This window comes from Alligator mississippiensis, chromosome 2, assembly GCF_030867095.1.
Source record: "Alligator mississippiensis isolate rAllMis1 chromosome 2, rAllMis1, whole genome shotgun sequence".
In the NCBI taxonomy this organism is placed as follows: domain Eukaryota; kingdom Metazoa; phylum Chordata; order Crocodylia; family Alligatoridae; genus Alligator; species Alligator mississippiensis.
Genome location: NC_081825.1, coordinates 105,232,017 through 105,339,572, shown reverse-complemented (window position 1 = coordinate 105,339,572; position 107,556 = coordinate 105,232,017). Strand labels below are relative to the sequence as shown.

The following is a 107,556-nucleotide window of genomic DNA, read 5'->3' as shown; positions in this document are numbered from 1 at the left end:
GATCAGAATAAGGCTCTGCACCACAAGTACTATAACACGTCACTGCCTGATGTGTACTCCCTTCACAGTATTATCAATAGCCTTGTGTTAGGTAGTTAGAGAAGGATCCAATAAAGAACTTGGGCACCTTCCAGTTAGATGTTTGCCCCCAGCTGGAGTCCACAGACCAAAAGTATGTACTTAGGTTCCCTGTACTGCATGTGGGAGAGTTTGGGTAAGTCTATGATGGCTCTCTATGTACCCAGAAATGTGTCAGTGAAGTTGCTCAAGAAGGACGCTCCAGTGGTTGCACTTGAGACCTAGGTTTTTGGTAGGCTTGAAAGCAGCAAGACCAAATCCTCAGTAGCAGTGGAGGATACCTGTGGAGCAGGGACAGGTGAATGGGATATGCTCAATATGCATCCAATATGCCTAGCCATGTGCATCCCTGGCTGTGGCAGAGAGACACTGTAGACGTATCCTTAGTAATCTCAAAAGGGCAACTCCAGAAAACCCATATGCTGAGCAGGGAACCGCCTAAAGGTAGCCAATAGGAAATGCTGAGGCCAGTGGTGTGCCTGAATCCTTCCTTTCCCTGGGACTTAGGCACCTGATCAGGGGCCAGGCAGGCACCCCTATCCACTTCAGTTTCAGAGGATTCTCCTCAGGGTGGGTGACCACATCCCTTCTAGGAAAGAATTAATTACAGCTCACTCTGAAAATGTTGGGAGGGGAGAAGATAATACTGGAGTGAGGCACACTGGAGTGGGGTGGGTTGAGTGGGTTAAAACCCACATCTCCCATTTTTCAGGGAGAGTGCCCTAACCACCAGGCTAGAGGTTAAGACATAGCGGGCACATCTACACGTGCCCCATACTGCATAGTTGGTATAGTGCAGTTGTAGCAGTGCTCAGGTTGTTTCTGACCCTAGTCGCTGTAACAACGAGCTCCTGCAAAGTAGCCCATTGTTATGGCAATGTAGCAGTGGCATCACAGTTAGCACCCACCAACCCTATGTCACCGTAGCAATGAGCTATGTCACTGCATTCCAGTGGGTGAATCTACATGTGCGCTTTAGTGAGGAGTTGCCTAATTAGCTCTGCAGTAAAGCATCACAGGCTACACATGCACCTGGTGTTAGGGTGCAGTAAATTAATTAACCCCACTGTAGGATAGTAATGTTGAGGATAAGTACTATCCTGCAGCGCAGTACTTGCATGCACTGCAATGCATATGTAGACAGTCACAGGGACTGGCTGGGGCACGAGGATACTAAAGTGTGGGGACTGCCTGCTGCTTAGCCCTGCATTTTAGCACCCTTATACCCCAGCCAGCCCCTCCACCACCTGACAATGCTACTTGGAGCCCAGGGCTGACCCGTGGGCCTCCTGCCAGCCTAGGGCTGCTCTGCCCATGTAGGTGCTGTGCCTGGGAGCAGCTGACTTCAGTGTGGACTGCACCAGAGTTTTTTTGTCACTTCAATGGCACATGTAGATGCACCCAGGGGGAGCCAAATTTACACCCTTCCAGTAGAAGCTGGGCCACTCTTGTAGAAAGAATGCAAGATACATAATAAAAGAGGAAGCATAACTGTCTGGGGTGTAGTGGTTAGGGTACATACTGTGAAGGGGAAGTGGTGGGTTCTTGCCTGCTCCCTAGTCTGTTTGTCCATTTTACCTGAAACAATCATTGGCTACAAAAAATTGTCCTGGGAGCAGAGACCAGAATCCAAATCACTGGATTGTAAAGTTGTGATCAGGTTCCTTCCCAATTTCAGGATAAGAGAAAGTGCAGCTTCCTCTTCAGCCCAAGTGACTTGATGCCCACAGATTCCAACTCCCAGGAGAGTTTCCAAGGCTACAGACTAATTGGGGAACCCACATCACCCTTGTTGAAGCCATTCCACCATGCATAGAAAAGGGTGATGTAAGTTCCCCAATTAGTCTGTAGCCTGGTGGCTTGGAAACTCTCCTAGGAGATGGAATCTGTGGGTGTCAATCCACTTAGGCTGAAGAGGAAGTTGCACTTTCTCATATCCTCAAATATTGTATGAAAGAGGTAGTGGGAAGCAACACAACCGCCTCGTATTTTAGCTGCCCTGAACAAGCAAGCAGTACCTGGTGTGACTGCAGTTTCTGAAGAGTTACCTTACTCTGAGAACACTTCCTGAATAGGGTCTGCAGGTGAGACGGGCAGAAAACACCTGGTTTGTGGGTCCTGATGGGACTTGTGGCACTTGCTTAGCCTTGGCAAGTGAGGCACATCTGCACATGTCTGGGAACACAACTTAAGGCTCCTGGGGAAACGTAGCATTGGAGTGCAGATGAAACAGAGGCTGAGTTCTCAGAATTACATTTTTTAAGCTTAAAAAAAAAAATCTAAAAAAAAAGGTGACTAAATTCGGCTGAAGTCTGGGCTTTTTTTTTTTTTCTTCTCTGGTCTGCAAGCCTTTGGATTAAGGTTTGTGTGTTTATACCACAATCAGCCATTCAAAAAATTCAACAAAAGGCTGACAGCAGCTGGAGTTGCGAGCTGCCCTGGGAAGGCAAGCAGGGGAAAGATTTTTGTGCCCTTTCGTTCTCTGTAGAACAGCCTTCTTTGTCTGCAGTAGTGGCATTGCCGTAGTGGACAGGGAATTGGCTGGTTGAAGTGCCTGTAGGGACCAAATAGAGCTACTGGGAAGAGTGCTATCTAGCCAGGAGTAAGTATCTGTCAGGATGCTATCAGAGGAAGCTGGGGGTGGGAGGAAGGAAAAACATGAAGCATCTCTAGGGAGAGTGCACAGTCCCTTTGGATGGGAAGGATAACAAGTACCTGGAACTGCTAGTGCTAAAAATAGCACTGGAAGCTGCAATCACTAAGGTACAGTATATTGTGAAGTGTCAGGCAGTTAGAGGTGGGGACAATAAATAGGAAAGTAGGTGAGTTTCTCTACTCCTGCTGAAAGATATCATTGTTGAAGACAGTCCCATAATAAAATAGTAATAACCAGAAACTATAGGCAGAGAACTGATGTAAAAAGACTATAGCTAGTGCTCAATGCCATGCCTTTTTTATCTTTGGATTACAGGGCCTGATTTTCATTTGCACTAAGGTACTTTGAAGGATTGTAAGTGTAATAGCATCAGGGGTGTAGGTTGTAGCTGTGTTGGTCTAAAGACATAGGCAGGCATGGTTCTTTGGGTAAATCTGATTTCCTTTTTTAGAAAGGAAAAAAAGGAATAAAAGGAAAGGAAAAAAAGGAATAAAAGATATCAGTGTAATAACATTGAATTTAAGACCATTTAGTAGCACCAGATGTGTGTTACTGGCCTTTGTGGAAATAAGAACCATGTCCTAGGTATCTGGAAAAAGCCAAGTGTAGCAAAACCCCTAGTTTTTCTTTTTTTAAATTTTAAAATGCATTCCCTCCCCTTCCCCAACCATTTCTGACTTTTTCTCTCCCTCTCTATTCCCTATAGGTAAGTATAAGTGAGCTAAGACATAGGATAAGCTTCAGCATTTTATTTTGGTAGCAAGTTGCATTTGTTTTGTTTTTTCTCCTTTATAGTGTATAATTATTATGTTTATATTGATTGTTACTGTTCTATATCACTGTTTTACTGGTACTATATGATTTAGCCCTACATATGTAAGTTAGCATAAGTCATGTCAAGTTTCCATTTTGTTTGTCCAGTCTCCATCTTGTCCCCAGGCCCGGTTGTGTAACCCGTGACTCACACCTACCCCTCCTATGTAACTTGGTTCCTGAATGAATGGGGATGAATGAGGGTGCTTGAGAGATAGTGGCAGTAGGTCTAAAAATAGCTCCCTCTGAATCACTGAACCATCAAACACCAATACCGGGACCAGTGACCCAGCCCTTGGAACCACCCTCAGCATTCAAGAAACAAAAGATGAGGCAACCCACCATTGTGTCAGGCTGCACATGCTCAGTAAGAACACCTAGAACCCTCTGGGACAGGACTGACATTGCCTGGAGAGGCCCTCCCCATAGGAGATCAGAGGTAGTCTGCCCCATAAAAAGGGACAGTGAACACTGACTCCTTGGGACACCCTCTTTATCTGGACCAGCACCATGCCACACCACCTATCCACCCAGAGACCCTGCTGGCGACCCCCCTCTGGACAACACCTGCTGGACAAGGACCCCTTTCCAGCCTGGATAGATAGCTATCACCCCCACCCTCTCTTCAACCAAGGACTTGGACTCTGCTTCTCTTCCCTACCTGGACTCCACCCCTTCCACTGAGTCTCTTTCTCCTGGTGTGTGTGTGTGTGTGTGTGTGTGTGTGTGTGCGCGTGTACGTACCAATAACTCAATGGGGCTGTGTAGTGTGTTGTCTGTTTAATAAACCTGTTATTTTGAAACCCAGAGTTGGGTTTTTGTCCGTTTCCTGACTGTTTCCTCCTTGCCACCACTTATCTGTCCCCACAGTCTCTCAGCTGTCTGCCTCAGTTTCCAGCCTCAAGCTCTCAGGTTTCTGCCTCTCTCTCTTTCCTGGCTGTCTCCTCCTTGCCACCAGGCTTTTCCTCTTGCACCAATGACCTTGAGTAACCCTGGGGCCACTTGACCTTAAAGTAACCCCAAGCCTCAGTTCCTCAGCCAGCTTCTCTGTGGTCCACCGGTTCGAATCCTGCTTCTGGCAACTTTCACTCCCTACAGTTTAACTCTCTCTCACCTGAACCTTCCCCCAAGTATCCCAGGTACCCCAAGCACATACATGCATACCATACCATCCAAGTTAGGAACTTACCTGTGTGTGTAGGTGGGTTGTATGTGTGTGAACTGGTGAGTGTGTGTGTGTGTATATATATATATATGTCATTGTGTGTATGATATATGAATTAGTGATCTGTGCATGTGTACTGAGTGTGCGGGTATGGACAATTGATTTTTGTCTAACTTTTGTGGGGTATAGCATATGTGCTTGAATTGGTGATAGGTATGCATGTGTCTAGGCTGGTTTGGATGTGTATGTGCCTGAGTTGTGTGTGTGTGTGTGTGTGTGTGTGTGTGTGTGTGTGTGTGTGTGTGTGTGTGTGCGCGCGCGCGCGCACCTAATTGATTTGTGTGTTTGTATATGTGCAATTGTGTCACACCCTCCTGTCTAACAGCATAATATTGAGATCCTGAGAGTTGGCCTGACCCCACAGGGCAACACGAGTAGGCTATAGCCTTAATGAGTGCACATCAAAAAAGAGGCTCCATTCCTACTAGTGGAGCAGCACTGATTTAAACCAGCTCTGCCATGTATCCTGTCTAGGGAGCAGCTTCTGATGCTGTTATTTGCATGATTAAGTCTTTATTCCAGGAGCAAACCCACTGATCTCAACAAAACTGTTTCTGCATTGCTTAGCAAGGAACTACTAAGATTTCATCTTTGCAGCTCTGAGTTACCCTTTTGTATGTGTCCCCCCAAGAGATTTAGAAACTGAAATCCACATTTAATTGCTTGGTAGATTAACTTTAACATTTTGTGAATTAACTTTTAGCAGGGGCTGCTACATCCCTTTAAACCATTCATTAAATTAACAAGTTTCTGGATGCAATTCAAAACTTCCAACCATCAATGACAGCAACAGCTGAGCAGTGTATTTTGGCAGCAAATGAGGGGCTTTCCAATAAATCTCTTCCCTTCGACAGAAAAATGTAGCATTTTAGAATAAAGAGGAATCAAAGCCAAACACTTGCTCACTTCAATAATTACTACATATCTCGGAATCTTACTCACTTCCCCCCAGTTTTGTGATATCAGCAATTTATACTCATTGCAAAAGTCAATTTATCGTTGACTGCTTTGGAGTTTTTTTCATAAGCATGGAGGACTAGAAAAATAGACTTCTCATGCTATATATTTAGTGCTGACACTTGCTCATCAAAATTACCATACTGAAGGAGAAAGATGCAATATCACTTTCTCTTTATAACATTAGAGATTCACTTACATTATAAACCTCCTCCCCCCAGAATCCAAATAAGTAAAGGGTTAATCAACTTCAAATCTAGCTGGGTTTTTTTTTGTTTTTTGTTTTTAAATAGGCTAGATAATTACCTCTGAAGCTACCTGCTATTGTTTCTAGCTTTATCACTCTGTGCACATATATATAATTTTTTTTAATTAAATTTTTTTTCCCCCTTCACTCACACAATAGAGAAAATTATGGTCAAGCAGGTTGAAAGCATTAACAAGTGTTTTCTCCCCCTCCACCCATTTCATCTATCAATTGGCTATGCTACTCCTAGATCTTAACCTGTGGTATCTATCTTGTAGGTAAAATATGCAGGCCATTTTACATAGATTCACTGTACCTCTTTGTGAAAAATCTTTTTATGAGATTAAAATGCCAGAGCAACACCTTTTGGAAACTGATGTACTCTAGCTTCATATATTGTAAGAGTGATGTTGTAACTGTGTTGGTCCAGGCATATTGGACCAACTATGTAGTTAGGATAAAGTTTGACAAGCTTTCAAATGCAAAATATCCTTCCTTGGGTGTCTCGTCACAGGAAGCCAGGCACAGCATAGTGAAAAATAGCAGAAGGGACATGAGGGCATGCAGGAGGGACAGAGAATTCCCCTGCTTTTCACTATGATGTTCCTGGTTTCCTGTGAGGCCTGAGGAAGAATGTCTTGCATCCAAAAGACATTCTAACTTATCTAACGTCATCTCAACTACGTAATCGGTCCAATAAAAGGTATCACCCTAAGAAATCCTTATCTCTGTTCATAGAAGAGATGCATGATGAATGAGAGTGCAAGCTTCATGCACTGAAGTGCCTCAGTCATTACCCTGGGGACCTGCTTTAGGAATAAAGATGGTCAGTCCCAGGGCCTAGGCATGCTTTTGGCAGCCTGACAGTTGTGGTCTCTGCTTTATGTTTTCACTATACCCTGGACTGACCACCAAAAGCATTTCATGCAAGCCAGCTGGAAGCAACTTTAATTGCCTGCTTTCCTGGACTTGCTTTGTGCCAACATCAAAAACGTCTATATTCCTTATTACTTTTTTTGAAACATGTTTAATTCTGCTTAAACAGTAGGTTGAAATGGTCCAGATCAAGTGAGAAATGTTTATCTGCATGTCTATAGCTTAGATCCTACCTATCATAAAGCAAAACTGAATATAAACCAACTCAGCACTGAATCAGCTGTTTCTTTTAGCTGCTTTTGCTTTTGGATTTTACAGACTGTATTAGAAAGGCCACAACATGACAAACTAGATTTCCTTATTGTTAACTTATAAATTAGGTTTAGACTTATAGGAAAGTAAGGCTGCAAGGGACCTCCTGATGTCATGCAGCCCCCTGCTCAAGGCAGGATCATCCCTGACTAAAGCAGCCCAGTCCAGTGTCTTTCCAAGCTACTCTTGAAAACTGTGCAGTGCATTTATTGGAAAGCCCCTCATTTGAACATTTTCAGGGCTGGAGATACTATACTGTCTCTAGGTAGCTTGTTCCAATGCTTGACTACCTTCATAGTCAGAAAGCTCTTCCTAACCTCCATCCTAAATTCCCTCTGCTCCATCCTGAGGCCATTACTCCTAGTCCTGTTCCCTACACCCACAGGGACAAAGCTATCTTCATCTCTCTGTAATCACTCTTCAGGTATTTGAAGACTGTAGTCTTCTCTTCTCCAGGCTAAATAACTGTAGTTCTTTCAATTTTTCATCATAAGTCATGTTTTCCAGGCACCTAATCATTTTTGTTGCCTGAACTGGACTCTTTCCAAACTGGGCCCCATGCTGAAAGAAAGATATGGACAAACTGGACACAGTACTCCAAGTGAGGTTGCACCAGTGCCTAACAGAATGGAAGAATCGCTTCCCTTGATTTGCAAGTGACAGTCCTGCTAATACACCCCAGCATGCTGTTGACTTTTATTTTGTAACAAGAGCACACTGTTGGCTCGTATCCAGCTTACGGCCTACTGTAACCTCCAGGTCCTTCTATTCAGGCCTGCAACCTAGCCAATTATTTCCCAGTCTATATTTGTGCATGCATACACTTAGTCCTTTGAGAAGGATCTGTGCTACAGTCAGGTAGATTTGACATTTATTGAAAGCCACCTGCACTCCTGTCTCAGTATACCATGCATCTCACCATAGCAGTGGGAGCAGATGCCCAAGTGCCACTGGTTCTATGGCCAAGCTCAGTGTGCTGTTCCATGAACTGACCAGGCCAGCAACTGAGTAACCATCAAAATCAGTGAGAAAATTCCCAGAGAGTTTTGGCAATCAGGACTTGAAGTAGAGATGATATCTTTTATTAGACCACCACGATTTTCTCAAAAAAAAAATAAATAAAAAAAATTGCAAGCTTTTGGGCACAAACACACTTCATCAGGCACTGGAGAAAAGATTGTACTGTCACAACCCAAGGGTGTGATTTTGTTTGTGTGTGCTTCGGCACTGCTAAATTATTTCCCGCCACGAGGAGCTTTCTTTGCAAGGTGCATTTCTCAGTTGCAAAGAGAAAACCCCGGTGCAAAGGAGTTCCCGCCACCCGCATGCAAATTTGTGTCCCACTATTCGCCAGTTCTAAATTATTCCCACGTGGCGGCTAGTGATTGGCTTGCTAGCCATATAAGAGGCTTGAGTGGTTTCCGCCCAACTTGGAAGACTCCACAACTATCAGGAGGAGGAGAACTTCACGTCTCATGAAGATCTCTAAGCGCTGCGGAGCCTATTGGACCCAGCGTGTACCTTGAAAAGGCTATAGGGATCTGATCAACCTCTGGCTTCTCCCCGTTGCTGAACGATCCCTCAACGAACCCCTTCCCTGCGCGCAAGTTCCACGGAGCCTAGCAAGCTTCGTGCGAGTGTATCCAGCACTCTTTCTCCGAGTTGTTTTCTTCGGTTGACACGACGGGCTCGCGTGTTTAGAGCCTTCAACTGGATTGGGCTAGAGGTTCGCGTGGAAGGAACTCTTGTCCGCCTCTCTTCTTTTCTGTCTGTAACTGCAACTCAAGCAAGTTTTCCTGCCTTGCACCGCGACCATCTTCGGTGTAAGTAAAATAATCTTTAATCAACCGCTAAGCGTCTGTGCCTAATTCTAGTCTGCCGGCCTGCATTCCCCGACCTGCATGCCAGGGCTGCTGGCCACAGCCCGCCACACGCCCCCGAGGGCCTCGGACCGCTCCCGGCCCGCACATGTACAAGTTCTCCTGGGTAGAAATGAAAGTTTGTATTTCATAGGATTTCACAGAGGAGTCAATAGATGGAAAACTCCTCTGGGCAGTCGGTTCATAGCTGGTGTGAAGCCTCTCACCTCCTGTGCGGATCTGTGACGATGCAAATTACCTTGAAACAAAGGCAGGAGCAGGATCTCAGGTTTCAGGTGGTCACAGTTTATACCAGCTATGAACCGACTGCCCAGAGGAGTTATCCATCTATTCGCTCCTGGTGGTCTAATAAAAGATATCATCTCTACGAGTCTTGCTTGCCTTTTCCTCTAGACCAATACAGCTACAACCTGGATACTCCACTGGCTCCATGAGTCTCCAGGTGAACTGGTCCAGTACCCCAACAGGGAGCATCAGAGGACAGGGGACCCCTGTGCTTTCAGAAGGCAGTGGGACAACCATGATAGAGGTTTTGCAATAACAGTCCCAGTAACTGGAGTGCCTGTAGCCAGGCAGGTGCAAAACATTAGGCCCACCAAGCACCTCCCACCCCACCTCAAGTGTTGGGCCCAGTTACTTTCTGGAATGCCCCACCATGGTTATCATGGAGTCCATGAAGTTCCTGCTCCATCCCTGAAGAGCCAGTCTGAGCATGGATGCTGAAGTCATCTGAGATCAGTACTGTAACTAAGGCAGGGTAGCAGCCCTGGGTGCTGACTTGAGGAGGAAGGGGATTAAAAAAATAACAGCTGCTGCCACAGCCACATCAACAACTGGAAGTTGCCCAGGTGCCCAGATGCCTTATTACATCTCTGCCTAAGACCATATGTCTGGGTGGTCTCAACACCAGTTCTGAGACCACCCTGGCTAGCTCAATCAGGGAATCTGGGTGTGCAGTCAGGGAATCTGTCAGGGGTAGGGTGTACAGAATATCCCCTCTATCCTCAGCCTTGAACATGAGGTAGACACACTCTGGATTGGACAAGTTTGGCAACAGATACCTTTTAGAGCCTAGGTTTTCTTGCAGACCATCACCACTTTGCCCCTCTGAATTCTGACCCACATTGATGCTGCACCAAGTACACAGCTGGGACCTTCTGAGTGAACGCTGATCCAGATGTCTCGTCCAACCAGGTCAGTGATACAAAGTGAGGTTGGCGGCAGCATCCTAAATATGAGTGACAGTGACTGCCATTTTATTAAGCACTGACCTAACATTAAGCAGCAACAGTGAAAGATCAGGGTCCTCACTGACCACAACCCCTACAGAGCTACAGGTGGAAAAAGCTAAGAACAGGCACCAGCTGCTGCCTCCCTGCCCCCTCCCTCCATGTCTGTGACCCAGCCCACTCCCTTCCACCTATGGTAAGTATTTCCATAGGACAGGGGTACATCTTAAAGTCCTACAGGACTTACCTCCACTTGTGCCCGTTTATTGAATGCTCAGTACTGGATGACAGTGGTTTCAATCCACTACACAGTACTTAGCTGCAGAACTACCTTTCTGTTCTCACACTGGAAGTGGGAGGGGAGGGGAAAGGGAAGAAAGTCAGATTATTAATGATTTGGCTTTCTTGCTACATGAAGGATTGACTTGTTAGTAAGAGAAAAAATAGTGCATGCCTGAGGCAGCTGAGCAGAACTCAATAGCTCCCAAAACTCTTAGTGTGACCACTGACAACCCAATTTTATAGATTTTCATTTAGTCTCTTTCACCTCACAGCAGTGCCCTTTTCTAGACAAATTACAAGCCATTGGCAAGCCAACAGAAATACTTATTGGCATCCTGCATTTGAACCTTGGAGCTTCTGGCTTCTGCCTCTCAATCCATTTTTCCCCCTGTACAAGTTAGTTAGGGAATCTGAAGCATGCAATGCTATTATAACACACGTTTAAACCAAATATTACCAACAAGATCATAGTCTGTCTCACAGATCTATGTCATGTTATTGCAATGAAAATTGAAGCTAAAGAATTATTTATCAGCAGAGTGTTGAGTTATATTTTAGGGGAGCTATAGAATTTTAACGAAGAGCTAAAACAGTCCAGAAAGGGTTTTGGCACCTTGTTGCTGCAGCAGGGGTCACAGCCCTGAGTGAGGTGCCTAGGCTTTCTGTGCCTAGCTACCTGATCAGGTCCTACAATTAAGATGGATGGAGGAATGCCTACACTGCAGCACTGGACAGAGCTTACGTGTTCTGCACTGGCAAGAGTGGGAGCTGCCCAGAAGCTGAGGTAGACAGGGAGCTTTCCTGCTGATTTCTAGAGATGTTATGCATCTCTGGGCATAGGAAACAACTAAGCATAGCTTTGCAGCCTGAATTTTCTTAACTTTGGGGCTCAAGTCCATGTCCTTTAACAAAACAGATGTCGTGGGCGCGACTACACAAGACACTACTGCATAGTGGTTACTACTCATTTATTTAGTAGTTCTATAATCAAATACAAAATAAATGCACAGTAACCAGGAGTTACTGCACAGGAGCACCAGCAAATGCCTTTTTAGTGATGCTACTGTGGAGTAACATATTAGCACTGTTGATCCTGTGATGCACTACTATGTAGTATTATTTGGTTACTGCGCAGTTATTGTCTCATGCAGATGTGTCCAGTCATTATCAAATTTCCATCCAGACAAGGAAATAAGACCATGGCTCCAAGTAGGGAGAAAAAAAAGCAATAACTAATCCTAGCCAACTGTGAGAGCAGGTAAAAAGATATGCCTTAAAGGGCTGGAGGTTAAACAAGAGTCTTTGTAAAGTGCTCCATTTACAAACACACTGTAAGAGCCACTATTGTGAATAAAACTCCCACCGCATTAAGGAACTGATCAGCACAAAGCAGAAAATTTAAAATTATTATATATCCATCGATAAAATATAAATAAAGTTTTTACAAAAGACTGAATCCACCTCTTGAAATGGCATTCAAGATGTCTAACAGCAGATATTTTAGCCTGCTTGGAGAATGATGGAATACGTTTCCTACCTTACAGAAGCAATTCATTAAAAGAAAATGTTAAGGTTACCTAAATGCAAGTGTTTCTCTTGCTGTGGAATGGTTTCATAGAGAGAAAAGATTAAAAAGTGAGTAAAAATGGAGATGCTCCCAAAATATCTTTAAAAAAATTCAACATGGTTTAATATTTGAATGTTCAAAGCTAGCACCAGTAAACTGAAACTGCAACACAAATTCTACTGTAAGCCAGAGTAAAAACAAACAAAAGCAGGGGGAGAGGTGCTCCTTCTTCCTGGAAAAGAGGAGGTATACTAATAGACCAAGATTTGAGTCAGTCCACGAATCTGCAGATCTTCTTTAACTGTATGTTCCTTGACTGTAGCATTGATCTTTCCTAAGCTTTGGGCATTCAGTAGTTCCTTGGTTAAAAAGAAGAATGTGCATAAGATTATTTAAGTCCTTAGAAAACATAGCAAAGAACAAAAAAAGTTCTCCAGTTTTAGTGTGCTAGCATTAAAATACTCAGTAATTTTTCAAGCAAGTCTGATATATGGGGGAGGTTTGGATGTTTCTTCTTCTGTATCCAAATCTTGGTCTGGAAACTGAATTGGTGAATTCAAAATTTTGTCCTCATGACCTGTGTGAGAACAAAAAGAGGTTGTTAAACATACTGTGGCTTCTTGGGGCAAATGCTGGGTTCCTTTCTATTAACAACTGATTTAAACACTGGGAATCTGGCCTGTAACACACTTACAGTAGTAGGTATCTAACTATGACCAAAGTGCATCATTCCAAGTGTATAAAAGGAAGGGGGAGCTACTTACTTTGTAGAGTGCAAACCAGTTCCACAGTCTGTGGCTGGTCCTCTGTTGGTCGCAACCATTCCTACAAATGAGATGCATTAACTTTCCATTGAATTCCTTTTATATGTGCTCCAGCAGTTTTTCTTGAAAATTAATTTTGAATTGCATATAAGCTTAGAATGAAGAGAGGGCAACTTCTGTTACCAAAATAAAACTCCCAAAGGGAAGTTTAATTTGATACGTGGAAAAATTTCTCAGCAGTCTACACCAAATAATGATATTAGCATCTTCAGTATACATGTCAAGCATGACTTGACTATACCACTGCTTGACATAATAGTATTTATACAATGTCCTCAAGCTACAGCAGGAGAAATTTAGGCTGGGGATTAGGAAAAACTTTCTAAGGGAGTAGTCAGGCAGTGGAACAGGCTATCTAGAGAAGCTGTAGATTCTCCATGCTTGGAAACTTTCAAAAGCAGTTTAGACAGACACTTGGTCTGGATTGTTTAGTCAGGGACGATACTGCCATGAGCAGGGGCCTGGACTAGATGACCTTTGTTAAGCCCCTTCCAGCTCTGTTTTCCTATGATCCTACAGAAGAGGAATCAGAGCATTTAGAGGTCTTGTAATATGCTCATATTCTAAAGTAAATCTGCTCTGGCAGTCACTGTGCTAGTAAAATCAATTTCAAAATTTTCATGTTGTAAAAGGGAGACAATTTTAATGAGAAAACAAGTTTTCCCTCACTGTGCTGCATCTTGAATCAATCTACTTTAATGAGGTCCTAAAGTAAAAAATAGGCAGCAGTTTGGAATGGGGGATAGATAGAAGGGGAGGAAGGAGAACTACCTCTTTTGCAAAAGGTAAAGAATTGTGACCCTGGACAGTTAGAATTAGCCCTGGTAGGATGGGGTGGGGCAATGAAAAAACCCAAAAAACAGGTCATCAGAGCTCAGGTACAGCTGTCTGAAACATGACAACATGCCTTGTACCACTTTGGGAAGAGGATTTACAAAGCAGTCCAAGAAATCTGTCAGCACTCACGTACCATTCCAGTCCTACTGTCATAGCATGAACAATGTGGAAGACTTCGGCAGCCCATGTAAGCAATAGTTAGCACAACCACCACACTGCCGATAGATGCAATTAACATCACTATGTTGGCACCTTTGACAACTTTATCGAGAACAAACTTCTGCAACAGAAACAAAGGAGGCAGCAGATGAATAAACAATGAAGGCAATTTCTCAAAACTTGGCTTTGAGAGCAAGACAGAACTTTTCCATCATAAGTATATTTATTTTACATTGTAAAATAGCAGTAATAGTTTTACATCACCAAATGCTACAACAGTGCTAGCTAAAGAAACTTCTCATTTTACTACTGTTATAGTCCCCAATTTTACCTGCCACATTTGCTCTTATTTTCTTTTTGCTATCCTTTCAAAAAGCAAACACATTTTCCTGTTATTTTTGTTCTTTATTGTGCAGTTTGAGATTAAGACTGTTTAAGCACCTTGTCTCAAGACACTAACAACATCCACCAACACTAGCTTTGGAAATAATTTTACTTTGGCTCTTACAAGTAGATGCTGAATGACCATTCATTTTGATACCATCTTTGTATAGTATAACATATTGTATCCAAGCAGCTTGACATTAAAAAGTTGGCTTTAGCCAGACATGCATATGACTGCATTTTTTCATAACACATTAATCCCAGCAGCAAGCTGTTACTGGAACCAGGTGAATTTTATTCTGACCTTCAGAAAGAAGTAATAGTTAGCCAATGTTGTATGAAATGGACACATATTTACACCACATTTTCCTGAAATGGGTATCTAAAATTCAGCATCTACATTACAGCTGTCTTGATAAGTCAGGGATTCTGAAAATGTACAACTCCAAGAACTATATCTTTTTCACTTACATGTGCCTCTTCCACCATGATGTCAAAATATTTAATAAAGAGTAAATATTAAATTTACAAATCGGCAAACTGAGAAGCAAAGCAGTAAAGGGATTTGTCTTACACACATGGCAAAATTTAGTGGAATTCAGACTTAGTCTTCTGTTTGACCCCTAGATGCCACCATATTTAGCAAAGTGCTGCATTTTGTTCACATGAGAGTTCAGTTTTGAATTATTTGTAAAAACTTAAAACTAAAAGTCCTACTTTTCTCTTCATAAAGGGCGTACTGATCTTGGGACACAATATTGTTTCACAGCACAAACAGAACCAAGTTGAATCTAGAGCCCCTACTATTATTATTTTTCCAGGGCAGCATCTATTTCATTAACCCACCCACCATTTAGCTTGCTTTTTTCTTTGTGGCTGCCTAGTAGACCAACTTCAAGAGGGCAAGCAAATGCCTGGATGAAATGGATAAACAGTAGTGGGCTAGCTTCTGCCCCTTTCAGCCCTAGAATCAAGGCCCGTTCCTTTCCTGAGCAAAAGCCATCTCACTCAATCAGTCCTCTGGCTTGTTCTTCTCCTGGCTGTAGTGGCAGAAGTTATAATTTGGAGAGAAGCTCCCTAATAGGAGATTGAGGAAACTGGAAATTGGGAGATGGTCCCCAAGACGGGGAGTAACTAGTTAGTCAGAAACGCACAACAGATCTGCAGAGGTTGCCTACTCCTTCACAATTAAAGTTTATTGTTTAATTCCTCTAATTCATGCATGATGTTGTTTGCTGAACCTGATGATCACTAGCTATCGAACGAGCCATACTCAAGAGAAGGCTAAAGAGTGCTCTGGGTAATGCTGAACTGGTATCTTGGTGGTTAGAACACTTTTGTTGGAAGCAGGACCCAGAGGGTCAAACCCCTTCTGGGTAAAGGGTGCCTAGAACCTAGGCCTCCTGCTCCCCTACCCCCAGACAAGTGCCACAAATACTAGGGAATCAGGATGAAAAGTGTGAGATGCCTCCTCCTTGCCCCTCTCTCCTTGCCAAATAGTCATATTTTTTCCGTGACCCAGGAGGGTCTAGTACTTACCCAGGCATCTCTGCAGCTAGAAAAAAACCTAACGAGCATGCTCAGAAAGCAAACACAGGCCAAATAAAGTTACATGGAGCCAAACTGTAATTGCTAACAACAGCAGTTATGCAGCTAGGTCAGTGTCACTTAGGTGTGCAAAGGATTTAGCCCCAAGCATACATCCTAATCTCTTGACTGCTTTTACAAGACACTTTTGGTCTACAAGGCAATACCTCAGGCCCTCACCACTGGATGTTTACATCATGGGACAGAACCCACACTCCTATAATATTTTAATTGGCAGCATCCTGGCTATTTTAAACTGATGTCACCCAAGACGCCTATTCAGTATTGTAGGAACTGCTAGGCCAAATCAAGCCAGCAGTACGTCTAGTCCTCTCATCAACTTTGACAGTGATCAGTGCCACAATTTTTAAAGCAGCAGATTGATTATTAAGGCTGAATTCAAAAAGCAATCCGATTTTAGAATTCTTAGAAGCGGAGGCCTGGATTGCATTCATACAAAGGAGGGAGGGAGACTAGGAAAAGGCACAGTAATGTACCAGGCTGAACCAAAAATTTGGACCCAAGAATCTTGTAATGAAGAATCTATATGGTAAAGCACAACATCTTGGTAGGTGCCTCAAGAGTAGCATCACAAGGATGACTTAATTATTCAAAGGTATGACTGTAGTTCATAGATACGCCCAAGTCAACCTTTAGCTAGCTTGAGGACTAGCATAGTTGCAACAGTAATAACCAAATGTGGGATAGCTGCCCGAGTACTTACCGAGGATCCTAGTTATGTTTCGAAGCCTGCACTGAACCCCATGCTGCTGTAACTACACTGTATTCAGTATCCAAGATGGCCAGTTTAAGGTTAGCTCAGACATCCGAAGTTTTATCCACTTTCTAGAATATCTGAAGGTCTAAGACAACACAGTGTCCCAGAAGCTGATGGTGGAGGGAGTTTGCCTTTTGATGGTTTGGTTGCAACATACAAAACTGACACTTACCGTATGAACAACATGAATTGGTACATGATTCAAGTCTTCCTCTTCTTCACCATAGTTTAATGTTAGGGAAGCATAAATTATTACAACGAGGGTGGTGAAACAAGAAAATATAGAGGCAATTAGCATTGCATTCACCTGAGAAAGGGGAAAAAAAACAAAACTGGTGAGTGTGGAGAGAGGAATTAAAGGACCTCTTTGCCCTATAATGTGGGTCAATATGTTCTGACTTTGTTGCAAAAGGCACGTGATGATACCCTTGTAAAATAAGCATGGAGGATGCACAATAGAGCAATATGGGAACCTAGTGCCTTTGCATTGTGAAATCACTGCAGCAAGGGCTTCCAACAATCCACATTTACCAGCTGTAATTTTTTAATGAGGGACTCACAATTCGGGAACCACCTGAGTCACCTCCTTTTCTAGAAACCTCTTCTGGGCTCTCTAGATCTAGCCTTCCAATTTTGAGTGTTTGGGCAATACTAAACAGGAGAGAAAGGCAAAAAAGGCTGACAATGGAAATGTATCTGGAATCAATGCAGCAGAGTCTCAAGCTTTATAAATATAGGGTGGTAATGAAGAGCAATAGGAAAAAGCAGCAGCAGAAGGCCATAGTCTAGTTCAGCTAAAGTCTATTAAACAACCATTTACATAACATACACTGTCTAATCCCAATTCCCCAAACCTTGGGTTCGTCAGTTAGAACAATTAGATGAAGTAAAAGCCAAAGTTCTTCTGGCGATTCACTTTATTAATAAACAGAATCTTTTGGAGTATACTTGGCCAGAAAGAACTGGCTAAGCAGCCATCTGGTTATACATGCTATCACAGTTACTGTTTTACCATAACCACTACAACTTTGTTCAGCAAACTAGAGAACAATGGGAACATCTTTACGTTAAAAAGCAAACACTTGAATTTAAAATCCAATCAATTGTGGAATAACTGATCCACAAGAAATGATTAGTTAACAGTGCCAGATTCTCAGTTTGTTGAAGAATTTAGCACTATTGCACCAAAGACTCAGGGAGCAAGGCTCTTGCTGCAGGATTGAGAACTAGCATACAAAAAAGTCAGAACACTGCCAACTTAGTGCAGTTTACAAAAAAGTATTTAGGCACCCCTTTAAAGAAGTGTAAAAGCTTACAAGAATTGGATTCTTTCTCTGGGAAGAAAATAAAGCTAGAATTCCAGTAACACTCATGACCTGCAGATCAGAAGGAAAAAGAAATTGCAATTAAAAAAGCAGCATGTGAAAGAGACTATGCTACTATGTTGCAAATGACAATTTTCTTAAAGCAGAAATATTCCATAAGGGAGTCACTGAAGCGTGATTATAAGCAGAGGCAAGGTTATTTAAGTTCATGCATGGTTCCTGCACAGGACTTGGGCATGCTTCTCCATTGAATGAATGAGGATAGGACTCTGGAGAAGGCTTGCATTTTAGGTTACAATAATTGATGGGCTTCAAACATGGTTTTCTGTGCAGCTGCTGGAGTTCCAAGCAGGGCATTATGCCATTTCTTTAGAAACTGAAGAGTATTCTGCTATTGAACATAAGTGCCAAGATAGCAGCTATTCCAAGCTTGCTTTATAATTTGAGGAGAAATGTCACATTTCAGTGGTGTTACACTTGCTTAACACTTGCTTTCCATTAGCCAAAATGGAACTGGCAATTAATATTGCAAGGAATTGAGGGTCATCTGCTTTTCATTGTTGAGAACTCTTTAGTTGGTGCACATTTATACACTATGCAGTAGTTTAATTTACTTCAACCTTTGTACATCAGTAAACAGCACTGTAAAAAGACTGCACAATTCTACATCACCATTATTTTGAGGCTCTCCTTTTAATATGGTAAGTCCTCAACCAACCCAGCTGAAGTATCTCATACGTGTTCCTGTCAGAGAGCTCACAGGTGACAGCAGATGGAGGGAAGGGCACACTAGGAATTGGGGAAAATGTGTGAAGGGGTTGTTTGAATGCATTTTGCCAAGACCATGCACGCGGGCAGATCCAGGAGGAGGGGTGCAGTGGTGCAGTTGCATCCCACTTTGATTCCTGTTCCACCCAAAGTTTAAAACTAATTGTAAGGAGGCAGCATTTCTATCCAGGCAGCAGTGACAGAGCCAATTGACTTTATAATCATTATAATCGACCTGTTTCTTTTTATATTCTTCCTTCTGCAGGTACTAGTAACCCTCCTTTATAATGGTCTTGATGTTCTACTAATCAAGCTAGCCTCTCCTCTGCAATTCTGCTGTCTCTGAGCTGGCTCCTGGTAATGTAACTCCTTTTTCATGGCCCTGCAGACTGTTTTTAATTCTAGCAAAAAATATCAACTCAGAAATGAAACTACACTTTCTGTGAAGCATTGGATACACTGTTAAGATGTTCAGGAAGGATAGATTTTGTGTTATGAATCTGAAAGAGAGAGATGCCCGTTTAATTTGAATGACTGCAGAACTCCTGAAACATCTTTGGATTTTTTTGGCCTTTTTGTGTGTTTTTATACATAATATACGATATAACAAATTAATGCGCATTCCAATACATTTGCGTGCGTTTTTGGTCCAATTCAAAACCGAATAATACAGCCCTAGGACCCTAGCTTAGTAGTAAAACTTCTAGTTTCTTTTTAATTGGAGATATCTGTGTTGTATTATATGTGATGATGCACCACAACATCTGCACCCCCCTTTCAAAATCCTGCATCTGCCCATGGCTATGCATCTTAGTCTTCACTCGAAGTGTGGTTTGTTAAGCTGAATTCAGCAAGACCACCCATTCCAAGATGTTCTGCTTCTGGCTATTTTCATTATTTAATCTAGATTTTGCCAACCTAAAGCAAGTATTTACATTAGACCATAATGCCTACTGTGTCCCTCAGTGCACCTGCAATGCCAGCTCCTAAAGCTATGGCGTGAATGGAGTGGGCTTTAACAGACTTACATTCTGGTCATCAGGTGATTTAATGTCAATTATATACAAGGTGACAAAATTATTATCCAATAAAGCTGTGATTTCTGAATCTATAGTCGTTTATATCCAGCCAGTGCAAGAACTAGCCCCTAGGCCTTCCCCTTTCTAGTTATATATATGACCCTGAGTCACAATAACTTGCACTGAAGAACAGGATCAATAACTGTGCCTTAAACCATGCACACAGACTGCGACTACAGGCACAGGCACTCACCCCTGCATGAATCTCCTGCCTTGGATGACATGTGGGAGCCAGGCTGTTCTTGTAATCCCACTGGAAGGCTGCAGCCCATATAGATACCATTAGGTGCAGCCTCCAACTTGAAGGAGCAAAGAGCCAACCTGCCTCTCACCCTGTTTCTAGGTTGTACTGCTTTACCTGGTGTCCAGGAGATCAGGCAAGCAGTGATGCATGGTGTTGCAGGAGTGTTTGGGACAAGGAAAAAGGCGGGGTTTTTGCCAGTCAGGTCTACCGTAAATGTGACAAATCCTAGACTTCTGGGCTGAAGCCAGTCTCTAATTCGGGCAGGCAAAGTGCGGTACCCGAACCAGACTGGGCCTGCAGTGGACTCTATTTCCCAGCAGCCCCTGCCCACATTGCTGTGGCCAGTTTCCATCAAGACCCCAGTAGTAGCAGTGCCGTGACAATGGAGGGCCAGGGTTTTCATGGAGACCAACCCCAGCAGCACTGGCAAGGTGCACAGCTGGGTGGGGAACTGCTCTGGGGTCAAGGCTGGGATCTTGCAGCAGTGACAGCATGGTCCAGAGTCAGGGCAAAGCTGCAACCTGCTGCCCACACACCCTGGATCTGAGAGGGGGAAAAAGGGGTGCCTGGGTCATGTGGGCAGTGGATCACAGCTCTGCCCCAGCTCCGGACCATGCTGTCACTGCTGCAAGATCCCAGCTACTTGCCCAACAGTACTCCCTGCCAGTGCTGCTGGGGCCAGTCTCCATAGAAACCTTGGCCCCGTGCTAGGGTTTCCATGGAAACTGGCCATGACGATACAAGCAGAGCTGCTGGGAAATGGAGTCGGCAAGATCCATTGGCCAGATCCACCATTTTGCCCACTCCTGCTCTATCTATTAGAGATCAGGATGAGCCCTCATTAAGAGAGAAACACAGGCTATTTCACTGCCTTCCTCGGAAGCATCCAGTAGTGGCTGCTGTTGGCAACAGGCACTAGATTGGATGGACATAAGCACTGATGCAGTGGATCACACCCTATGTTAGTAATTCCAAGACTGGTTTTGAAGCTTTACAATACCCAACAATATATGTACCAAGGTTTCAGTGAGCTGCTAACAGTTGCTCAGCAGGTAGGTCCTTGTTCATTTTATGAAGAGAAGGAAACTGAGCAGAGCAAGGACAATTCCAATGTAAAAGGCACTTCGAGTCAACTGCTGGACAGTTTGGGCACAGTTTATGAACAGGGTGGGCAGGTGATATGAGAACATTTAAGGAACTCAAACAAACTTTCTACTTTTTATTATTATGTAGGCATTGGTGGAACAAAACTATTCCCACACAAAGCTTGCCTTATTATTTGTATTAGTACTGCAATCACGTGCCAGTCTTTATAAGGTAAAAGTTTTATACAATTTAAGTTTTATGAAACTCTTACCTTGTCAAGTTTTACAAAGCTTCAGTAATAAATGTGGTGGAAGTTCAACTCCTCAAATTAAGGTTATATTTACACTCACAGGCTGGTAAAAAGTGAAATAAAGACCTCAAATGCCCCAAGACAGAAGGCCTCAGATGCCATAGCACCTGTAATGTACAGAATGTACATTTTGGGGGTTCAAGATAAGGGTAACAGTTAAAATTTTGGATTACCCATCTTTCATTCCCTGCTAACCTGTTGAAAATTGTGTGCCTATCCCAGAAGTCTAGCTGATTTGAGTTTTAGCCACGCTGAAGACAACAGGAGCTTTGCCATTCAGCAAGGCCAGGATTTCACCATTTCAGTATAATCTTTACACATTGCTGCTTGTGTGAAACTTTAAAATAGTCAGAAGAGATTTTATGTTGGAGACTCTGTTTTTCTGAACCAGTAGCCCATTTAACAGGCCAAAGAACAATCACTCTACAGCAATGACCCTGAATCATTTTATGCCACAAAATGACACATTAACCTTTCATTCTAGGTATTTTGGAAGCCTTATGTGTTCAAGCTGCTCTGACCACCTACAAAGCCTTGATGTGTTTAAATGTTCATTCCTAATCTGGAATTAAAGCAGTGCTGCCCCTATTAATAATGAGGGAAACAAGAAGTGGTGGTGTACTAATTTTAAATTGAAACTTAAACTATGCAACAATGTGGGCATTACATTTTACCCACCCTCCCTCTCAATCTTAGTATTTCTAGCTTGACAGATTTTTCTTTTGGTTGTAACCTGAAATTGAGAGCGAGGATAATGGGACATGTAATTTCTATACTTCAACCAGTGCCTGGTGAAAAAGGCTAAATCTTGTTCTGCTCCCCCCGTTTGATATCCTTTCCCTCTCCCTGTCCTATCTCAGTATCCATCTGCTGTCCTGCTTGCAAAGCACATAGATTCCAAGACGTATGGTGGAGGAAAAGCCAAGAGGTTTTTCCTGCCAAGGGAACCAACATCTGAACTATAGTTCTCCACATGATAGAAGCAAACAGAAAAGATTTTCCAACTTTACCACTCCAGCCCATATGGGTGCTCTGGTTGTACTCAGCGACGATTCTGTTCTGAAAGTGCCGTCTATGAATCCATTGACAACACACACTGTACTGCAGGCTATTTGGAAGAGACCCAGAATGACCATGCTCTTTTGGTTAAAGATGAAATATCTGTAGCCATCCATTAGGTAATCCACATGTGAACCTACACACACATACAGAGTTCAGGAAGAAGCCCAAGGATCCTTCAGAAATAGTCAGCCTAACAGATTCTCCTAAACAAAAGAAAGAAGGTGCAAGAGGATTAGCACTTCACCAGGCATCATTGGACAAATTGTTGACATACCTTACCATTAATAGTATAGAAGATATGCTGTAGTACTGCAGCTTTGCTGAGTATATGAGATTATCTTTTGTGGATAGCAGAAATGAAGATGGGGGAAGAAAGTGGGGGGAAAAAAAGCACTTATTTTTGAGAACTGCTTTATACATTAATACAATCTGATCTTAAATGTAAATGTTGTGGTACTTCCTGATATTGAGTTACCTAGGGAGGCAGTTCTCACTTTAAAAATCTGTTGCCAATCTTTTCCTGTTTAGAATGATCAGTAGACAGGAGTACACATACCATATAGTTTGTTCAGAGGCCAGACTGCATTCCCTTTCAGTGATTACTAGAAGGAGCAATAGTTACATTGCACTACTTAAAACTAACTGCTAGCAAAACCATATTTATCCAAATACAAGATACGTTTCCCTTCCCCAGCTGGCAAGGGGAAAAAAAGCCCCTTGCCTTACATTCACATACAAGGAAATCTACCTAAATACATTGTCTGTTAAACTGCTGCCGAAAACATCATGCGCTCAGCAGTGGAAACCAACTATGAAATTGATTGAATACAGTTAACACTAAGCATAACTATAATACATATGGCCCATATGGTGCAAACATCCTGACAGAGGCGAGCGTGTATCTTGTTCTTCTTGCACCCCTTTTCACCATTAACACACTAACTTCTTACAAACCACCCCCAACCCAGAAGGAAGCAACAATTTTCACTCCATCCCTTTGTCCTTTTCGAGGAAACTCTGTCATTCTTCTTTCCTCCATCTCTTCTCTGCCTTCTCCCATCTCATCTACATCTTGATCCGCATAGCATTTCAATTCATATATTGCCAACTCCAAACATTCTCTTCTGGTGAAAACCGGTCCCTTGACCAACAGTAGTTTTCTCACCTTCCATATTGTTACTGTCACACAAAATACCATGGTTATCAGTCTCTGTCTGTCTAGTCCTTTGGACATTAACCCATACAATACCATTTAATATATTAAGTCACAGTCCACATTGATCAGCCTCAAAAAATGACTCACCCCTTCCCATACCTCTTGCACAAAAGGGCAGTCCCAAAATATATGTAATCCAGATTCTTCAGCCTTACATACCTCTTGGGCATGCTGCCAATCTTACCAAACCCGATTTATGCTGAATGCCCCTCACAGGAAGAATATCCCACATCATCATCCATATGATATCCTTATGTTCTCCTTTCAGTCTATTATCTGTCACTTCTTTCCACACATTTGCCATCTGTCTTTCCATGAGATCCCCAACTATTTTTTATGTTTCTTTCTTATAATATTAAATTACCTTCTTATGGTCTTTCAAGCATTCTAATCCCACTCCCTCAAGTTTATTTACCCTTATGAAACTCTCCATCTTTGCATAGTGGGTGGGTGGCTGTCATACTCACAGCTTTTTCCAATCTCCTCATACATGTCCCATCTTCTTAATGTTCTTCCTGCCAGGTAACGGCAGAAACATGCAGTCTTCTGCACCCCTCCATTGTCTCTTTACAGAACATACTTATAAAATAACTATACACAAAGCTTTCCAAATCTGGCAATCCCCAGCCTGTTAATTCCCTGGCTTTGTATAGCTTCATTTATAGCTCCATTCTGGCAACTTTTCTCTTTTACTTCCCCTACCCCACCAAAATGCATATCTGCCTTTGTACCCTCCTTATCCATTGCCATGATGGTGGCTACACCACTTCCATGTAAAGGATGATTGGCAAGGGTACCACAGCCACTTTACCCTTGAAAGATAATGTTCTACCACTCCACAATCCCAAGACCTGTCTCACTCTTCTATCTTCTCCCACACCTTTGTTCCTTTCCCTTTAGTGTTCATTAGGATTCCCAAAAATCTTGATTATACCCTCTACCACCCAAAGCCTGAAACTTTGTAAATTCTCCCAATTCCCCACACCCATCAATGTACTTTTTATCTTATTTAAATCTGGCCCCTGACACTTCACCATAGTTCTCAGTATGCTTCAACACCCTCTTGATTAATACATTGTCCTAAGCCACTATGTTCGCATCATCCATGTATAATGTCCATCTAACTTCTCTTCCTGGTATCTTCGCTTATCAGCTTACCATCATGGATTCTCTGCACCAATGTCTTCACCCACTGCACACACAAAAAATAAAGGGGGGCAGCAGGTATCTCTGTCTTACCTCTGTCTCTGTGGGGAAGGCTTTGTTCAAGTAACCATTCACCAGTACTCAACTTCCTGCTTTACTATATAGCACTTTGACCCATCCGATCACCTTCTCTGGAAACCTCATCCTTTGCAATACTTCAAACATTAAATCATGTTCAACCCTATCACAAGCTTTTTCCAAGTCTAGATTTATTATTATTATATTTATTTTCTTCTCTTGCACATCCAATATGACATCTCTCATTAACAATAGGGTCTAGGATAAACTCTTCTCAGAACAAACGTGCTGTGTCTTCACATCTGCTATGCAGTCATGCATTCTTTTGGCCAATACTTTTGCCATCAATTTGCAGTGTACATTTAAAATGGTTATTGGTCTCCAGTTGCCTAAAACGTCTTCCTTTCCCTTCCCGAATATCAAAGTCACCACACCTTCTGCAAAATCCTCCCCTATCTCCCTACCCTCCATTGTTTCCCTGTATGCCTCTATTATATCTTCTAGCCAGTGTGCATATATTACAAATCTTTAACACTTTCTTTTCAAATTTTACCATCATCTATTGCAGTCCTCCTTCCACAATTACTTGCATTTGCCGCATTTCCACTTCCTCACCCTTGAGCATAACCGACTCCAGCTACTTTGTTTACACCTGACCCTGCCCACGATGATGGTTCACATCTCCACCCCTTTACAAAATGCTTGTAATCCCTCTCCCATGGAATTCCACACTCTTGTGGACATAGGTCTCCTTTAATCCCACTTAATATTGGCATAATATTATCCCACCTTTTCCTTGATAACACACTTCTGACATTTACAGATGCAATACACAAAGTCATGCTTGTCCATTTACATTTCATGTGTCTACCACTTTACGAGTCCTCTACACTGCTGCTTGATGCTGTTGGCTCTAATCCTCCCGCTCTTTGCATCCGCATAGTCTTTACCAGTTGTTTTATTGCTTTAACATTTAAGAAAGACTCCCCTTTCCCCTACCTTTCTGCTCCCTGCTCGCCTTCATTAGTCCAAGATCACATTAACTCTGATGAGCTTTTTATCAATCTGTCTCCTTCCCCCACCCCACTCTTTGTCCACCTTCTTCTTTCTAAGCTTCATATAGCATGCAATTCCTTTCTTTTCCCAATGTGGCTGTCTACTTTTTCCTGTTCTATCTTCACTCCTTCCTGTATTGTTCTCTCCTTTGTCTCAAAGTCACTTGTTCCACTTATCTTTCCTTCTTTTCCCTCCTCTGTCACCAGCTGCATGACTTTGTGAAATTTCACTCTTCCTCACTGGCTCTTCCTTCTTGTGGGGTCTCCTCCACTGTCATGCGTTCTGACCCAATGTCTTCTTCCCCATTTTCCCTTGCCTGTCTCTGCTGCTCCTCTGTAGATCTGCCCACACTTGCTATGGACTTTAGGCTGTCCAAAATACATTATAAGCCCCCAGTGTGGCCCTACTTGGATTACTGACACTGGTGGTAAGTGCATTATCCTGCTAGGACTCCTATTATCTGCCCTCGTTACCACTTGAGCTTTCCATGATCCTGTCTATATACCATATTTATTGCGTACTTCTCAACATACATAACTTTTTGTACATAATTCTCCAACCATTTTTCTCTCTCCATCTCAGGTATATTCAAATAATCATCGTCTTTTCTCCTGCAATAAAACCTATCCCTTTAAGTTCTTCTCTCTTACCTATTACTGCATACATCTTCCAAAAATCCTCATAAGCTTCTCACTCCAGTATAAAATTTTCCAAGACTTCCAGTCAAGAAAGGTGGCCAAGCTATTCAGATGTTCCACTTTAACATTCAAAACTTTAAACTATATTTTTTCTATAAATTTGTATCTGTTCTTCATCCGATTTCTTCCCTTGTTACTATTGCCCTTGTTCTCAGACATATATTACCAGCCACTCCATCTCTTGCTTCCTCCCATTTTTCTCTTTGCAGGTCTAGCTTATTCCTCTCACTAGTCTTCCTCTTCCCATCAATTCTTTATTTCATTCCCCATTTCTCTCTCCTGACCTTCTCTTCCCTTCTCCTGTTCTTCCTGCTGATTGAATTTTTCCCCTCATTGTTTCCTTCAGTAAAGCCTCCAAAAATACTGATCCCACCACACCTTTCTTCCCTACTTTCCTTATCTTTGCTTCCACTCTCCAATTCGCTTTTCACCTCTTGGTCTGCTTTCCCTTTTATAACCGCTACACTTCTCTCCAAAACTGCCACCAACACTGTTCTGGGCTCCAAGAACTCCTCTTCCATCCCAGTGCTCCATCACTATCCCCCTAGCACTCCTGGCACTGATCAAGGCAGTAAAACTAGTCTGCTGCCCTGCCATTACACTAGATTTTAGCCAAGGAACAGCCAAGAACTATGCTGCTCATGGGAATCTACTAAAAGGACACTTTTGTGCAGTCCCTTAATAAGACATGTGGTAGGGCTTATTAAGTGCGGTCTCCCTCACAGCCAACTCTTTTTCATGTCATGGTGAGCCACAACATTGCATACATTTCAAATTCCTCTGCTCTTCCACAGCTGAGCCATGCCTTTGTTTCCCATTTGCAATTATTCCTGTTTCTTTACCAGCCTTAAATGCCTGTCAACCATTGGGCAACAGGGACGCAAACAGTTAATCCAGAATCCCTCTGTTGCCCCTTCTCTTAGCCTGATGTAAGTGATTAGTTTGGCCCCACCCTCCAAGAAATGAAGCTGGACCAAGTTGTCCTGGATCGAGTTGTCCCATGCATATAAATTTTTGGAACATCCCAGGACTCATGACGGGAAAATCCAGTTGCAGTCACGAGTGGGGGAGGGGGTGGGGGTGATGCTTATGGATCCTTTTATGTGGGGGAATGGGGGAAAGTATCCGGAATACATACATGGACTGAGCATTGCTGAGCTGTGATGTCATTATGGCTTGAAATACCCCCATGAGGTAATGGGGTATTTCATCATTTCAACTCTGGTAGGGCCCAGAGGTAGTGGTGGTTAGCTGCATTAGTTTGAAGTTAGGCAGAAGGCAGGTCAGGGTGGCATCTTACGGACCAGTGATTTTCAACAAGGTGTTACATCACCCTGAGGTGCCCCGAGATCCTTTCAAGAGTGCCACACAATGATAGCACTGTTAGGTTTACAAACATGGTTCAAAAAGAATCCAGAATCTTCAAATAGAAATCCATAGTTGTAATCTTTCTGAATGGTCTTTCAACAATAAATTGCTCTACTATTTTTCTGTAGTTAAAAAGAGACTGAAAATGAAGATCTGGCATTTTCTCAGAGATGCCTTGATATTAGGTCTTTCCTAATATCCTCAGCCTTGGTGAGAACCACTGAGCTTTCATAGGCTATAGCCTATTTCAGAAAGGCATGAGTCAGAAGTAGGCTTGAAAGTTCATGCCTTCTAAACTAGTTAGTCTATAAAGATGGTTATAGACCCAGCTAACTACCTCTATCTTCAATCACCTTGCCCTGCTCTCAGCCTCATATTTAAAGAGGGTTTAGCATTTCTTAGAATTGCACAACCAAGCTTACCAGTGTACTGTAGGATGCTCTGCACCATCTCTTAGACACCACCACTATACTCAGAAAACTAAACAAAAAATGCACAGCAAGGCCAGAGTTCGAGGTTTGCATTTTCATAGAGTGCCTCAGGAATCTCCTTCTCACTCCTTCACAATTATGCAGACTACTCTCCATCATCCAACAATTTCTACTATTCCTTAGGCCAAGTCCACACCACAAAGTTTTGCCAGCTAAGGTACGCCTGTTAAAAGAAAAGGTCACTCCTCTAACCAACACAGCTGTGCTGCCAAACCCATCCTTATGGTACGTAAACACAATTTATACTGCAAACATTCCTTGTGCTGATATTGCCCCTGTTGTTTGGGAGACACTGCTTTAACTACCTGGGTTGACCAAAGCTGCATATCCACAAAGGGGTTTTACCAATAGAGCCATCATGCTCAAACCATTTTAATGTAGACCAACCTTCATGGAAATTAATATTAGGAAAAGCAAAGTATTTTTACCTGTATTAGCCTGCAATTCTGTAGCTTGGTACAGCTCTTCTTGTTTCTGACTATCAGGCAGCTTTCCACTGAAAACTGCAAAATGCTCCTGGGGAGTATAGAAAACAGGGCTGGAAAGGACCTTGAGATGTCACCAGCTCAATTCTCCTGTTCAAGCCAGGATATAACCTATGTAGCTCTTCAAAAACAGCCTCTCAAAGTAATGTATTCCAGTGTGCAACTGTCCTTACTTTTAAAAGGTCTTTCATACTATCTAACCTAAACCTCTTACATGTCCTAGCCCAGTCAACATGGAGGACTATTTATTAAACTTCCTATATGCAGCAAACTTATACATATGTGAACACTTGTCAAATTGCCTCCCAATCTTTCTAAACTAAAAATATCTACTTCTTTCAGTATTTCCTTTATTTTCCAGACCCTTTTTTTGTTTGTTTGTTTTCTTCTTGTCCAGACTCTCCACAGTTGCTTCACATATTTCTTAAAGTTCTGTGCCCCAAAACTGAACATTCTAGTTGAAGCTTTATCAATGCAGTGTCAATTAGAAGGATTATTTCTCATCTCTGAATCTGTAATACTCTTGTTAATATATCCCAGTGTGATTTTTATTTTGTTTGCAGCAGGATGACACTGTTGATTCATGTTCTGTTTGCAATCTACAGTAACTCGTAGATCCGTTTATGTGGAGCTGCTGACTAACCAGTCATTCTCCATCTTGTATTTATGCAGTGAGTATTCCTACCCAAACGTAGTACTTTGTACACACCCTTATTGAATTTCATCCTATTTATTTCAGGCTGTTTCTACAATTTGGCATTTTGAATTTGAATCCTGTCCTCTAAAACAAAAATACTTCCTCCCGACATTTGCAAATTTAGTAAGTGTAGGTTATTCTCTCCTCCACGCTGCTACTGAGACTGTTGAATAATAATCCTAGTTTAGAAACTCTGAGTTAAAGACATGTACTTCCAAACCAGGAAGTAAACCTGGATTTAATACAATCCTTAATTTGTACGCACACACAAACTGCTGTAATGAAACCTACTGTAAGGACACTCACCAACAGCAATCCCCTCTCTGCAGCAGTCACTTTAAAGCTGTCAATAAGATGTCCACAGTTTGACCTAGAGAATCCAACACAAAGAGGCAACTCACTGCTTGGCTGCCAAGAATCAGAGCACTGTGCCAGCCTTCAGAGGTGAAAATGAAACCAGGTGCTGTGTACTTTGTATTTTTCAGTCACCTCAGCAATACAAAGAGTTAAATTTTAGATACTAATGAGTTGTTAAGATAAGTGAGGACTTATTTTTCATAAACCAAGTATTTTCCCTTAAGAAAAAGGAATTAGTGATTGATGCACTTTATCTCCCAGGCCCAGACACACAGAACTAAGCACATTACCTCTACACCCCCAATGCCTCCCAGCCTAAGCATAAAATCTTGGATAGTACAAACTATCATTGTTCCAAACTTGTTTACTCTTTTGTGTAAAGGGGTGTTAGTCATGGCATGGGATTCCCCTTTCAACAGGATGTTAAAATAGCAGTCATATTAAACAACTAACAAGAGCAGTTATTCCATAATTACATTGCTGTAGTTCCTGGCATCTGCATGCACTGTTTTTAAAACAGCAATGACTACTTAGTTTAAAAGAATAATCTATTTTCAACATGCCAGCAGGTCTTCAAAAGAAATTCTTTTAATCAAGCACTAATGATGCCAGGTTGCTTTACCTTACTCATTTGAGGCTTTCCCTCCCTCCTGCAGAAGGCTGGATTTAGAAAACATCAGAGTTAACAAAAACCAATGGAATTAAAGTGTTCACAGTCTTTTAACACTCCTCACTGTGCAAACGTCCCTTCTTGGCAGGGTCTGAATTATGGCTGAGCTTGGTGGGGGTTGAATCCCCCCATAATAGACAAGAGTCCCCCCCCAGATTTGAAAAAAAAAAATCAAATGGGGGGGGCACTTAGGTGGACTTGTTAATCAATGAATTGCTTTAACTTAGTGTTAAACCCCCCAAGAGTCAAAGTGCAATTCAAACCCTGCTCCTTCTTACACTGTTTCAACTAGGTGAAGCGCAGCACCTAGGACTAGCTCAACTAAGCATCTCTTGTATTTTCTAACTCTTCATAGGATTATAGAAAATGAGGGTTGGAAGGGACCTCAGGAGGTTATCTAGGATGGCCATCATAGAGGACATTCTGGTTTTCTGCTACTCTGTCCTCTATTGATATGAAACCCAATGCCTTCATGTCCTCTATTTTTCTCCTGAAGAGAAAAATAGAGGACACAAAGGCATTGGATTTTGTATCAATAGAGGACAGAGAACAACCAGACTGTCCTCTATGATGGCCACCCTAAGGTAATCTAGTATCCAACCCCCTGCTCACAGCAGCCCCAACTAGATCAACCCAGCCAAGGCTTTGGCTACCCAGGTCTTAAAATCCTGTGAGGATGGAGATCCCACAACTGCTTTGGATAACCTGCTCCAGTGCTTCACTCCCCTCCTGGTGAGAGAGTTTTTCCTCATTGCTCACCTAAGCTTCCCTTGCTGTGACCTGAGGCTGTTGCTCCTTGCTACCTGCCACCAGCTGAGAACAGCCTGGCTCTGTTCTCTTTCAAACCCCCTTCAGGTAGTTGAAGGCTGCTATTAAATCCCCTCTCAGTCTCTTCTTCTCCAGACTAAACAAGCGCAGTTCCTTCGCCTCTCCTCCCAAGTCTTGGCCCCCAGCCGCTTAAACATTGTTACTGCTAGGGTGGCCATCACAGAGAACAGTCCAGGTGTCCTCTATTTATACGAAACAGGACACATTTATGTCTTCTATTTTTCTCTTCAAGAGAAAAATAAGAGGACAAAGGCATCTGGCTTTGTATTAACAGAGGACAGAGTAGCAGAAAACTGGAATGCATGGGCAACTGGTGCCTCCTGAGTCGGGGTGGACACTTGTCCCCCAGTGGCCAGTCAGTGACCGGGAAGGGTGTCCCCCCACAGCCGATCATGCTGCATCAGTGCGATCAGCTGCGGGGGACCCCCAAGTCAGCACCATCGGTGGTAGGGGACTCCTGGCACCCCCACTCCTCGGTTGGCAGTCACAGGGGGGCATCAGTGCTCTCGCCTGCCCACCCTGCCCATCACCTAAGTGGGAAACACTGCCTGTCAGGGGGTGCACCAGCGCTCTCAGGGGGTACACGTGCAGCCCCATGGACCCCCTACGTGTCACCACTGTGCGGAACGTCCTCTACAATGACCGCCCTCCCTGCCCTCCGCTGGACTCTCGCCAGCTTGTCCACACATCCCTTCTGGACCCAGGCCTCCACATGCGGCCTCAGGGATGCGGAACAGAGGGGAACCACCGCTTCCCTCCTACCTGCTGGCAAGGCTGCTCCCAGGGCTCTCGCAGGGGCGTTTCCTGCTGGCAGGCAGGGCAGTTGCGGGCAGCGAGCCTGGCTGGAGGAGCCCAGCAGAGCCCAGCTGCCTTGGGAGCCCGCAGCAGTGGGGCAGAGGGCCCGAGCTCCAGCTGACGAGCCCCGGGGGAGAAGCCGGGCAGGCGGGGGTCGCCTTGCAGCGCGCGGGGACGGGACGGGACGGGACTCACCTGCGCAGGTGGGCACTGCCTGCTGCTCCTGGCCCTGCCCCCGCCCTTTTAACCCCTGCAGCGCCAGGGGCGGGTCTCGCCCTCTGCTCTGGGCCACGCGGGGGGTTGCAGCCACCCCTGGAGCAGGAGTCCCCACCCGGGCCTTGAGAGACTCGGAGGGGGTGGATGGGGGCAGCCCTTGGGGAGAAAGGCAGGGGTGTCCAGTATGGGCGAGGCTGTCCCCCTTGCCAGTATGGGCGAGGCGGTTCCCGCCCAGGTTAAGTAGAAAACAGCCCCACAGTGGGCACCCCTCACTCCCCATATCCCAGTGTGTGGGCAGCACCTGGGAGGCTGCCAGGGTTTGCCACGGTTTTCGCTCTTTGTCAGGAGAATCCCTTTTTAACGCTTGTTGATCTATTCCCCCCCCCAAGTTTTGTTCGCAGCCCTTGCGTCTATTCATGAGACCCACAAGTTGAGAGACCGAGGCGCCACTTGGGTCTTCGCAAGGGAAAAGCTGCTCTGCTGGTTTTCTGTGGGCAACAAAAACAAAGAGGGGAAATGGAGCAGGCCTTTTCCAAAGGTGCCTCCAGCCTGTCTGGCAGGGCTTTATCCTGGGGGCCTCCAGTCTATCCAGGGGGCCCCCTCTATCCAGCAAAGTCATGAGTCTATCCAGGAGGGCCTCAAGTCTATGCAGGGGGCCTTGAGTCCATGCAGGGAGTCCTCAAGTCTAAACAGATTGAGAGCCACTGCTCTAGGGCAAGGCGCTGTCCTGCACAGGGGCCTGAGCACGCAGCCAGCACCCACCACCAGGCAGCCACAACAGGACACAACTGGGAACAGGACCAGGTGTTAAACAACAGCACCTTTTTATCATTCACGTGTGCCTAGCCCCTGTCCACCCCCACCTCCCCCCATTGAATGAGCATCTCCTGTCACTCCAGGCATCAGCCAGCAAAGTAGGGTTTTGCAGGACCAACACTATTGAAAACTCACCTGAATTTATGCCATCAGCTCCTCCAGGAGAGGCAGGCAGGGGTGGGCTGCTTTGGTTAAATCAGTGGTTCTCAACCTTTTTAGACGTTCAAGGCAGGCCTCTGTAGCTGCCAGCCCTTCATTTTCACTCATGCTTTGACTACAGAAAAATACTAGAGCAAGTCTTCTGTTGCAAAAAACTCAAACATGATGGATCCCTTTTTGAAATCTCTGGGTTTACCTTGTAAATCATGTTCACGCATCCAACAGTGCTAGCACTGTGTGGTACCCTGGCTGAGAATCACTGAGTTAGAGTAACTTTGCCTTAGCTGGTATCTGGGCACCACCAGCACTTCGGACAGGGCAGGGAGATAGATGAGCCTGACTAGATCCCACAGTGGGCCATGGAGTGGTTTGGCTGCTGGTTTCACACGTAGCCTGCTCCCCTCCCTGCTTTTCCTCTCCCTCAGGGGGAACAAGAGAAAAGGCAAAGGCAGACTGTGAAGCATCAGAGGCAGTAAGGGAAGACAAGGGGACTCACTCTGCTCTCCCAACAGTGCAGGATCTCCAGGAGCAGGAGTCATTCCTGCCTCCCTAGGAAGAGGCTGGAAATTACATGGTGCTTGCCTGTTCATGCCAGTTGTAGTTATTGTGCAGACCTAGTTCTGCCTTCCTCTGAGGGAGGCTGGGGTACGGGAGCACACATTCTGCACTGGAATTTCACTGCCAGGGTAGCAGGGATGCCAGAAACCCCAAGCATTGGCCTGGGGCAGAGTGGTGGTAGGGCATTTGCTGTTTGCAGGCAAGCTTGTGTAGATTCTGCTGCTGTCCAAATCTTATTCTCTACAGCCTGTCAACATGCTCAGCCATCTGTCTCCATCCCTTTAAATAAAACCAAAGACGGGAGCAAAGGGCTTCCCCTACCCCCCTCCAGCTGTGTGTTCAGCTTGATAATGCTTTTGTCCAGTAAAGATCACTAGATTTGGGGTGATGTGTGACCTATGTCCACTTTCACTCCAAATTTCCTGTGTTACAGCTGGGCCAACACAACACAGGGATGAGAACACATTTACTGTAGTGTGTAACCCCATCCATTTCTCTGGAGATTTCTTGAACGTTCATTTCAGTAGGCTCTACTCTTCCCATTTTCACTCCCATCAAAGAGATACTTCTTCCTGTATCATATCACCTACTCTTCAAAGCTTCTACTATTTCTAAACCAGTCCTGCTCTATTCAACTCCATGTCTCACTGCCAACCTGCATGTGAGCTGCCCAAACTGAACACATCTTTCCTCCCAAACCCTACCCACAACATCCTGCTGGCTACTGTTAACCCCTGCCATTACCTATCAACTCCACCTTCCCTACACATCTAATCCAAGTCCCAAGATGTTCCTCCAAGTCTTCCTTTTACAATGGCTAAAACTTCTATCCAGCCCTGCTCAAGATCTTCCAGGTTGTAAACTTCTACCTTTCTTGCAAGCCCTTCAAGAACATTCAGATGCTGCTGTATGACCATCTTCCTGACCAGGTCATCCCTCAGTTCCTCCAGGGTTTCAAATGCAAGATTAGCTTTGAGGCCATTCACATCTTGGTTCCTCCCTCATTAACCACTGTCTATTATCCTTTAGCTACTGTAAATTACAGCCAAACATGCTACCCATCTCTTGTTTGTCTCTTACTCCCACAACCTTCCACATGCTTTTTACCCCTGGCCCCCGCCATCTCTTTCCTCTTATGCTCAGAATACCCAGCCAAAACAAATTCCTCTAATGAAAATTTCAGTTCCCTCTGCCACAACAACTGCAACACAGGAACAGCTGTAAATCTCCATTGTGCCTGTCTATATGCAAAAATTGCATCGACCTCAGACGTGCACTGTCAATCAGCACAAAGTGGCTAAGAGCACTTAAGCTTCATTCCTAAATGTTGAGGCACAGATGCTCCTCTGGCTATTAAATTCCTAGTCTGATCAGGATGCACCATCACCTTGGTCCAAGCAGGTCCTGAATTAAAACAATACAATCCTCTCCCTACAACACTAAATCTACTTCTTTTTTTTTAAAGAAGTGAGGCTACTTCATTCCCAGAGGTTTGGGATTATGACAGCTGTCCAAAAATTGAACCCACCCATCCTCCTCATCTGATTGTTTTAGAAAAGAACTGCCCTTATACTACCTTCATTCTGGTGACTTCATGATTTGGATATAGGACATCACAGAAATTTAACAGACTGTGCTGAGGACAGTGGGAGGGTACAAGTAGTCATCCTTTGCACAGTGAACAGCCACGGCCTTTCAAAAAGCACTCAGTGCACTTAAGACAGTGATGCTAGACTTCAGGAATAAGGAGGGAGAATTGGGCAGGACTATCTATGGCCCTTTTCCATACTTGCCAGAGAACAAGTATCTGCATGAATGAGTGGAATGGGGTGGGATTAGGACTGGCATGTTGCACATTTCGAAAGGAGTGTCACAGCTGCTAGCAATATTGTGGCTGCCTAAGACAGGGAGCCACAGTGGTTTTCCACTGAAAAGATGCCTTTGTTTGTATCACGCCACTGACAATCTAGTTTAAGAGCAAGACTAGCATTCTAGCACAATTTCTATGCCCCTTCAAGCCACAAGGCACACTAATTCCAGGTCACAAGGAAAGGAGAGAGATTGTTCTGTTGGATTGAATATTTCATTTAATTTCTGCATTGCCTTTATAGCGCAATTAAAGCAATCTTTAAAATTCACTTCTTATTACAAATGTTTGTCAAGTCTATTTTTCCCCAGAAACATTTTTCCTGCCTTGCACATACACTCAAACGCACTATAAAAATTCATTCATAACAAAGGAAGGGCAGTCATCATTCATGTAAACATCTTTCTTTAGAGTTATCCATTATTTTAAAGGTCATAAATAAACCTAGAGTTTTTCAATAAGGCTCATAGTTCTAGTACAAATGTCATAAAACACCTATCAAGTACTTTATACAAGTTAAATATCTGTGGGGTTAACTTTTAAATAAATGTTTACCCCAACTGCAGATTCTTTAGCACTTAGTTCTTCAGAACATAGAGACCCATTAATTTTGGGCTAAAAAAATTGTGAAAATAGCAGACAACCTAGCAGAAACTGTCAAGAGTAATCAACCTACAGAACAGAGAATTTTAGTCTAAATTTTAATTCACCCAGTAGTTATATTTCAACATAATTAATTTCAGTAGGAAGTTTTAGAGGAGATTTATAGAAGGCAGAGGCTGGTGTGTTCATACAATAGATATCACATAGGGACAGCTAAAACTGGCTTTGATATTAAAATAATTTGTGACAGCTATGTGCAATGCTGCATGTTTCTTCTCTCAACAGCCAGTAAGATTATTTGCTATGATAAGCAAAATTTACTGCATCTCCACATTTTTAAAAGTTTCATCTACTTGTAGTCTGTTATTCTTACTTCTTACAAAAAGACATCCTTGGAAATTTGGCTTAAATCACATGGGAACTAGTCTTTTTTTAAATATTCACTCTACCATGAAAATATTTCGTACAAACATCAAGTTACATACAAACATGTTAAAACTTGTGAAAAGGGTTTCCCCACACTTATGGTTTTATGGCTTGAACATTTCATTGCTTTAAATTTGTGTACATAGTTCTTTTTTAAAAAAAATACAAGGAAGAAATGTCTGTATTTTAAACTCAAATATACTTAAAATTAAATTAGAAGAGAGAAGTAGGTCAGTGTCAGCCTACTGAAGAAAGAAGAGAGCCAGGAGGAGGATCTATTCGATAGATAGAGCTTAGCATTCAAAACCTTTGATCTGTGACAGGTGAACATGCAATCAATCAATCTTGCAAAAATTAACTTGTTCAAAATCCAATTTAGGAGCATTACTTCCATCCAACACATGGTTCTGATGCCATTCGTTCACAAAGAAAACGGACCAAGAAATACTCCCACTGGTGTAACTGCGACCATGCAGGTCCTCTATCACAACAGATAAAGCTAGTCCTGACATTTCACACTCTCTATACAGATATTCTGAGCACATTCATGATAATGCAGTAGAAAAAACAGTTTTTAGTACAGGCAGAAGGTAGGTCACTGTGGCACCATTTATTAGTACAGTATTTCAAACTGGGAAACAGCAATTTTTCTTTATGTCATTGTGCTTTTAAAGAACAATTCTAATCGGTGCCTTTGGAAGAAGCCTCCACAAGTGGGAACGTACATTTCACCCAAGAACAAGTTGCAATAGCACAAATACGTGCTGCTGCTAATCATCCCCATTCACACCTCTGTATGTTTGCTCTGGTGTGGGGCAAATTGCCACAGGTGGGGTAGGGGAGGCCGAGGCCAGCACCTGGGCTGGCCCCAGCAACCTTACCTGGGATCCTGGGGGCCTGCCAGGACTGCAGCAGCAGTGATCCAGGTGCTTGGAGCCTGACCAGCAGCTGGAGCATGTCTCTTGCTGGCCAGGCTCCATCTTCTGGCAGTGCATGCTGCAACCATGTGTGCCACCCTGCCTTTATTTATTTAAATATTTAAGATACCAGGATTTCCTGGTATCTAATTTTGCTGCCACGCTGCAAATATGAAGTGCAAGGAACAGATCCACATGTGCTGCATGTATTTTGTGGCACCTCAAAAAGTCTTTGAGGCACCACAAATTGTAAGTTCCCACTTATGTGACTGTGGGCCATGTCCCCATACAAGCAGAGACCTTTTGGACACATCTGTCCAAAAGAATAAGAAAATTTATTTTAGGGAATCCTGTACCTCTATGGCAACCACAAATAAGACGTCTCCAAATAAACATCTAGTCAGGCAAAAATGGCAAAGAATTGTAAGCTCTTTAGGACAGTCAATGTTTCTTTTTGCATTTATAATATGGCTCTGAGCCACAATCTTGGCGTGGTATCTTTGGGTTCCACTGAAATACAAATGACATCCATATAAGTATCAGGGCAATGCAAACACACTACACGAATCAGTCTTATTCCAAAGTCTTAAAGCAGGGAAGCCACATTTTCCATTATTCAGCAATTGCTAACAATAAACTATAGGAATGCTAACTTTGTCCCCAAAATACATGCTGGAAGTTGACAATTCCTCTTCCAGCCCGGCTGAGTTTTCTTGTTTTCATGAGAGCAAAGCATTAGAATGGTGTCTCTGACAGTTTTTTGGGGGATTCTGCCAACTGTTTAACATTAGCTACCCTTCAGGTTTTAGCTGTTTAAGAATTAAAAGCTCTATCTATACCCTCCAAAAAAAAAAAAAAATGAGATCATCATGAAGGTAACCACTACAATTATAATCAGTTCAAAGCAGAGTCCAAGGTGAACTACAATCAGAATCAGGGAAAGCCAAAACGAAGTAGAGAATACGCATGTAGTCAAATCTTTCTACCCTCCACTCATTTTAAACTAGTCACTGACAAAAGCCATAGCTTTTATGTGTCTATTTTGATTTTCTATTTTCAAATTAGCTATATAATTTCATACATCTATTCCCTTATGGATCGCTCTGCATATTTTTGCAAGGCACAAAAGGGAAGAGAGAACTGGTGCAGGTCTCTTAAAAGCCTAACAGCTCGTTACCCAGAGCTCTTTTTCTTTTTTCTTTTCTTCTTTTTTCTAAATCTGGAAGCCCTGAAAATTAAGCTACAAGTTCTAGACTGGGACAGGGAATTAAATGGACACTAACTATGTACTTTGGCTCAAGAACCCTTTATTCTTCCAAAAAAGCCATGAAGGCAAATGAAAAACCATCACCAGGTTCTCTCACCACCAAAGTATTCATTCAACCCAGCAATTTCCACCCCACTGAGAGACCTCTGAAGAAATTAAAAGGATCAATTCCTTACTCAAACCAGAGATGCTGCTGTTGTGAGAGATCCAGAGAAGGATTATCATGAGGCTCAAGAGATTCTAAGGGAGCAGAGGGAAGTAACAGCACAGTAAAGAGACACATTCAATATTCATCATGCCAGTCATAATTTCAGGCTTCCATAAACTCAAATCAACATAAGAATCAGCTTCCTTACCACTGAAAGGAACAGCTTTTTAAAAGCAATAAGAACACAACTGACATCCTGAGGATTTAACCTTGTCTGTAATGTGCAAAAGAACCCCTCTCATATATTTGCCTTAGAAAACCAGAAAAGGGGTAGGTAACTTTCAGGGACCATAGTCTGTGGTTAACACCAGAAGCAGGGATCAACGTTAAAGTGGAGAGAGCATTTTATACAAGATTTAAGGGAGAGAGAGTTATCTGATTATCTAAAATAAGTCATATTAGTTTACTACCCATTCACAGCAGTGTTGGCCCAGATCATTTTTATTTCCCAATGAAACACAAGCCTAGTTCTTCAGATTTTACGGTCATGGAAGAAAAATCCATGAGTCACAGAATTAGCTACTATCATTCAAGAAAAAGCATGGTTCTATAAAGCAGCAGTTGCAAGACTGTGATGCTCTTAAATGGCTATCTGTGGGCATGCAGGAATAGAACTCAAGCATTCCTATTTCCTTTCAAGACTGATCTGCTGAAGTCGGGCAGCCTTTGATAACTCCCTACCATGCGCAAGGATCAGATTTGCCCCTCAGCATGCTGCACCGAGTCAGAAATTTCATCTGTATAGGCCACCTGCCCTGTATACAAAGAGGGGAAGAGATGTGGCTAGAGTGTCCATAGTGAGGAGGTGGGTGTTGAGAAAGTCCACGTTCAGATCTGTGCTGGAAGAGTGCCATGGAGCCCTGGGAGCCCATACCTCATTTCTCCTCCAGCACACATACACAAAAAATAGCTTCTGTGCAAGCCCTGAAAAGGCTTTGTATTCAGCTGCAGGAATCAGAAAGAGCCCCAAATAAAAATAAAAAAAGATGGCCTTATGTGAATTCCATAAATTTTGTATGTACAAACAGCCAGGGATTCTCAGACAGCAAAGAAGAACATCATCATTTTCCCATCTCTTTGGTCCATCCCAGTGCATTTTCCAATACCATCCAGTTCCATACAGTCAGAAGTTTCCTCCTCTCCTTTGAAGTGGACACCTCCAACACTTAAAGCAACAGCTCAAATATGCTACTGTTGCAGTTGAAATTAAGGTCAAATTTCCCCACAATTTTGTATGTTACATATATACAAGCACTTAATAAACTACGACTATTTAAAAGTAAGTGTACTGCAATTGCTTTTCCTAAGCTACCTAAAAAAACCCAAAACAGAATGTCAGAGCAGGACTGCAGACCCAACAAGGGCCTGATTATCTAGACTGAAATGGCACCCTCTTATTTTTTCCCCACAACATTAGCTAAGACTCACAAAATGATTGAAACACTAGCGTTTCTTTTTTCTCTTTTTTAAATTTACACATGAATGCTCAAAAGTACGTATCATTTGCTGAACTAGGTCCATAAAATTAAGTCCGTGCTTTCTAAACTACTGACCAGGAACAACTGATGTTTTTGACTTCCTGGTTTCAGTTTTTCAATACAACTGTTTTGCACCTGCTGGTGGAATCTTAGTTTGTTACCAACTTCTACATTCACTTCCTAGGAACAAAACCTGGGTAGCAGTGGTCACCACCAGTAGATCTCAGAGCCTCTTGTGGTAGATCTTGGAGCCTCTTGGAGTCGATTCGAGGCTAGGGTGGGGGATTGAGTGCCTGCATGCATGCACACACATGCCCCAGCCCAGCAGGTCTGTCCGTGGAGGAGGGAGGGGGTGGGGGATAGATTGAGGCCCCTGTGGTGAGGGACAGTGCCGCAAAGGCAGGAGCAGGGTAAGCTGAGTGTGGCCCTGGCCAAGTGGGACATACCTGCTGGGGAGGCTCGCCCCCACATAATTTTTTTCTCCCTTGGCCTCAATCTGCCCCAACCCCACTTCTCTCCCCAGATTTACCTGCTGGGGGTTGCATCCTAACCTATTATTACAGTCTACCCTCAGATACACACAGTTCTCTCCTTTTGAAGTCATTAGGAGAAGTGCATTTGAAGTTAGAATTCTGCCTTAATGAGTCATTCAGGTAAACAAGACACTAAAAAAGAAACCCTTAGGTGCTACCTTGGCAAATATTCTTTTCCTTCCTGAACATATATCCATAATAGCTTCTTAAAAGTGAAACCACTTTCTCCTCTTTGCACATCTTCCTGCAAATTATCTTTGTGTATGATAATCATAAATAAGATATACTAGCCCCAAAGGCCAGACAATTACTCCTTTTGGACTCGTTACTAAAACTATTTATATAGAGAGCCAGAGAGACCAACACACAGCACTCTCACATACACACACACAAACCTTTCCATCCATAAGAAAGGTTTTCTCCTGCAAAAGAGGAAATGTAGAAAGAATGAAGTTCAGACAAGAGGAAAAGGGAGTTAAAAACCCAACCTCCAATACACTAATAAACAAACTGCTCTATTGCAAGATTCAGATCAAAAGGTTTAAAAAGGCAAATTATGCTACTATTAGAGAATATCAAAATGTTACCATTTCCGTCACAAATGGCATGTATGCAAAATACAATTGCACAATAATGCCTAGATTGCAGATATAGCAACACTGAAGTCAGCCGACTAAAAGTAAATGATGTATCCTTTTAAATTTTCTGTCTAATCTTTTGGCATCCTTGCAAATGGTGCAAAAGCATAAGCTACTGAATATCACACCTTGTATAGAATATTAAGTGATTCCTTCAGGTAAGACTGCTGCAACGCTAGCTAATTTTAAATCTGCTATGATTAACACAGTCAAATCTAGTTAGTATGCAAAAAAAAAAAAAAAAAGATAATCTTCTCTAACACAGAATGAGAGGTTATGATGCAACAACATGAACAATCCCTGGTTGTCCAGTTTTCAGTACAAAGGTAGTGCATAGATCCAAGTTTGTTTCAGTTTGCTGAACTGAGAATTAGCTTGCATTTCACTTCTGCTGAGCATCCTGGAAGGCTTTCAGTTCCTCCTGGTACCACTCTGGTGCTTCTGGCCCATTTTGCCCTGTGGGATTGTGATCATATCCATAAGCCACTGTTAGTTCTTCATCTTTCTCCACAGCTCTGATGGTACGGATACATTTGATTGGCCCAAAACGAGGATGAACAAACCTAAACAATGAGGAATATGCAGGTTAGTGTTTTGGATTTACCCAAAGATTCACTCAGAGCCTTGAGCGTGCTCTTGCTCTGGTGTTTAGAAGCAACTGCAGTGAGCTTAAATAATCACTCTGTTGTAAGGCTTAAAAACAACCTAAAAACCCAAACGGTTCTTTTCTAAAGCCACTTTTGGAAAGCTCTATGACTTAACTATTCTCACATTCCTTGTAAGATGCTTACATTCGCAAAAGACTGAGCCACTATGACTTGTGTGGTGTACAACGCACCATATAGTACGTGTCTTAGGGTCATAAGAAAATAGGGCTGGAAGGGACCTCACAAAGGTCATCTAGTCTAGTCCTCTGCACAAGGCAGGATCATCCTCAACTAAACCAGCCAAATGTCTGTCTAACCTGCTTCTGAAAGTTTCCAAGCACGGAAAATCTACAACTTCTCTAGGGGCAAGTCTACACGTGCCATTAGGGGGCAACAATAAATGGAGGAGCTTACAGCTCTGCAGTTTATTGCTCCCAGGGTGCTCTGGGGTGCACATCTGCATGTGTGGCTGGATGCAGCACATTGAGCCAAGTTGCAGCAGCCCCAGCTAGCAGCCCCGGCTGCGAGGGGGGTGGGGGGCAGGTGGGCAGGGTGTCAGCCTGCCAGCCCAGGGCTGCTCCGACTTGACTCAATGTGCTGCAGAGGGGCTGGCTAGGGCACAAGGCTGCTCCAGTGCAGGGCTAGCTGGCAGGTAGCCCCAGCACTGAAGCACCCTTGTGCCCCAGCCAGCTGGTCAGTGTCTACATGTGTGCTGCTGCGCACAAAAAGACTTGTATTTACATGTACTACCCTGCTGCAAAATGTATTTATTATATATGCCCTAATAAGGCTACACATATAAATGCTGACATGTTTACTGTGCAGTTAATTAGTCAACTGCACAGTACACATCTTGTGTAGATATGTCCTATTCTAATGCCTTAGTCCAAAAATTCCTCCTAATCTCCAGCCAGCCCAAATTTCCCCTGCTGCAGCTTGAGGCCGTTGCTCCTAGTCCTGTCCCCTACAGCCACAGGGCAAAGCCCATCTCTATTCTCTCTATAAACACCATTCAGATGTTATTAAATCCCTTCTCAATGTTTTTGCCAGGCTAAAAAACCCTCATTCTTTCAGTCGCTCTCATAAATCTTCCCTCCCACGCCCCTAATCATTTTGTTGCCCCATGCTGGATGCTTTCCAAACTGTCCATATCTTTCTTGACATATGAGGCCCAAAACTGGACACAGTACTCCACGTGATGCCTCAGCAGTGCTGAATATAGAGGAAGAGTCACCTCCCTTGATTTGCAAGTGACATATTGAAGATGCTATCTGATGGGGCAGGGGGAAAAAAAGAAACCTATCTAGGGCAGGTTATTTACTAAGGGTTTAATAAAGGCACATTTCTACATATCTCCCCTAGGGACTTGCTCTAAATGAGGCAATTTTATTTACAAGGATATAGAATATCACTTAATTATATATATCTTATACTGTCATTTGAAAATATGTCTAGATTTACACACACTTGTCAAATTGCTTTCTAGTGCTCCTCAGCAACTATAGATCTATAAAATGCTTTTTTTCTTTTTTTTGAGGAAGCTCAGTCTCAGTAAGCAAAGTATAAATGTGAACCTGAATACATAACTCTTGATCTATTCTACATGGTACTTTTCATCCACTCATCTCAGACTCTGCTGTTGCATTGTAGAACGTTGCACTGGCATCACCACTGCAGCATTTGGTTTTACTTACGGGTCATAAACACAGTTAGGAGTGAAAGAGTGATTGGCTTTGTGACCCAGCGAGGCACAATACTTGGCAGGATGGTTGTAGGGCTCTGGCACATCTATGACTGTTTCATCATCTAGGGATATTGTGTTTCCATTGAGGGCCCAGTCTCTGCTGTCCACCTAATTTGAGAGGCAAAAAAATCCAGTGCGTGTGTGATGGGGTCAGGTTTTTGTTTTTAAAAGTTCCAGCAAGAACATTCAGATAAATATGTTAAGAAAAGTCTTACTCATAGTAGGTATTTAAAAACAACCCATTGTAATTTGGTTCTTAAAATTTTTCTGAGAATTAATTATCTTTTCCTTCAATTTCTTATTAAACTCTACAGTTGGGAAGGTGGTGGGTAGAAATTGTACTATAAAAATACTATTTCAAAAGGAGCAATGAAAATTTAGACTGACTTTTTTTCTCTCCCCTTTACCTCCTGGTGTGTAATTCGCACTCCATTGTAAAAGGACATAACTGTGCTAGCTTCTGCTGCTATTTTAGAAAACAGTCCTTCCCCAGCACTGGAAATGAGAGACACATCAACATACACCCTGAAAAATGAAAAAGAAAGAGGGAAAAAAAAGAAAGGTACATTTTTGTCACAGTCAACACAGTACTATTGCTACAGCTACTGGTGCAGAGTAGCCCCTACACCTTCAAAAAATCCAGAGGCAACCTCCAAAACCTAGTAGCCTATATAGAGGAATTAAAGAAACAGAATAACTTTATTTTAAGAAATAGGACTCCAAGTCACCTAATCATAGTGCTCTGATAATGTCACTGTGATGGTTAAAACTTCCAGGATGGTTAAAAAGTGCAGAACACCTCACTCCTGCAACCTGTCCCCCTGGTGTTCAACAGGACTAACTAAGATATGTAAGAGTTTGCAGAAGTCAGGCCCTACAAGTATCTTACCAAACACATTTATATATCTATAAATACCAAGAGAGGAAGATTCCAATCAGGTCAGCAGACAGCAAAAGTTTTTAAAATGAATGGGATTAAGACAGCCAAGTCACAAGATGTTCTGTCTACTGTACACAAACAATACAAAAAAGTAAAGTGAATGACTGATTTATATACTATCATACTCTGTGCAGTATAGAGAAATGTGGCATGTCAATACTAGAGGCTTAACATGAGAATGCTCCACATTCCCTGAGACTTCCTATTTTATTCCTGGGAACAAACCTCTTTGAGTATGGGGAGCAGAATATCCCAATGCATGCCACCATACTTAGCACTGACATCAGCCACAGTTCATTTCTGTATTTAGAAAAGACGAACACTGTATTTGTGCCTGATCCTCCAAAAGATTAAGCACACTGCAACTTGCAGGACTGGTCCCTCACTTGCAGGCTAGATCCAGGGGGAAGGCGGTACATTCGCACCCTTTTCTGCTGCAGCTGCTGTTATGCCCAGCTGACTTGGGTACATGAGGTGCCTCAGAGTTACCCCAGAGGCTGAAGGGAGCAGCTGTGTGGCGTGCTAGACTCAGCCAGGAGCAGCAGCAGTGGCATTCAGGTTCTTCCTTGTGGTGCCTGCTGCTGGTCAGTGCAGGACATAGGGGGAGGTGGGCAGGGAGCACACACTAGGAGGAGGAACCTGTGCACCACTGCCACAGTCCCCGACCCAATGTGGCACTGCACACAGCTGCTACTCATAGCCCCTGCATGGAAAGGGCAGGAATGATTCTAGGGGTCTCCTGATGAGCAGGTCAGCCAGGGACAGTGGCAATAGTAGGCAAGCCCCCCCATTTCATGCACCTACTCCCTGCCTTGCTACCTGATGATATGGTATCTCCAGCTACGCTTTGTCCCATGGTCTGAGGGGGAGTGTGCTGCACCCCCTTTCAGGAAATCCTAGATCCACCCATGTCCACTAAAGTACAATTGTATTGTTTAAAACTCCAAGAAAACTTCAATTAAGTTTATGCTCCATATTATTTACTCATCTGATATATTTGTTGCTCTCCCCCTCCCCAAAAGGCTGAAGACGGTAGAAAATTTTCATGGGAAAAGCTCAAACTACATCATCTTGCAATTACCGCTATCCTATGAGCCTGGGTTTGCAGGTGGAGTTCCTAAATACATAGCATTTCAAACTTAAGTATGGAGAATGAACAGTCTACCTCTCTGACTCGTAAGGATCAGGAAGAAGTGCATTTGTAGAAATGCACGTTGAAGTAGATTTATCAAAATTGTATACCGGACCTAAAAAGAGATCAAACATAGGAATTCAATTTAGGGACAATATTAAATGTATGCATCGCTTATTATAGCAACATGAAATCAAGACATTCAAAGGCCAATTACATTTTAACAAGAAACAAAGAAGAAAACAAATCAAACAGATACATGCACATATTGGAAGGATTTCACATAGAACTGCAGTGACCAAAAAAGGAAGCCAGCAAACCAAAGCCACAGACAGTTCTCAACCTCTTACTCTTTGTATTTCTCTTCCCATACTACTAAAATAGCATGCTAGAAACATACAAAACCTTATTTTTATGAGATAAGGTCTTTTTTAATTATAAAACCTAGAGTAAAATATTTTTCCCCAGTGACCCAGGTTATAGGTGTCCAACTTAAAGTACACCCTAAGTGTCCTTACTTTATCATGAGCCCAGTGATTGCTCTTTCAACAGTCTAATAATGGATACACAACATTACCAGGTCACATTTGAAAATCATGACTTAGTTTAACAATTATTGTTTATCACAAGCATATACTCTTATTTCCAAATCAGAAGTTAAATAAATAAAAAGAAAAATATAAAAAATAATAATAAACTAGACTTCTTGCATTACTGTTTTCCCTTCTGTTATTAAACCTTTTAATAGGATAGCTTTATGTAAATTATATTCTTACATACTTGTCTAATCAACCATCTGAGGCTTATTTTGGGGCAAAATTAAGATGCAGGTGGAAAAGACAGGGGAAAAAGCTAGGTACATGAAAGTTTGATATAAAGCTGTTGTCTATGGTAACCAAGTTCTAAAAATGGATCTGTTCTGTGAGTGAAGCCAGATTTATACAAAGTGTAGTTGTATCCTATTTACAAAGCACAAATTGTACCCTCTCAGAGGGTTCTTCTTAAGTTTAATTTTGCTTTGCTGTCACATCTACCAGATTCAAAAACAAAAGGTTACGGATGTGGGGAAAATGGGCCAGAGCACATTTACGTTCTTATCTACACATGGACAAAGCATATAATGGTATCTTTTGGACATGAGTAACACATCTAAACTATCCTAATGCTGCATTAGTGGTCCTGCTTTGTCCACAACTGAAAAAAAAAGCTGTAAGCAAATTAAAAAGCCAAAAGTGCCTGCCAAATTTGCCACAGCCATACCCCTTATGTAACCATGCTCCTCAGTTAAGAGCAGGTGCAAGATATTATAAATCTAATGCTTAGCATTTTACACCCACTTTGAACTAGTGTAAACGATTACACAACTTGCAGGATACGGTGATTCAGATTCTTACATGCTAAAAGACAAACAGTACCTTCATTAATGCTGATAACTATGTCTCTTGCTTCCTAGTAACATGTCCAACTCAATGGTACAACTGATGGTAATACACCTAGGATTGAATCATGACCACATCCCCTCCTTGTTTTTGAGGTTCTATAACATGTCAAAGTTTTTTGTAAGTTGATTTGGCAGTGGTGGGAGTGGGGGTAGGAGTGTGCGCTGATCTTCAGCTGGCAGCAGCAGCACGGTGAATGTGTGCATGTGTGTGCACGCACACGAACAGTTTCAGAGTCAATATAGCAAGTGTGTGGGAGAAAAGAGACTCCCAGAGCTTTCTTTAGTTTTCTTCTCCCACAGCATATCTTTATTTTTTTACAGCAACAGAATACCGAACACACACATTTCATGAATGTACTTCTGACCTTGCTCATAATAATCCCTCGAACAGAAAGGTTTATAAACCAAGTGTTCCCTCTAGTTACTTATTCCTCCTCCTCAGTTATATTCCAGGAGGCTCAGAGGGGACGTATTCAGAACAGATGAAAAAACTTATCAGCACATGGAGACTGGGGTGAAGAAACAGGCTGACAGGCACAGGCCAAAGCACTCGCTAAATTAGAATATGAGCTTGCGTTAGCTGAACTTACTGCCTGGTACCAGCTCAAAGTATGGCTTCCCCTCCTCTACAGATGTCAGGGTTGCCAGTTTTGCTTCTATCATTTCTCCATCTATGAACCTTCCGTAATATGCAGTCTTCCTATCAGGATACACATAGGCTATTTTTTCTCCAGTCATCTCACCATCTTCATTCACTTCTCCTACAAGGCTGCCTCCATCCTGAGGGAGAGAGTACCAAATAAAAATAAATGTTTAAATATAGTTACAAAATATTGATTAGATATGCATTGAGGAAATGGCTTACATAATTTAATAGGAATATTCTTTACTGACTGGTTTCTATACTAACAATTTAAAATAAAAAAAAAAAAATTTTTCTGGGAGAAGCGTGGTGTGGAATATGAAAGAACAACAAAGAAAAGGTCATGGGAAGAGACAGACTTAAGATTTAAAAAGAGCCAGAAGACACTGGAGGGATAGTGTTCAAGACAAGGGAGAAAAAAAACCAATCAAAACAACAAAGAGTCCCTCAAGTCTCAAATAACACACTTGGAAGTACCACTTCCAGATGCATCAGTGTGAATGTCAAGAAGTGGCAGAAGCATATTTTAACAACCCTTGTAGCAGCAAGACACTGGCCAACCACAGCCCACCCTCCACTTTACTTGTGGTAAGTCAGGGTGTTACGTCTTGTGATTGTGTCAGGGTAGACTGTGTACTTTTGCTAATAGGTTAGACCACTTATTTGTGTAGGATGGTTTGGATAGGAATGATCCTGCCTTATGCAAAGGGTTGGACTAGATGACCTCTGTAGGTCCCTTCCAGTCCAATTTTTCTATGATTCATGGGAAGAAAGAGAAGAGAAACTGACAAAGCAAAAAAAACTAGAGAGGGGAAAGGTTAGTTACTTTCTGCCACCAATGCTTCCAAAGTTTCCCAGGAAAAAGACCTCAGAATACTTCACTCTCTCCATCTCTAGTTGCCAGCCTGCAACAAATGAAGCCACCTTCCTTATACCCCCAATCATTTCAGCCTATACCAGCTGCTGTGACCACATCACAGCAGCTCTACTTATCAGCTTCCTTACCAAATACCAAACTCAAGGAAATTATGCCACCTAGATTTGCTCCTTCAGTTCTCACAATTACAGATCATGTAGCCCACTAATGGCGGGGGGGGGGGGAGGGAGAACTTGCTCAGCTTAACCCTTCCTAGCAGCAGGAATGCCATGAAGAGAAACACTGGATTCCAGTTCACCTACGGTACTGTTTGATCATATGATGACCCAGCAAATAAGTGACTGAACAGACAATTGCAGAATCTGAATTCCTTCATCTATGAATGAGCAGGACTAACGAGTGTTACTATCAACTGTACACAGGATCACAGGACGTGGACTGGAAAAATGAACTAAAAGAGAAAGGCTGCTTTGTGGCGTCAGGGTAGAGTACCTTCCTGTTGATCCAAACGTGGAGCCTCAGTTTAAGTTTGACCACCTGAAAGCTACATCATCATTTATCTTAATAATTTTCATCCCTTATTTTTAAAAACTTTGATTGTTTTAGGAAAGTAATAGATAATTCTGTTGCCAACTAATTTAAATAAAGAACAAGCTTATGAATGAGAGATGTGGAGGGGAAGGGAAGGGAAGGTCCATAAGTCAACTACAATGAAAGGTCTACAATTTAGTCATTGCTCTTTACACACACAGCACATCAGCATAAGGTTTTTTGATGCTTGATTGACATTTATGTCAGTGGAACGACTCAGATGAGATCAAATTATGTAAGGATTGCAGGGTTTGGACTCACACCAACATGCGAGCCCTAACAACTTAATGCACTTACTTCAAGCAAATGATAGGAAGGGCTATCATTATCATACTGATGTTTTAAATGAAGAAAGTCAGCTTCCCCAGTGTATGCAAAACAGCCGTGGGACCAGGTTAACCTGGAATATAGTGCTTTAGACTAGGATTATAATTCTAACCCACCTGCATGTTGCCCTCAGACGGGGTTGCAAAATAGCACAATACTGCTCAACTGCAATAATAAAAGATTATTTCTAAGTCTGTTACTCAATACAACAATAGTTTTAGATGGCGGGGGGGAGGGGGGAGGCAACCCAAGGCATGCATGCCACAAGTGGCATGAGAAGCTTCTACGTGTGGCATGCAGCAGATTGAGGAGGCAGCCTGCAGCACAGCAGACAATAGGACAGGAAGTAGAACACAAAATTGGGCAGGGAGCAGAGAAAAGAGGAGCAGGTCACGCACTGGAAGGGGATCAGAGTGGCACATGGGGAAGGTGCAGGGCTAATTTGTGGCATGCTAGCCTAAAAGGTTGGCCCCAAGAGTTTTAAAATATAGGCAACATTGCTAACATTTTAGCTACTGCTGTCCAGTGAGCAAGTAAATGGACAACAGTAACCAAAACCCATGGTCACAGTGTCTGAAGCAACAGCAGTAACCAAAACATATACATATACGATAGAGAAGGATCCTGCCTCCTGTCAAGAGAAGATGCAAACTATTGGGCAGATAATTGTACACACAATTCTACCACATCAGCAGTGCCCTTTTTTTTTTTTTAAACCTAGATTTGTTAAGAGCACTTGATGGCATTCTACCAATGCCTCATCCTTGATCACATCAGGCCTTTAAAGCCAGAGCATTTTCAGGCAAAGCTTCCATGGACAAGATAAGGAGGGCTGAATAGGGGTATTCATGAACAGAACAGGACTACAACTACCCGATACAGTGTGGCACATTTTTAAATGATACATGTAAAAATATTCTTTAGACAAAGGCTTTGAAAGTAACATCCCAACAGAGAGAACACCTCCCCCCACACGACTTGCTACTTTCTAGAAAAAGATACTTGGCTTTCCCACGCTTGGAATAAAGCATGTTCCTACGATAAATCCGATTGCTAGACTAAGCCTATGAAGCCAGTTTAAGCAAAATGCCCTGCAGCAGCAGCAGCAGCTCAAAAAATATTCTTTTCTAAGCCACAAGGCAGTACCAGGCTGCAGGAGATACACGGGTACAACCACGAAGCAGATGAGATCTCCCAAAAGCTCTGGGGATTTGAGTGTGAGCCTTGCTCCGTGCTTGTGCCAAAAGCTGTTGCAAGCAACCCACCTGTAAATGGGGACCCTGATCATTTGGTCTGAGAAGCCAGAGGCAGCTGACTGCGATGCCACCTCATCACTCTACACTGGCCTGGTGAGTCACTGGGCTCAGGTGGACCTTTGCCAGAGTTTCTGTGCTCTTGCTCTGCAGCAGGCATTGTGGATCTCTGAAGTGGAAAATTCTGTGTCCCCATCATCTCTAAGATGCCTACAAGCTTGGCTGAGCCAAGTTCCCTTGCACATAGCAATAACAGACATTTGACAGACACTAAGTCCTGCCCTCCCCATGAACAATGTCACTAGGAGAATTCCACTACTTAGAAGACACCCACAAAAGTTACACAGGAGACCAAGGTGACAAAGCAGATAAGTCTTTTCATCTACAGACTACTACTGTGCTGAAAGTTGAAGAGGTGGCTTTCATGTCTTAAGGATATTTGTTTTCAAATGGGAGGGGGAAAACGAACAAACATTTTAGAAAACTGTTCTATGCTCCAGTGAAGTAATAAGCAAGAGAGGAGGCTTACTGGGTAATATATCCAACACACTCCATGTCGAATATTATCTTTGTACCGCCCTTTGAAAATCAGTCGCCCATCGCTGTCATATTCCTGGGCTGGTCCATTTAGTTCTCCATCCACATACGTGCCATGAAGAACTCCTCCATCCTCGTAAGTGTAGATTCCCTGGCCTTGCAGAGCATCATCCACATAATACCCTTCCAGTGTGCTGATGAAAAAGAGAAAGAAAAAGTGCAGTGTTTTCTCTCTAAAGCAGAATTCCTGAGACATGAACAAACACCATCAGTGTAATCAGAGAAAACCTCACTCTCTTGTTATATTATGATCACAGTGTATATGGTTTCAAAACCTTGGCACAGAGACAGGGTTAAAATAAATAAATGCATCTTCACTGACTTCAAGGTAAATACCCCTCCTCCTCCCAGCACTTACGTTATATTTATAATTCAATTTGATGACCGAAATGTTAAATCAAATCATTCACTTATATTTATATAGCGTTTGTGATCCACACTACACCAGGTTCCCTTTTATTATAGATAGTACAGCAAGTTACAGGAGTGAAATGACTTGGCCAACACCAAAGAGGCACTTCTCGTCAGGGCAGGCTGCTTTCATGTTCATAGTTTCTGCTTCATAATCTGGTGTTAAGATTTTTAGATCACCTCTCTTCAGTGTCATGCAACTGTGTGCCTTGCTGCCAGCCTAAGGTTTGTCTACATTCAATAATTTAACACTATTCTACACCAGATTCTCCAGAAACTGTCACTCTCCTTTTAGAGATTTCTACTAAAATGGAATGCATTCTTCACAAAGAGCTACTGACATTTAGCTAATGAATGCTGTTTTCACTTAACTTGGTCTTGCAAATCTTTAAGAGTAGCTCTGTTACACCATGCCATATTTTAGTTTTTTTTCTCATGACTTTTTTCCTTAGAAAAAAAAGACAAGTATTTTTTTTTAAATTGAATATATTCCTCTTTGTAGTGTCACTTTTTTCAGACTAGAACTGATTTATTAGAGGCTGAACTGCTCAGGTTTGCCTCAAGATATTTAATATATTAGCTGATAGCTGCTTAAATGTCCAATTATGCTCTCATTCCATCTTAAGATGAATTATGCAGAAATCTCTGGTAAAAGCCTAGACTGTCTATCTGGGAATAAGAGTACATCTGTTTCACAAGACTCCAGAGATTTACTCAATTGTTGTTGATGTGGCTTTCATCAAAAGTAACTCTTGAGATCTGAAAGTTTCCTTCTTTATTTCTAGATATACTTTTGTCATTTTGCTTGATTTTCTTTGCTTGAAATACTTCTCCTGACACAGTACACTACTAAGATGCCTATAAATAAGGCATTTCCTATTACACTACTGGGACTTGGGAAACATCTCCACTTGGAAATGGGCCTGTACACTGCTTAAGGAACATGCTCATTAGTACTGTCCACAGGTTTCTCTCTCCTTGGCCTTCTGTTAACTGATGCTTAAAATAGTTTGGCTGCTAGAATAGACTAAGTCAAACTTTTCTATGCCTTGAAGAAGATGATGCAGACAAGGCACCAGTTATTAACAACTGTGAGCCATTTTCCTATTGTGCATAGTGCCAGTTTTCTTCTCCTTGTTGGCTTACCATAAAAGATTATAGATACTATTTTTCATTGAAGAGAACTTGCAGAAAGCCTACATTTTAAGAATGTACATTCAAGCAAGAGGCCATATTCACTTTGTATCTGCACACAGTCAGCAATAAAAAAATTAAAGCCCAATGCCAGAGACATTACAACTCTATAACTTAAAAAATAGACCTTTTCTCTCTCATTCCCCTTACTTTCTTTACCATTGTTTCTTGAATATAACCTGTACCTTTTCCCCAAAAACCAGGTGGAGAAAACTGGGCTGTGCATTATATGCAAGGAAAAGCTGCATGGGTGCGGAAGCAAGGTGGCAAGAAAGGGGTGAAGTGGTGCCAGAATGAACTGCTAGGGATCTAGAAACTACAGTAATTAATGTTGCCACTTCTCCCTCCCTCTGGAACCATGTGCTGGCACTGGGGTCATGTGCTGGATTGGGCCCCACCTGCATGGCTCCCACCGCAGTACAGCTGGATTGGCCCCTGTCAAAGCCAGTGCACAGCCCCCATCCCTGGCACGTGGCTCCCAGCGCCCAAGTCCCTAACTGTGGCACACATCCCTCTAGGCCCAGAGACTCCAGACCTCAAGTAATACTCGTACTCTAAAGCAAAGATCTTTTTTCCTTCTAGGGGCCCTCCCAAAATAGGATGTGTATTATATTCAGAGGCATATTATATGTGAGAAAAAAAGGCAAGTCTTGGGATCTAAGTAGTTATCAAAGGCTCTTCTAAAACCCACACCCCCCAGCCCTTCTATATGTTCATGTTTTCCCATATAAAATAAGACTGGAAAGGACCTAGTGAATCCCCTTTGCTTTGATGTCAGAGATGGTTTACCTATATCTGTCCAATGTGTTCATCTGCTCTAACCCATTCTTTTATATAAATAAGGAATGGATTAGATGAATACATGTCTACCTATACTTAATATGGTGGGGGGGGAGGGGTACGTTCACACACACAACACACACGATGTGTGTATAAATAAAATCTAATGAAAGATTCCACATCTTCCCTATAGTTAAAAATTTGTCTCCTCCTCTCCTCCTCTAACCTAAATTATTTTCATGCAAAATTAAGCTGATTACTTTTTGCCCTCCCTCAGTGGAAACAGAGAACAAATGTGACAGCTCCCCTCTTTATAAGCCTTTCAGTATGCAAGAAGTTGGTATCCTGGCCCTTTTGTTCTAGAGAACATACAAGTCCATTTCCTTCCACCTGTCTTTAGTAATCATTTCTAAATCTGTTATCCTTCTCACTCTCCTCTGGACTTTCCACATCTGTGTGGCACCCAAAACTAGACAAAGGACTCCAGTGAAGGTCTTACCATCATTGAGTTATTTGACTTATTCAATTTATGACTCAATATTGACCCTAGATATTTTTCTGCTAAACTGCAAAGGCAATTATTTCCCCCATCCTTTATTTTCTATATTTGCGCATTCAATTTCTGCTTTCTAAGTGCAGTACTTGGTAAATTCAATGAAGACAAATACTTTTCTGGATTTCAGACTTCAATTTAAATCAAAATTATTTCTGAATTTATAATCCTGTCCTTCAAAGTGCTTGCTACTCCCCTCAATGTGATGTCATCCAGAAATTTTCTACACAGTGCTATTTCATCCTCCAAATCATTAATATACTGAGGCCAGGACAGACTTCTGCAAAAATCCACTGAGATACCCTCCCAAATCTGACAGAGGACCAGAGATAACTGCTCCAAGTACAGTTTTACAGGAGTTTCAGGAAATTTGCCTTGCTGCACTTATCTAGATCATATTCTTCTAGTTTGCTTCTGACATTGTCCCAGGGACAACGGGACTAGAGGGAGTCCCCGGCCCAGGGCCGGGGGGAACACTTATGTATGCTCCGCAGGAGAGGGGAGCAGTGGCGGTGTGCAGGCCGGGGAACCACCCGCGCGGCTTGTTAGCCACGCTTTCATACAGCTGAGGCGGAGCGACATCAGCGAGGGGCGCCGCTCCGCGGAAATAAAAGGCGGCCCCGAGGAGAGAAGGGGCGCGCGGTGGGAGGACGCAGAGCCCGGGAGGAAGCCCGGGAGTGGAACCGGGCCCCCGCAAGGGGCTTTGACCGTGGGCCGAACAGGCTGCAGCCGCGCCGGGAGCAACGGAGGCTGGGAGAGCCACGCCGCCGGAGAAGAGCGGCGAAACTGACGCGGGAGCCGGCAGAAGCCCCGAGGAGGAACCTAGAGAGAGGGCCAGCTGGATTCACCGGTGAGGTAACGGGGGACGAGCCGGCAGAGGCTCCGGGGAGCCGGCGGGAGACTCCAGGGAAGGAACCGGATTGGAGCCGGCGGGAGCTCCGGTGAGGGAACCGGATTGGAGCCGGCGGGAACCCGGCGAGGGAACCAGGGAAGACCGGGCAGAGGTCCCGGTGGGGTGTTGGGGAAGAGAGCCGCAAAGGGCGGAGAGGGCCCTCGACGCTCAGTCTTCGCTCGGGGACAAGGGATGGAGGTCCACGACCCAAGGTGGTGTTGGCCGGGGTGTAGGGGAGGTCGGAGCCCCGTGTGAGCCCGCCCGGGGGCGCTTCGGCGCTGGAGGCCGCAGCGAGGGGGACACCCCTGCGGCAGGCCCAGCCACGACCGCGGCCGGCGAGTTCCAGGGACTCCCCAGCGAGAGCAGGGCAGGCCCGGTCAGCCGCCCGCGCAAGAGTTGCCCGGGAGCACCTCCTGGAACAGAGGCAGGCACACGTTCAAATGCCTTAAAAAAAACAAACAAAAAAAAAAAATCAAGATTAAAAAAAAAACCACACCTATGGCTTTACTCTCACTTACTACCTCAGATATTCTGGCAAAGAATGAAAAAAGATGGATTTGTCAAAAACAAAGTTGTGTTGAACCAAAGTAGTTTTCCCCCCCCATTACTTTATCACCTTTTAGGTAATTTAAAATCAATTGCTTGATAAGTTTTTTTCCTTGCATCTTTCAAGGTATATGAAGTTAAGCTGAATGGTCGTAGTTCCAGAAGTCCTTCTTTTAGCAAGGCAATTCCTCTGACTTTCCCATTACTGGTAGCTCCGATTAAAAAACCTAACACTGTTCTCGACACAAGCCAGAGTGCCAGTTAGAAAACAACTGTTCTAGCTTTATGGAGAAGAGCAGCTGTAGTGCAATGCTGGCCAAAGCTTTTCAGTTCACAGTAATTATGCTGAGCATTTTGTACAGTGCTCTCAAACAAGTGTTAGCATTAGTAAAAGTACAACACACGGAGGGTATCAGAGTTAACATTTCATTCTTTCTAAAATCATGTGGCCATTTTTGTGGAGGTCTTCTCTCTCTCCTTTTAAAAACAACCCCTACAAAAATTGATAACTTTGATCCAATCTTTCTTGCTTTTCTAAATTTAAAAAGATATTGCATCAGTAAGGAGAAAACAGCAAAGAATGTTATAAAGAGGGGAAAGGTTTTCTTCATTTAAATACTCAATGTCTGAACTGGACCATTTTATACCTCCTCCACTAAAAATGAAAAACAATTATAGTTCCTGTGAACCCTGTCCCTTGTCTGGTATTCCCTATAACTCATTCCTGAACATTAGACCTACAGCAGTTCACTTGTCAACTTTCACTGGCAGGCATGCAAAGGAAATTAACCAGGAAGGAAATGCATCTGGGCTAGGCTGAAATCAGTTAGCTTGTTGTATTAAAGCACCATAGGGTGAGATGTTTTGGGAGCTTTAAGATACTGACTTAAAGAGATGAGCTCTGATAAGTACAGTGAACAGTTTTTAGCAAATAATTTTTTTAGGTGTCAGAGAACAGTAAAAGCTGTGTAGGGGTGAAATTAAATTTAAAAAGTTACAACATTTAAACCAGGAACTTTTTGGGAGAAGCATTTTTCTGTTCGATAATCTAAGTAAGGATGGCCAACTGTAATATCAGCGACTAAAGTGATATTTTCCTGCTCAAGGTATTTTAATTAAAGTTCAAATCTTTGTTTATTTAGGCTTTTGCTAGCTCCTGAAGTTACAGAGTAGCCCATTATTTGGTTTAAAAGTGCAGGGTTGACAATTCACAAGAAAATATAAGAAGGGACAGCATAGTGTGGCAATCTTAAGTTTTCTAGTACAGCACTGTCTTCACCCTGGTCTGCAAGAATGGAGCAGTTTCTAGAAGAAAGACAGCAAGTTAATTCCCATCTCTCTGTATACTTTAATGTCTCTGCTGAGACTGCCAACAAGTGTGCAGGTATTGTATGTACATGGGTCCACTGAATCTTCATCTGTCAAATAACCCATTTTACAGAGGTTAGCTTTTGATTACTAGCAAGTTTTGGGTCTCAATAGGATTTTCTATGATTTGATATAGCCAACTAACTGCTAGCAACAGGTGGAAAGGTTCTTCTGGAAGCATGGAGATCCAAGCAATCAATTTCTAAGTTCCCCATTGTGCACCAAATGTAAAGCCAAAGGAGTGTGGTCTTCCCCAATCAGCTCCAGTGCCGCTGCTGCTCAGAACTTTGCCAACCAGAAGGAGAGTGGAGTTAACAAGACTGTCAATTTGACTGTTGCTATTCATAGGACTGCAGGCAGCTGCAAAACAATCCAGAATCGTGTCATTTATGCATCTGCTGTGCCTTCTGAAGTAATCTGAGCAACAGCAGAGAGAAATACTGGAGCTATTATGAGGAAACAGAAATAAATAAATTGATGTTAGGAGGGTCAGGAATGGAAACCTGCAGGTGAGGAAGCTGGCAGCACAGAATTACCTAATTTTTCAATGCCTAACTCCCACAGATGTATTTCTGAAAGAATCAGGCCATAAGTGACTTGCACAAGATGGAAGTTGGGAACAAAAACCATATTTAACTCAGTCCTGCACTTTAACCACTTAAGTTTTAGGAGTCATTTAAAATGTTACGCTTGTCTGTGGAGGGATCATGCTTTTCTATACCTTTGTATAGACACAGTAAAACAGAACCACGATTCCACTTGGCATGTCTATAAACCAAAAATCCATAGAACCAATCTGGAAATTAGTTAAAAACTGTTGACAATAACTTCAGAAGAATGTTTTATGATTTTAATTCCATGTTTAAAACCCTTAATTACATAATAAGCTTTAACTACTATGTAGATGACTCGACTCCCATATCAAGCAGCAGTCTCTGGGGTCACTCCATTATTCTTACAAGCACAGGAAGTGACACTGGCTGTTATGTTAGCCAAAATGCAAAGAAAAACTTAAGTGTTCATAGGAAAGCAGCTGCAAGAACTGTGGAATGCATACACAAAATAAATTAGCCAGTGTAAACTAAAGGGGAGAGAGAAAAGAGAAAGAAGAATATCTACCTTCCATCAAAAAAGAAGAACTTGCCGCGGCCATTCTTTTCGCCATGTATGAAGTTTCCCTCAAACCTGTCTGTGGACGAATAGGTGACTGTACAGAACCCATGCGGCAAGCCATCATCATCCAGGACCCCTTAAATAAAACCCAAACAAATAGGAAAGTAGTGCATAATATCAGAACAAGTCCACAAACACTTACCACATATGCCTTACAATAATAGCTTTAGCAGAATGTATAAGAAAAATGCTAGTCAAAGCATTTTATTAAGAAAAATAGACTGGAGATATTTAGGAGACTCTGTAACTAGTGACTCCACAGCCACTCTCCATTACAATTTGGGGAGGAGAACAGCAACAAGATAGATAAAAGCAGCTAATGAGAGAGATTTTTAGGAAAAATAGGGTTGATGCACTTAACAACAACAACAAATTTAAAAAAGGGTCCTCAAGTAGATTGCTTGCATGACGTTAGAATGGGTTCTTATTTTAATCCCTTAAGAAATAGGAAATTTAAACAAACAAACAAACAAAACAGGTGGATAATATCCCCTAACAGCCTGAAGACTTATCCTACTAACCAGGGTGAAAACTCCTGGTTACACTTCAAAATCAGTTTGAATTACAAACAATTTAAAAAGCCATGCAATGTTACTTTTGTAACTCATCAACATTCCTTCTAGCAGTAACCTACCATCCTACCCATTTTATCCCTTACCTCCCTTTCAAACTTCACACCAGTTTTTCCTCTTCTTGTAATAACTGGAATCTGTTATAATAGTCTTGTTTTAGCTTATTGTATTCTCTCTCTTTCCTTCACCCTTTGAAAAGCAATCCTTTCCTTACCCTGTGAGTTCTCCCTTGCTTTCCTAGCATTTCCATCAATTTCTTCCTCCTTTTACTTTAACAGGACATTTTGGATGCCTATATATGAACACTGAAACTACTCCAATGGCTGGAATTAATTGAATCTGCTGGAGTGTGGCAACTGCCATGCTCCAGCAGCCTTTTGCATCTTGTACATCAGCATCCCCACTCTTAAAAAATGGCAGTGGGGGTGCTTGAACTAAAGCTCGGTTGATAATCGCCATTTTTAAGTGTGAGGACACTGATACAGGAGACAAGGTGGAAGTTTAATTAGAGCAGCTCTTGGAGCTACTGTAATGAGAGTGCAATGCCCCCCCCCCCACACACACACCCCTCAAGCATGTGTAAAAGTGCCTTTTGGGAAACCCAAGGGCAGCAGAAGAAAGAGACCAGAGATGTAGGTCTGTACATTAAGACAGCTCTGCACTGACGAATATGATCCTCACAGCTGTGCTGTCTTTTAGATCCAACTTAAGTATCTCTTCCATTCCTAGAAAAGGTCTTATAGAAAAAGATACAGAAAGAAACAGCATCAAGGAAAGGGGAAGGAGAATGTAAGCTTCCATGAGTTCTGAGGAAGCAGTATCCCCTGTCTAATGGGTTAGGACTTTATGTCCTCATTTCCCCCCCATTCTTTACTCTTTCCTATAGCTGAATTCCCCAATCTGTAGCCTTTCTTCAAAGAAAGACACTAATTTTATATATTTATATTTAATACACACACACACACGATAAATACTAACTTGGGGAATTCAGCTGTAGGAAAGGGGGGGGGGGAAGGAGGAGACCACAGAATCCTAACCCCTATAATTATTTTTTGTTTTTAGACAGATGAATGCAAATATACACTCCTACCTCAGGATGGGCACAACATGGTCTAATACAGTGATTCTCAACGAGGGTGCTACAAGATCCTTTTAAAACAGGTCAGCAACCCCCGGCACACGTGCCGAGCATGGCACACAAGGCCATTTTGCTTGACACACCACCAGCTGCTGCCAGACACAGAACCCGGGCTGCTCCCAGCAGGCAGCCAGGAGGCTGCAAGCCCTGCTGCAAGTAGACTGGGCTCTGCGGGCCGGCTGCAGCCAGGAGGCTGCAAACAGCTGCTTCGGGCTCCGGCATGTCGGCATTCCAGCACCTTCCAAGGTAGACATCATGGGTTTTTTGGCACTCTGTCCAAAAAATGTTGCCTACCCATTTTAAAAGATGCCACAGGGTGCCATGCAACTTTAGGACAGGCAGTTCTCAACTTACAACGTTTCGAGTTACACTGTTTCACACTTGTAACGTTTATAAATTAACACCGTTTCAACTTTACAGCGCCAGTTTCAACTTACAACGCTTGATCCAATGCAATGCCATGCCAACGAACAAGTTTGCTGCATCGCTCATCTCCCTGGAGAACATCTGTTCAAACTTCCTTGGACACTTTCTTTAAGCAAGCAGACAAGACTCCAGAAAAACCTGCAGCCAAGACTCCTGAGAAGACTCCAGCCAAGAACCCTTCAAAAAGTCCAACCAAGAGCCCTTCAAAAAGTCCAGCAAAGTCACCTCAAAGAAGCCCTTCCAAATCAATAGGATTGCTATTTACAATATAAATATATTAATGTAGCTATATTACCCATCTATAATTGATTGGCTACAAAATTCTGGGGTATTTTTGGTGAAAATAGGGTATTGGGCCTTGGGTCAGGAACCAATACCCCATTTATAACATCGTTTCTTATGAGAAAATTGGTTCCGAGTTACGTTTTGACTTAAGACGTGGTTTTCAGGAACCAACTGTGTTGTAAGTTCAAGGACTGCCTGTACTGTTAAGTGTACAACACCTACACATGATTCATAAGATAAACCCAGAGATTTCAAATAGGAAGTCATATAGTGTCAAAAATATTCTAACCTGTTATGAACTTGCTGAGTTCTCTGCAACTAAAAAGTGAGTGATTCTTCTAAGATAGAAAAATAATGAAGTGAAAGATAAATATATATGTATATTTGGCTACCAGTGCCTCAATCACTATAATAAAATAAATTCAAAATACCTATACATTTTGTTATTTGATTTTGGGTTTATCATGGAAAAATCCCCCTGACCCCTTAGCTCACAGAATGCAGGTCCAGGTGTCTCTAGATATGGCTCTTTGCTGATCAGAATTTGCTAGTTACACTACATGCAACTGTTCCAGAGGGCAGGGAACAGCTGCAAGCAGACCTGGACAAGTGGGCAGAAAACAACAGGATGCAGTTCAACAAGGAGAAATGCAAAGTGCTGCACCTAGGGAGGAAAAATGTCCAGCACACCTACAGCCTAGGGAATGACCTGCTGGGTAGCACGGAAGTGGAAAGGGATCTTGGAGTCCTAGCGGACTCCAAGATGAACATGAGTCGGCAGCGTGACGAAGCCATCAAAAAAGCCAATGGCACTTTGTCGTGCATCAGCAGATGCATGATGAATAGGTCCAAGGAGGTGATACTTCCCCTCTATCGGGCGCTGGTCAGACTGCAGTTGGAGTACTGCGTGCAATTCTGGGCGCCGCAATTCAAGAGGGATGCGGATAACCTGGAGAGAGTCCAGAGAAGGGCCACTCGTATGGTTAAGGGCCTGCAGACCAAGCCCTACAAGGAGAGACTAGAGAAACTGGATCTTTTCAGCCTCCGCAAGAGAAGGTTGAGAGGCGACCTTGTGGCTGCCTATAAGTTCATCACAAGGGCACAGAAGGGAATTGGTGAGTATTTATTCACCAAGGCGCCCCCGGGGGTTACAAGAAATAATGGCCACAAGCTAGCAGAGAGCAGATTTAGATTGGACATTAGGAAGAACTTCTTCACAGTTAGAGTGGCCAAGGTCTGGAACGGGCTCCCAAGGGAGGTGGTGCTCTCCCCTACCCTGGGGGTCTTCAAGAGGAGGTTAGATGAGCATCTAGCTGGGGTCATCTAGACCCAGCACTCTTTCCTGCTTATGCAGGGGGTCGGACTCGATGATCTATTGAGGTCCCTTCCGACCCTAACATCTATGAATCTACATCCAGAGCTGAAGCATATATACAGGTCAGAAACAAACTGTGAAGTCACCAGGAGCTGAGGGGGCTACAAACAAGAGGCATTTCAGTATTAATATCCATGGTGCCTTGCACCCAGGGAGAGGAAAGAAACAGCACAAACATAGCAGCTAGGATCAACCCACAGCTTTATAGGCACTGTATTAATACAAGTCATTCTTCAGCTTGTCTTCTCAAGAGTTCAGTCAGTGACACTATCACACTGTAAATAGGTGCCTACATTGCCAACACCACAGACTTTTAAAAAGGAGAGTAAAATCCACGCTACTTGCAGCTTTATCCCTTATACTGTTTGCACTCTCAGCTTGTACAGCAAAAATCATTAATGTTAGCTCTACTTCAGAATATCAATCTGGACTTCAAGCATGGCAGAAGAATGCCTGCCCATTATAGACCTAACTGTTTTCATTGTTCTTTCAAGTATACCAGGGCAGTTTCATTGCTACACTGGTGCAGGTGCCAGCACAGACTGGAAGAGAAAGTTTCACTTCCCCTACTCGTGGGCTAGCACAGAACCTGGTGTAGGCTCATGTCTGTCCCCTGCAGTGATCCACTAAGTTGCATCCCTGTTGTCAAAGCCTCCATAGACACCGACCCACAGCTCCCTGTCCTTGCTGGTGCCCCTCACTCCTGACTCTATTTTACAGAGAATATGTACTTTTCCTGAGCTATACTCCACCTCTCATCTCCTTGTGGATATCTGCACCCCACTGCCACTTCATTCCCAGAACATCCTGGACCACCACAAGCCAGGATCCACTATGGAGGTGCTACAGAACCTGCCTGAGGTCTGGTACAGAAGTCTCTTGTAGGGGGAGTACTGATGAAGGGGGACTAACATCTATCATTCCTTTTAGTATGAGAACAATTCACACCACAGGTAATTGGTCTCCAACAGGAAATCAGGCCTACAGAGGAACACACTCCTCTCCGTCTCCAGATTTTCTCTTTTATTGTAAAAACAAATTATATTCTGACTCAAACTCAAGAGGACAGTGCCTCTTCAATATACGAACAGTGGCTTATTTTGTCCACAAGAGGATCAGTTGGGACAAAGACAGAGAGACAATCATAGCAAGTTTGAGAAAGCTGGGGTTAAACTAAGCAGTCTGGGCAATATTCATTATTCACGTGAAGAAGTGACAAAAAGTAGAGACAGAACAGGAATGTCTAAGCAGGGAGTTATCCTGATGTAACACTAACACCAGTTTAAATTCACAGCTTGTCTACATGGGTGTGTAGACTAGTATAAATGAAGCCCTAAGAAAGCACAGCTATATACTGATGGGAAAGGAACTCATATAGAAGGTGCTGCATGTAAAATACTTACGTTTGTGGTAGAAAGTCAAACTGAGTATGTTGTACTGCAACAAAACTAATCACAATGCCTCCTATGTTTGCAACTTTGTTATTTGTGACTTTAACCCATTGCAGCTTGTCACTAGGATGCAGAACATCCCCATCTAGTGGGCTCTGAATAGAAGTAAGGACCATGAACTTGGAACCTAACCTCAGTCAATTCTTTTCTCACAATGGTTTTAAGTATAAGTGAAAGGAAAAGATAATCAGGTTGGATTTGCCTTGAGTTCAGGTAGTCTGATTTTTAAGTTTAGTTACACAGGTGTAACCTCTCTCATGGTGACCATCAGGCCTTTGGGTCCAAGCCAACTCCTCTGTCAACTGCAAAGTTATTATCAGTATCAGTGGGAAAGAACAAAGCGCTTCATTTTCTTCTTCAGTTTGCCAGTCACTTGTATTAGAAATATGTTCTTGCTTTCCTTGCTTTTTGGTTGTTCATCCTTCCTTGGGTGTTCAAGGTTTGTTGCATCTTTTCTTAAAATTAGGTTGTAAGCTTTTCAGGAAAGGACCCATCCCCTCATGGGTTTGTTCACTTAGGACAGGCCCTCCCCTTCCCTTAAGGCCTTTATATATGGCTAAAAGTACAGATAAATAAATAAATGACAATAGAGAAACTAAGAGTCACATAAGGTCAGCCTCGTGGCAGCAAACTGTACTGTCAGGCAGCCAACTTGGATTTGATCTTAGTCATAGTTCTAGGCCTGGAGTAAGTTCAAAAAAGGGAAAAGGGCCTTATTTACCCTAAAAAAAAAAAAACACAACCTCACATATCCTTTCTGTGCAAGATCACACTACATTATGAAGTGCTGCAATAGATCAGTGTTTTTCAACCTTTTTTGGACCAGGACCCATTAGTAAACATCAATGGCCAGTCCTAACCCAGTAAATAGTTTAAGTAGAAAACACACAAGTATTTTGGCCCCAAAAGACTTCTTACAGACTAAGTTAAAGCAGCTCAACAGTCCTATTTTTAAAGACAGAAATCAACATCAACAGGAAAACATTAACAGTAATATCAACATTTGACCTTCCATTACTCTCAAGTGCACAATGCACATTGCTGGTGCCCCTCACTCCCGACTTGCAAACCCCTGGCCCTGCCAGTGTCCCTCACTCTCAACTTGCAGCACCCTGGACCTGCCAGTGTCCCTCATTTCTGACCCACAGCTCCCTGGCCCTGCCAGTGCCCCTTACTTCCAAGCCACACACCCCTCTCCCTCCCCAGCCCTGACCCACAACTCCCTGTCCTTGCTGGTGCCCCTCACTCCTGACCCACAGTCCCCTGCCACGGCCCGCCCCCCCGCCAGAGGGGGCCTCTGGCTGCCCCAATCCAGTCCAGGCCAGAGCATAGCAGCTGTGGCAGCTCTGGCTCATGCAGGCAATCAGCAAGTCTAGCCCAGTGGAGCAAGTCTAACCCCAGTGCAGGCTGTGGGGATGAGGAAGGGAGGCCTGTGGGATCCCCAGCCCTGGACTGGGGCTCCTGCCACCATGCCAGGCCACCTGGCCATAGCCTGCCCCTGGGCAGCATCTGCCAGCCTCCTCACCCCTGCAATCATGGGCACCAGCCCCAGTACCACTGGCTTGGCCACGCAGCTCCCACGCACCCCTGAAGGGCCCCACCACCCCCTTGCCCCGTTGGAGGGGGCAGGCGCCTCCCCCCACCCCTCCTGCCCTGCCGCAACCCCAGCACCTAGACACTTTCTTCCAGTGCCAGCAGGCACCTTCCCCCCACATTCATCCCTGCCACACACACCCCAGCCTCCAAGCCCTGGCCTTCCAAGCCCTGCTCCCCATAGACTTACCTGCATCCAGCTGCTGGATCTGCTCCCACCACCCTGCCTGGTTGCATGCCTGCCATGTGCATACGCAGGCGCACACGGTGTCTCCTGCCTCCAATTGCCCCAAGCAGCTACTTGCAGGCTGGAAGGTTGCCAGCCTGCAAGGAGAAACCGTGCTTTCCTAAGTTTTTATGTGAGTGTTAGCAACCCTTTCAAATATTCTTGTGACCCACTTTTGGACTGTGACCCACAGGTTGAGAAACACTGCAATAGATGTATCTGTGCTCTCACTAGAAGAAAATGGAAAAAAAATCCTTCTTAGAAAGATACGGCACCAAATTCATACACATGTGCATGTATATAAGCACACAGCAGCTTGCATTTAAAGAATCTTCTCCCCTTGGCAATGTAAAGGTTTTCCTCTACTGTAGCATCTAATCATATATTACCTACATAAGAAAAATGGATTCCAGTAGCAATTGCACTGTGCACACCCACAGCCACACCACAAGATATAAATAACCTACCACTAACAGACACAAGTGTTACTTGGAATCTCTCTGTGGCAGAATACTAAAGTGCTCTGAAATCCCAATATCTGAGAACCTGCTCTGGCTAACGAGAGCTATGCCCAGAAGTAAATGTCACAGAAGTAGAGTCTTTGTTTCTAGGGTAAAGCAAATCCTGACTATGTTCCTAAGTGCTCTGAGAGGAAGCTGGAAGTTTGCTAATAGTGATGCTATTTGTGCCACTATATTCAAGGCTATGCCAGAATTCCCATTAGTAGCTCCTCCTTTTAAAGACCAGTCTCTCACTCTTGAAATGTGCCCACCAGAGTTTTAGCGAGGTAGTAGGGCCCAGAGATAGATACTGGATTTAGAGTCCAGGGACCTGCCTTCTAATCCAGCTGTGCGATTGGCCTACTGTGCGATTTTGGGCAGGTTACTTATATATATTTTCCCCCTTCTACCTTTTGTTTCACCCCCTGAAAGAGGGAAATGAGACTGGGGCAGGGACTGTCTCTCAGGATATGTATGCCTTAGTTGGACCTCCATGTGCTGCTGTTGAACAATAAGAGTATCTAGTTTTGTTATGCCTCTTCCTTAGGATGGACTTTTCTTTTTCTTTTTCTTTTTAAGGACAGTTGCATAGAAAGGAAAGCAAGAAGAACAGTAATGTTTTAGATTTGCAATATGCCTTTTCAATCTGCAGGATCTCAGAACTTCCATTGTTACAAAGGCGGTGTTCTACTGCTGACAGATATCCCCCCCCGCGACCCCTTACAGATGACTGCTACCAACTGATGTGCACCACACTGCACAAGTGATAACTGAAAAATGGAAATGCACAAAGAGACGAGAAAGCCTGGGTATTTACACTCTCATCCAAGACACAACGGACCTGATTTTCTGCTGCTCTAAACCTTATGCAGATGTTTACATTGGTACAATGCACGTGCAAACCCATGTGCACACTACAATGAAAGTTAGTATGTCACACTCTGTTTGCACTAGGTTAAGGGAGCAAGTGAGGTCTGGAGCAAGAGCATCAGGCTCAGGTGGCTCTAGTTAGACACAGAGCAGATGTCACTGCCACCTACTGCTAGTGTGTCAGGCCTCATGCGTGGATTACAACCAATTGTGGTGTGACAAAAGTCAAGTCTACCCCTTATTCTTACAATTGTGTGCAGATCAGGCCCTGTCTGGCAAGCCTCCAAGATATTAGAGCAGTTCTCAAACTTTTCAGACTTGAGCCACCTCTTGACAGACTCAAGGGACCCCTCATTAGACTTGAGGCAGCCTTCAATAGATTCAAAGCACCCCTTGAAAAAAGTGAAAACTAAGAGCTGGCACTTTTTGATGACAGAAAAACAACAGAGCTGTTCTTCTGTTGCAAAGCCCACAGCAGGGCAGAATGAGTTTGACATTATGGACACAGTGCTCAGCAGCTGTCAAAGAGGTAAACAAAAAGTTAGGGATAATTAAAGGAATTGTAAACCCAACAGAAAGTATCATCATGCCCCTTTATAAATCCATGGTGCATCCACACCTTGAATACTGTACCCAGCTTTGGTCCCTACACTTTAAAAAGGGATAGAGAAGAACTAGAGAAGGTGCAGAAGGGCAACAAGGATGATCAGCGGTAGGGAAGGGCTGCCCTACGAGGAGAGAACGAAGCAGCTAAACCTGTTCAGTTTAGAAAAAGAGATGCTTGTGGGGCGGGGTGTGATAAGGGTTTACACAATACTAGATGGTGAAGAGAAAGCAGATGGGGATTTATGATTTACTCTCTCTCACAAAACAAGAACTAGGGGTTGCCAAATGAAACTAGCAGGTAGCATGTTTAAAGCTAACTAAAGGAGCTTCTTTTTCACACTTTTACACCAGGTGTCATTTAAGGCTGGAACCTGGTTGCCACCAGATGTGGTGGAAGCCAAGAGTTTAATCAACTGCCCAGAGGGACTGCACAAAGTCTTGGAGCCAAGGGGCATCAATAGCTCTGGAGCAGGGGAGGGCAGGGCACAGCCTCCACTCCCAACTTCCCAGACCATAAATCAGTGTTTCCCAACCGGTGCCACGGCACAAGAGTGCGCAGTCAGAAATGAACAGGTGTGCCGTAGAATTTTGCCACTGGAATGAGCTGTAGGTATGAGGAGGGGGGATGCCTTAACCCGCGTGCTGAGGAAAAACAGTGTTAATGTACATGTACCTCGGGCTGGAAAAGGTTGGGAAACACTGCCCGAAATACTGGAGGCTGCAAGGGGGAGAGGAAGGGGAGGGGGGAGCCCTGGTCAGATCCAGTTCTCTCTGCCCCGCAGCATCCAGCCGAGAGCAGCTCTTCTGACTCCTGTTTGAAATCGTGGGGGTGATCCTGCAACTGCTGGGGGCAACCTAGCAGTGCGGCGTGCGCGGGGCTCCCGCCGCCCGGCCCGGCCCGGCCCGGCCCGGCCCCGCACACCTCGCCGCCAAAAACTTTCCTGTTCCCCGCACCCCTCCGGCCTGCCCCGGGGCTCGCGCACACACACGCACACGTGCACCCCAGGCACGGCGCGCACACACGTGTCCGTGCACACGCGCGCCTGCCATGCGCACACCCATGCCCGTGCACATGCGTACACGCAGCGGCCCGGCCCGGCCCGGCCCCGGGCCCGCACCCACCTTCCACCGTCTCCTCCAGCATCTCCTCGTCGCTGTCCATGGCCGGCTGCGGGGCTGCTGCTGCTCCTGCCGCTGCCTCCCCGCCTGCCTGCCTGCTCTGCGGTGCCGGCCGGGCGCTGCCTGCTTCGCCGCCCGCCCACGCCGGTGCCTCTGCGCTGCGCTGCTGCGTGCGCCCGCCCGGCTGCTCCGCTTTGTATAGAGCAGCTGATCCGCTGACATCACCCGGGGCTGGGGCCGCCGCCGCCTGACTGACAGCTCCGCCGGGCGAGGGGCCGGGCCGGCACGCGCACACGCACACGCACACCCCGCACCGCACGGGCAGCGCGGGGCCGGGCGCACGCACAGCTCAGCGCTGCCCCGCCTCTGCACGCGCACTGCCCGGAGAGAAAACACACACACACTCTACCTTAAGAGCCCACCCCTACAATGTGCGCGGACACACACGCACACATGCCACGCTGAGAAACCCACCCCTACAATGTGCATGCACACACACACACAAACACACACACACTGCCTTATGAACCCACCCCTACAACATGCACACGTACACACACACACTGCTCTGAGTAGCCCACCCCTACAACGTGTGCGCGCACACACACTGCCCTGAGAAACCCACCCCTACATGTGCGCACACTGCCCTGAGGACCCCAGCACTGCAACACACACACAGCACTGAGTTGAGACACCCACCATTGAACTGCACACACACACACAGCATGAGAAACCCACCACTGCAATACACACACATCCATCACTGCATTGCACATGCACACACGTCCTATACAAAGAAACTTATTACAGCATTGTGCATGTACACACATATGCACATGCGGCACTACATGCCACAAACATACACAGAGACTACACTAAGAAATCCCCCAGGGCATGGTGTGGGCCCATAGAAATGGCAATGAGAAATCCATCATTGTATTGCACAAATACACATACCGCACTGCACTGAGAAACCTACCGCTGCATTTTGTGAGTGCAAGTGCATGCGTATACACACACACACATACACCCCCCTGAGACATTCACCACTGCATTACATGCACACATATACACTGCACTGAGAAATTCACCCTGGGAAGGTGTACACATGCTATACTGTGAAACACCACAGCACCATAGATACACATTGTACTGAGAAAACCAGTGCAGTGTCCACACAGAAGTAAAGAACAACAGAAACATTACACTCTGAAGTTCAACTAAGCATTACACACCCCAAAAAACAGGCACACACAGCCCACATTGTGAAACCCACCATCCTACATCAGATATGTACTGAAACAAAGAAATGCACAAAAGCAGGGCTTAAACAGCGATGAATACACAAACACACATGTAAGAGATGCACCAAAACTGGCACACACCTACACAGTAGCAAATATACATCGGGGCAATCAGCAATATTGCCAATTCCGAACCTTAGCAAAAGATGAAGCAGAACCTTGCATCAAAAGACTGGCTTCAAAATAATTAGATTTAAAATAAGAATGTCAAGTTCTTTTTAGTTGCCTTATTGTGCTTATATAACCTGAATTTTTTCTGACATAAACCTGGGACTACTGGAGTTATGTTAAGTAACCCACCAAATATCACAAGATGCCCAAATAACAAAAACTGCAATAGGCACAAAGAGCAGATACTTGGACTGGCATAGACATATACACACAAGGCAGGACTGAAACAACAGAGAAAATGCATGGACGCTTGTGAATCTACATTGGGTTCTTTTGGAGGGATGCTCCCCAATAACTACAAATCCTGTGTGAGGAAGAAAGAATAAAACAGTACCCATTTGGATTCCTCAAGGTGTTAACCTACTAGTAGGCCATAAGCTGATCACTGTGAAAATGCTTCCTCACAATTTTTCATTTGATAGTTCCCTTATGGGATAATTCCCTCTTATGGACCTACCTCCTTAACCAGCACTTAATCACCCTCTGCTGGGCACCTAAAGCTTTTTGTCTTGTAGACCATCAGGAAAAGGTTCTAGATCATTCTCCGAGCCATGCTTTAAATAAGTTAACACCACATGGAAAGGATCTAATTGCCAGAATGCACCGGTCCTTTGCATGATTGATAACTCAGACTCAAGCAGTTTCACATGCACAAGAAATCAAGTGTGCTGATTTGGGATATCTGCTTATGTATAACTTACTAATTGTAGTTAAGGTTATGAGAGTGCTGTACCCATGAATGACTCTACATGCTGTCAGGACTTTTGTCATATATCTCGAAAGGACTGTAGTCATGAAACCTTGATGGCTCCGATTTAAGTAGGCGTCCCTTAGGAGATAGCTGAAGACCAGGACAACCAGTTCAGCCATATTTGTGCAGGAAGTCAGAGGTTGGAAATAATAAAAGCCCCAAACCTGTTGATACTAGGACTGAAAAAAATCCAAGTGCGTCACAGAAAACTCTGAGAGAATCACAGGGGAAGAGGAAGCTTTGGCAAGGGTGATGAAAAGAGGGACACGTTCTTGAGCATGGGGCGCTACTTTAATTGTGGGACCAGTTTGGGATGAAGGAACCTGACTGTACACAAGAGACTTCATAACTTTCAATACTCCAAAGTAGAAAATGCCATAAATTGGATTGCCTATACAACCTTAATTTGCTCTCTCCCAACATGCATCCCTTGTCTTAGAGTGTTTAATTACACGTTCATTTCTATATTCAGCATACAGTCTCTGTCTTATTCAATGAGTGACTATTCCTTATTTGCAGTATGCCATCCAAACTGCATTATATTATTACATCAATAATTCATTCCGGAGTGTTTCCAAGGGTCTCCCTCTATAGTAACCAAATTCTTTGTATCAGTGAATTTATCTTCATAGTATGTTTGTGGCATTAGGCATAATTATTATTTCTATTTTACACATAAGGAACTGAGAGGTTGAGACCAGAAGTGTCCACTAATTTGTTAGCCAATTTGCAAGACCCTGGGATCTGGTTTTTCAGCTCCTACTGACTTCAGTTGCAATTGTGCAATCTCCATGCATCTTATACCAAGCACCCAGAAATGAGAAGCACAGACTCAATACTACTCATTTACAAGTGCCATGCAGTGCCATGCTGGGATATGCCACACTTGCTCCACACATCCCCTTCCCAAACCAGAAACAGCATCGCCTATAGTATAACTAAGGTTGGTGAGTAAGGCACCAGCCCTGGGCACCGATTTAGAGGACATGTCATCCACAGCAGCCTCTTTGCAAAGAGGTAAGCATTCAGGCCTTCTGTTTTCTCTTCCCTATCACCCCCTTGCTTTCCACTCCTCTCTCCTGCTCAGGGCACCAAAATTCCTACTTACATCTCTGAACATAGCTTTCTAGCAGAGAGTGGTTTCTATGACAGTGAGTTTTCCTTATCAGTAGTGTAACTGGGGCAGGAGGGGGCACTGGCATAGCAGTCTGGGGAGAGGAGGTGCTGGAGCAGTAACCCTGAGCATTACTTTTTGGAGGGGACACAAAAAATAGCCATATGAACTGCTGCTGCCCAAACCACGGAGCTGCCCTGCTACACCTCTGCTACTTATATCTGGGATGCAGAGGCTGTTGTATGCAGCTTTACTACTGCTGGTTTGGAAGGTAGCATGTGAGGAGCAAGTGCAGTATGTCTCAGGATGGAGCCACCTAGCGCCAGAAATGAGTGCTATCAATGGTCCCTCAGTGGTCAACCGTGAGTAATTTAAGTGACTTGTCTTGCATCATAGAGGAGTTCTGTGATAGATGCAAAGATGGAATCCAGTTCTCCAGAATGGTATTCAGCTCTCCAAATCATTACAACATCCTTCCTTTTCTTGCAGTCTCTTGTCTTACATGCTATCCACAGTTCAATCCCTTAAAAAAAAGAAGCAGGAGTCCTGCAGATAACAGCTTTATTCAGTATTTATGAAGAGTCATTCTCAGGGCATTATCTATTCTGGCCATTGAGTGAGTCAGAAGTCCTGTGGGAAAAAAAACAACACATAATTGTATCATAAGATATAACACACAAAGGCTGATTTAAAGTTGTAAGAATAACCTCACTTCCTGTGAAGCAGAATGTGTCTGGTTGTTCAAATAGAAGATATTACTGAACAGATCTTGCTTCTTATATATTCCCTGACCATCATGGATACAACACCCCTACAAGATTATTTAATTCCCATGTGTCCTAACTTTGGAGTGCTTAGCTTTGCAAAATTAATAGTTTTTAAATGTAATTCCTTAATTTGAAAAATACAATAGAAATGTCATCTGGTGGAACCATACTGAGGATGATTTCAGTGATCATCAGTATTCATACTTTTGTCCACAGTACAGACTTGGACCACCTGAGCTAATGGAGTGACTGAGGTAGCAGCAGTAGGCCATTATCATCCATGTGGGCCGCACACTAGAAAGGGAGGTGGGATATACTTTGCTAGTGGGGTTCAGAAGTATAGGCTAACAGTAGAGGAAAAGAGGACTCAAAACCTCTGGTTTACATCCACTCTGAAGGGGAGGGGACTGGTGTAGTTACAGAAGCTTCTCTTTCTGCCCCTGTTTACTCTCCTGCTCCCTGCCCCCCTTTTTTTCTATCCTATTGTGGCTTGAGTCCCTGCCCTTCTTCTTCTGCTATCCAGTCCTCCCAGATTCTGCCCCCCTTTGTTTCTATACACTCCCTTTATTCCCTCTCCCCTCTCTCTACTCCCGTGCAAACTAAACAGAACTCATCCTGCTACGTTTTTAACAAATATCTTTTGCCATCTCTACATAGCAAAATCATTATTGGGAAAGAAGATAAAATTACTGCATCCCAAATCCACCTGAAACACTAAAATAAGCATTAATAGCTGTACTACTTCAAACTGTGGGTGGCATTTCAGGTTGCTGTGTGTTCAGTGACATATTTACAGACTGCATAAAGATATCTCTCTTTGAATGAGGACACTTTAGACATAATGCCAAACGGCTGTACAGTAGAACTATGCTTTGTTGATTCTTGACATGTGAATGATGAGATGTGCCATTCAAACATTTACAATACATATATGGCCCCTCTCTGCCATATAAGAATTTTCGTGTTTCTTTAACAAAGAGGCCATATAATTTTTTAATCTACTTAACATTTAAAATATCATCAATGTATATTTATTCCCTGTGCATCTGTTCTCACCGCTTTCCTGCCAGGGGAATCATCACAGGAAAGTAGCCATAGCTGCGGTGGACAGCACTCACTGATGATCAAGGGAATCTATGCCCAGTGGAGAAGCTCTGATTGAGGTTGGTGAAACTGTGTAGGCATGGAATGACAGTGGATGTAAAGTCAGCCATCTGCTGCCAGGTTTGTAGTTGATGCCTCTTAGACAGGTACCACATTGGGACATTGGACCTTAATGATTGCTTTTTCAGTCGGAAGCACCTTTGCACAGTGGATTGGCTGATGCTAGGAAAGTCCTTTTTCTCCAACCGCTTTGCAGTTTGGAGAATGGGAAATACCCAAGCATTGAACAAAGAAACTAAGGTGCTGATTCTGGGCTTTAGAATTAAAAGAGCAGGTGGATCAGGAAGGATCTCACAGACACCCAGAAAGGGAGGGAGTGCTTTCACAGCAGGATGAGTCCTTTTTAACTACCTGACCTGCTAACATCAGAGCTAGTTGACCTCAGAGAAAGAAACTCCACATTTCAGAATACAAATTATGAGCTGTAGGAGGAGATTCCTAGATGCTGATTTAAGCCTAATTACTTTCGAGGGATGAAATCTTAGGCATTACTATGTTCCTTACTATTGCCTACTGACTAGTTTCCTTCTTAGCTTCCAGGGTTCTCTAAATCACCTTCCTCAGTACCTGACTGGGGACCCATGAGTTGCATGGTGAGCCTGGAGTTGTAAGTCCAGGCTAAGGATTCTAGCAGGTGTCCTAAAAGTTAGGATTTACAATAACTAAGTTCCCTTTGTGGGTTTAACTCTGGGTGCCCTAGACACTTATATCCCTATTTAAGCATGTAAATGAAATTAGCTGGATTTTTAGCTGGAGCAACCCTCAGCTTCCACTCCCTGACTTTAATGTGTGTTTAATGCCCCCCTGAAAGTCAGGATTCTGTTAATTAGCTGTCTGCTTTTAGGCAACTAAGTTTAGGCCTATTACCTCTGACTCCTAGCCTTTTGCTTTGATCACATCTTTATAATGTGTGAACTAATGCACCAAGTTTCGAATAAGTACTGATATTTTGGGACTTTCTTTTTTTTGTTCAGTATGTGGAGGGAGGAAAAAAAAAAATAAAGGAATGTCCTGTGGATGGTATTATAAAACTGACTGTCAGCTCCTAACCTGGATGCAAAGTAGAGGGGGAAAAGGTGAGCTGGGCCCCCTCTTGCACTTCTCCATGGAAAGACTGGCCAGATTGTAAGAACTGCCAAGTCTAGTAGTCATCAAAAAAGACACAGACAAGATGAATTTCAATATGGGTCTGCCTTCTATCAGAAATTTAGTCTCACATTGTGAGACCCACCATAATGCTGTACCCACAGACAAAGACACAGTCACTACACAGTGAAACATACCACACCACGTCATCTTAATTCATGTACCAATGAGTGTATTCATACAGTACAAATGACATCGACAGAAAGAGCACAGAGCTACCACACTTACAGAACGTGACTATCCTGCACACAACATTGGCACCTAATGGAGCTTAGGAGCAGCCCTTCTGCCACCAATGTGTTAAAGTCCTTAGCTACAGAAAATCTCTTATTTCATGTTCTCTGTCTTTCTTTCAAAATCTTTCCTATGAGCCATGTAGTTATACCTCTTAGGCCCTGAATATCTTAAGAGATTCCTTGCAAAGACACCCTATGCTTTCACAATGGACAGAGTTAAGTTGACTTAGATTTAAGTTGACTTGAGTCTTAAGACTTAAGTCATTGGATTTAAGCTGAATTGCCGCTTTTGGGTGTCTCTCAATGAGTGCGTATGTGCAGGGACGTGCATTTCCTGCAGGACAAATAGCAGCAGCACATACTTGGAGGGGAGGGGAGGGGAGGCCTGGGTAGGGTAGGGCAAGATAGGGGAGGCTGAGGCCAGCATCTGTACTGGCCCCAGCAGCTTTACCTGGGGTCCTGGGGGCCTCTCAGGGCAGCAGCACTAAGCCAGCCACTTGGAGCCTGGCCAACAGTCAAAGCATGGCTCTAGCCAGCCAGGCTCTCTTCCTGGTGGTGCATGCTGCTATCATTTGCATTTGCTTTTTTTTGGCGGCGATTTTTTTTTTTGACACCAGGATCTCCCAGTGTCAAAAAAATCTGCCATAGTGCTAATTTGCAGTGTGGCAAATGGGTGCACATATGTCGCGTGTGGTTTGTAGTGCCTCAGACTGATCTGAGGTGCTGCAAACTGTACATGCACCCTCGTTAGGATGTGCCCTCAGTGGCTGTTTTTTGGTTCTGAGAGTAAAAAGCATATGTCTCATACCCATCCCCTTTCTACCTGCACAAGTACTTGGAACCTGTGAATGTACAAGCAAGCAAATCAGAATTTGCTTGTCTTGCTGGGATCCTATGACCCCAGCTGACTTCCTGCCCCTGGGGCAGGGGGCTGGACTCGACGATCTTCCGAGGTCCCTTCCAGTCCTAATGTCTATGAAATCTATGACATCTATGAAATTACAATTCAGGGATCTCTTCCTCCCAATTCAAATCCTCTGTTTGCTCTATTTGCTGGGATGAGGATCCCAGTACAGGATGAGGGAAGATAGGGTGTTGTGTTTCAAATGCCCCACTGCTAGGTGATCTATAAAAACCCCAAATGCCTTAGGGACTCTTCCTTCCTTCAATTCCTTTCCAGTAAGGAGATATTTTTGTCCATATCACCTCTTCTGATGTATGGCATTATTTGCCTAAATGAAACTAGTTTTCAGAACTCATGACTGAAAATACAGAGAAGCACTGACATTAACATTATGGAAAAAATGGAAAAGATTGCTTCCCTGGAGAAGTTGAATCTGAACTGTTGGCTATCATCCTTCATTTTGGCTTGCCTGTCTTCTGCACACACACAGGGTTTTTTTATGTGGACAGTCTTTTCATGGATCCCCCACTGTCTCCTCTCCATTACATTTAAAATTGCATCTTGCACCAGACATTAGAGGCAAAGTTGATTTCTGCCAAACCATTGGCAATAAATCAGTGCAGAGTGGAAGCTGCTCCATTTTCTAAATAGTTAATCACAAGAGATGACCCCTGGGGTTTTCCACCTATTCTAGCAGAGACATTAAGAGCACACTATTATGTTATTAATATAATCCAAAGTCTGGAAGCCCATGTCCAATTACATTTCATTCTCCTATTCTGTGCAGAAATGTTTAATTTAAATCTTCTGAAGGCACACAGGAGTTTGACATGTAGGGGGAACTCTTAACATAACAACCTTGAAGCTGTTCCTCAAACTAAGAGAGGGAGTGAGATTTCTTTCTTTGCACTTCACTCCCTTACTTTAACCAACAAATCCTTCCAGAATGAACATGTGCATCTTTTCTCGGGAATGGGTCCATTTGAATCCAGTTTTCTCTTCCGCCAACTACTTAGTAACTGGCACCGCACAGTAATTTCTCATTTAATTCTTCTAAGTAAGTTGGGGGTGGGGGGAGTGAGATTTCTCTTTCCCTCATACTATGATTTAATTTTAGGTGGATGCCATTTGCAAACTGGAAGAGCCCGGTGGACTTGGAGATGGGAAAGCAGTTGGGAGCTGGCTGGGAGTCAAGTTCTAGTGTATGTCAGTCAGACAGTTTGTTTAATTACATTTTTATGGCTGTTGAAGAAATTGAGACCTGGAAGGGTAGCTGAGGCTCAGTAAATAAAAGGACAAGTAAGCCTGGATGCCCATGGAGAAAGACTGAGGAAGGGTTAAAGATTTGCCGGGCCATTGAGGGCCAGCCACTGTAATTTTTAATAAGCATCACTCCATAAATAATAAACCAGTGGCATAAGTGTGTAGAGAAATGATGCTACCAAAAATGTTACCTGGTAGTTTCAACATAAAATTCACCTATCCAACTCTTTCAGATAAAAGTTTTAAGTAATTATGTATATGACACATGGTTTATGGAAAACTCCTACTTTGCTGGTTAGAATGATTACATACTTTCCCCTCCAAAGGCCTTTCCTGGTAGGACAAATTCTCATAAAAATATATAGAATAATATAATTAAAGAGAATCAGTTTATTCAGCGCTATCAATATCCTTTCTACTGCAGTACTTCCAGGCATAGTCAAGCTCCTATATATTAGTGTGCATGAGAAAGAGAACGCATGGGGATGCAGGATAAAGTTTTTATTGCCTTCAATTTAGGATAGCACAAATGCCAAGTTGTTTCTATGAGTCAGATACCTTCCTACATTAGGCCACCTAGCTACTGATCTTTTCATGTTTAAAAAAAAATCAAGAAAAGAAAAAAATCTTTTAGGCCTCTTACGTCCTAAACTGCATTTTTACCTTTGTGCAGAAAACTGTTTCCTCTATGCACTACTCCTATTCCTTGCTAACCCAGTCATTGCATTGTCAAACTGCAGCTTGGCCTTCATCCAGTCCAGCGTGTGAACTGTTAGTGCTGAATTCCAACTAGAAACCTGCCTGTTTTGGACTCTCTTGCAGCATCAAAATAATCTTCTGTAGCTATGGACACGAGGTATATATGTGCTCCAAATTTTGGCCAGTGTCTTGGCCAGCAAGAGATGAAGCAATGGACTTTTAAAATCCCTTGCTGATTCTTGCTCTACGGAAAGTGAGGATTTATTTTAGCCACTAAGTTAGGATTTTTTTTTTAATGGAATTTTTACTGGCCTTGTCAGCTCTCTATCAGGAGGAATTTGTGCTGAATGAACTGTTTTGCTTCAAAAGCCTGAGTTATATTATTTGTTGTGCACAATGGTGTCATTCCATATCAGTTTGGAAGTTCTGACATTTCTCGTTGCTGTTGGGCTTTGGTCTCAGTTACATAAGCTGCCATGTCAGCCCGAGATGAAACCAAGTTGATGTAAACAAGTAATGCCAGTCTGGATCCTCAAAAAAGTAGAAGTAACTCACAGAGGAGCTCATCTCTTCTCTTTTCTGAAACTTTTCTGACAGTTGTTTATGGGGTGCTGGCTACTTTCAGTGTTGAGGTGCTGTTCTCCCTAATCTGCTCTCCCATGATACACCTTGTTCCCAGAAGCTACCATGATTGGCACCAATAAGGAAATTAAACATCGGGAGTAGCTATCACGTGAAGGGTTCATGTGATAGCTACCCCCCTAAAGTTTAATCTCCTTATTGGTGCCAATCATTGTAGCTTCCGGGAACAATATGCACTTCTGGCACAAGGCAGCAAGAACCAAGCAATACCCTTTACCTCTATTTATGCTTCTTTAATGGTATCATCATATAGTTGAGTCATTTGTTGAGTCTCAAGCTTCCTGAGCTCTCCTTGCTCTGAGTTTGGAGGCAGTGGTAATTGACTGCAAGCTGTACTTCATCATGCCCTGAACAACCCTCATGTAGTTCAGCTGCGCAAAACCTTCCTCCTCAGTTTCTAAATTGGGGAGAAAGTCACAACTGCCTCCCCACAAACACAAACTAGGAACTGCACACCCTTGATCCCAAAGGCAAAGACCAGAATCAACAGACAATGAAGGGAGATGCAGGGAAGCAAATGGGAATTCTGTGTGATTGGAGCACTTACACAAAAATCTTTTGTACAGCATTTACACACTTGCATCTCAGACCTAAGTGGATAGAGTGTAGCAGATGTGCAGAACCTTATGTGTGTTATCAGGCAGCAGTCATGAGGGTGAGTCACAATATGGGATCCTGGCCTCTGAATACAGTGAGGAATAACTTCACATTAAAACCAACTATACAGTGGTAGCTAAATAGGAGGCTCTACAATTAATATGTAAGTGGTATTATTTATATTAATATTCATCCTGTCCTTCACATACTTTGCCATAATGGCTTAAAGGCATCAGAGAGGTGGTTAGCTATGTTAGTCTGAAGTCAGGCATAAGGCAGGGTGGCAGCTAACTGCTTCAGCATCATGAGTTTTTGTAAGAAAGAACCTACTTCATCAGATGCTAGCATCCTGATCATGCCTTGCTGAACCAGTTAGTCTCCAAGGTGCCACTCTTCCTTACCTTCTTCAAGGACTTAGATAACTGATGCTACCTTGCTTGAGAAACAGATGGGGATATTTGGTACCTGCTTTATCTATATCGTGGAATAAAACTTTGCATGTCTTAGTACATACATTACAAAAACAACTACTCCAATTGTCTGAATTTGATTGCGTCCCTCATATCCCATCCTTCAAACATAAGTTATCTTGCAATGTAAATTCTCTGAGAATGAGACAGTATATTCCTAAGTGTCTGTAACACAACGAGGTTACAGTCCTGATTGTGGCATCTGTAATAAATATTGCTCAACAACAATAATTTCTTTATAATCAGGAGAAGCATTTATGGTGCTCCAAGGAAAAGTTTTTGAATGGCTACTGATGGAGCATGGCACAGAGAGCTAATGGGTTTAGAAAGATCCCTGCGCTCCGGGACTCCTTCATTTGGAGTGTCCAGATGGACACAGTTTGGAGTGGGATGGGGGGTGGGGAAGAAGGGGAGGGTCTTGGTAGTTACAAATCCAACAGTGCATTTCTGGTCAGTGCTGTAGCAAGGCGGTGGGGGGGGGGCAAGAAGGGTGACCGCTCCAGGCGCCAAAACAGAGGGGCACCAGCAGGCACTGCCCAGCCAGGATGGGGCCATAAGTGGCTCATTTTGGGGGGCACAGGGAGTGGGGGTGAGGGGCTCCCACTGCTGCATGCACTCCTGGGTAAGGATGGGCGGGTGTGTGCAGAGCAAGGGCAGGCTGCCACTGTGGGCTTTGCTCCAGGTGCCAAACTTCCTTGCCCCGGAACTGTTCCCAGTCTTCCTGTGGAATATGATGAGTATTACCAAAGTGGGAGTAGCAGTTTGGTGTGCAGCCTCTCAAAAAATTCATAGATTCATAGACTGTGAGGCTGGAAGGGACCTCAGAAGATCATCAGGTCCAGGCACTTGCACCAAGCAGGAAAGACACGTAGGAGTCAGGTGACCCCAGCAAGACGATCATCCAATCTCCTCTTGAAGATTTCCAGGGTAGGCAACTGCACCACCTCTGGAGGGAGCTTATTCCACAGTCTGGACACCTTAGTTGTGAAGTAGTTTCTCCTAATGTTGATCCTGACACGGTCTTCCAGGAGTTTGTGACCATTACTCCTAGTTTTCCCAAGAGTGTCCTGGTGAACAGTTGTTCACTGAGCCCTTGATGTAAGTCTCTGATGTAGCAGTAAGCTGGTAAGCTGCTACCAAGTCCCCTCTCAGCCTTCTCTTTTTCAGACTGAAGAGTCCCAGGTCCCTCAGCCTTTCCTCATATGGCTTGCTGTACAAGTCTCTGATCACACCGATGGCTCTTCTCTGGACTCTCTCAAGCTTTACCATATCCTTATTAAAGTATAGCGCCCAGAACTGGATGCAGCACTCCAGCTGTGGTCTCACCAATGCCAAGTAGAGAGGAAGAATCACTTCTTTGGTTTTGCTGGAGATGCATCGATTGATGCATGCCAGGGTATTGTTAGCTCTGCTGGCTACAGCGTTGCATTGCCGGCTCATGTTCATACCATGGTCTATTATTACCCGCAGGTCCATTTTGTTCATAGTGCTGGTCAGGTTGGTGTTGCCAAGCCTGCAGGTGTGCAGGGGATTGTTCATCCCCAGTTGCTTCACACTCGGCATTCCAGACAAAACAGCTGGGCAAATCCAGGAGCTCTGGGACTGAGTCAGATGGAAAGTGGCACAGAGGGCCAAAAAACTCAGGGAGTTATTCCACCCCCAGACCAGTCCCACAGCAGGAGCCTGAGGTCCTGCAGTGGGACTCCTGTGTGGATGATATATTTAAACAAACAGTCCATTTCCTAGCTGACCCCATTTACAGCCAGAACAAATTGTGGTTGAAACACCAATAAGCAAGTTAAATATTGATATAAAGGAAATGCCCGCTTCACTCTGAAAGCTGCCAAAATCAGATGGACCATGAGAGGAGCAAAAGCTATGGTCAGAGACTGTTTACTGAGAATGCCTGGCTTCTTGCTCCTAGGAGGGAGCCAGGTCAGCAAAATTAACATAGTTGATCTCAGCTGCTGTAATGGCTGGGAGGTGTTGAACTACTGATGGGGGAAGGGGGAACATGTAAGTGGATGGATGAGGGTCTAAGCGAGTTATCTTTATATTATTCTATCTGATAGTGGCAGAAACAATACACATTTTTCCCCCCTGTGCAGTACTTACCATAACTAGTTTGGACAAGTTCTCATATACACATTCATCTGCATTTAGTCATATCATTATGCAATTCTGCCCAGGCTCTAGAAAATTAAACTATTTTGTTGTTGCTTTTGTTGTTACCGAGTTGTTTTTCTCTGTGCACGTGGATCTCCTTCTCCTCACTTTTCATTTATTTTTGTACTTTACAAGCTTTCTAAGAATGTTCTTCCAGGAACAGGCCTGATTTGCTAAGAAAAATAGTGAGCTTGTGCTCACTAGAACACAGCACAACGTCTCAAAAGGCCAGGCATGCAGCTCACTAAAAGACAGGTTAAGTGGATTGCAAAGAAGCAAAACAGTTTTTCTCCTGGATATTTTTTGGAGGCATGGCAGGCATAGAGAACAGTACTGCTACCAGAAGCTTTATTTTTGAAAGCTTAGGTACATTAGAAAATATTTGTGTAATAGGACAATTGGTGAACGCAGCGATGATACCCATGGGTGTCAACCCATAAATGAGTTACCATGAAGTAAATATGGTTAGGGATTTGCAGTGTCAGCTGCTCGCAGTAATTGCTCTCTCTTACACCAGGATAAATGAAAGCTAATCTGTGGCAAAGTGCTTCTTTCATTGAGGGGTCCTTGCACCTGTGAATGCCCACATCTTTTATACCAAGTAATCCCTGGAGCAGCCATGCAACCCGGGCCACCCCTCTCCCATGTGTGCCCTAACCACTAGGCCAGAAAGTCGCCCTTTGGCTCAATAAATGTTTTGTTATTCTGTTCAAAAGGGAGCAGCTTCAATAGGAGAAACTGTGCTGGTCCCCCCCCACCGCAGAATACCATATCCCTAGAGCGTTCATGTGGGAGATGTGGGCTTCATATGCCTCAGGCAGAAGATGGAAATGAATGCAGGCTTCCTATACTATAGTCTGTGAGAGTGCTCTACCCACCCACCTTGTGGGTAAAAGCAGAGTTTCAAATTTTGGTGTCTGCATAATAGCACCTCTGACTGCCTCCCACTGCCCGGTGTCTTGGGGCTGACACAGGCATCCTTTGACTGCCAGGCTCAGGGGTGTGTTGGCTCCAGTAACTCTTCTTCATACTGGGCTGGATCTCTGGCATTCTTGCTTCTCTTCAGTGCATGCAAGTCCTCTGTCACTGCCCGGGGCATGGCCTGTCTGCAAAGCCCTGGGCTGCTTTGATACTGCGTTAGCTCAGAAGTACCAAGGGAGCCAAGCAGGATGCCCTGAAATCTACAGAAAGCAAAAAAATGCCATTGTAGTCCAACAGCACATGCCGCTTCATTTCCATCACCCTGGAAGAAACGTGCTTCATTTTATGAATACTGACGCCTCAAAAAGAGCCCTGCCAATGAAGTGATTTGTGGATGTTACATCTAGCTAACCTGCTGGGAGAGGGGTGCATTCTGATCTCGTTGCTCAGGGATTTACACATTTCCATTACTGTTAATGAGCTAGTCCCTTCGGCAGTGCATGTTACCAAAATAAGGCCTCCATGTTGGACACCTGCATCTTGTTAGCCAGAGGGAGCAAATAGTTACTGACACGTGCACACCCCTGAAGGGTCATGGAGTGTGCCTTATGCTGTCCTAGACTTTGGGAAAGCTCTCAATAAAAAGTGTAGAGGTTTAACATTTTTCAACCAGGCTGGTAATGCCATACAAACAGGGGGCAGGAGAGATTTTTTTTGTTTTGTTTAATTTTCCGTATTCCAAGTCAAATCAGCCAAATCAAATTACAAATCCGTGAGTCAGTCCAGAACCATAAGTGGCCCTACTACTGGAAAACATCCTCCACCCCCATAGATTCATAGATTCATAGATGCTAGGATCGGAAGGGACCTCAATAGATCATCGAGTCCGACCCCCTGCACAGGCAGGAAAGAGTGCTGGGTCTAGATGACCCCAGCCAGATGCCTATCTAACCTCCTCTTGAAGACCCCCAGGGTAGGGGAGAGCACCACCTCCCTTGGGAGCCCGTTCCAGACTTTGGCCACTCGAACTGTGAAGAAGTTCCTCCTAATGTCTAGTCTAAATCTGCTCTCTGCTAGCTTGTGGCCATTATTTCTTGTAACCCCATCTGGGGCTTCAGATGTTTCCAAATCCTTTGGCGGGCATCGCTTCTTGGCCTTTTAGCTCAGATCAAGCATAGTGTCTATGCTTACCTGGCAAGGGAAACACTGTGACCACTGAGGCAGTCTTCCTGGTCGCATCAAGGAAGACTGCTCTCCTGGCACGGGGATAGTACCTGTGAAGGTAATGTATAGTAAACCTCCCACTCACCTGCTGGGGTGGGAAGGTTTTTGCTTTATGCCTACTTTATGGAAAGGGGATACACCTCCCTAGCTTGCTTCTGCAGCCATATGGCTGAGGGCAAGCAAAACTTGGAGCATCCAAACCTCAAGCCTCTGGGTTTGGGCCTGCAAGTAGGGGGCAGAAGAGATGCTCTTTGGATTAAGTTGCAGAACTAAGAGTCAGGAGACGTAGAAGCTGTGCGTCAGGCTCCCTAGAGAGCCTTGTGAAAGTCACTTTGGGTGAGATTTTCAAAAGGACTTAGCACTGGTCTAGCACTATTTTCACTAATACCACTGACTTCAAGATGAGCAGAAGCAGACTAATCCCCAGTACTTCTGAAAATCCCACTCTTACACTCTTCCCACTTCCAGGTCAATGCACATTTGAATATCTGACAGCTCTAACAATCAAGCTACTGATCTCTTCACGCATCGATGTCTCCATCTGTAAAATGAGCATGACATCCCAAATCCACACAGGCAGAGATGTAGAAGGCCAGCTCTGTGCTGGGTAGCAGTGGTGCATGGGGCAGTGCTGCTGGCAGCAGCAACACAAATAGCTGCCAGGGACAGTGGCATAGCCAGCCTTAGCAGTGGCAACAGCTATTTTTGTGCCACCTCCACAAAAAGGCAGTGCCAAGGGTGGCTGCCCCAGTCACTCCCCATCACTTATGCTACTGCTCACAGGGTATTGCCAAGCTAAATGAATATGATGTTTGTGAAGTTCATTGAGATCCTTGAATGGAAAGCACCGCATGAATCCCAACTCTTGCTACTAGCCCAGGACTTCTGCCTTGGTCCCAAATATGTGCGAGGAGCTCTACTGCAAGAGGCACAGGCACATACTTCAACTTTAAAATTCATCGGGCTCTGTTCCCAGTCCAGTGTTTGTTTTATTCTATTTAGCTCACTCGATTACTCAGTCTCTTTGTTATGAGCCATTCTAAAGCCTGGTTCCAGAAGGCCCCCAAACTTTGAGAAAGCTCACATCCAACGTTTGCAGCTTTGCCTGACTGCACTTCAGGGAAAACAGTAAAAGTGTTGCTCACAGAGTGAATTGAGTCATTCTCTGCAAACCTTCCTGGAAACACTGTGGCCAGCTGAAAATGCTTGTTAAAGACAGAGTCACCCATCATTTCCAAAAGAATAACTTTCATTGCAGTTAGGTGAGATAACCTACCCCAGTTTATAACATCCTCACTTTTTTATGACTGGCTCAGTTTGAAGATGGATTTCCATCTCTATCAAAAATAATAACAACAGGCTGAACTCCCATGTTCCTTTATTTCTAAAGTCTAACATAATTGTAGCTTGGCCATAACAAAAAGGGTATACATTGCATAACACTAAAAATAACACACCCTTGCTCTGTGGGTGGAATATGTATCCACTGTGAAGCTGTGCTTCCAGGAAGATGCAGCTCTGCTTCTCCTCCAGGGAATACTGCTTTAACATACAGTCAGCCAGTGCTGTAGCAAAGGTGGGGGGCAGTGGGGTGACTGCCCCACATGCTGAAGCAAAGGGATGCCAACAGGTGCTGCCCAGCCAGGGTAGGGTGCAGGACAAAGCTGAGAGCGGTTCTTTTTTTTTTTTTTTTTTTTTTTTTGGGGGGGGGGGGGGGAGGGGGAGCACAGGGTTGGGGGAAGGACAGCTCCTGCCACTGCGTGCACCTCTGGGCAAGCATGGGGGGGTGCCCCCCAGATCTCTGCACGGGGCAAAGGCAGGCTGCTGCTGCAGGCTTTTCCCCGGGTGCCAAACTTTGTTGCTACGGCACTGCAGTCAGCATTCAAACACTGGGGTGAGGGACACAATATATAAAATAAGACCTGACATAGGACATCTACATCATAAAAAATCCACACTATACTTATAGGCTCAGCAGTGCTACACTCACTAGCACCATGACTGAAAGAGACTTGGGGGTCATGAGTGACCACAAGATGAACATGAGCCACCAATGTGATGCTGCAGCCGGCAATGCAAACAAAACCCTGGCTTGCATCTACCAATGCATCTCAAGCAAGACTCAGGAAGCCATCCTCCCACTTTACTTGGCCTTGGTGAGGCCACAGCTGGAGTACGGCATCCAGTTCTGGGCTCTACGCTTTAGAAAGGATGTGGAGAAGCTTGAGAGATTCCAGAGAACAGCCACGTGCATGATTAGAGGACAAGAGAGCTTAAGAGGAGAGGCTGAGAGACATGGGATTCTTCAGCCTAGAGAAATGAAGGCTCAGGGGGGATTTGGTGGCAGCCTATAAGTAGGTAAGGGTATGCATCAGGAACTGGGAGAATGTCTGTTTGCCAGGGCACCCAAAGGGAAGACAAGGTCTAACAGTCACAAACTTCTGGAAGACCATTTTAGGAAAAAAATTCTTTACTGTCTGAGTCCCCAGACCCTGGAGTAGACTCCCCTCAGAAGTATCATAGTGCATAGGGTTGGAAGGGACCTAAACAGATCATCAGGTCTGACTCCCTGCCCCAGGCAGGAATGGGTGCCAGGGTCATATCATCCCAGCCAAATATCTGTCCAGCCTCCTCTTGAAGACCCCCAAGGTAGGAGAGAACACCACCTCACTTGGGAGCCTGTTCCAGAGCCTGGCAGCTATAGGTGCAAGCACCTACTCTGGACACTTTTAAGAAACACTGGGGTGCCTATCTTGTTGGAATCGTTTTGCCCCAGCTGACTTCCTGTGTCTTGGGCAGGGGCCTGGACCCGATGATCTTGTGATGTCCCTTCCAGCCCTAACGCCTATGAAACCTATGAAACCTATCTAGTGTTTTCTGGTTATTTCCCTTGCTAGACCATGTCCCAGAACACCATGAGGTCACATGCCATTAACTGAACCCATCATGAGTAGCAGGACTCTGGGTATGTTTGCTGAGATAAAGAAGGAGGACTTCTCCCAAGCAACCCCTGACTCTTTCCTCTTGAAGCTATTGTTCTTCATACTTGGGTGTAAAAAGCTGATGAAACCCATAATTCACAATCAAAGTAAAGCTCCCTGCCACCTTCTAAGCTGGGATCCACAGAGCTGATGGTGGTGCACAAATCCCCTTTCCACATTGTCCTCTACATGAGAAGGGGCAGGGCTTATGGCTGAAACAGCTGAGGTAGTGTGCACACAAGGCTCAGTTGTCCAGCAGCTATGCCCGTTTCCACATTACTGCAGTAAGCAAAATTGCCACTTACACCAGTCTACACGCTTCTAAAAGTATGTGAGAGTCTATGTGCCTCTCTGCAATTGAGGTTTGCATGGCAGTTCCATTAAAAACCCCATCTTTCATAGGTTAATAACTAAACTATAAGCATGTAGTCGATAGAGAAGTGTGGTAGAAAAGATCTCAGCAGGTGTTAAATGCTGTAACTTTTCCAGAATTGAAAGTGGCTTTAAAAAAAAAAAAAAAAAAGGGGGGGGGGGGGGCTGGCAAGGGAAAAACAGAAGCTCAGTCAGCTTGTAAAACTAAAACTTGACATTTTGTAGATGAAGTTATGAGGAAAGGTGCATTCAGTTTTAGAGAAAGAGATGAAAAAAGGAAGATATGAGAGCAATTTTCAAATATTTAAAAGGCTACCAAGGAGATGAGGGAGAACAACTGTTCTTCCTTGAAACAAAGGGCAGGGCATGGGGCAGTGGGTTTAAACTGCAGCAAAGCAGATTTAGATGGACTCACAGGAGAACAGTGAGAACAATAGGACAATGGAATAAGCTGCCAAGGGAGGCTGCAGACCCTCCTTCACTGAGGTGACTTGATGATCTGCTCAGGTCCCTTCTGACCCTACCAACTATGAAACTATGAAACCATGAGGTTTTCGAGAAGAGTCTGGATCTCTGTTTGAGGTGGTTTAAGAATAGCACATCCTGTGGAGGGGGGTCCATGATCACTCTCAAGGTCCTTTTCCAACCTGGTGATTCTGCGGTTCTATGAAACTTCAGAGAAATGTACATGGACCTCTGGGAAATTTAAAATAATAAAACAAAACTATTACCCACAGATTGGTCACTGTACATTTTTATTACTCATATCCATAACACTCTTACAGGCCCATAGTAAATTTTGCCAAAAGATAGTTTCATAGTTTCATGGTTGGTAGGGTCAGAAGGGACCTGAGCAGATCATCAAGTCCGACCCCCTGCCATGGCAGAAAAGAGTACTGGAGGTCAAACGACCCCGCCAAGGTGATTATCCAGCCTCCTTTTGAAGACCCCCAGGGTAGGAGTGAGCACCACTTCCCTTGGAAGTTGGTTCCAGATCCTAGCCGCCCTGATTGTGAAGTATTGCCTCCTGATGTCTAGCCTGAATCTACTCTCAGTTAATTTATGGCCGTTATTCCTCGTTAGTCCCAGTAGTGCTCAGGGGAACAGGGACTCTCCCGTTGCCTGCTGGTCTCCCTTGGCCAGTTTATAGACGGCCACCAGATCCCTTCTTAGCCTTCTCTTGTGGAGGCTGAACAGATTCAGGTCCCGTAGCCTCTCCTCATAGGGCCTGTCCTGCTGCCCCCGATCATGCGGGTGGCCCTCCTCTGAACCCTCTCCATGCTGTCCACATCCTTCCTGAAGTGCAGTGCCCAGAACTGGATGCAGTACTCCAACTGCGGCGTGACCAATGTCATACAGAGGGGGAGGATCACCTCCTTGGACCTGCTCATGATGCATCTGTGGATGTATGACAAGGCGCAGTTAGCCTTCCTGACTGCGTCCCCACATTGATGGCCCACATTCATCTTGGAGTCTATAATGACTCCAAGATCTTCTTCTGCCTCTGTGCTGACGAGAAGGGAGTTCCCCAGCCTGTAAGTATGCTTCTGGTTCTTCCTTCCTAGGTGAAGTATCCCATCTTATTCTCATCTGCCCACCCCTGTAATATGTCCAGATCCAATTGCAGCCTGTCCCTCCCTTCCAGTGTGCCCACTTCTCCCCACATCTTAGTGTCATCTGCGAATTTAAACAAAGTCCTCCTTCCTCCTATTTTTGAAAATGGGGACCACATTGGCCCTTTTCCAGTCCTCTGGCACCACACCAGAGCACCTACAGACCAAAAGGGGGGCACATAAAAAATGGAAACAGGAAGAGATCACCAAAGAGGAGTATACCTCCTCTGCTAGTGCTTGTAGGGAGGCAGTTAGACGGGCCAAAGCTACCATGGAGCTGAGGATGGCATCCCAAGTAAAGGATAACAAGAAATTGTTTTTTAGATATATAGGGAGTAAAAGGAAGGCCCAGGGAGGAATAGGACCCCTGCTAAATGGGCAGAAACAATTGGTGACGGACAGAGGGGACAAGGCTGAACTCCTCAATGAGTTCTTTGCCTCAGTGTTCCTAAGAGAGGGGCAGGACAAGGCTCTCACTGGGGTTGTAGAGAGGCAGCAGCAAGGCGCCAGACTTCCATGCGTAGACCCTGAGATAGTGCAGAGTCAATTGGAAAAACTGGATGCCTTTAAGTCGGCAGGCCCGGATGGGCTCCATCCGAGGGTGCTGAAGGCACTGGCCAACGTCATTCCACAGCCACTGGCGGGAATATTTGAATGCTCGTGGCACACGGGCCAAGTCCCGGAGGACTGGAAAAGGGCCAATGTGGTCCCCATTTTCAAGAAGGGGAGGAAGGAGGACCCGGGCAACTATAGGCCAGTTAGTCTCACCTCCATCCTAGGCAAAGTCTTTGAAAAAATTATCAAGGCTCACATTTGCGAGAGCCCGGCAGGAAAAATTATGCTGAGGAGAAACCAGCATGGGTTCATAGCAGGCAGATCATGCCTGACTAATGTAGTTTCCTTTTATGACCAGGTTACAAAATGCCTGGACGCAGGAGTAGGGGTGGATGTCGTATACTTAGACTTCAGGAAGGCCTTCGATATGGTATCCCACCCCATACTGGTAAACAAGTTAAGAGGCTGCGACTTGGATGACTACACAGTCCGGTGGGTGGCAAATTGGCTAGAGGGTCGTACCCAGAGAGTCGTGGTAGATGGGTCGGTTTCGACCTGGAAGGGTGTGGGCAGTGGGGTCCCACAGGGCTCGGTCCTTGGACCAATACTCTTTAATGTCTTCATCAGTGACTTGGACGAGGGAGTGAAATGTACTCTGTCCAAGTTTGCGGATGACACAAAGCTATGGGGAGAAGTGGACACGCCAGAGGGCAGGGAACAGCTGCAAGCAGACCTGGATAGGTTGGACAAGTGGGCAGAAAACAACAGAATGCAGTTCAACAAGGAGAAATGCAAAGTGCTGCACCTAGGGAGGAAAAATGTCCAGCACACCTACAGCCTAGGAAATGACCTGCTGGGTGGCACAGAGGTGGAAAGGGATCTTGGAGTCCTAGTGGACTCCAAGATGAACATGAGTCGGCAGTGTGACGAAGCCATCAAAAAAGCCAATGGCACTTTATCGTGCATCAGCAGATGCATGACGAATAGGTCCAAGGAGGTGATACTTCCCCTCTATCGGGCGCCGGTCAGACCGCAGTTGGAGTACTGCATGCAATTCTGGGCACTGCACTTCAAGAGGGATGCGGATAACCTGGAGAGGGTCCAGAGAAGGGCCACGCATATGGTTAAGGGCTTGCAGGCCAAGCCCTACAAGGAGAGACTAGAGAACCTGGACCTTTTCAGCCTCCGTAAGAGAAGGTTGAGAGGCGACCTTGTGGCTGCCGATAAGTTCATCACGGGGGCACAGAAGGGAATTGGTGAGGTTTTATTCACCAAGGCGCCCCCGGAGGTTACAAGAAATAATGGCCACAAGCTAGCAGAGAGCAGATTTAGATTGGACATTAGGAAGAACTTCTTCACAGTTAGAGTGGCCAAGGTCTGGAACGGGCTCCCAAGGGAGGTGGTGCTCTCCCCTACCCTGGGGGTCTTCAAGAGGAGGTTGGATATGCATCTAGCTGGGGTCATCTACACCCAGCACTCTTTCCTGCCTATGCAGGGGGTCGGACTCGATGATCTATTGAGGTCCCTTCCAACCCTAACATCTATGAATCTATGAATCTATAAAGCTGTGCCAGGGGTCCCGCAATGACCTCTGCTAATTCCCTCAGCACTCTGGGGTGGAGATCATCAGGACCTGCTGATTTGAACACATCCAGAGCCACCAGAAGTTCCCTGACTACGTCCTCTCTGACCCTGGGCCTGGCTGTGCCTCCCCTGGGACCATCGGGGATCCTGGTGTGGGGGATGACCTGATCCCTGCTCAGAAAAATGGAGGAAAAGAAGTTGTTAAATAGGTTAGCTTTGTTGTCTGGTGAGACCACCAGATTTCAAAGCGTGTCCTGCAGAGGGCCCAAGTTGATAAAAGATAAGCTATAACATTTTACAAGCTGTAGGAAGTGTATTGTTTTGAAAATTATCTAAATAAACATTTAGTCAGCAGACTACTTCTGCTCCAAGTACCACACAAACAATCTGATCACTACCACCTTTGGACTTTCACTTGCCTTCTACTTACATTTGTACATCCACTGTCTGATCATGGTTGGTGCACTTCTGCACTCACAAGCAGTCCTTATTGGTTCAGCAACCCTCAATCGCTCATCCCACCACTGGTCTCTTGGGGCCATTGCACTGCTGTCCCAACATGTGATGCATGCAAAAGTTGCCTAAAGCCTCATTTCTGTGTACTTGAAGAGATATAGGCAGACAAGGTTCTTTGGGTAAATGTGATATCTTTTATTAGACCAACTAAATCGTTGGAAAAATTGTTCTTAGCAAACTTTCAGGCACAAACAGCCTTCTTCAGGCATTGGATAGAGTCTGCTGTTGTTTTGGGTATCTCCTGGGTAGAGATACACACACACACACACACACACACACACACACACATACATATACAGCAAACTGGTCTCTGCGCTCCTCCTCTACAGTCAAGTTCAGGACTGAAGTAATTAAAGGATCAAACTAAACAACTCTGAAGGTTCCCCCAAGCTTGACATCTCTAGAAGCTGTGTATTTTGTGCAATTAGAAAAATAGTAATTATGGAAAGACAGTCACAAGAACAGCAGAGTAAGAAACCCACAATGGCATCTAGTGGAATTAGTTCTGGTCACCAGAGGGCATCAGAGGACAAGCTGATAGCATGAGCCATATCCTAGTTACCCCAGTGCACTTTCAGCGAAGTCAAGGGACCTGAATCTCTTCTCCCATCAGTTCACATTAACAAAATGCCATTGACTGAAAAGAGAATCAAGCCTAAATAGTTTCATGGAGAGGGCCAGATCCTCCATCAGGATAAATGGATTGATTGTTTTCCATGGTGTGCTTTACTGGAAAATTGATTGTTTTCCATGGCTAGTTCTGTTTTGTGGGCTGGGCTGGGATGGGCTGGGCTGGGTGGAGATCCCCTGCCTGCCATCTTCCTCTTCCTACACCCAATTTGGAATTCAGCTTAACACACTAGTGTTAGTGTGTGTGGTTTTTGTATAGCTGTGCCAGATTGCCTCATTCAGCTGAAGTGTAGATTTAAAATCACGTTTATTTCCCACCCTAATCCTGAGAGTAGAGATCATGTGAGATCCATTCACTTTGACCGGTGTTTCATTGACAAAGACAGAGAAATTTCAGCTCAGCAGAAAGACAATGCCCATGAGAATAAGACCACCACAACTTTCTATGCATGCTGGACACATTACATTTAAAGAGGACAGGGCAAGTCAAGTGACCCTCTCCTGTTATCATAGCAGAATAGCAATGTTCATTTATAGATGATGACAGTGGCAAATTTATCCCCCATGTCAGATCCCTGAGGCTATGAGATCACTGACTTTATTTAGAGAGCCAATATTGCCATGTAATACTTAGGAGTCTAGTACAAGGGACTTTGCGTTTTATGAGCAGGTTCAGACCAATACCCTAATAATATGTTCTGTTATAGAACATGGTTCCAGATACATAGCAGCTGGTGCTCCAAGCTGACTCATTTTTACCATACTTTCTATTTAGGATCAAGGTTTTCTCTTGTTTGGTTTCCCAATTCAGTTTATTCATTTTGCTACAGTAGCTGAAATGGAGGTGTGGCTTGCAAGCAGTCCCCCCACCCACAAGCTCAGAGAGCCCTCTCTATTACATAAAATACACTGCAATCCACTAAACCTTCCAACCAAGCCATATCCCATACTCACATGCTACCACCCTCATATAGCGGCCAACATGCCCCTCTTTCAAAGGCCAAGTGGTATAAATGGTTTCTGTAGTACATGCTCCCTGATAGCTGCCAAATTAAGGCTACTTCAGACCAGGAATAGGAAAGCTGCTCAGTGCCTTTCATGGAACACCCATCAATTTTTTAATCAAAGATCTAACACAATCACTGACTGCAGCTATGACAATGTATCACGGGAATGACAGCTGTATCTCAGACAGGCTGGGCTCTCCATTTCAGTGGGCCAGTAGTCTACATGCATTCTTGCACCAAAATTACTCATTTCTTTTTAATTCATTGCTTGTTATTTTAATTCAGGGCTACAGCTGGACACAGATTGTCTCTTACTGTGAATTAACTCCCCAAAATAACTGCCACTGGGTGCATTTACAAGTGTGCTTTACTGCGGCGTTGACTAATTAGTCTAAACGTGCAACTCTATTCGGGTGCAGTACGCTAATTAACTCTACTGTAGGATAATGCTGTCTGGGACAAGTATTATCATATGGTGGAGTAATTTATGCCACCACAACATTTACGCCTGCTGGCTAGCCCCACAATGGAGCACCCTCATACCCCAATCAGCCTCTCTGCAGCATGTTGAGCAGGGGGAAGCAGCCCTGGGCTGGTAGGCTGATCTCCAGGGCTCCCTGCCAGCTGGGGCTGCTTCTACCTGGCTCAACATACTACAGTCCCAAACACACATTCAAATGGTGAGCCCAGGAGCAATAGACTCCAGTGCGAATTGTGCCTGAGTTTATTCAGGCTCACTAATTTCATGTGTAGATGCACCCGTTTGGTCCTTAAATCCTCAGCATATCAGTAAAAAAAGAAAGCTCCAAAGCATAGAAAAGCAGGGACCCAAAGAAATAATGTATTCATTGAGAAGAATTTGGACCATTTGAATCCATTCCTCAACTGCCTTAGCAAGTTAGTCCTGCCCTCAGACCCCTAGCAGTAAGTGCCAGTTTTCATACATAATATAGCATTATACATTAGTGTCCACAGCATATTCCATTTGTAGCTCTCAGAACACTTTACAAAAGAAAGCCATATTATTACAGCTGGCCAAAACATTTCCTTTAGGGTGTTGTTCACTGAAAAATTACTGTGTGAAAGCACAACAGTTGTACTGTCTTTGGATATTTTTCTTTTTTTGATTAAACAGAAATAAAAGTTTCATTACATTTTGTTTCAAGATGAAACAAGTGCTCTTTTTGCCTGATTTTTTGAAAATGGAAAAAAAATGGGCCTTTTATTTCCCCTTTGCCCAGAAACATTTGGCAACTGTTGATCCTTCCAGATCATGGTGTATGCATGAGAGGTCACCCAGACCTTCAATGCATATGTCTAGAAAGGAGTTTTTGGAGGAGTGGAGGCTGCCCAGAACTTCCATTCCCGCATTTAGGCCACTGAGACAGACTGGGTCCTGCGTTTAGGCCAAAGGCCAGACTGGATCCAGACATTTGTTACCTCCATGGCTGTAGTTGTATAAGTGTCTGGGAATTGAACCCAAGTCATCTGTGGGGCAGACAAGGATTACAAGGCAATTTATATATGAAACAAGGAATAAGATTTGTACTATTTGAAGTCCTGAGCACCAACTTGTCTAAAATGTGGATGCTTCTACCCAAAAGGAAGGTTTGACATATGTGCAATAGAGCATTTCCAATTTGTAATGCCTTAACTAGTTCCACAAAATTGACAGGGTGATATATTCAGAAGCACCAGCAACCTTTTTTTCAGGTGCCCTGCCATTGAGATAGTGGTCAAGTTGACTAGTATACTTTCATTGTTGAGTAACTTGATACTAGTTGTCTATTATAAGATCTGTTTATGGTAGAAATGTATTTGGATGAACCTAAAAATGAAGAGGATGGATCTCTTTCTGCCATATGCTGATGGATAATATTGGGAGATTGATAAGGGAATGCTTAATTACATTCCAGTGCTGGAGGGGTTTCGAACTGTGGGACTGTATTCCAAGCTTTCCTTCAATCACACTTCTAGCAACTTTATGTTGTCTGAAATGTTTTGCTAACTTGTTCACAGTCTCAGACACCTGGGTGCTATTGTTTGTTCATTTCATGTATCTTCATTGAAACCTGTTTTTGTACAGCATTTCAAAATAGGTCAGTTTTTCCAGTTACTAGGTCTTGCTGGGTAGTGATAACCATTTACAATGCAAACATTGTCCAACTCTGGAGGCTTGGTATTCTTAAATTGGGGCTCCAAGGCTGTGGGAGCTGCTGCCTGGATATGACCTGCTGCTACCTGCGACAGCATGCGGCCCCGATGCTGTGCACCTGCCAGACCTGGATGGGGACTGCACAGCAACAGCAGAGGCATCTGCACCTCTGGGCCGGCTGCCAGTGGGCCATGGCTGCGCAGTTGGCCTTTGTGTGGCAGTACAACCATGTGTGCCACCACCCTGCTATCTGGGCAACTATCGCCCTGAAGATGTTCTCAGTGTGGTGGCCTGCTTTGAACTGTCAAAGCATGCCCTCCTGGCCCCAAGTGGCTAGGAGGTCAAAATCTCTGATAAACAAGCCCAAATTTACTTTTTAAAATGAAAGCGAGAGATCTCAGTTGGGTAATGTTCTATTGATAGATCTACAATTTTAAAGCAATGTGGAAGCCTACCAGTGTCTCTATCATCATAATAAAATAAATTCTAAATGTCTATATGTTTTGATGTTTGATTTTGGTTTCCTTATCATAGAACAATAAGAGCTCCCTGTGACCCCTTCACTAACTAGGATGTGGGGACAGCTGCCCCTGCAGCCACAGCTCCTGCCAGCAGGTCTCAATCTGTCTGGCAACTGGGCATACTGGGTGTGTTATCACCAAGAGTTTTCAAAGATAATGACCAGTTGCTCTGCAGTCATATCAGACAACTGCCTCAGCACCCTCAGGTGCATCACATCCAGCCCCATGGACTTGTACATGTCCAGATTTTCTAAATAGTTCCTGGCCTATTCTTTTACCACTGTTGGCTGCTCACATCCCCAAACTGTGCTGCCAAGTACATAGTCTAGGAGCTGACCTTGCCTCTAAAGACAGGTAAAAAAAGACATTCAGTACTTCAGCCTTTTCTGCATAATCTGTCACTAGGTTGCTTTCCCCATTCAGTAAGGGACCCACACCTTCCCTGATCCCTCTTGTTGCAGACATGTAGAAACCCTTCTTGTTACCCTTCATGTTCCTTGCTAGCTTCAACTCCAACTGAGCTTTGGCCTTCCTGATTCCATCCCTGCACGCCCAAGCAATAATCTTATACTCCTCCCTAGTCATTTGTCCAAGTTTTCACTTCTTATAAGCTTCCTTTTTGTGTTTTAGCTCACTGAAGAGTTCCCTGTAAGCTAAACTTGTCTTCTGCCATACTTGCTAATCTTCCTATGCATCAGAATGGTTTGTTCCTGTGCCCTCAGTAAGGTTTCTTTAAAATGCAACCAGCTCTCCTGGACTCCTTTCCCTTTAAGACTGGCCTCACAGGGGATCCTTCTCATCAGTTCCCTGAGTGAGTCAAAGTCTGCTTTTCTGAAGTCCAGGGTCCTTACTATGCTTCTCTCCTTCCTTCCTTTCTTCAAAATCCTGAATTTAATCATCTCAGTGTCGCTGCTGCCTAAGTTGCCATCCACTTCTACATTCCCCACCAATTCTTCCCTGTTTGTGAGCAGCAAGTCAAGAAAAGCATGGCCCTTAGCTGTCCTCTCCAACACTTGCACCAGGAAGTTGTCCCCAGCACTCTCCAAAAACTTCCTTGATTGCCTTCCTCCCAGGAGATCTCAGGGTGAATGAAATCCCCCATGAGAACCAGGGTTTGTGACCCAGAAACTTCCACTAGCTGTTTGAAGAAAGCCTCACCCACCTCATCCTCCTGATCTAGTGGTCTAAAGCAGACACCTGCCATAACATCACCTTTGTTGCTCTCCCCAGAGTCTAACCCAGAGATTTTCAACTGGCCTGTCTCTAGTTTCATACTGGAGCTCTGAGCAATCATACAGCTCTTTTATGAAAAGCACAATTCCTCATCCCCTTCTCCCCTGCCTGTCCTTCCTGAACAGTTTGTACCTATTCAAGACAGTGCTTCAGTCACACAAGCTGTCCCACCAAGTCTCTGTTATTCCAATCATGTCATAGTTCCCTGACCGTGCAAGGACTTCCAATTCTTCTTACATGTTTCCAAGGCTCTGTGCATTCATGTACAGACACCGGAGGTAACTAGCTGATTGCCCTACTTTCTCAGAAAGAATGAGAAAGCCTCCTCTATTGATCCCTCCTGCTTGTGCTTCCTCCAGGTCAACCACTTCCCCACTTAGTTCAGGGTTTTGGTCTTCATCCCCCGGCAAACCTCATTTAAAGCCCTCCTTAGTAGGTTAGTGAGTCTGTCTGCTAAGATGTTCTTCCCTCTCTTCATTAGGTGCATCCTGCCTCTTCCTAGCAATCCTTCTTCTTGGAACAGCATCCCAGGGTTGAAGAAGCCAAAGCCTGGCTGGTGATACCATTGGTGAAGCCAGGCATTGATCTGTAGGATGCGTTTGCTCCTGCCTGGGCTCTTCCCCTTGACCAGAAGGATCAAGGAGATCACTGCCTGAGCCCCTGTGCCCTTCACCCTTGTACCCAAAGCCCTGTAGTCACTTTTGATCTGCTCAGGGTCACCCCTAACAGTATCATAGGTTCCCACATGGATGAGCACCATGGCGTAGTAGTGAGAGGGCTGGATGACTCTTGGTAATCTCTCTGTGACATCTTAGATCCGGGATCCAGACAAGTAGCAGACCTCCTGAGACAACATGTTAGGCCAGCAGATGGATGCCTCTGTCCCCTGATTATGAACTTAAAATGGCCTTATTATACTCTCTGTAATCACTTGCATAGGAATGCATATATAATTGTTATCACATGCATAATTCTTGCCCTCAGAAAAACTAAGCACAAGTTGAAATTGGAAGCAGCTTGAAAGTTGAAGTAACTGTGGTGCTAACTTTCCTCACTAGGCATGTAGATTTGGGCAGGTCTAAATTGAGCTACAATATTCTTTCTTAATATATTGCTTTATTTCCACCCATTACTTTTTTATAGCCAAGTGAGGCAAAAATTTTAAACAGGTACAGTCAAAGCTCTGCCCAAGCTTGCATTGTTAAAGCTTTCAAGGGAGTGATGTGGCCAGTATCACATCTGACTGCTTTTGGCTCCAACCATAAGCAGAGACATGTAGTTAGCCATGTTAGTCTGAAGTCAAGTAGAAGAAAGCCTAGATTTGCTATTTACAGGGTATAGCTACACGAGACACTTTTCTGTGAATTAGACTAATCTAATGCACAGTAAAGTGCCACTTTCTACTTGAATGCAGCAATTACTGCACAGTAGATTAGTCTTAATTCACTGTTTTCTAGTACCTGTAAACAGAGGTACTAGAAATTGGCTCATTAAAATAATTCACCAAAGTGCACGTGTAGATGCTGACCAGGAACAAATTGCTCCCAGTCAGCCTAGGCAGCAGGGGGCCACAGGGAGAGGGGAGAGCTGTCCCAGCTCAGCAGGATGCTGCCTACCAGCCACGTGGAGATTGGGTCCCGCTCTGATTTCTATGTGGCTGGGAGAGCTGTCCCAGCTGCCTCTCAGCCACATGGGAATTGGGCAACGCACACACACACACACACACACACACACACACACCCCTTTGGTTGCTCTATAAGGTGCAAATCTACCCTGCCTTCTACTTGCCTCTGGCTTCTCAGCCTGAATGAACAGGTACCCATACACAACTGGATCATAACACAAGTCCTGGGCAGCATTTGAACTCCTGCCTCTGGAATCATAGCAAGATAGATGCCATAATTGCTCTGACATGATAGCCTTCCCAAAGTCCACAGCCTGTAGAGAAAGTACACCTTTCCTTCATCCTTCTTGAAGGGCCATGGCTCTATCTCCTGTTCACCAGCAAGGGATGTCATTCTGACTGATATATCAGTGGGAGGAAAGTCTTCCTATGCTTTCTACACTTGCTTAAGCACTTGCATAAGGGCCAGGAATGTTAGGAACCATTTTAGGGTTAATGTAAACTAATTTTCAAAACCATTTTAGGCTTAGTGTAAAGTACAGAGCTGCTGGTGTAGACACAGCTCTACCAGAGGAAGGTGGTGGGGGAGGGAGGAGAGTTGTCACTATGGCCACACCAGCTTCCCTAAGGGCAGAAGTCCTGCTGGCAGAAGCCACCTCCTGATAGCAGAGCCACGTATCTATGAAAGGATTTGCTGGCATTGCTACATTAGCTGTGGGTGTAATTCTTCCAGACCCCCAGCCAACACAGCTAAGCTAGTCAGACTCTGTACTGTAGGCAAGGCTTTAGACCTCAGTGACTTTTTCAAAGGCATTAAGGAGGGTCTTCTTTATATAACTCCAATTAAAGTATCCTGCCCTGACCAATTAAATTGTAATTGGTAAGAAATAGTGTCCAAAAAATCAAGTGTTTGTATGTAGTTCCCACTAGTGTCCATGTGAAACACTGCTCTGACGCAGGGCAGAACAGAAGGAGATGCCTGACTCAGATGAATGCCAGATTGCAATATTCAGAAGAAACACCTTGGCCGCTTGTACATCATTGCACACTGCTTATACAGTACCTTATTGCATTGGGAACAAGACTCTGGAGAGTCTCAGAGCCTGACTCTTTCCTGCAGTGGCCCCTTTTGCAGCCCCTTATACCTGTATGACACAAGAGTGAAATACTACCCTTCTGTTATTACGTTAGTTATTTATAGTACAGAAGCCTTAGTCATGGTCCAGCTCCTTCATTGTGCTAGGCATTGTACAGACACAGGACAAAAAGACAGGTGGTAGCATTTTCCACTCCCCCTGCACTATGTAAGATTCAAAGGAGATGTAGGTCCTTGGAATCCAAGGAAGTGATGTGTATGGATAATATCACCTAGGAACAAACAGAAATGGGGCATTTTATATTTGGTACCAATGCAGATTCCCTTGAGTATTTCCCAGCTCATCAGGAAAAAGAGCTAATGGATTTTATGAGCCCAGGGGGGCTTTTTGTCATGAGGGTGAGGACTGTGGAATAGGCAGAAATGCATTTCTTCAGCACATGGCTGTAACGCAGAGCAGCGAAATGTGCTAAACACTCATGTCAGAGGCCCGCTGTCTCAATGGAAGGTATTTATAGCACTTGCTTCTGAGGAGGATGAAGGTAGTACGGCTGCTAAGAGAGGGAACAAAAAGTGTTACCTAAAAATAAACATCCAAGGTGGATGTTACCTGTTTTATTTCCTTTTTCAGCACTGGATAAATGATATGCATCAAGAGATGCTGGATTATTGGGAGTGTAATAAGCCCGTTTTAAGTTGAGAATGGTTCTGGTTTTTATTCTTCACTAATTTATCAGCAATTATCTGTGTCTTGCAAGACATCTTTCACTTACATAAAAGAGGTACAGGGATGTTACCCTGCCTAGGAGACCTAAGGAAGGGTCAATAAATAGCAGTTTTATTATTACAAGATAATGATACACCATTTGTATACCAGCATCTTCCCAAAGATTTCAGAGGACTTTATAAACACTAATAGTTTTTCAAGACTCTTGTAAGGTAAATATTATTATGCGCCCAGTTGGGATTTGAGGAAGCTGAGGCAAAAAGCGATAAAGTGAGTTGCTCACAGTAATATAGGTGCCACCAGCAGGTGAGGTAATTTGTCTTTCTGCAGGACACCTGTAAGTTAAAGTACTTCTTACCTGAGGACATACCAGTTGCCCATTTTAAAAAGCAAAGAACCCAAGAGAAAATAGTCCTTATCGCAGTTCAGAAGCAAGGTCTGGATGTTAGTACACCTGAGCCCAAAGTAAAATTCTTGTTCTGAACTCCAGGGTCCAATCCAGGTTGGGATGTGACAACCCCAAAGCATTTGTTTAATAAGGGGCTGAATTTGCAAATACACCTGTTGAGTACCTCAAAGCTTGGGAAACAGTAGCTTTAAAATGCAATTTGAATCCTCAGCCTGAGAGCATTTAGATCTAAGGCTTTTGTTTTCCTGCCCCCAGTGTAAAGATTTAAAGATCAGACATGGGTTAGATTAGATCCAGGTTTCAATTTATTTAACCCCACAGAAATACATGCACTATACCCTGATATACCATCAAAAAGGCTGGTTGCATCAGGAAATGAAGGAAGGCAGAGCTCTGTACGCTCTCCACTTTGATGCTGGCCCATAGAAAACCATTTGCCAAGATAAACTTTCCTGCCTTTTTTTCATTTCCACAATGCAGTTTACTTCAGTTAAACAAGAGGCATTCTGGGCACATTTACACAAGATGTTTACCATACAACTGACTCATTAGCTCCACAGTAAAGTCTCAGCATCTACACATGCAGTGCTATTAGGACTGAGTAAATTAATTAACTCCGCCATAGATTAGTACTTGTTAACATTCTGCCACAACACACATGTAGATGCTGATACATGTGGCTGGGGCATGAGGGTACTTCAGTGCAGAGGTTGCCTGCCAGCTAGCCCTGCACTGGAGCACCCTTGTGCCCCAGCCAGTCTCTCTGCAGCACATTGAGCTGGGTCGGAGCAGCCCTAGGCTGGCAGGCTGACCCTTCAAACTCTTTGCCAGTTGTCACTGATCCAACATGGCTCAATGTGCTGCGGTCCCTGGTGCACATGTACACGCAGTACCCAGGAGCAATAAACTCTGGTACAAACGGCGCTGGAGTTTATTCAATTGCATTAATAGCATGTGTAGATGCACCCTCTGTTCTTCACTCCCAAGCTCCTGTTCAGTTTGAGCTCTGCTGGTGAGAATACTATTTCTATTGATGATTAGTTCTTATCATCTCTTTTTCCACTAATTGACAAACCTCTATCTGCTACAGAACAGCGGTCACTATATAATAATGATCAGGGTGTCTGGATAGACACAGATTTCATGGTTGTCATTCAGACACACAAATGGCTCTGTGAGTAAAACAGAGGATTTAGTAAGGCAAAGGACAGGTTTCTGTTCAGGAAGCCAAAACAACTCTAGTACAAAGGATGCACACCAGCAGTTCTGGTGCGTCCCAGCAGAGGGCAATGGTAGACATGCATATGCAAGCAATGCTACATCACGATTACAATAGTGTATAAAAGTTCTCCCTTACTTGTCAAATTTTGTTCCCCCACACTGCACGTCCATTAGGCCTAACAAGTGGAATAAATCCCATTTGGAGTCAGATCCAAGCTGAGTCACAAGTCCAGCAGCACATGAATCAGTCCACAGCAAAAACAAGGCAGTTTGTTGCTATACTGAAGAGTTCAAGGGAGGTTAGCTACAAATAAGGAAAGGAAACTTGTTTACTTGGAACTACTGTGCAGTACAGAAAATATAGGCTGGAATGGAAGACTGAAAAAGCAGTAGGAAGTGGATCCGCACCCTAAATCCCCGGGGGCAGAGGGAAAAGGGGGAAGGAATCTTTTTGATTCACTCTGAACTTGTAATAATCCTTTTGCAACAGATGGAAAGAGGAACGAGGTTAACATAATAAATATATTCATTAATTATTGGTGAATTCATTTGAGGTGTCCAATATGAGGCCCTTCAGTTCTGATTTTATTCAAAGGTGTAAACACCCATAACTCCAAATCAAATCAGTAGGAGCGGCTGGTTCATGGCATCTCTAATGATTAAGCCCTTCTGGTTTCAGCTTGGGGACTGAAAAATGAAGGCATCCAAAATTAGAGACTGCTTTTGAAAATATTAGCCATATTGTATATCATGTTCACTGAAATGTGGCAAGCTCCCATTAATTATGAAAGCATGCTACAAAGGGATGGAAAAATCAGATCTATTTTAAACAAGGTAGGATGTAAAGAAATGTGTACAAACCTCTTTACAGCAATACTAATAAATATAAGTAAACATGGACAAGAGCCATTGCTGCTTTAATATTGCTTTTATTTGTTGTGCTTACATCAGCAGGCATTGTGGTCGGGAAATAACTGATCAGAGAAGAGAGAAATATGTTGCTAAGCAACACAACACTCTGGATGGGAGACCCACTCCCATGTCATGCGATTGACAGGCTGGATGGGTCCCTGGATTTTAAAAATACAGTATTTCTAAAAGGTAGAAGAGGTTGGAAGAGTTAATATCTGCAAATGAAGAGGCACGGGACAACAGCCAAGAAAGGTTAGTAAATAGGAGAGTGGAGCTGAGTAGCTGTTGACTGGTGAGAAGAGTGTGTGAAGATGGAGAAAGGAAGTAATAAATAATGGAGAGAGACAGGAGGAAGCCAAGACAGGAGTGAAACAAACTCTGGCAACAAATGCTGGATATTAGAAAATACAGTGAGTCAAACTTATTTGTTTCAAATTTCACCAGAACACGAAAGGATTTGGACCTAGCATCTAAATGCAGACCCAAGTTAGCTGGCTAGAGGAAAGGAATTTAAGAGGAGGAAGGTCCTTAAAAAGAAATAGAAATATTCAATATATAGGGTGGCTTTCAAGAATACCAATATTGGCACAGTCCTCTCTATACAGGGAACCATTCACAGCTCAGATTGGTTATTGCACATTCTCAGATTGGTGACCCTAGACCTAAGATACAGCAACAATGGACAGGTAGTTGGGTGGCCTTGCATGTAAAACACTAGATAGGAGTTAGGATACCTGGTTCCAGTTTCTGGCCCTTAACAAGCTTTCCTAGTGAAGTCAACATTGGTTGGGGTTTTGAAAGGACCCCCAAGGCACCCAAATTATATTGAAGTTCAGTGGAAACTGGGTGCTTAAACCTGATGAAAATAATTTTTTCAGCTACTCCAGCGATTACTCAGGGATAGGTCATGCTTTGTCCACCCCCCACAGATAGTCATACTTAACACTGTAACACATAGCCACAGGCTCAGACAATAAATTAGGCTCAGACAGTAAATTAGGACACATCTTGGTAAGCATTTGCAGCACAAGTGTTTCTGAAAAGCTGGCCATGTTAAACAGGCATTGGAGCAGACCTTTGAAGTCAGTACTAAAAGTCCCATTGCCTTCAGTCAGTACTGAATTGGTCTTTCCCTGAGCACAGTTTAACACAGTCCCTGCACAGAAGAGCTGGCTTTTTCCTGGATACAAAAACACCCACACAAGTAACAAATTGATGGCAAGATCCCTTGGAGTTGAGCTGCTTTGCTAATTAATCCAGCTCTCCCACTAAGGTTAGAAGTTTAAAATAAAAACAAAACCAAAAAAATCCCCTGAGCACTCAAGTGCCAGGAGTCTATTCTGCGTCTGTGAGGGGAGGCAAGAGATTTACAAGCAGTACATTTTTCCAAATCTCTCGCTGAAGCTTCTTTAATCCCCAGCATTCCACTTTATCAGAGCAAGCCTGTTGGGTTCAGGATCTGTTTCCAATCGGTCGATAGCAACAGGGAAATCTCTAAACCTTCTTTTGATCCAGACATAAATCATAAAGGATCCAGATCTCAAACAATGCCCTCTGCTCTCAAAAGCTTATCCTCTGCAAATGAAAAAGATGTGCAGGGAGAGAGTGGGACTGTGCTACAAGCAGTATTTGGGAACACTAGAAAAAGGTAGTTAGCCACATTAGTCTGGAGTCAGGCAGGAGGCAGGATGGAAATGAACCTGATAGACTAACTGAATCAGAGATTGTAATGCATCTATGGGTGCCAGAATGGTTCCTGAGCCACTCCCTGCTCACTTCCTTTGTTCCTCTAGGGTCTTCCCCCCGTGATCTTTCCTGCCATGCCTTGATGTAATGAATTGACTAGGGGAGGCTGCTTTGAGGACAAAGAGGACTTTGGTAGTAGTAGACCCTTGTCTGGACTGTGGCCCTCTTGGCCTCGTCCCACTTTTAGTCTGGCAGAGCATTTCAGCTTGGCATCCCCTGCCCAGGACTGCAAACTCTTGGCTCAGCTTTGGTCATGCCTGTGGCCTCCCCTGGCCCTGATGGGTCCCCTACACAGGCCTCTGCGATCACAGGTCTCACCTACATGAGTTCTGAGTCTGCTCCCCCACCCAGTCCTTGGTGAGCTCTGCCCCTTACAGGTTCAGGGCTTATGCCTCAGTCTCTGTCTTTCATCATCTGAAAACTGTGCATAGAGTTTGGGGCATCCCCAGGCACCCCTATCAGTGGTCTCCACCTCCCCTATAGCCACAATCCAGTCCACTGGGAACAAAAAGAGAAAGGGAACCTAAATCATGTGAGTCTGCTTCAACTCAAAGAAAATGCTCCATCTGGGGTCAGCCTTACCCGACAGTGGTGCTTGTGAAAACAGAAACCAAAGGGGTTTGGACTACTTATCTTGCTTTCAGTACGGACTTTGAGGTTTCTTCCACCCAGGCTGCCACTCTGAGTCTTTCGTCTGCAGTCTCAAGTCCTGCCCCAGGGCTCTTCCATCAGGAACTTGGTCCCCATAGCTCCTATGGCCAGACCGACCCTCTGGCTTGAGGCTTAGGTTTATAAAGCCTTCCCTGACCCTTCACTTCCACCACAGGTCCATTAGGCACCAGGTAGCCATTTTGCTTCAGGCTTCTCTGACTGTTAACTTGACCTCAGAAAAAAAGAAAAGCGGAACAAACATAGGAACAAACCTTTCCTCACACCCCACAAACCCCTCACCCCCACACCCTTTCCCCACATATAAACTCCCTACATACCCTATTGCCCCCACACAGAGCCACACCCCCTAACAACCCCCCCACTCCACCATACACAAACACCCAACCACACCTCACCCTGCACACACAATATACAAAAGTATGGCTTTATTTTTTAGTTATTATACAATCACCTCTATACACAGTACACAAACACAAATCATGGCAACAATGTTTCTTGTAATAAAATTAAAATATGTTATAGTAGGTGTTTGACTTTTACTATATGTTTTGGTTTTTTCTGGTTCCAAGATGGCAACCCTACCTTCTCAAAAGCAGTATTTCCATGGGGTAAGGTAAGGGATTTTCAGTAGCAAAGGTCAGCAGTTAGGGAAGGTACTTCTGGTCCCAAGACAGCAACTAGAGGGTGAAGCACCTGTCAAGGGATGGAGATACCCTTGCAGCTATCAACAGCTCACCAAAACTCATTAAACAGCCTTCCACCAAGGACAAATAGCTACAACATTCCTCTGAGAGAAAGAACATCTCTATTCAGGGTCCTGTTCTAGCACACTTTATACATTTTAAACAGTTACTGCTTAAATACAGAAACAAACCTGGAAACAGGGACTGGGGTACAGACTTCCCACTGGTTGGTTGAGTGATCTCACCATCAAGTCATTATGAAAAACCACCATTTTTGAGCCAAATTCAACACTGTCAGTGCCACTAGGTACACCTAATGAATCATGTGTCTCCTGGAATTTAAATACTTCTTTA

The 107,556-nt window shown here is 44.0% G+C and overlaps 2 protein-coding genes and 1 long non-coding RNA gene across 4 annotated transcripts; all 3 read right to left on the bottom strand.

The window, feature by feature from the left end:
* Nucleotides 1-11,542: 11,542 nt before the first annotated feature.
* On the bottom strand, nucleotides 11,543-30,186 carry LOC106738052 (uncharacterized). 2 transcript variants are annotated; one of them, XM_019489757.2, is made up of 7 exons: nucleotides 30,107-30,186; nucleotides 22,514-22,768; nucleotides 18,008-18,067; nucleotides 16,864-16,998; nucleotides 13,917-14,063; nucleotides 12,887-12,947; nucleotides 11,543-12,699 (listed from the first exon to the last, which is right to left on the bottom strand). In XM_019489757.2, exons 2-7 carry the CDS (start codon nucleotides 22,676-22,678, stop codon nucleotides 12,596-12,598), a joined length of 672 nt encoding a protein of 223 aa, XP_019345302.1. In that variant the 5' UTR covers nucleotides 22,679-22,768; nucleotides 30,107-30,186; the 3' UTR covers nucleotides 11,543-12,595. The 2 variants fall into 2 exon arrangements, with proteins under 2 accessions (XP_019345302.1, XP_019345301.1); XM_019489756.2 differs by lacking the exon at nucleotides 30,107-30,186 and adding an exon at nucleotides 29,047-29,132.
* A 6,074-nt stretch (nucleotides 30,187-36,260) lies between these two features.
* On the bottom strand, nucleotides 36,261-69,705 carry SETD7 (SET domain containing 7, histone lysine methyltransferase). The gene is made up of 8 exons (XM_006261716.4): nucleotides 69,410-69,705; nucleotides 59,192-59,321; nucleotides 52,261-52,462; nucleotides 48,631-48,820; nucleotides 46,633-46,714; nucleotides 44,935-45,052; nucleotides 44,478-44,635; nucleotides 36,261-42,699 (listed from the first exon to the last, which is right to left on the bottom strand). Exons 1-8 carry the CDS (start codon nucleotides 69,447-69,449, stop codon nucleotides 42,519-42,521), a joined length of 1,101 nt encoding a protein of 366 aa, XP_006261778.1. The 5' UTR covers nucleotides 69,450-69,705; the 3' UTR covers nucleotides 36,261-42,518.
* Nucleotides 69,706-70,736: 1,031 nt separating this feature from the next.
* LOC109283668 (uncharacterized) lies at nucleotides 70,737-107,329 on the bottom strand. The gene is made up of 3 exons (XR_002090932.2): nucleotides 107,102-107,329; nucleotides 103,326-106,730; nucleotides 70,737-73,376 (listed from the first exon to the last, which is right to left on the bottom strand). It is a non-coding gene; the product is annotated as an uncharacterized LOC109283668 (long non-coding RNA).
* Between the last annotated feature and the right edge of the window lie 227 nt (nucleotides 107,330-107,556).

Excerpts from the sequence above, each read along its gene's own strand:
- LOC106738052 (XM_019489757.2), bottom strand. The coding sequence starts at position 22,678 with ATGGATGGCTACAGATATTTCATCTTTAACCAAAAGAGCATGGTCATT. Across the intron at positions 16,999-18,007 it reads AGAGAAAGAATCCAATTCTT|GTGAATGCAATGCTAATTGC; the intron begins GTAAGCTTTTAC and ends CCCCTTTCTCAG. Across the intron at positions 12,948-13,916 it reads ATGACAGTAGGACTGGAATG|GAATGGTTGCGACCAACAGA; the intron begins GTACGTGAGTGC and ends TCTCATTTGTAG.
- SETD7 (XM_006261716.4), bottom strand. The coding sequence starts at position 69,449 with ATGGACAGCGACGAGGAGATGCTGGAGGAGACGGTGGAAG. Across the intron at positions 59,322-69,409 it reads GCTGGAGGAGACGGTGGAAG|GGGTCCTGGATGATGATGGC; the intron begins GTGGGTGCGGGC and ends GTTTTATTTAAG. Across the intron at positions 45,053-46,632 it reads GATCCTTACGAGTCAGAGAG|GGTGTATGTTGATGTGTCTC; the intron begins GTAGACTGTTCA and ends TTCATTTTTCAG.